The sequence below is a fragment of the Mytilus trossulus genome, chromosome 1, assembly GCF_036588685.1.
Source record: "Mytilus trossulus isolate FHL-02 chromosome 1, PNRI_Mtr1.1.1.hap1, whole genome shotgun sequence".
Lineage (NCBI taxonomy): Eukaryota > Metazoa > Mollusca > Bivalvia > Mytilida > Mytilidae > Mytilus > Mytilus trossulus.
Window position 1 is genome coordinate 87,942,558 of NC_086373.1, and position 122,584 is coordinate 88,065,141.

At 32.1% G+C, this 122,584-nt stretch overlaps 3 protein-coding genes across 10 annotated transcripts; 2 read left to right on the top strand and 1 right to left on the bottom strand.

Moving 5' to 3' along the window:
* Positions 1–5,738: 5,738 nt before the first annotated feature.
* On the top strand, positions 5,739–40,957 carry LOC134688429 (trichohyalin-like). 4 transcript variants are annotated; one of them, XM_063549139.1, is made up of 19 exons: positions 5,739–5,900; positions 9,647–9,699; positions 9,975–10,000; positions 10,690–10,978; positions 11,663–11,801; positions 12,273–12,878; positions 15,310–15,554; positions 16,073–16,179; positions 23,571–23,738; positions 25,243–25,312; positions 25,589–25,820; positions 26,398–26,485; positions 27,025–27,186; positions 28,011–28,155; positions 30,015–30,080; positions 33,192–33,410; positions 33,643–34,583; positions 37,365–37,451; positions 38,017–40,957. In XM_063549139.1, the coding sequence occupies exons 1-19, from the start codon at positions 5,890–5,892 to the stop codon at positions 38,071–38,073; spliced, it is 3,711 nt and encodes a 1,236-aa protein (XP_063405209.1). In that variant the 5' UTR covers positions 5,739–5,889; the 3' UTR covers positions 38,074–40,957. The 4 variants fall into 4 exon arrangements, with proteins under 4 accessions (XP_063405209.1, XP_063405226.1, XP_063405218.1 ...); XM_063549156.1 differs by having other exon boundaries at positions 5,745–5,900; positions 12,273–12,836; XM_063549148.1 differs by having other exon boundaries at positions 5,745–5,900; positions 12,276–12,878.
* Positions 40,958–42,523: 1,566 nt separating this feature from the next.
* LOC134688491 (properdin-like) lies at positions 42,524–59,030 on the top strand. The gene is made up of 12 exons (XM_063549260.1): positions 42,524–42,906; positions 48,136–48,269; positions 48,714–48,792; positions 52,365–52,511; positions 52,739–52,909; positions 53,404–53,574; positions 53,814–53,987; positions 54,666–54,848; positions 55,663–55,794; positions 56,868–56,936; positions 57,651–57,730; positions 58,395–59,030. The coding sequence occupies exons 1-12, from the start codon at positions 42,843–42,845 to the stop codon at positions 58,410–58,412; spliced, it is 1,422 nt and encodes a 473-aa protein (XP_063405330.1). The 5' UTR covers positions 42,524–42,842; the 3' UTR covers positions 58,413–59,030.
* Positions 59,031–59,661: 631 nt separating this feature from the next.
* On the bottom strand, positions 59,662–108,230 carry LOC134688472 (uncharacterized). 5 transcript variants are annotated; one of them, XM_063549222.1, is made up of 20 exons: positions 107,858–108,194; positions 103,520–103,668; positions 91,078–91,246; positions 89,913–90,004; positions 83,658–83,786; positions 80,867–80,997; positions 80,275–80,436; positions 79,844–80,045; positions 78,904–78,973; positions 76,913–76,981; positions 74,124–76,295; positions 71,675–73,799; positions 71,124–71,221; positions 67,787–68,900; positions 66,990–67,419; positions 65,581–65,720; positions 64,920–65,063; positions 64,104–64,459; positions 63,964–64,061; positions 59,662–61,779 (listed from the first exon to the last, which is right to left on the bottom strand). In XM_063549222.1, the coding sequence occupies exons 1-20, from the start codon at positions 108,087–108,089 to the stop codon at positions 61,576–61,578; spliced, it is 8,286 nt and encodes a 2,761-aa protein (XP_063405292.1). In that variant the 5' UTR covers positions 108,090–108,194; the 3' UTR covers positions 59,662–61,575. The 5 variants fall into 5 exon arrangements, with proteins under 5 accessions (XP_063405292.1, XP_063405302.1, XP_063405309.1 ...); XM_063549232.1 differs by adding an exon at positions 62,548–62,595 and having other exon boundaries at positions 63,964–64,459; XM_063549239.1 differs by having other exon boundaries at positions 63,964–64,459; positions 108,047–108,230.
* Between the last annotated feature and the right edge of the window lie 14,354 nt (positions 108,231–122,584).

Sequence of the window (122,584 nt, forward strand, 5' to 3'; positions counted from 1 at the left end):
AAAATTGACTTTTGTCTCAACAAAATTAACAAAATTGACTTTTGTCTCAACAAAAATGACAAAATTGAATTTTGTCTCAACAAAAATGACAAAATTGAATTTTGTCTCAACAAAATTGACAAAATTGAATTTTGTCTCACAAAAGTCAATTTTGTCTCACAAAAGTCAATTTTGTCTCACAAAAGTCAATTTTGTCTCACAAAAGTTAATTTAGTCTCACAAAAGTTAATTTTGTTTCACAAAAGTCAATTTTGTCTCACAAAATTGAATCTTACCGTACACAATTGACTTTTGTGATTTAATTTCCATATCAGGTAACAAAAGTCAATTTTGTATGCAAATATGTTTATATTTGCATACCTTTAAGACAAAATTGACTTTTGTCATGACAAATATGAATTTTGTCTACAAAAATGAATTTTGTCATGACAAAAATGAATTTTGTCTACACAAATGAATTTTGTCATCACAAAATTGAAGTTCTCACAAAACAAGTCTGTAGCACATAGTTTTGTAAGACAAAAATGATTTTGTTATGACAGAATTGAATTTTGTACAAAACCACAAGAGTCCCATTCGGCGCCCCGTAGCATGGGCTTCTTGTTACAATTTTGTTATCAAAGATGCACACAACAGGTGTTATCTTATTACTAAATCCGTAAGTATATTGTGTTTGCCACCCCCGGGTTTTGATATTGGCTTTCCATATAACAGAGATCAAACCAGTTAATCTAAATAACGAAAGTGCTGGACGTCATATAGGAATTTCTGAATAGTATCATGTGTTGACAAGAATTTTATTTTTTCATGTGAATTGAAATCAAGAAAGGGAAGTACTGCAACCCTGTCCTTGGAGCAATTAAGTATCCCAATTTGAATGAAAATAACCAAGCGTTTAGTCTGTACTCTGCTGAAATAGCTCAACTTTGACCTAAAGATTCATATGGAGGTCACAATTTTCTCATGGGGATCAAGGATAATATTTTAAATAAAAATATATTAAACCGATAAGTTATCTTATTCTTCTTTAACCACTGATATTGACACCAATGGAGATCATCCCACGAGAGACAACTTCCCATTTCAGAAAAAAAAGTTCAAATAAAGCAACGTGAAATCAGGAAGGGTCATCATGTCACCAACATCTTCTCAATATGATTTTGTATACAAGAGAGATAAACTGTTTGATGTGTTAAACCTGCACTATGCTGAAAAAGTTTGCATTTAATCCCAACTTAAAATTTAAACCATTGATTCACAGGGGTTAATCCACATCATGGTAATTATCAGTACAGTGTTAATATACAGTTATTGGTCTGTATCCTATTGAAAACATTGTTGCTACCTACCAAAAAATACACATAATCAACTTCTTTAGAAAGTGGCAATAAAAATTGAATGTGATACTGCCGAATAACTCAGTAACTACAAACAAGACAGCTTCGGATAATTCTACAAATCAGAGATAACATTATCTGTACATGATTTTTGAAGACATTCAGATTCATACAGGGGTAAACAAAAATGTGCATAAGTTGTAAGAAGGCATACGTGAAATTACATCGTGAGAAGAATTGAAACGTCTTGACTTCTTCTAAGATATTTATTATAAGTCTTTTCTTCTTGACTTCCCCATAGGTATCTATTATTAATCTTATCTGCTTTCCTTCTCCTATGTGATATAATACTAATCTTATCTATAGTATGTTATGACGACAGTAGTATACCAATGTTCACATCCTGTCAATCAATTAGGAAGAGACAAATCAAGGACCAGAAACTAAGGGGATCGAATGACAGGGTGGGTAGATAGGATAAACGTATCCAGTTAGGCATGCATCCGTCGCAATGCGAATTTACACTCCATAAAAACGGCAGAATCGGTAAATAGTAAATCAGACGAATCTACAGGTATCTAAAGATATCAGACCATCAAAACATGTCGCTTAGTTATAAAGAGTTGAGACACCAAGTCATCACATCGATCAACAAATTCGTAATCGTAGAAGTGTCCACTACAGTCGTTCTTCCTCGTTACTCCATACAATATTAGAAGGTACTTGTCCTACCTCCATGACACATATGTTGTTGTTCCCGCAAATAAAGCTCCCAGCAACATCGTTTTTGTGTGTAAATCACATTACATAAAAGAGGGACGAAAGATACCAACTGCTTGATAAATGAATTAGGTATTGACAATTCACTTGGAAACTCAACATATAACTCCACGACACCTACTATGCGGAAATCCTAAAAAAATCATAGGTCTGTTCTATGTTCCTTTTGTAATTTCAACCAAAGATGAAGAACTGTAGCTTCCATCACTGTATGGGATACCTAAACTACAAATATGTCCTTACAAACAACGGTATATTGCTGGGTTTGCCACAAAACCTCTTTTAATTATTAACATCAACTTTATCAGCAATCACCGGGCTTCAAAGATATTGTGAAACTGCCTATTATAGAGGTGGCGTGCTTCAAAGGTGGATACTAAAAAAATCCAAAGATATTTTAGAGTATTTACAATCATCTTGCAAAAGTATTTTAAAAACATTTGACTTTCTTTGGTATTGCTTTGTTTCATGATAAAGAATGACCAACGTAGATTTAAGTATCTCGTCTCCGGGTGGGATAAATTATACTTTGGAAACTGACATTATCAAGATGCTTGATTTCTTGATTGACAACATATGTGTTCCACTTGAAGGACTTGTTTTTCAACAAACAATCTGCATTTCCATAAGAAACACCGGTGTCGCTCTTCTTGTCGACGTGTTCCTGTATTCTTATGAGGCTGACTTCATAAAAATCGTTTTAGTAAAAAAGAAATTAGCAATTTCCTTTAACTTTACTTTCCGCTATATAGATAATATTCTCTCACTAAATAATTCAAAATTTAGTGACTATTTTGAACTCATCGGTCCCATCGAACTAGACATGAAGGATACAACAGATAATGTTAGGTCTGCCTCATATCTTGACTGACATCCAGAAATTGACAATGAGGTTCAATTGAAAACAAAACTTTACGACAAAATAGATGATTTCAGCTTCCAAATTATTAACTTTCCATTTCTATGTAGCAACAGACCAACAGCGACTGCATACGGAGTATGTATCTCCCAATTGATATGATATTCCCCGGCTTGTATTTCCTATCATGATTTCCTTGATAGAGGATTGCTGCTCACAGGGAATCTATAAAACCAAGAGTTCCAAATGATGAAGTTGAATTCATCCCTTCGTAAATTTTACGGACGTCATTAAATTTATGTTCCTAATGTTAAAAGTTCCTTTCCACGAATGCGACCTACCGAATTAGACTATTTTCCGGTGTTATAACTAACATGAGCAACACGACGGGTGCCAAATGTGGAGCAGGATCTGCTTACTTTTCCAAAGCACCTGAGATCACCCCCAGTTTTGGTGGTGTTTGTGTTGCTTAGTCTTTAGTTTTCTATGTTGTGGCTTGTGTACTATTGTTTTTCTATTTCTCTTTTTTTTAGCCCTTGCATTGGCTGTTTATTTTTTATCTAGTATGAGCTTGAATGTCCCTCTGGTATCTTTAGTCCGTCTTTTACTGCTGATAAATTGAAAGTTGACAATTGGAAAGATGAAATAATTACGTTTGTCATAGATTGTAGTTTGAAGTCATCCATCTGTGTCTTCTTCCTTCACAGTACAGGCCTCCCATGATTGGGAGTATTATCGTACTTTTTTTTATTTAAATGTTGATGTGAGAAAAACAAATGTGCGGGTATGTTCGATTATCTACAGTGAAACAGTGTCACTATCAAGGAAAAGATGACGATATAACGTAGACATTTTACTCTAGATGTAAGCACTTTGAAATGTTGGTTATTGAGTGACCGATCATGATCAATATACATGTGCTACATGTAACATATATATTTCATTTGATTTGATTTTAAAGTTTGATTCAACTTTTAAACCAGTGTTATGACTTAACAGAGCCTGTATTATATGAGTATTATGTACATGTCGGACAACATCTATCTACACTTTAATATCTCAAAATTTTGCAGCATTTGCATTGGGTGGTGCTTGAATTTCAAAACTTCCAGTTGAACGTCAGAAAAAAAATATACACGCTAGAAAGAACAGTTATGTCTATCGAATTCATGAATTTGATACAACTATGAAACTTTAAATTGGATCTCATTGCATTCCACATTCATGGCATTCCTCGGCCGGGTTGAACCTGAAAAAGTCAAATTTTCAAAAATAACACCTAATCTTGAACAAAATTGTGTTAAATACCAAGGAAGTATATGCCATTCCAAACACATGCACTTGTATCAGAAAACTTGAACCCCAATCCTATATATCATATGATACCTTAATTAATACTGAACACAATTTTTTTTTCTGACGAACAAGTTCCACCATTAAACTTTTGTTCATACTTTGAATAAAGATGAAATGGACCAATCTGAATAAATTTAACTTAAAAAGCTGTAGATAGGTTATTAAAAGAAAGTTTTGTCATATTTTGATGCTTTTTCGTGGCAAATTTACCACCGTGACTGTCAATTTTGTAAATTTTTGATTTTTCTCTATTTTAAGAACAAATTTGGAGGCCTAGTTTTGGCCCAAAAAATAAAATGTTTGATAACCATTTCAAATTGGCACATAATGTTTATAAATGCATAGGGTCAAGAAATATAAATTAAAAACAGAAAGATTTTTCTCTGATGACGTCACAATTACGTCATAATATGTATTGCTTTTACAAAAACGATGAAAATACAGAATTTATGCAGTTTTCTATCATTATTTCCGTTGAGGAAACATCTTGCGCAGCCGAGAAACAACAAAATAATTCAACAGAAGCTTTATTATAACTATTGGCATAATATCACCAAATGTAAAGTTGTTTCTTGGGTGCGCACATACTTTTTCAATCTTAAATATACTTAAAATTTGATGAAAAAACAAGGAAAATCACGAAATTTAACAAAATATGCAAATTAGGTCATGATTCGTTGCCATGGTAACTTGTTCGATGTCAAATTTGTTTTGTTTTTCTTAGTACCTCATACCTTAGTCAAGTTTTCAGTAATTCAAAAATATGTATGATAACTTTTAAATTCGCAGTAATTTTTGGGCCAAATAAGGGCCTTATTGCCCCTACTCCTTGCATATGATCTCTCAAGTTTTTTGTTATATGTGATTGAAAAAATACGTAACTAAGTAATTTGAAAAGACAAAAGTGATAAATGGGACATACATGTTTCTGGTGAAAATCATTTTTTTCATTTTTTACGCGCGCAGCCTCACCTATTTTCTCAGGCTAAATAGACTGCCATGATTGGCGATAAAATTTGAAAAATTAGATACTAAAAAAATACTGATTGTAAACACCCAATTTTTTCACAAAGTCTAGTTTGGAGTTCACATGTTCAAGTGAGGTATTTATTATTAAACTGATTCATTGCAAATTTCCACTTGTATCACATATTTCGGAAATAATTCCAGAACGAGATTTCAACGAGACTTAAACTTCAGAAGAATACATTCTTAATTCGTGTTTGCTTTTATTTTTATTGTTTGAAACAATTACTTGTCAAAGCATGTTAAAAATTATGATTATAATCTGACATTATATATCTCGACCCTTGTTTTCTTCTCATATTTTGTGGTATTTCGTATAACCTTATTAAATGGGCAGTGCTTTGTGGGAATGGATCATAATCCGTAGTTTGACATTTCCGGTTGATCGCCGCCGCGGAAACAAGTTTGCGCATGTCGAAATCTCGAATTCCTGGCGACAAGGGAAGCCAAAACAACTTGTAAACAACATTTAAGTTTTTATGAATTGATAAGCAAATACGCAATGTAAAAGGTGGACGGTATAAAAACAGTATGAATTACGGGTAAATTATGAGACTTAATAACTTTCAATAGATACATAACTGATATCGGAGGCAGTGCTCAACAAAAAATCCAAAATGTAGATAATTTTTTACTAACATGTTTTACTAAACAGATGCTGTCATGAACATGACATGTTCTTTCATATATCGCAAACATAATTTACCAGTTCTTTCTGTACATGTGGCATGAACTGATTTTGAAAGGAACATTGTGGTAAGGGGCCAGCTGAAGCATGACTTTGGTAGCGCTGCATTGAAGACCAGTTTTCAAATATTTAGTTCTGTTGCTTTCTAGTCCTAGATTACTCTGATGTCTAATGGATGTTTTGCCAGACAAGCTGAGACTGTGGGATGTCAGGGCTTGTCCCATATCTTATTCTAAAAGTGGATATTTTCCTGTTAAAATAAGATGCCCTGCTTTAGTGTTTCCTTCAGCTTTGAAAAAGGGCAGGGTAATTGTAAGCTCAGAGGGCACATTAAGACAACAATTTTAGGGCACTTACTTAATATAAACAGGCAATTTCTATAAAATGGATTCATTTAAAACATACTAGTTTAATGCTATAAAAAGGACATATACATCTGTAATCAATCATTAAAAAAAATTGTTAAACAAGAAAAAGTGTTTAAAACATATATATGAAATATTTAAAACAATAAACACAATTCAAAACAAAATCAGTTCTTTAAAAATGTTTAAAAACAAGAAAGAGCTATGTCATATATATAAAAATATTGCTTTGGTCATATCAATTGTCATTGACAAATCATCCTTTTTTTCCCCTAAAGACAGGTTGACACATTCCCTGATATCCAAATCATCTACATTTGTATTGATTAGGTATTTGCTGACACTAGAACAAGATTGTTTACAGTTGAAACATTCAGTCTATTTCTGCGTTGTGAGACTTTTCATGAGACAAACATTCCGTGCCTCTTTGGTGCTGAAAATAAATAAATTACACATTAATCAAGAATATCTTAAATAATCTGGAATTTTTTTCATAAATTGTTCCTTTCTTAAATTAATTAAAATTAAAAACTGAAGAAGTAAATTTAAAAAAAATAATTTGATGAAAAAATTAATTTATTGAAAGTAATTAATATGCAAGTGATTTCATGAGATCCTTGGCCTAACTCAACTTTAACCTTAAAGTATCCCTTTGACAAAAGTTTATTTTACCCCCGAACTAACACTGTTGCAAGTGCGTAACCATTTTGTAATAAAAATTTACAAACCTTTGAAAAAATGATAAAAGCTTTCTGCATTTTGCAGCCTGTTTCTCATTTTCTTCCTCACGTTTTCGCTTCATCCGATTTGTTGATGGCATGATTAGTATCTGTATTCACTATTCAATCTATTGCAGTTTGCTAATCAGCTGATTACGAAATTGATTACAAAATGTCGTCCTAGTGAACTTTTGTTTACGATTGAATGGAAATAACTCGAGCGGTATTCATAAAATATGTCTTTCAGTACTGGTTGTTAATTATGACGATAAAGTCATGGCGTCCGGAATTTCGACAAAATAAGGGCAGGGCGTCAAGAAATCGCGGCAGGGCGCCATTACACGCCAAAACCACCTGTAGGAAACACTATGCAGCTTCTTTGCTTAGACTGACAGTATTGGATCCTTAAAAACCGGGCCTTACATTTGTATTTTCCGAATGGATGTGTAAAACCATTCAAACAGGAAAAGCAACGGTATAATCTACATGTATATAAAAAACAAGAAACGTTTATGAACCACATCAACAAACGACAACTACTGAACATCAGATTCCTGAGTTACGACGGTTGCAAATTATAGATCTAGACCACTTTTGAGAATTGTCCATGAAAAACTTGTCAATTATGCACGCCTTTAATGGGTCTTTTACCAGATAGAGGGGATAGCATGTACAATGTATCCCTTCACTATAAACGCTCATCAAAGGTTTATTCTTGCAATATAGCTTAATAGTTTTCAAACCACATGCTCAACATTGGAACGGAAGTACCGACGCCCCTAAACGCACGAATGATGTTCACTTATACCAAAGTTTTTGACGGAAATGCATCAAATTTAAAAGTTGTCTATTGCAGCAGGTTTAAAAGTTTTAATGATACCAAACCTTCACCCTCGTATATAACAGTTTAACTAAGTATTGCACAATAGAAAATAAATACAAATCTTTTAACCAATTTGGGTCATTTTTTGATTAATTTAAAGTCTTTAATTTATAGGGGTTCTAACCTTGTAAGGTGTATTGCTATTTTGGATATCGCCAATTTTTAAATTTGTCTACATTTTTATGGTACATTAGGGTCTAAAACTAAACTTTTCATCAAAATCTTAATAATTGCAGCTCTACATCATGTACATTTTGTTGTATGTCATGTATGTGTATGCATGAAATGCTCAAATTTTTTTTTTTATTTTGGGCTCTTTTTTCAAATACATGTGTAAGTCAATATTAAAGTTTGAAGGCTCCAAAATTAAATTTTGTTTGATTTTAACTGAAACCACATTTTTGGTGAATCTAACCATGTTGTTAGAATAAGGATATCAGACCATACTAGATGAATTATTTGTCACATTTTAGATCTTTTACCACATTTATTTTGTGTCAGAAACCTATGTTACATGTATGTCAAAAATTTGATCAGAATCCAAATTCAGACATTATCAAGCTTGAATATTGTGTCCAAACTTTCCCCAACTGTTCAGGGATTAGACCTCTGCAGTCTGTGTAGGCATATCATTTTATTTTTTCTATTTTTTTAAGTATTGATGTATTGGAAATGACTTCATTCTGTTTGCAGTTTTTCATAGCACAATATATTAAGAATTTGTAATTAAAATTAACAACCACATAAAAATGGAAGTTTCTATATACATGTACATGTATCACAGATATTGTTTGTTTTCAAATAAATATATTTTTACCATTGAAACTTAATTTGTGAAACCATGTGTTCACAGTTTGATCCATTTGTATAGTTCGGAAGAAGTTGGTAAGGCCTAATTTATCATCATTCAGTTTTCATTTGACACTTCTGAATAATTAATCAAAAAATTCTCACATGAATAAAACTTTTCCCAAGATAACTCATAATACATTGTAAGTCACATGTACATTTACATATACTATTGGTAATTATTATGTATGCATATGGGATGACTTAAAAAAAGATTGGCATGAAATCAATGTAGTATGAAATAAATCTGTGCATGGAAATGTCTTATGATGGTAGAACAAAATGTGAAGAATTATGTATGCATATGGGGAAACATTGGCTTATTATGTTAGGGAATGAGAATGCCAAATGAATGTAAACTATGTGTACACTAGTCTACAATGTTCACCCTTTTTCTGGCCTTGCAATTGGCAGAAATTCTAACAGGGATAATAGACCATTAATGATTGAATGCTTCAATTTAAAATAATGTAAATTCAGAAATTATTGCGATATTTTTATTATTGCGAAAAAGGCAACACGTAGTCGTTTATAATCGCAATTATTGAAACTCACATTTTTAAAATTTTGTAGTATAGTATTTAAACAGGATTTTTCTCAATATCGCAAAAATTAAAATCTCATTTTAGTCTAAAGTGACAAAATCACAATAATTTCTGAATTTACAGTAATACTGTACTGTAACATACATGCACAACATGTTTATGATAGTTTACATGTAAATGTTTCATGACATCCTGTTATGTTATGGTCATGGATTTAAAATTTTGATTTAATTTTTCAGGCTATTAAATTTTAAGGCCCAGAATGGAAAGCCTCAGATATTCTGGTCTAATGGTAAGTTTTTGTTTTAATTTTAATCATGACAATAGCATTACTTAATATATGTGTATATGACTCAGCAAATACAATGTACATTGATGTTTGAAATCATTTCTTAATCAACAGCGCATTGAGTAAATACATTATTGGATATATAGATTTGCACTTTAAAAGTAAAATGAATTATACTGTTAGTGTTATGTTCAGTTTCGTTTAAAAGTTATATTAATTAGTTCAAGGTTTTACCAGATGAAATTGTATAAATACATTTTATTATTAATTAATTGTAGAACAATCAAAGAAGCAAGAAAGAAAGGTAAGTTATGAACTGTAATGTTGAAAGATACAATTGAGAGTTCAAGATGAAAGGTGGTGATTGATGCATTTTGTAAAGTGTGTTCAATTTTATTCATGGAAATTAAATGTATTTAATATTAAAAAATTAGGTATGAGTGGTTAAATATCAGGATGGTAACATAGAAAAATTAACTAAGATTGGGCAACAAGATGTCACTATAAAAGTATACTTTAATAAAGACAAAATCATGGTACACTTGAGCAAGTTAAGGAGTTTTTAAAATTTTCACAGGCAGTACAACGACTGAGCATGCATGAGAGATAAAACAAGGATTGATAACAGTCTCTGAATTTGGATATTTTCTCAAATATTGGCATTTTTTGTGGGAAAAAAGATTGTTTCAAAGGCAAATTAAGGAAGAATAAAACACTTTGTATGGTTTTAGAGGAGTTGCGGCTCAATGAAATTAGACTCTTCCTTTAGAAGTATAGATATATAATTATTTATAACATCTTGTTTATATCATTATAAGTGTAATATATTGTTTTACTATAATACTAGTAGAATTAAACAGTTGGCGTGTATATCTAAATCTATAAAATGGCCAAAAGTGGCTTGAATACACATTTATGATAGATTTCAGAGTAACATTAACATTTTGTAAATACCTTTATTAATATTAAGCTTTGTATTTTTCTATTTAATAGTTTGGTTACAAAAGTCGTGACCAGAGATTTACCTTACGACAGTATCCTTCCGACATGACAGCAGACTCTGACAATTTACTTCAACCAATAGAACCACCAGAGGAAGAAAAACCCAAGAAACCTGCTAAAAACTTTATCAAGAAAAACAGAGAAACAATGGGCAAGAAAGCAACTAAAAATAAAGAAAATGGCAATCTTGTTACACTCACACAGGAGCAACTGAATGCTATCCTAGCTTCCGTTGGAAAAGTTGCCTCTGGGAGAGAAGATACACTTCGTATATCAATGGGTAGGTTTTAACTACAACTACAGCAATACAGATTGTTTATGTTTATTAAGAAATTTAGGTGCTAGCTTTAGTTCAATATTGATGATTTTTAGATTTGGCACTTATAATTAGTAGAAATAGAACAACTAGGTGAATGTTTTCTTCATAGCTCATTTACTCAAGTTTGCTTTATTGGATTTGTATAGAAATACTATCAAAAAGATAGGTTTTATAAAGACAAGTTAGCCATTTTGGAAAAGTTGTTCAAAAGTTATGAGTAGTCAATTTGGTGATTTTCAGTTGATTAATACAGAACTATTTGTCTTTTAATTATAAAACTCAACAATTATCAATACATCACAACATAAACAAATTTTGATGAATTTTCCTAGTTGATTTGCAGAAAATTTACTATTTTAAAGTGAAATTAAAAAAATATGTCTTCACAACGGGTGCCACAAGTTTTCTATGCTGTGTCATGTGTACTATTGTTTGTCTGGTGTTTTTTTAGCCCTGGGGTTGTCAGTTTATTTTTAGATTTATGAGTTTGACTGTCCCTTTGGTATCTTTCGTCCCTCTTTTCACAAATTCTTTTATACCTTATTCCATAAAATGTTATTGAAATCATATTTTGTCATTCTTGAGTTATGTGACTTGATGAAATAGAGAGGATAATCATGTCTGTATGTTTTTTCCTTCTATCAGATTCAGATAAACATGTAATAAAAGTAGAATCACCAGGTAGGGAAGGAGAGGGAGAGCACAGGCGTAGACATAGAGATAGAAAGAAGAAAGATGAAGACCAAAGTATATTTGCTTTGGTTGATGACAATAAAAAGACCAGGTAAACATTGGAAAAGATACTTGTGAGCACCAGAAATTTTATAAAATATCTGACATGGTATTTGTACTGAAAAGGATAAGCAGGTTAATGACAAACCTCACATTTACACTAATGAATGAAATTTCTACAATCTGAAAAGAACTCATAAAACTGAAATATTTTATGTTAACATAGTGGTTAAAAACTATCTGACATATGATATAATGATTATTGTTTCTCATGTGTAAATTTCCATTTTACATTTTTACTGCTATGTTGAAAGAAACTTGATGAAATTGTTCCATTTATTTTGCAGTTCTACTTTAACAAATATTTAATAATGAGTGAAATTAAGAATGCTTCAAAATTAGTTTAAGATAATGTGGTACATGATGTTTTAATTTCATATGCTTGCCTAAGTTATGATTTATTGCACATTTTCAATTTTAAAGTCCAGTATGTACATTTAAAGTCTTGATCTTTTTAAAACAGTAGAGATAATGACGATAGAAGGAGAGACAGACGTGACAGAACTCCAGAAAGATCTGACTCAGGGGATAGATATAGATCTAGAAAACATTCAGGTGAAAGAGATCACCACAGAAAACATTCTGGTGATCGAGAATATAGAAAAAATTCTAGTGAACGTTATAGAGATCATTCAAGTGATAGACATAGAAAACATTCTAGTGATCGATATCGTAGAGATTCTAGAGAAAGACGGAGAAGCCGTACGCCAAGTAGAGAGAGATATAGAACACCTTCACGGGAAAGACGAAGACATTCACCAGATGACAGATCTAGAGAAAGACGTAGACATTCTCCAGATGAAAGACACAGACATTCACATGATAATAGATCTCGGGAAAGAAGACATTCACCTGAGGACAGATATCAAAGAGATTCTTCAGAAGGAAGGCATCGGAAACATACTCCAGAAAGGGTTGATCATAAAAGTGAAAAACCCAAAGAGGAAAACCCTCCTTCACCAAGGGAAATAGCAGGAATACCTGTCACATTGCCTTGGAAACACATGACAAAAGCAGAAAGAAGGAGGTTAATGATAGCAAGAGAAAAGGTTATGGCAGATGAAACCAGGTAAAACAAGTTAATGGAGGAGAGATTAAGGAAGCCATTAGTTCAAATCATCAAGTTTTGGCAATGTGTTCTAAAAAAATTATGTTTGGCTAAATTATAAATCATTGATATCATCTCCTCTGTAGTCACTTGTTGCACATGTTCCTGATGCTACAAACTGTTCAAGTTTTGTTTGAAGTTATTTGTTCATACTAATATTGTTTAATTATACCCCTTGGGTAACTTTATTTGGAAAGTTTTGATAATATGGAGGAGTAACCTGCCTTTCTACGAGCCTCTTTGTCCACATACTTTAAACTTTGCAGAATGATGGTTTAGCAAGCATCATCACAGCTATTTCTTCAATTTTTATGGGCTGATCAAAGTTTTGAATAGTCATCTTTTCATACCACTTTGTTATTGCAACTCTCAATCTCCAAGTAACATGGTACAATTTTACATCCTTGTTTTTATATGCCCGTCTTTTAGATGGGACGTATTATGGTATACCGTTGTCCGTCTGTCCGTCGTCCACACTTCAGACAATAACTCAAAAACACTTTCACCAATTTCCATGAAACTTAAGTGAATTGTTTATATCTATTGATGTAAGCTCCCTTTCGTGGTTTTTTTAATTTCAGATTTTAAGTTTTGGATTTATGGGGCTTTATTAATAAAAAAAAGGGGGGATTTTCAACACTTCGGACAATAACTCAAAAAGGCTTTCACCAATGTCCATGAAACTTTGGTGAATTGTTTATATTTATTGATGTAACCTCCCTTTCAATTTTTATAAATTTCAGATTTTAAGTTTTGGATTTATGGGGCTTTATTCATAAAAAAGGGGGGTTTTTAACACTTCAGACAATAACTCAAAAAGGCTTTCACCAATGTCCATGAAACTTTGGTGAATTGTTTATATCTATTGATGTAAGCTCCCTTTCAATTTTTATAAATTTCAGATTTTACATTTACGTGTTATGAATTTTCATGCTTAAAAAAGGGGGGATTTTCCAATTTTGGGACAATAACGTAACACTTTCACAAGATTTTATGCAACTTTGATAAATTGTTTATATCTTTTGACATAAGCTCCCTTTCCATTTTTATAAATTTTAGATTTTACGTTTTCTTAAGTAATGAATTTTTATACTTAAAAAGGGGGATTTATGCAACTTTGGTGAATATATTAATGTAACATCCCTTTTGATTTGTATAAATATCAGATTTTACATCAGCTATTCCAATTTCGTCAGATTTTACTACTTCTACTTCTTTGCACCTTCTGAGTCCTGCCCCATGTCAATTCCCATCTTTAACATATCAGCTTTTCTAAGATCAAACTCGGTGCATTATTAGATCCTTTTATACAGATGTGCATACATGTATGAGAGTAGTTTGTTATGGTCAATTGAGATTTTCCAGAAGTTAGATATTAGAACTGAAAAGTGTTAGTTATCTTTCAACAGTGATAAAATTTCTATTTGTCACAAATAATCTTTTGAAAAGAAGATTAATTGTGACTTTAAAAGTTTTTATATCCATGTTAAATTGTTTATTTTAGTTTGTCATTTCTGGTGAATTATTTCTCTAATTATTATTTTATAATCTGCTGTATGCATAGTAAACATGTAATATGCCATACATCAGGAAATCTTAAAGCATAATATGAAAATCTGCATCAATAGTTACAAAATGTATATAAAATCCAGTTTGATTATAGGTCAAATTAATGATACGCATCAAATCAAGATAAACAAAATTGAATTAATTTTATTTTCCATGAGAGAACTTTTTATAAGGTTTTTGTAATTTAGTTTAAATGCACTTCCTGTAATGTTAAAGAGCACTTTTCTTACAAATTGGTTACTTTTGAATTTTGATATTAATTGTAAACATTCATGATGACATTTGTAAGTTAACTATAATTGTTTCCTATCATCATAATATTTTACATTATGTGTAACTGCTAATAAGATTTTCATAACATTTCAATTCCTACTGCATTCAAACACTAAAAATCTTATCTGTCATAACATTATCTTTGATTTCCTGGTGTTTTATCTAATCTTGTTTTAATTTAACATTTTGTTTTCATTTTTTATATTCATTGAATTATTTCTTGGTTATTTGGAAATGGATATGATTTCTATAATTTTTTTTAGGGATTTCATTATACTTTTCAAAATTCAAAGAAGTCAATATTATACATGTGTAATCTTAACTTTGTATCTGATTCTATAACTGGTGTTAATGTAACTTATAAGATTTTATTTTATATGTTATCATTTGAAAAAAACAGCAGTAAAAAGTAGTTTCAAAGGGAAAATAATTAGAAGCTCAATGTAAAGTTTATATCAAAACTGAAAGTATCAACTTGGTTAACTTATCTTTTTAAATATTGATTGATTAAACTCACTTATTTTGAAATGGGTTATTTGTTTTATTATAGAAAAGAGGAAGAGGAGAAGAGACGTAATTTTCAGGATTTAGAATCAAAGTCTTTACACAAAAATTTCAAAAAAGATGATTATCGGCGGGAATCCCGGGATGATTATCAAAGGCGAGATGATGATAGAATTTCAGACTTTGATCGAGGTTCTAGTCTAAAAACATCCAGTTTGCCTCCACCCGCTCCTGCTACTGCTAAAACAAGTCTAGGAGAATTGAAAAGAAGACAGTGGGAAAGAGAAAGAGGTGAGAACTATTACTTTAAAGTAAAAGTTGTTATAATCTAACTTTCACATTCTGGGAATCAACTTTTAGACAGAACTGAACTGAAGTTTAAGTGGTCAAAATTTTGACTTAAACAGATAAAAACTTACAAGTGACCATACCTTGTTCTTCAAGAATTGAACCGAAATTCTTTTTGCCAACTGAGTTCTTGTCAGTCTGCTTAAAATTAAACCTCACACTTGCTATCATTAATTTATATATTGCATGCGAAATTATTTAATAATGGATCACCAATTTATTTATTCCAAATTGTAAGGGTTTTCATCCAGACAGAAACCAAGTTGATGTTAAGCTACTAAAATACAAAAGGATAAGAAAGTTAACAACTGCAGTAAACCCTTTACAGCCTTCAACAATGAGCAAATTCCATATGAAATTATCAAAGAAAATTGAATAATTTAAAAAAAAATTATGTATAAACAGAAATCATGCAAGGAATTTATTACAAGCATATTTTATGATTAATGCCTGTTTTTCAGCTGACTCAACAAATACAGGAGAATTTCAGCCATGGGGGAAACCAGGTGCCGGAGCTCCCATACGTACTAAGTCAGGAAATGTAGCAGCAGACTACGGCAAAAGAAAGGTCTCTAGAATAGTATCTTCTAGGAAGATGTTTTTAATGTTCTGATGAGGGAAAGGGGGCTTATAGCGGGATTATGTGTTAGGTCTAACTTTAATAACAGTTAACATGTAATTGAACAATAGTGTGTCACAGTGTAGAATAACTTTTAAAGGGCTACAGAATATGAAAAAAAATGCCTAATATATAAGAAATAAACATTTTATATAACCTTATTTCCATAAAGCTTTATAGAAGATATTCTTACACCTTAATGCTTACTTTTACCTTTTTTCCATAGAAATATTATTTTCATCTCATATAAGAATTAATATTTCTTTGCATTTTGCATTAGAGGAAAAAATAACTTTGAAAGCAACTAATCTGTATTTATAATCAGAAGTAACCGTTATTAACAAATAAAATAAAATTAGAAATCAAGATGTTGGGATTTTTCAAAAATACTTTATTTCAGAAATAATTGAATTTTTAATTGGTTTTTCTACTTCATAAGTATATATATCTCATTTCAAAAGTGTTTTACTCCACACAACAATAATACACCTTTATACAAAAAAAAATTAAGAGTTTTTTATTCTACTAAACTTCATGGTTGAGGGATCTTTGAGATAACATAAATCGTTCAATGGAATTTCTGAAATTGATCATAACTTCTAACCTTCCCCACCAAACATACTGGTATATAGACTTTATAACAAGATAAAATAAATATTACTAATAGAAGAAATGCTAAGTTATGGTGCAGCATCTTTTAATAGTTTTCTTGCGAGTATATTACTTTCAGCATTTGTAGAATTTTAGTAGAATGTAGTTTCTGCATCCATTACAGGTCATTAGTCATTTTAGAAGTGCATTACTGCTGACTAAATTTGCTATTTTAGAAATAAATTTACTGCATGTTATGAGGTACCTTTTGCTTAGTTCCATAATAAATATTTTAATGAATTAAACAATCTGTATTGATTGAAAAGGAAAACAGACAACTTCTTGTTATAATCATTTAAGTCTTGTTTATACTTTTTTTTCGTTCAATTTGTAGTAATCTGAAACTATGCATAATCTACCACCTTTGATATTCTTGTTTGGTTGTTTCTTGAGTAGCTCATATGACATTTTATATAAAAAAAAACCAAGTCAAATGAATAAAATCAACTTGCTAGGACATGACCATTGGCTAATAAAGTTGTAATGCACTTAAGAGATAGAAAATTATTTATAGTATTGATTAGATTTTTTGCTTGATACATTTGAGTGTTTTTTGTGGTGATAATTTTGATACTAATTTTTCTGTTTTTTTTAGGCTCTAAATTACTAAAGTTGGATTTCTTGTATTTAATTCTGATTTTAATGATAAATGGTAAAGAAATGTATTTCATTCACACAAAAACTGATAAAGATGGGGAAAAAAATGATTATTATCACCCTTGTTTAAATCATTGATATTTTGATAATTATCTCCCTTCTTTAAATCATTGGTATTTTGATAATTATCTCCCTTTTTTAAATCATTGGTATTTTGATAATTATCTCCTTTGTTCAAAACATTAGTATTGTAAATGTATAAGTTCAAGCAACAAGTCTAATCATATAGAATTTTTGATGTTTTTTTGTTAACACCATATTATTTCTTCACAGGAATTACTATATCCATTCGTGAATCATCGGAACTAGGCACTGGTGAAGGAAAAGATTGACACAGAACCAGAAAATTTATACTTGTTTTCTATTATAGCACAAATATTGTGGTTAAGGGTCAATTCAGTATTAAAAACAACCCCAAAGTTTTGAATAATCAGTATTGATTTTTATAAAAAAAACGAACCAAAATTTTATTTTGTTACATCATTTTTGTCTTTTTGATTAATATATGCATGTGTTGTGGCTGATATTTTAAATTAATTTGGATTTCATTTTGCTAGATTGCATCATTTATTTTAATTTAATTGGAAAGTATGACAAATTTATTTTTTTCGGCAAAATCAATAAGTGCTGTATTTGTTTGAATAGCTATATTAGCTAGACATTTTTTTTTGTGACAGATCATTTCGCCATTTATTTCATAGATTTTTTATGTGATTGATAGCAAATGTGTTAAGATTGGTATTTTAAGCTATTTGCCAGTTCAATTCATAATCACAGTACAAAAAAGATCATCCATGTCAAATAATTCACAGGGTACATCATTATAAAAGAGTGTACAGCATAATACTCATATTCTTCATTGAAACTGTCAAAACTTTTTAGTTTTTGTCTAGCATTTAAAAAGCCATAAAATCTACATATAAACTAAATTGGATCATGGGGGGGGGGAGGGAGAAATGAAAGGTCTCTTAATGTACAGTTAAGTATTATATATCAACCAAGTAGAAAATAATGGGGTGCATATTTAGGAATTGTGCATATTTCTAGTTTACATCTTTTAATTTTTATTTTTTCCTTATATAATTTATGTCACCTGATTTACCTTTCCTAGCATTTTATATCATTTATTTTTCTTAGAGAACTTCATTTTAGCTGATACTTTAATTTACTATGAATTTTGAAATTCTTTTTGATCCCATTTAAAAATAAAATTCCGTAACAAATAATTTATATCTGAATTTATTTTTGTAGGATGTAGCCAATGACTTTGATATTAAATAAACTATTTCATTAAATCTAACTATTTTTAAAACACTTGAACTGTTCATTTATTGTTTTACATTATTATATCATTTTCTTCAATCATAATCATCCATTTAATAGCTAGGAAATATAATTAAAAGAGGGAATGTTTGATTTGGGTTAAATTTAAACATTTGTATATAAATTGAAATAATATGTTTTTACTTTCTGTGTAGTTTTTGTTTAAAATAGTTTTCAGAAATTTAGTTATGTATTCGGCATAGCTAATTTAACCAACTCAAAATTCAAACGTATTAAAAAATGGTGAATTTGTATAAAGCTATTTGTTTGTATTGTATTTTATTTACAGTTATTTTTATACACAAACATTGTAAAATGACTCTAATAATTCCATGTCCAAAACAACATCCAAACAAAATTCATTTCCATTACATGTTTTAATTTAACAAAACTTTCATTGTTTAAAACAGGTTGTGCATTGGAGTGCACTCTCACAGAATGAGCTCGGAAAATAAAAGCTGTTAAAGTAGTAACTTTTGTGTGTTTAATTGTTTTAAGTTTGGTGGAAGAAGTTTTTATATATTTTAGGACTTTAGGAAAGCTGAATCACAAATTTATATTTATATAAATAAAATTGTAAAATTTCCACTGAAAATAAAAACACAAAACTTATTCTTTAACAGTACATCTTCATAAAAGTACTGTAAATTTGTTTGGGCAATTTGTATACACTGATAATGCAGTATGAGTATTTAACATTTAGCAGTGCTAACTCTCTTTGGATCAAAATTTTCAGTTCTGTAAGAGTTATTTCCCCTTGATTTGGTTGGTTTGACACAACGTCCATTTTTCATATTTTATATATGATAACAACAATAGCTTACTTTATGTATTACTTCCATTACGACTACAATGAATTTAAGTAGAAATTAAATTCGTAAAAATAGCTAAATTCATGAGTTAAATTTAAAAGTTTTAACGTAATTGTACTGCTAGGTACTGGTAGATGTAACTATATGCATGTTTTCTTTGTTACAGAATTGCTCAAACAAATTAAGATGAATGTGTTCACACATGGAAAGTCAGAGCTCTATTGGGTAAAATGTGAATTATTAGAATCATTGGTAAAAATCCGTCCAGTATTCTTTCCTTGTGCATGATATAGTGTTCATGTAATGTCATAGATAATGTCTCGTTAAGAATTATTATTTGTTATTACTTTAGCTTTATTTATTAAACCATATTTTACTCTTTGAATGTTTGACTTTATTATTCTTATTTACAAGATTGAGCTCTGACTTTCACTGTGTAAATTTAGGTAAGAATTAGATTAGTAAATTTGTTGTTGTAAATTGTATGTATGCTACAGGAATCGGGGAACAATTGCTAATGGGTTGGGGAAGTTAAAAGTCAGAGCTCATGCTTGTAGGTAATCTATCCTAGATAGTCTGAAGAATCTTCATTATAAAGAAAATCACATCAACATCAGTGCAATACTATGAAGATGTGACAAATTGACATGCCCACAAACCCTTAACTAGCAGTCAGCTTGTCTGTGATCATTAGGGCCCCACTGAGTGGCGGGTCATTATAATGATCCGTCCATCCGTAACAAAGTATCTAGAGAACCGTTTTAATTTCATACTTTATTCTTAACGTGTATATTAACCAACACCAGGTGTGTCATATTGTTTGTACAACTTTCTAGGTCAAAATTCAAGGTAGAAAACTTTGGTTTCAGTTGACAACTCCATGTCCTATGGTAAAGATTGTATCTGCTCTATATCTTGAGAACAATTATGATTTCAAAGATTATACTTGACATGTATATTAACCAACACCAGAGGGTGTGTCATAATGTGTGTACAACTTCCTTGGTCAAATGTCAAGGTGGTCAAGAACTTTGGTTTTAGTTGATAACCACATGTCCTATGGTAAAGATCGTGTCCACTTTATTTCTTGAGAACTATTATGATTTCAATGTTATACTTGACGTGTATGCTAACCAACACTAAAGGGTGTGTCATTATGTATGTAAAACTTCCTAGGTCAAAGGTGAAGGTTGTCAAAAACTCGGGTTCAGTTGTCAACATCATGTCTTATGGTAAAGATTGTGTCACCCCTATATCTTGGGAACTGTTATGATTTCAAAGTTTATACTTGACATGTATTTCAACCAACACCAGACTGAGAGCGTGTGTCATAATGTATAAACATTTTCCTAGGTCAAAACATTGGTTTCAGTTGACAACCCTATGTCTGATAAAGATACAAATATGTTACCACACATTACTCACAAAGGGGCCCACAGAGATAGCTCCCATCTCAATGATGTCTAGTCTTAACTCTTCCATTTCAATGTCAGTTTACAAAATATTCATGTTGATATAAAGATAAGGAGATATCCACTGGAGTCCAAATCATGTCTATGTGACCAACTGTTCGTCTAGGTCACTGTATGTGCTTCAACAATGTGCCAATTTCATTATTACACTCCTGTTTTTAAGAATTAAAGGCGATTTGTCAGCATACTGTTTTCAACAATAGTCAAGTAACGGTCCCATTTGTAAACATCTAAATTGCCGCGTAACTAGACATGTGAATAAATTTCACAGAAAATAACACAGACAACTTGCTGATTTTGATAGCTATAAAAGTACACAATCTGCTGATAAATATGTGATGTCTAATTATACTCATATCTTGGCTGTTGTGCTGCTTTGAGACAGATTTCTTGTAGTGACATCATCAACAGTTGTGTAATAGCCAATAAATCTGGGTAAACTAAATTGTGTTACAAGTTTTCACATGTCCTGATCGTCAACTTTACATTTGCTAAAATACATCAGTCAAAAAAGCAAGAGTAAGTGTATGTTATTGGTGAGCAGAAGAATATTGTACATTTCATGGTAAAATCTAAGCAACAAGAGGGCTGATATTTTGTAAATTGACAAATCTTGGATAAGTATATATATGCCTTCACCAAATATGATCAACTTGACCTACAATTTGTTTTCTCATCTGTGGCGAAAGTATATTTGGGCATTACTTTTCATGAGTGGCGAAAGTATATTTGGGCATTACTTTTCATGAGTGGCGAAAGTATATTTGGGCATTACTTTTCATGAGTGGCAAAAGTATATTTGGGCATTACTTTTCATAAGAGGCATAAGTATATTTGGGCATTACTTTTCATGAGTGGCGAAAGTATATTTGGGCATTACTTTTCATGAGTGGCGAAAGTATATTTGGGTTTTACTTTTCATGAGTGGCGAAAGTATATTTGGGCATTACTTTTCATGAGTGGCAAAAGTATATTTGGGCATTACTTTTCATAAGAGGCGAAAGTATATTTGGGCATTACTTTTCATAAGTGACGAAAGTATATTTGGGCATTACTTTTCATAAGTGGCGAAAGTATGTTTGGGCATTACTTTTCATGAGTGGTGAAAGTATATTTGGGCATTTCTTTTCATGAGAGGCGAAAGTATATTTGGGCATTTCTTTTCATGAGAGGCGAAAGTATATTTGGGCATTACTTTTCATAAGTGGCGAAAGTATATTTGGGCATTACTTTTCATGAGTGGTGAAAGTATATTTGGGCATTTCTTTTCATGAGTGGCTATGAGGTGTCAGAAGATTGCAAATCGTTTAGATAATTATCCTTGTTTTCAAGATTACAAATTTTAATTCAGTTTGTAAATGATGAGACCTTTTTAGATGGTCCTTATTTTTATTTCAATGGTCAGGATAAGGTCTATTTATCAGTAGTCATACATGATCAGTCAACTACATTTGATATGTTGATATTTAGATGTCTGTCTATCATGTCAATTGGCCATGATTCCATGCCCACAGGTCTAGCTGATCTGGTTTCTAGCTCAATAACACTCAATAAAACTAGAAATCAGTGTGTTTATTGTTCATTATACTCTATAATAGACTGCACCTGATATCTTCTCTGAAAGAACCTGTATCTACACCCTAAAATTCAGAGAAATATAAATACATTTTGAGGTCAAGGAATGCAAGGATCTATTTGCAGTTACTTGAGCTTTTGTTTCCTTTGAAAGCCTCACTGTGACTGAGCTGAAAATCAGCAATAAAAGCACTGATATTTTGCTACTGGTATTTTGAAGGGTCTGTAGAGATTTTTTGGCATGAGTTTATATCATATCTCTTCCTTTCCATTGCACAACAAATGAATCTAGCTTACTGGTAGACCAAATTGAACATTTCTAAACACATTATGGTTAAAAAAAAATGGATTGAACTTTCACAAGTAAGAGCTCATTGACTGGTAAGTAAAATAAAAACTAAATTCCCTTTATTTTTGGGGATAATTGACTTTCGTGATTTCCTAAGTTTGAAAACAAGCCTTTAGAAAGTGTAATCTGATTTCAAATCTTTGAGATTTATTGACAAGATGAGTCTAGGGAAAATTTTATGAGGATTTGATAAACTTTAATAGTGGTAAAAATATTTCAAAATATTGTTATCTGCATTTTGGCAATAAAATGGAAATTGTCTTATCTTAAGGGAAGGTGATGCAACCTGAATTGTGCATCAAGCCATTTAAATTTTGTATATTTGGATATAAAAAACCAATACACAAAATTTTTCATTTAAGACTGCCTTATAAATATAATAGCAACTAAAATTGATCCTGTAGCATCCATTATAACATTCAAACATTGTTTCATGCAAATTATATCACTTTTAGAAAAAAAAATATGGAATATCATAACTTTTTCCTTACTTTGAAATAGGATAATGAACATGAACTAGAAACAGTAGATGAAGAGCCTAGACAAAGACGGCATTACTCGTCTCCACCCAGGGAAAGAAGAGGAGAACCCACTTATTCAGAACCTTTAGACACAGTAAGAACACAAGAAGGTGTACCTGCTGCAATGAGGTCTTCCATAGTATTTGGAGTAAGTAAAAGTGATAAGAAGACTCCAGCACATGTAAAATTGTGACACTGATACCTATAGATAAAATAACAGAAAATAAAATATTACAGAAAACATGAAGAATAAAACTGAATAGAGTAGGAAAATTTATTTTAAGTCAGATCTACATAAACGTTAAAAGAGTATTTTGCCAACATTAAAAACACCCTTATATGATTAGCCTATGTCTACATCATAAGTTTATATACTTTTGTGATGTGATTAGTTTTTTTGTTCAATTACTCATAGAAAATGACTATCACTTAATTATGCATTTAAAATTTGTAAGTTAATTTTTATACGATTTTGGTATACAAATGTCCGGTGTCCGTCCCTCTGTCCGTCCGTCTGTCCGGCGTAAACATGTCGCACCGTAACTTGAGAACGACTTATCCAAATTTCATGAAACTTAACATAGTTGTTTCTTATGATGGTCAAATGATCTGTATACTTTTTGGTGAAAATAAGATTAAAACTTTTTAGTTACAGCACTTTGTAACTAAAACAGGGGTGTGTTTTTTTCACATGTCGCAACGTATCTCAAAAACGATTCTTGATTATGGCTTAAAACTTTAAACACTTCTTAGTTATATTAATCTTAATATCTGTATACTTTTTGGTGATGATTCAAAATTTTATTTTTGAGTTATTGAGTATTTTGTAAAAAAGGGGGAAGGGTTTTTTACATGTCGCACCATATCTCAAAAACGATTTCTGATTATTGCTTAAAACTTTACACATGTCTTTGTTATATTAATCTAAAGATCTGTATACTTTTTGGTGATGATTCAAAATTTCATTTTTGAGTTATTGTGTATTTTGTAAAAAAGGGGGAGGTTTTTTGTACATGTTGTGCCGTATCTCAAAAACAATTTATGATTATTGCTTAAAACTTTACACACTTCTTTGTTATATTAATCTAAAGATCTGTATACTTTTTGGTGATGATTTAAAACTTTATTTTTGAGTTATTGAGTATTTTGTTAAACAGGGGAGGTTTATTTTACATGTCGCTCCGTATCTCAAAAATAATTTATGATTATTGCTTTAAACTTTACACACTTCTTTGTTATATTTATCTTAAGATCTGTTTACTTTTTGGTTTTGATTCAAAATTTTATTTTAGTGATATTTAGTTTTTTTGTAAAAAATAAACAGGGTTGGGGGTTTCACATGTCCCGCCGTATCTCAAAAACAATATATGGTTATTGCTTAAAACTTTCTCAGAAACTATTTATGATTATTGCATAAAACTTCCACACAAGACGTCGGGCGTATCATGCGCTCATGGCACAGCTGTTTATTAGCATGAGAAATAAACTACTGTAAACCAACTTATTTTTGTGTATACTTTATTTCACATTTTATTCTTTCTAGACCACTTGGCAGCTATTTACTTTAGTGATTTTCTCATTTACTTGATTTAGTATAATGAGGAAAGATATAAGCCTAAAATATTTATATCTATTACAATTTTTGTTCACAGCAAGGTGCAGATTCCGAGTCTGCCATGAGAACAAAGGAACTTGAAAGACAGAAATGGGTTCAAGAATTAGGTAAGATTTTTCTCAAAACTTCTCGTTCATCTACAGAATAAGTTTATGGCAATTATGTTTCATAATAAAAAGATGAAATATATATTTTAAAAATGTACACTAATATTATATTTCAATAAATAAGTCAGTCAGTATAAAGCTTAGGTCAGTTCTGACTGAAATTTGTGTATCAATCATCTTGGTAGAAATTGAACAAAACTTTTAGCACCAAATATGCTTATTGCCAAAAAACTAAGAAGGTAACAATAGATGCAATTTCAAATGCTTATTTTTTAGATAAGCAAAGGGAAGAGAAACAAGCGAGAGAATTAAAGGAAATGAATATAATCAAGGCATCAGAGGAAACCTGGGCAGACAAATTCAGCAATCCTTATAGGCCTGCACCACTACCAGATCAGTCAGTTAAACAGTATGGACCAGAGGAACATCTGATTACCAAAGAGAATATCCTAGATACAAGAAGGACCAGCAGTGCTCCAAATCAATTTCCTGATGATGATGAACCAAAGTATGTTTCTTATGTTTGAATACTTTCATTTATAGAAAACATTTTTCTTGTTAAAAAAAACTTTCTGGTTCGGGAATTTGAATTTCAAGTGTTACTTATATGAAGATGTGAAATGGTTGTCAACTCTCTACCAGAATTAACATGATTTTGTGTAATTTGTTTGTACAGATGAGAAATCCACCATTGACATTGTTCTTAAAATAAGTTGTATACTATATTGACCTCAAGAAGTGTTTTGGGTTATTTGTTTATTTGTGTTACTGACTCATTGACATATACCCCAAATCTTGTTTTATTCATTTTGAGAAAAAGGCCAATTATATAGTACAAATGTTGATAATTCCTTTTTGCTTGTAGTATCGTTTTAATTTCTATAAGACTACATATCTGGATAAAATATTTGTGAAGACTCCACATTTGCTTCCATCAAAGAATATTTGATATTTATGAAATTGTATTATTTTCATATCAGCATCAGTGTGTTTTTACTTGGAAGTTAAGATATGAATTTATTAGGCACACCACAGATTTACTCATCATTGATAGTTTGAATACCTACTAATGTGTTTTCTTTCAGGACTCATATTAGAGGACAGAATGTCTTCATGGATTCTCAAACTCAGAAAGAACAGGAAGAAAAAAGAAAGCGTCACCTGGAACACCAGGTATTTCACAATATAACCACAAGTGTTTCTTAGTGTATTCTTACTTTATTTAAACATTTATCAATGTGTTCTTAATTTATTATAAAACTTTACAATGTGTTTTCAATTTATTTTAACATTTATCAATGCATTCTCAATTTTATTTAAACATTTATTTTAATACAATTTAATTCCTTATTTATACAACGTGGGGTAGCCATTCTTATTTTACAGAGATCAAGTAAAGATCCTTGGCATTATAAGACAGTTTCATAAATGATGTAATTTTTCCAAATAATTGAAAATATGTATTGTAAAATGGTTTTTTATCATTGACAAAACTTTTTTTTCATAATTCAGTTTATACATGTATATATAAAAAAGAAGATGTGGTATGATTGCCAATGAAACAACTCTCCACAAGAGACCAAATGACACAGAATTTAAAAACTATAGGTCACTGTACAGTCTTCAACAATGAGCAAAGCCAATACCGCATAGTCAGCTATAAAATTTTATTCATTTTATAATTTTATTTACTGACCTTTATAAATTTCTAGACAGCAATAATGGAACAAGTGAAAGAAAAACAGAGACTGAAGCAAATGGAAAGGGAAAGAAAGATGAAAGAGGATATGGAAGAAGAGATGAAATTACAGAAAGAAAGAGAAAAACAACAAAATATATTAAATTCAGACATCCAGAAAAATAAAGCAAGAGAGGTTAGACTTTACGATGATTTAAATTTGTATCAAGTATTGACATACAAACATTCATTTTAAGTTTTCTATGATTTATTCATACATAATATTCTACTAAAAATAGAAATATTCTGTTCTGTTAAGATTGCTAACTTTTCTTTTTCTACTATAATTTCGATAAATCGTATTTAACAAGGCTTCATGCATGAACATTAAATATATAATAGAAATAGTATTCATGTAGATAATAAACTCAAATTGAAAATACTGTTAATGATCAACATTACTTTATAAGTCTGTTTTTTGTTGTTGCTTAAATCCAAATTTAAATTGATACAAATGCTTTAAAAGGATTCTGGTTATTGATGTCAGGTTAAACTCAAATAACCTTTGATATTATCTGAAATGAAAGCTATTTCACTGTAACTTATATTATTTTAAATATTTTTGTAACAATGCTAGCAGAAAAAACAAGAATGTGTCCATGATACACAGATGCCCCATCCCCACTATCATTTTCTATGTTCAGTGGACTGTGAAAATGGGGTAAAATCTTTAAAAAATTAAAAAGATCACATCATAAAGAACATGTGTACTAAGTTTCAAGCTGATTGGACTTTAACTTCATCAAAAACTACCTTGACCAAAAACTTTAACCTGAAGCTGGGCAGACAAATGGATGATACGACAAACAGACAGACAGACAGACATACAGACATACAAATGAACAGACACACAGACCAGAAAACATAATGTCCATAAATGGGGGGTAAAAATGAATAGTTTCCGATGAAAAGTGATTATGCAACAAAAAAAACTATCAATTATTATTTGAATATCTTCAGGTGAGAAGACAACAACAGGTGGAGAATTTAAAAGCAGCGATGGATGAAGCTAATGAAAATGCTCAGCGTGAGAAGTATCAGAAACGTATGCAGCATTTAGAAGAAGGAGGACATGATGTTACTCATCTGAAAGCTAATTTACAGGGTAAGAAGGTTTTATGAATGCTATTATTATTGAATTTTGTGAAAATATTTAATAATGTTAGTTTTGATGTCATGAATATAAAACTGATATATTAACCCTTTCCTCCATGGAATTATTTTTGTACATTCTTGATTTGCAGAAGTATCAAAAGGCTTCTTTTTGTAGTAAAGGGGGTGGCATCAAAAGGTGTCATTATGGAGTAAAGGGTTAAAAGACCCATATCCTATCTTGTCATTGTTTTACCCATTATGCATTGTGATAATTGGCATTACATCCTTATTTGAAGATTTAGCTAGACATATGGCCATGCCTTTTGGCCTTTTTCAACCTACACTATTATTTATTTTCTTATGTAGCTAGAAAACCATTTTGATGACACAATTTTTTCTTTTTCTTTTTTTGACGGCATCTTTAAGTGCTGTATATACCTCTTTTTATTTAAAAATTTCTTTTATAAAGTTTTTTTCTAGTCACATAGAAGAGTTTCTTTTGTGCTTAAAATTTTAACAAAATATGAAAATTCATATATTATGATAGTTATGTGTATGAAATATGAAACTATATCATTTGTAACCATCAGGCTACCAGATATTCTAGCCATTTATTTAGTTTTTCATTGGAGATGATACTTATGAATGATACCCACTGGGTTTTTCATTATAGCACAGAAAAATGGTAATTCATAGTTTCAAATTTACATGTTTTTGTTGCTGAAATTAACAAAAAATCATTTTATTATTATGGTTTAGCTCTCAGTAACACTTAATGTTTTCATGGAATAGTATTATAGTAAGCTACTGATTTTATAAACTAACAGCATGATTTGTGTGTTATATATTATATAAGCATGATTAATATAGAAATATTGCCAGACATAACACACTTCATGCAGATATAATTTAAGTTTGTATTGGTTATGAACTTATGATAGATTTAACCAAAGAAATTACATTAAAAACAATTTTATACTGAACATAATAAGTAATATTCTCTAACTATGAGAGATAGGGTCATTTCTGTGTTTCAGATGATATTCAAATGAGCTAGAAAACAATAGAGTAAAATGTAGTCCTTCTACACTGTAATATACTGTAAACCAACTGATTTTTGCAACTTTAGCTGGAAGTAAAATAACGCAATATAAATCATCAGGAAAAAAAATCTGAATTTTTCCTTGGTAACTACATCAAATCAATTTAAAAATTGCTAAATCCCTGTCATTTGGGAAAGAAAAGATTAAAAGTGAAATAAAGTTTCCCTGCAAATAAGTTGGTTTACAGTATTTTATATCCTATATCCTTGTTTTGTTTTCTCTATCAAAAGGTTAAGACAAAACACCTAAAAACTCAACTATTTGAATTCAATTTCAACACTACATGGTCTCTCCTTTCAATAGCATGGTTATAGATTGTAAGTGTCTTTCAAGATTGTTTATAATACCCATATAAGGTAGGTTAGTAGTTGAAAACAAGATACAATAAAAACTAAGCGTGGTGAAATTCTGTAAATAATAACAGAAGCTTACTTATTAATAATGATAAAGGTTTTGACAGATAATTTCATAACTGATAGGGATTCAGTGACAGATCCAGCCATTTAAAAAAGGAGGGTTCCCAACCCAGGATAAAAGGGGGGGGGGGGATTCCAGCTATATGTCCCCATTCAAATGCATTGATCGGCCAAAAAAAAGGGGGGGGGGTTCCAACCCCTTGAACCTCCTCCCTTGGATCTGCCAATGGGATTTATTAGCTTTGCTTGTAATTATACCTTAGAACCTTAGTATTTACGCTAATTTATACAATATTGGCCATGTGATATTATGAATTTCGTGTATTGTTTATATGTGTGTTGAATTTTAGAGAAGCAGTCGACAGCTAGATATCCTGCAGTAGAAACTGTTCGAGAACCACCAACTACCATTAGAGGTATAAAATAATCCTCTCTTTCCATGCACAATTTTCTTTAATTTTATAATTTTTCATAAAATAATTAAATGAATTAACAGCACTACTTTCTGTCTGTGATATTAATAAAAATTCCCAGTACACATATAATACTGTTACAGAATTAATTTTTATAAAAGAATAACTTTCCTGCATGCTTTTGTGAAACTAAAATTCACACTTTAATAACATATGATGTTTTATAACAGGAATATTTATTGCAAATTATAGTTACAAAAATTAGATAAACAAACTGTCTAATTGTCCCAAGTTTGAGACTATTTAAATGGAAATAAGAAATATGTTCATTGTGTTTTAACTTTGGCATTACCAGTTATAAAAAGACTAGTCTATATTAAAAGGGATTGTGAGACAATCAGCAATGGGTTCTCAAAAATATGTACTAGTACAAAAACAAATCAACTATTTAGGAAAAGGAATCCCAATTTTAAAGAGCTAATTACTGAATAATAAGTGATTTGTTATGTGCACATTACAATAGCTATTGCTAGCATTTATAAAAATCACATTTATATTGCATAATCTTTCTTTAACATTCAATCTTTAAAACTGCAATTAATTGCTTGACCAATAGGCTGAATATAATTCTCAATTTACCAACTTTAGCAATCAAAGCTTTTAGCTGTAATATTTTTCTAATTTGTAGATCAGTTTTTCACATCACAACATTACTACAGTCACAATATGGCCGACATATTGACAGGCGGTCGCTTAGGTATCATTTTATATGTGAACACACATGGATTGTGGGTTTCACAGAGTTTTACGGTGTAACTTGCTTTAGTCATCAATCAATCAGTGCATTGTTGTCACAAGTCATTTACAGATCATAGTATTCATTATTTATTTGTTATATCACATAATCCTTATTTAAAGAACAGTAAATTTTACAAGAAAAAAACTCAATTTGAAGGAAAAAAACTGTAAAAGGTAACAATCTGGAAAAATACTATCTCAGGCGTTAATGTTGGAGGAAACATCGATACAATAAGCAATGCTGACATCAAATTAACGTTAAATTTTCTTTTCCTAAGACAGTAAGGATACATTAACCATTCGTTACTGGTAAAATAAATTTTACTTTAGGAATTTTAAGGTTTAGCCCATGATTTATGCAGCCTTATATATTTTTTTCATTTTCAAAGGTTTTAATAAACTTTTTAAGTGCCGTCATAATTTAATACAGTATAGTCTTATCTTAGTTATAATTTTGATTCAAATTTATCTTGTTAATGCTTTTCCTTTTCTTTGAATAATACATTTTATTCAATTTCATATTATTTTTAAAAGTATCATAAGAATCATGATCTGCATTTGACTGCATTTTCAGCCATTTTATTTTTCCAGGGAAAGTTTATATTTATGTAAATTCTGTAATTTTTCAATATTGTAAAATTTTATTCTGTTTTAGTACAAAATTAGTTTTTTGTACATTATAGATTTTACCTGTTAAATATCAAGATTTGGTTTACGATCTGATATTTTCATAAACTATCACATTCAGATTATTTATGTATGAATTTTATTTGGTGTGATCAGTGGTGTGATCTGATCACAAGTCAGTTCTACTAGTACAAGACATTTTATTCAACTTGTGTTTTATTTTTTTCTGTTAATTCCACAACTTTATATGCAAGTGGAAATAACATTTAAAGTGTTATAAATTACATTATGTTTTGTTTATTTTTAACTATCCTATTTATTGATGAATAGTTTAATAGTTATAAAATTTGTTGAACAAACAAACTCATTACAATGCATGTATAAGTTTATTTCAGTGTATCACTTTCAATAATTGATAAAGTCTCCAACACAGTTAGCCCATCTTCGGAGACCTATGTGAAATATTATCCTGTTAACCAAATTTCCAGAGAATCTATATATCTGGAAAGAATTTAGTTCAGAAATCTGAAATCAGAAAAATAAGTACAGTAACTAGGTGTAGTTTGGGCACAGTTTGATAAAATTCACTGGAAATGGTCACAGGATATTTGCATGTTATATTTACACCTCTTGTGCAAAATTTATGTTATTTTGGATTTGGTATGCTACTATACTGTGTTGCTTTGTGTATTATGTTTTCAATTTATAATTAGGCAAATAAGTGTTTTTACTAATCAATACTATAAATATTTTTTCAGATTATTTTATTTATATTTTATTGTTTACCAAGCTTGAGGGGGGGTAGGAGGGGCCCTGACCCCGAAATCCCGGGCTTAAAAACATGTAATTTAAAGGTCCTGAAATTTAAAAAAAAAATAAATTTCAGATCCCGAAAGGGGAAATCCCGAAATCCCTTAAAAACACACAATCCCGGAGTCCCAATAAAAGTCCTATCCCCCTTAAGCTTATTGTCTTATTATTGTCATTTTACTTCATTTAATACTAAGAAACCAATATTCAGAACCAGAGCTGATAAGACTACTGTAAACATCAATACTAAAAAATCCTCTTTTCCCTGATCTGTACTTAACTGGTAGAGACTTATCATTGTATATTGTACTTGCAATAAGCAACATGATGGGTTGTGATAGTGGAACAGGAACTGGTTATCCTTCCAGAATCACCTGAAGTCACCCTCAAATTTTGGTGGCAATGCACAATCTTTTTCTTTTTTGAAATCATTTTTTAGACTTTGTTTTTTGTGGGTTTTTTTTGCAATGTCTGTATTAATTGGACTAATAATTAAAAAAATCAGCTGATTCGTTTAAAAAAACCACTTTTGAGTTTCCCACAATTGCTAATACTAATATAAGAGAATGTTCCCTGTAAATCAATTGTGTCAAAATCATTGTGATTGTGTCCATCATATTACAATTTCAAAACAATACTGTATCTAGAATGGCATTTGAATGATTTGATATATATTTTTTATTGAGAATTTTTTGGATAAAGTGTTCCTATAATTGTTCATAATGCATTGGTACCATTGATTTCTATAACTTACATATAAACTTGCAGCATCAAAGGAATTCTGTCAGCAGTTGGAACTATTTATGACACCATAAGTAGAAAACTTGATCACATTAGATTATGCCATTACTCAGAACCAAATATTTATTTATTTTATAGCAAAGTTGACACCCAGGGCTACTGAACCAACATATGTACCAGGTTTAAATCTTGATGTTTCACCTAGACCCGTACACACAGACAAACACTCAGACAAATCTGGCTTGGCATTAGAACCTTACACAGAGAATAGAGTTCTAACACCCAGTCAGTATCGATATGGTCAGTCTCCAAAAAGAGAATTTGGTACACAGACTGGTAACATACCAGTTAATAATGGTAAGCATTAAACTGACCAGAAATTTTAATTACAGAGGAAGTAATTTGTAGTTTGCCAGGAGATTTAAGATAAAGGATGACAATAGAATTGGGTTGAATTAAATATATTCATTATTAAGTTTTTTAAATAGATCATTTGTTCAGATTAATTTAAAGTGGCAGGGATAAGATTATGTGAGAGTTGCTCCCATAGTTTTATTTTTAAAATTTTAATGACAAAAAATATTTACAGAAACTGGTCGTAGAATGGATCAGAGAACATACAGAGAAATGACTGATGTTGACATTGTGTACAAAGTTTCTAAGGGCAAGAAGGTCAGAGTAAAAAGTGCTACAAAAGAGGAAAAAATGCCAAGAAGGCAACCACCAAATCAAAAACGATCTGTCGTTCAGAAAGAAGAACCAAAACCTAGAGAAACAGATAGAAGAAGTAGGAGTAGAAAGAAAGAATTATGGAATTATCAAAATCCTGCACACAAACATCCAAAAAAACAATCAGAAAAAGATCCAATTCAGCACAAACGTCAAGCTAGTGAACATAGGAGACGGATTAGAGAACAAGAACTTATGGCAATGGTAGAAATGAATAAAGATAGAATTCCCACAGAGAGGCTATCAAGATGTGGTTCTCATTCTGATGGTGAAACTACACCAAGAACTGATAGACTACGTCATAGACATAAATCACATTCTCCTGTAGGGCAGCCAGAGGTCAATCGTCTGGTTATCAATAGGTCAAGGTCAAGATCACCTGAGCAGTCAAATAGAGCACTTGTACCATATAACAGAGAGCGATCTCCATCACCATCTGTATCAGTTGTAAGGACAGATGATAGATTAAAAAGAGCTCCCTCTCCACCTGTGCCTGCCCTCAAACACAAAATAGGAGGGGAGGGAGGATTAGATCATCGAGGAAAGCAGTATAAATATGGGGACACAAACCCTGTGACTTATGAACTTGGTGATAGTGACTTTGTGCCATTTACAAGAACTGTAGAGATTTTAGACCCGGCCCAGGCTACTAATCCACTTCCTCTTTCAAGGGAGACAACTAAACTGGCAAATGCTAGGAAAGCATATATTAAAGGAATGAAACCTGGTAACTATGGCAACAGGGTAGATGTTTATGAAGATAGGATCAGGCTTCCTGGAGAATCAAGAAATAATGATAAGGTAATTTATTTATAAACTTGTATGCAAAGAATACATGTAGTAAGTACATTAATCTAGAAAGAAATACTTAAAAGCTACCTTCTTCTATAACTTTTTTTTATCACTTTTATCTGAATTGTGCAAATTGCAAGAAATTTATCCAAAGTTCTCAAGTATTGCTCAAAATTTCACATCAATAACATTGATTTAAATGAAAAAGAATGCCTATACTTAAGCATTCCATTTAAAATCATCTGTCTATTGGTTATAAGAGAGCCGTGGTGTAGTGGTTTGTGCATCGGACTACTATCATAAAGGTTCCTGGTTCGATTCCCGTCTGGGATGAAAATTTCAGGGACTTAATTTTCTGCTCTCCCTTGACACCATTTGCGAGTATGGTCTTGAGGAAACGATGATAGTCCGTCGGACGGGGACGATAAATGGCTGCACATTAAAGACACCCTTGTAGATTTCAAAAAGAGCAGGCTAATGCCGCTACAAGGCAGCACTCGCACCCGCAAAGCAGAAAGGGATTAATATAAGTTGCAAAACTTGTTTCCCAATCCACTATAAATAAATATGTTTAAACTAAACTAATGAAAGAAAACTTCAAAAATAAAGTTGCTTGAAGAATATGGTATTCTGAGGTATGATACATTGTCAGTGTTCAGTTCATGTGTTTGAGCAACTACTTGAATCTGGCATGATCCCATACAAATATATCACATAAACATAAAAGAAAAGGACAGTTACTTATTTTGAAAAGTTGAAAACTAAATCAAAACAACACTTTGAATGGTTTTATCAGGTCTAATTTAGTAATTATCACTATTATGTTCACAAATTACCAAAGTTACCCTTCATCTTACTTTACAGTGCTAATTTTCACACACACACAACTTTGAGTTTATATGTGTGCCTGGTGCTACAGAACCATAAAGATATCTCATACACTATTGATAATTAAATTTTTGCTTTTTACTAGTGTATTTACTGTAGTCAGTGTTATGACAGTGATCTATACAGTTCAGATGAGAATATATTTAGCAAGGTTTATTATACACTGTATCAATATTGTTTTCACTAATCACAAATACTCATTGTTATGTCACATTGTTGTCTGCCATTTTATCGTTTTGGACATTTCAGCCACTGACAATCTTCTATTTTCTCTGCTGTCTCTCTTAACCACAAGGCAGACCAGTTACTTTTCAAAAGGCATTGAGATAGAGCCCTTGTATACTATTAAATGTTATGTCATGGCAATTTTTAAATTTAAAAACAAAATAGTTGTTGATAAAACTATAAAAGAAGGAAAATTACAAAAAAGAATATTTATGATTTCTTTTAAAGGAGTAGGTCCAGTACAACCCCTTTTTGGCCCTAAAAAATAGCAATTTTACAAAATTGTTAAAATGTATACTTTTAGTTATTTATTGGCCAGTAGAATGCTTCTGCTACATAAATATGGGCTGTTTTTGACAATACGATGTACATGTATTGGGTACTAGCACCATGAAGTCATGCTAAATTACTGAAATCTTCACAATTCTAGCATTTTCGTTAAACTTTAGACGGTTTCCGTGTAAAACGAAAGTGGCCGCATTCGTGTTCATCCAAAATATTGAGATGTAAGTTGTTTTTGATGATAATACAGGACATATATAAAGATTGAGGATGAACACGGATGCGGCCACTTTCATTTTTGAAATAAACCATTGTAAAAGTGAAATTTTTCGGCATTTTTGGTAGATTTTTCATATTTGAGCTTAAATCGGTGCGTTTTAAATGACTAAATTAGTAAAAATCTTTCACATAAATAAATTGAATCAAATGAAATAGACACTTAAGTGTTTAAAAAGTGGCCAACATCTTTCGTCAGATGAACCTGAAATTTGAAGCCAAATTCGGTCCGTACCGGACCTACTCCTTTATGAAAATTTATAGTATAGTATATTATATATTATATTTTTAAAAGTACAATTAGTTTTAAAAGTACAATTAGTTCAAATATAAATGACGATTTTAATAACTGTCTCCAATATAAGTGATAATGCAGACAGTTCAAAAAGATATTTCCTTTTGTCTAATCTGATTATCATTGTGTAGAAATATAACATGTTGGTATTTTAAAGTGGTCTTAGGGACGAATATGTGGGAAAATATGATAGTTTCTGATCTTTTCACATTCTATGTCATAATGTATATAACTATTGAGTGTTTGTCAAGTATTCTAGCACTTGTGACTCTTCAATGTTACTGAACCTATCTACTGCATGTAATGTTGAACTGAGAAAGATTATGGTGTGTTTGTTATGTTTTATAATGGCATTTGCTATTTTTGTTTTCTTAATCATGATTTCTGAAAAATAAATGTTGTTCTAGCAGTGAAATATAAAATTATAACATATGTACCTACATTACATATCAAAGATTAAATGTAACTGATATATTGTTTTAAGTTGACAGTGGATAAGTTTTTTTTTAAATAAATTTAACTGTTCATTCTTAGTCATATATATTCAAAATTTGGATGGAAAGACTCAAATATATTTAAATTTGAAGCATAATTAGTCCTAAGGGAACAGTACTTTAGGTTGAAAGGAAATATTGGACCTGTAAAAAATAAATGCCATAGTATGAAGAGAAATGATTTTGCATGAAATATATAATCTGACGAATAAAGTTACCAATATAGATGAGTGGTGGATTAATGAGATACTGTAGTATATGAATGTTTTTTAGACATTAGACTAAACCATATTTTCGGTCATTCATTGAACTTTCACATTTGTATTTCAGGACCCCATTACTAACCCATCTCTAGTCAAGAATCATCCCACACAAAGACAAGATCAGATACTGAATCAACTCTCCAGTCTAAAAGAGGTCAGTGTACTATATAGTGCTCAATCAATTACTCACTTCCCTTAATGATAACCTATTACAGAAACAGGAAAATTTATTTCATAAGAACAATAAAGTTTTGATATTAAGTACATATACAAAAAACAAAGCTGTAGATTAAAGACTTGCTCATAACAGCACTAAGACTGACACTAAGGGAGGGTGAGAATTTACAGTACCAAAGAAAGCAGGGTAAAACAGTTATTAATCCGTTTGACAAGACAAACAATATAAATTACTCTCAAAACACAGATAATGAGACAAGATTGGTGCAATGAAAGAATCAAGCCTGAACAGCAAGGATTTATAAAACATAAAATAAGAATAAACAACCCACACACTAGAACAAACAACACACAACATAATGTAACCAATATAGAGACCAAAAAACAATTATTCTTCTGCAATGTTCAGAAAAACATGTATATATCTATATGGATTCATAAGTAAATAAGGACATTGCTCTAATGAAATATAAAAAGTGCAGTTCTATTTTACCTGATATCTGTGTCAATCAAACAATCATGTTCTTTATGTATTTTTTCAGAGTTTAATACAACGACAAAGGGAACTGGAAACATTTTCACCAACTGACTTGGAATAATTTTCCTTCCTGCATTTTATTTTATATTTTTCTCTTGAATAGTGCCAAATGTATTTATATTAAATTTTAACTCAACTCTTGATTTTAAAGTTTTTTGTATACCAGAGAGAGTGAAAAGATAATACTGAAGTATTTTAAGGATATTGGTTATTAAACTGAGTTGAGAAGGCATAAACAATTATTAACTAAATAGTTGAGCTGATATTAATTTTTACTTTCTAGAAGGAAATGTAACTGTTGTCCTAACTAAAATAATATTGTTACTGCTTTTGATAATTATGATTTTCTTGACAGGAGTAAGTTGTTAGAGGTTTTTTTATTCTCATAAATAATATGGTATCTTTGCAAGTTATATCTTTGTTTGTGATAATCATAATAAGTGGTTAATTTTGCTTACATTCAACGGTCATCAGTGTGATATTTATTACAGACCCTGCTCCAGCCATGTTTAAAACTAAAGGGTCCAATTTATGCAAGTCAAATGAAAAGTGGGGTTTCAAACTATTTGTCCCCATCCAGAAGCATTATGTGTTAAACAAATGGGGGGATTTCCTAACTCGGAACACACAAGCTTGATCTGCCACTGCATAACATTCCAAAGAGAGTGGTATTATTTTGTAACTTTTTAATACATATTTGCATTTCACCTCATCCTAACAGTCATTCCTCGACTCATGTAAAAGTTTTTCAAATGGACTTTAAGCAAGCAGAAATCAAACAAATTATTTTAAGTCTAAATTACTCTAACTGACTTAGTATTTTTATTGAAGCATGCTAATAGTTTGACACACTGTATAAATCAATGCTTTTCTATTTTTGAAGTTTTTGAGGTTGACCTGTATTTAAAATACATTTTTGTGTTTTTGTTGATTTTCAGTCAAATTGAAAGATATCAAACATCTCATTTTAATTTATCTTACCTCTAGTTTGACTCTGTCCAAAGTCAAACTCAAGACTTTTTTTTTTTTAAATTGATATAAAAATCCTTTTTAAAAGCATGTATCATTAAGCCTGGGGATATGACCCATCTTTCTGTTGACCGTTACTTGTTGGGCTAAGCACTTTAAAAAAGTTGAGCTCTGCATTTAGGTCTACAATAGTAAGGTTTCTGCTCATATCATATGAACATGTGCATTAGCTGAATATGGCAGAAAATAATTGCCTGCTTGTACATTCATCAATCCACAAAAAAAGCACTTGTCATTTAGACTAAAAATGTGTACCGGTAATTGAAACATGTACTACAAATGATTGCTTTATCATCTTTTTCCAAATTTCATGTGATATGAGACTAACTTTTTAAAATGTCATTATTTTCTAAATTTTGAATAAATACATTTCAACAAATTTTCTTCCAAACTGCTGGACTGTGATATATATGTTTGTTGTTGATATTATGTGGTGCTGTTGATTTTGAATCAAAATTTCTTGGACAGTTTTATATAACATTGATTTCTATATTTTATGTATATGTGTATGCATTAGCAGTATTTTGCTAAAAAAAAATGTTATTGAATAGTTTAGATATAGTGCTTTTGTTATTCTTAAGAAATTTAGAAAAAATAATAAACTTTTGAAGAAAAGAATCAGAAGAGAAGGAGTATAGACTAAACATATTAGCTTTGAAAATATTTCTGATGCAAGTAGCACCTGTAATTAAAGGCACCTTCTTTCAGATAATTTATCATGAAATTGCACAGTTTTCAGAAAGATAGATTAAATGTAAATCAGTTTAGTTAGCTATGAATATTATTGGTTGAAATAAGCTATTGTGTTAATAAATGTCTTACTTAAAGACAGTAACAATTTACATGTAAAAAAAAAAAAATACTGGATTTATAGCCAGCACTATTCAATGTCACCTTGGTTGTTATAAAAAGGTTGGTATAAAATTCTTTAAAAAATATTATTTTTCTCTAGTATATTGAATTGGTGAAAATTCCCAAATTTATTATTTTTAGAGCACTAAATTGTATTGTATTTTCTCTGTTTTGTTGTACATAAGAAAACAGCGTAGTGTGGAACTATTGTTTTGAAAATAATTGATTGGCATTTAATAAACTTATAATCTGCACTTGTTATATAGCACTTTTTAATTTATTTATTGCTTTTGTAGTAAATTCTGATTTTCTTAGATTGACTTCGTTTTGCATTCATGTATATATCAGACAAGGGACTTAAAATACTTAACATGGTACATAACACTACAGGGAGATAACTCTGTAAAAATCTGCTGATTGTATTAATTACATTCTATTGTTCAGGAAATACTAAGTTCCTTAATGATCAAAATTGGTGTTAGTCAAACTGATATTTGTCCAAGGAAACGACAATTTTCTGATGAAGTGTGTGGTTAAAGTTTTTTGATTTTTTATATTTTTTGTCATATGGTCAAAGTAAACATTTTGATTTTTTTTTTTAAATTAACCAAGCAAAATTGATTTTAGTGAAGGTGTTTGGTACCACCTATCCTGTTTAAATCTTGGACTATCTTAACACAACTGAATATAAAAGTATGAAGATTGTACAATGTTTAATTTTAACATCTTCTTTCTCTGACTGTAATCACACAGATTTTGATCTTATACAAGTCTGTTATACTATTTCTTGGTGTACAACACACAAGCTTTAATTTTTTGGTTGTTCCTCTCCTCACCCCAAAAAGTTAGAAAATGATGGTTGTTTGGTTGCAAGTGAAATTAAAAACAGTTGCACAAATACAACGTAGAAAAAGATCTTGGATCATTTTATGATAATAGAAAAAAAATCCTTTGTACTTATTTAGTTGTATCTGATAAATGAATTGTACATATTGTACTGATATTATATATTTATATTTATGTAACATTTCATTGATAATGATTAAATAAACAATTAGAAATTGTGCCTTCTTCTTTCATTGTTGATAACAGGGGCGGATCCAGCCATTTTAAAAAGGGGGGGTTCCAACTATATGTCCCCATTCAAATGCATTGATCGTCCAAAAAAAAAAGGGGGGGTTCCAACCCCTGGAACCCTCCCCCTGGATCCGCCACTTGCTTAGATTTTCCTTGTCAATAAGTCAACGAAAGGGGAATCAACTGTGCCTCGTGATTGATATACAAGATATATGAAGGTCATCAGTAGTTTGCATTCATGCACTACCTATGGAGGTAGAGGAGCATTATGTTTTTATGTGTGTTCTGTATATCCATCTCTCTATTCCTCACCAAGTTAAAATGAAAATTATGGTTATCAATTATTCCATAGTTCACTGAACTTTAAGATATGATTGGTGAAAGTTTTGGTTTAACACATCTACTTGTTAAATAATAGAGGTTCAAAATTTATAAACAACTGGTGTAAATGTATAAGCTATCTTTAATGTAATAGAGGGTTTAAATTTATGAACTACTGTTATTGCAATATAATATGGAAAAGAACAAGAACATATTACCTAAGCGAAAACATCAAAGAACATTTACTATCGAAAATCAAAAACCCAAAAATAATTATAGAAAGGGGGGGGGGGGGTCCGTTCCCTCAAGTCCTGTTAGGTGGATATGATTTGCTATGAACACATGTTCTTGTTTATATATGTAAGAGCCCAGGAGACCAATAGAATACAATGTTAACAGTATGAACTGAAGGACTTCAATTAATTTTTGTCATTGAAGGTTTAATACCCTCTGTCTTTGCTCTTTGCTTAACTCAATATGTCCTTAATTTTATTTTGTATAGTATGTCAATTACCAGAATGAACATCTGTCAGATGGAGAAAAAAAAACTACTTTACTCATGAAACTTATTGAAGCAAAAATTATGTTGACTTTTATATAACTTGGAAAATCCACCTGAGCTGTGACCAATTTGACCAATCTAAATTTCAGAAACTGCTGTTTGCGTCACTGGTATTTCTCAGAATATTAAACTAATATTAAAGTAAAATGCTTGCATTCTCTGAACTATAGAAGTGCACATTGAAAGTGATTAAGTAAACATCGTTACATGACGATACATAACAAAGGATTGTATTGTTCTAAATCAACATTACATAATACACTGTAGGTTAGATATGTATACAGAAAGTCATAAATATGATAGTATGCAGACTCCCAGCTGATTCATTGTGCACGGAGCCTGAATTCTCAGTATTGGTCATGGTGTCTAAAATAAACAGGGATAAACCCGTTCTGTGATAAATTTTTTATCAAATGAGTAAATGACAACGAATTTTTAGCACATTAATTATCAATTTCAGAGAATGGAACCGATATTCCATTATCCAGGAACATATATTTATACTGTTCCAGGAATTCTCCAATAATTGACATAAAACATAAACGAGCTGATATAATGGTTTCTTGCTTATATAAATAACATATTTTGGGGGGATGGAGTGGTCTATATTTTTTGTGAAGTCATATATGTACCTGTTATCAGCGATCAATACAAAGCTAATCCTATTAATGTAATTTATCATCAATACATAAACAACAACAAGAGAAAACAATAGAATCCGACAAAGAAGTCAGAACACCTAACATTTAATCTGATTAAGAGAAGAAATCATTTTCCTGTTGGCGTGACCCCTACTTAAATTACGTGGTGTTATCTACAGAAACATGAGAGTAAAATATGTATAAACTATTTTATTTGTGGGTAGATATATAAATATTACGTTGTTATTTGTTAATGAGGGCACCTGTTAACCTAAGTGGATAATAATTAGTGCTAATGCGTTGGATTGTTGATTGATACTTGAATTCATTATTTCATTCCGACTCAAAATGAAGCTGGATGTATTTTCTTTGGTTGTGATATTTATTTCTCTGCAGATAATATTGATAAATGGTAAGTTATTTTAACACAATTTTTGTTCAGGCACACTGTCAATGTCTCTTCAAGTTCTTTCTTTCATTCTTCTTTGCGGAGTGAAAAATGGTTCTCTAATAATCTATATCTTACCAGAAGTTAATAACTAGTCATATATTACTTAAACAAATGTAGTTATTAGTATTTATAGTTATAATCTCAAGTTTAATAGACACATTTATTTGTTATGTTAAGTTGAAACCATAGGCATTTTTTTTTCTAAACTCAAACCCTTATCGTATGAATACAAATTCTAAGATTTCTTTCGTTTGATAGACCTCCAATTGAATCTTCAACAGAATTACAGAATAAAGATCGATATAGACTAGTCATTGAGAAAACTATTTAATGGAGAGAAAATTCAAAAAGTTTAGTCATTTGGAAATCGATGTCTGGCATACAACAATTAAGTGATACAAAACACATTTTGGAACTGTTAAAGGATTCTTTCTTAAAATAACACATTAAAAGACTTCGACTAAACATTAAACGGCTACACGTTCGCACTAGAAGTACGATAAGCAAGGTCGTGTTTGAAGAAAACAATGTCTAAGAGATTGAAGATTAGGTTTTGTACAAAATCAAGAAATAACATTTTCAGATCTCGAGGGACAGACCGAATTAATTCTCTATTTAAAGATGGCATGCAGACTAAACATTTGTGGGGTAAACGAGCTGAAGAAACTCTCTAAATCCTATAATCAACTAAATGATTATAATTCTTCCTTTGAAGTTGCACTTAAAACCTATTCACCAACATTGGAAATTACTTACAATCAGCATGCTGCTTACACAGGTTATAATCATTGATAAAATTTATGAAGCAACTTTTCACAAATGCATGCAGTGAATAGGTTTTTCTGCTCAATTTAGTAATTTCTATCGAAATCTCATTATCTTGTTTTTTCGGAAAGTTTGTATGAATTCTATGAAAAGATGCATCAACCATAAGTCAACGAAAAACCGCCGACAATAACATGAAAAAAAAAACACGACAAAAGGACCAAAAGATAAGTTACATTTTAGGGACGACATCAAAAGATCGATGTAGGATAAAAAAAAAAAAAAAAAATCAAATAGTTTGGGGATGGGGGGGGGGGGGGGGGGGGGGGTCAACATTGCTGCAAGTTTTGTTAATCCAAAATCGATTTTACATATATCCCTATTGGTCAATCAATTTTTCCCAAATTCAGTTAAGATGGGGGGGGGGGGGGGGGGAGTTAGTGAAAAAACTATGTGAATTAAGTTTTTTATCCTTCATTGAACTTTTGATGTCATCCCTTACAGAACTATACATATAGTTGCTCTTTTTGTGGCGCATCTATTACATAAATTACCACCAGTCAGAACACTAACCTAATATAACGTTTCGATGGATAATTGGAAGGATCAAATGAGACGGCAATATTTCTTGACAAATAAATACTAACTTGCTACTTTGGCACTAAAAGATTGAATAATATTGTTTCAATGTTGTTGTTTTTTTTGTTTTTTTTTTTGTTGTGTTCTTGTGCGACATGTGGAATACATAAATATCAGACTAACATGGTATTGTTCGTTGTTGCTTCTTCTGAGTTTAAGTGCTTGTGGTGGTCTGCTATTGTTCGTTGTTGCTTCTTCTGAGTTTAAGTGCTTGTGGTGGCCTGCTATTGTTCGTTGTTGCTTCTTCTGAGTTTAAGTGCTTGTGGTGGCCTGCTATTGTTCGTTGTTGCTTCTTCTGAGTTTAAGTGCTTGTGGTGGCCTGCTTTTGTTCGTTGTTGCTTCTTCTGAGTTTAAGTGCTTGTGGTGGCCTGCTATTGTTCGTTGTTGCTTCTTCTGAGTTAAAGTGCTTGTGGTGGTCTGCTATTGTTCGTTGTTGCCTCTTCTGAGTTTAAGTGCTTGTGGTGGTCTGCTATTGTTCGTTGTTGCTTCTTCTGAGTTTAAGTGCTTGTGGTGGTCTGCTATTGTTCGTTGTTGCTTCTTCTGAGTTTAAGTGCTTGTGGTGGCCTGCTATTGTTCGAGTTTAAGTGCTTGTGGTGGCCTGCTATTGTTCGTTGTTGCTTCTTCTGAGTTTAAGTGCTTGTGGTGGTCTGCTATTGTTCGTTGTTGCTTCTTCTGAGTTTAAGTGCTTGTGGTGGCCTGCTATTGTTCGTTGTTGCTTCTTCTGAGTTTAAGTGCTTGTGGTGGCCTGCTATTGTTCGTTGTTGCTTCTTCTGAGTTTAAGTGCTTGTGGTGGCCTGCTATTGTTCGTTGTTGCTTCTTCTGAGTTTAAGTGCTTGTGGTGGCCTGCTTTTGTTCGTTGTTGCTTCTTCTGAGTTTAAGTGCTTGTGGTGGCCTGCTATTGTTCGTTGTTGCTTCTTCTGAGTTAAAGTGCTTGTGGTGGTCTGCTATTGTTCGTTTTTGCTTCTTCTGAGTTTAAGTGCTTGTGGTGGTCTGCTATTGTTCGTTGTTGCTTCTTCTGAGTTTAAGTGCTTGTGGTGGCCTGCTATTGTTCGTTGTTGCTTCTTCTGAGTTTAAGTGCTTGTGGTGGCCTGCTATTGTTCGTTGTTGCTTCTTCTGAGTTTAAGTGCTTGTGGTACCGTCTGCTATTGTTCGTTGTTGCTTCTTCTGAGTTTAAGTGCTTGTGGTGGTCTGCTATTGTTCGTTGTTGCTTCTTCTGAGTTTAAGTGCTTGTGGTGGTCTGCTTTTGTTCGTTGTTGCTTCTTCTGAGTTTAAGTGCTTGTGGTGCCTGCTATTGTTCGTTGTTGCCTCTTCTGAGTTTAAGTGCTTGTGGTGGTCTGCTATTGTTCGTTGTTGCTTCTTCGGAGTTTAAAGCTTGTGGTGGTCTGCTGTGTGGTCCGTTTATTTTCCCCAGATATTCCTCTTTTCCTTATTTGTATTAAATCATCTTTAAAATTGGAGCTAAACCCTTGACTAGCGAAGTTGGTGGATATTCCTGACGAAATGCAGATGTAACTAATTAAATCATTTGGGTAGTTTGTATGTTGACCCGCACGAGTTTGCCTGCCACTCAATGAGAACCAATTGGATTGGACAAACTAAAGTCTTAATTTAAACCATAGTCTCCTATATCAAAATATGAAAAATAGCTAACATAACCTGCGTTCGAAAAGGTCACGTTATTATGCAAATATGAGTCATTTTTCATTTTTTAAATTTAAAAACTTTTTGGTGTGATGGGTCTTTATTCATCTGTATTATAATTAATAGTAATTATACGACCGCAAAAATTAAAAAAAATTTGGTCGTATATTGGTATCGTCGTCGTCGTCCGAATACTTTTAGTTTTCGCACTTTAGTAAAACTGAATAGAAATCTATGAAATTTTAACACAAGGTTTATGACCACGAAAGGAAGGTTGGGGTTGATATTTGGAATTTGGTTCCAACAGTTAAGGAATAAGGGGCCCAAATTAGCATTATTCTTGGTTTTTGAACAATAACTTTAGTATAAGTCAATAGAAATCAATGAAATTTAAACACAAGGTTTATTACCACAAAAGGAAGGTTGGGATTGATTTTGGGAGTTGAGGTCCGAACAGTTTAGGAATTAGGGACCGCAAAGGGTCCCAAATAAGCATTTTTCTTGTTTTTTGCACCATAACTTTAGTATAAGTAAATAGAAATCTATGAAATTTAAACACAAGGTTTATGACCATTAGAGGAAGGTTGGGAACGATTTTGGGAGTTTTGGTCCCAATAGTTTCGGAATAAGGGACCCAAAGGGTCCAAAATGAAACTTTTGTTTGATTTCATCAAAAATTGAATAATTGGGGTTCTTTGATATGCCAAATCTAACTGTGTATTTAGATTCTTAATTTTTGGTCCCATTTTCAAATTTGTCTACATTAAGGTCCAAAGGGTCAAAAATTAAAGTAAGTTTGATTTTAACAACAATTGAATTCTTGGACTTCTTTGATATGCTGAATCTAAACAGGTTCTTAGATTTTTGATTATGGGCCCAGTTTTCAAGTTGGTCAAAATCAGGATCCAAAATTATTATATATAGTATTGTGCAGTAGCAAGAAATTTTCAATTGCACAGTATTCACCATTAGCAAGAAATCTTCTCTAGTATTTTTGCCTGCACATCATTATACTTGCCGGACATATTCACGGCGCCGTCATAACACTGGGCACGGAGATCCCTTATAGCAAGGTTTACATGTTCAATAAAACTCAACGATCGGATTAGAAATGGCAACACCTTTTACACTTTTGGTATGTTTAAAATCGATAAATTCTTCTAGTATGCTGATTGATATCATTTTTCTTATCTAAGAACCTAACACACGAAGACAATTGCTTTAATTTTTTCAAAGGGGTATAATCGGCAAATTTATGTATAGGCACGTGCCTAGTCGAGCCTTAGGTATCTACGCCCCTGCCGGCGATGTGAAAAAAAATTGAGGGGGGGGGGTCAATTTTTCTCATTTCAGATTTCATAAATAAAAAGAAAATGTCTTCAAACATTTTTTTGAGAGGATCAATATTCAACAGCACAGTGAATTGCTCAAAGGCAAAAACAAGTATTTTAAGTTCATTAAACCACATTCATTCTGTGTCAGAAACCTTTGCTGTGTCAACTATGCAATCACAGTCCATACTTGCCCCAACTGTTCAGGGTTTAACCTCTGCGGTCGTATAAAGCTGCGCCCTGCGGAGCATCTGATTGAAATTATATTTGTATTTAAGTGAAAGTTACTTCCACCTTTAAAGGGATAGGGAAATGATAAACATTTTTTTCTTAATACAGAGTCAGATTTCGATGTGTAATTCCATTGAATTCATTTAAAGGAATTCTGGATGAATGCTTTCGAAGAATTTGACCAGATATGAGTCTTTCTGTTTTGAGATATGCATAACCAAGAAAATGATGTTGTTGATAGTGTTGTTTTTATCTCGCCTCCCCTTTTCCATCATCGTTGTTGTCGAGTATTTTTCAAAAGATTAGGCACGGGGGTTTAAACTCATTCGCGCAAAGTTGACCTTTAGTTCATTTGACTATTCTGTTTATGACTCTTTCGGTTATAAAGCTCTTCAAATATTCAATTATTTATACTTCTTCAGCTTTCAATGTCATGTCGAAAGCGCATAGGACGTTCCAAAATACATTTTTTCTTCACATTTGAAAGGAAATAAGACGAGGGATTTACAAATACAACTATAAAACTTATTTATGTTATATAGTAACAACAGTATTTAGCTTCCAGTTATTTTGTATATTTTAGGACAATTCACATGCTATCGAAAGTTTCTCAAAAAGAGAGAGCTCTGTAAAGGACCAGTCAAGAAGAGGACACACAAGTTTGATACTCCTGAAAAATGTTGTAAAACAAAAGGGCAAGGATTTTACAGTGTGAGGGTAAGCGTTCTACTGGTTGGTTGTAAGGGTCCAGTAAATATCAATAGATTGCACACAAGGTCTCTTCTATAATGAAGAATGTGCGACTGGTAAATGTCATTGAAAAATAATATACGAGCACCAAACAACAAACGGACACACATTTTCTATACTATACTGTATGGGACACATCAAACTTCTGGGGTTTATGAATATGGGTTATGGTTTGTGCTCCTTATGGTGTCTGTTTTTTTCCGATTTTTAAAGGACGCAAATCATAAACTTTAAATTTTGACCGGTCTATAACAATCATGTCAAGGCTATAAAATGATTGGACTGTTCATCTTTTTGTGTTAGTCACGGAGGGCCAAAAAGATACACAATTAAAAAAATGACCAAAACGTAGTACAATCAGGCAGAGATATAACTATTGTTTTGTGCTTCATACATTTGTTTTAATTTTAGGTACCCACAGGAAAAAAGAACAAGTATGTGTGTACACCTTGTAGTTCACTTATTACTACAACTCCAAAAACAACTACAGGTATGTGATTTACTTCTAGTATGTGTGTACATCTTGTAGTTCATTTATTACTACAACTCCAAAAACAACTACAGGTATAAGATTTACATCTAGTATGTGTGTACCTCTTGTAGTTCACTTATTACTAAAACTCATAAAACAACTATAGGTATGATATTCACATATAGTATGTGTGTACCTCTTGTAGTTCATTTATTACTAAAACTCCAAAAAACAACTACAGGTATAAGATTTACATATAGTATGTGTGTACACCTTGTAGTTCACTTATAACAAAAACTCTAAAAACAACTACAGGTATTAGATTTACATCTAGTATGATATTCATATCTAGTATGTATGAACACCTTGTATACTTCACTTATAACCACAACTTCAAAAACAACTACAGGTATGAGATTTATATCTAGTATGTATGAACACCTTGTATACTTCACTTATAACCACAACTTCAAAAACAACTACAGGTATGAGATTTATATCTAGTATGTATGTACACCTTGTATATTTCACTTTTTACTACAACTCTAAAAAGAACTACAGATATGAGATTCACATCTAGTATGTGTGTACACCTTGTAGTTCACTTATTACTACAACTCCAAAAACAACTACAGGTATGTGATTTACTTCTAGTATGTGTGTACACCTTGTAGTTCACTAATTACCTCAACTCCAAAAGCAACTACAGGTATGATATTTATATCAAGTATGTATGTACACCTTGTATATTTCACTTATTACCACAACTCCAAAAAAAACTACAGGTATGAGATTTTCGAACAGGTATCTGTGCATACCTTAACTTGAAATTTATCTGATAACCACAACTCCAAAAACAACTACAGGTATGATAGTTTAGATCAAGTATGTGTTTAACATTGTATTTCTCTTATTACTAAAACTACCGGTATGAGAACAAGTGTATGGATACACTTTGTAGTTATCTGATAACCTGCATGTATAAACACAATATCAATAAAGGGCTGCGCTTTAGCGCATGATACGTCCGTTGCTCTTTTAACTTGTCTTTTATGCTTTAAATGAATTTATATGATCAACTAGAAATAGTGTGAGCCCTGTCAAATACCCCCCCCCCCAAATAATAAATAAAAATGCACAAAAAAATTGGCACTATTAAGGCTACCTCTAATTTAACTAAGATTGTTGTATTAATTTTTCATCCATACATAAAATTTTGTGAAAGTGTTAGTTATTGTCCCAAAATTGGAAAAATCCCCCCTTTTTTAAGCATAAAAGTTCATAACACAGAAATGTGAAATCTGAAATTTATAAAAATTGAAAGGGAGCTTACATCAATAGATATAAACAATTCATCAAAGTTTCATGGACATTGGTGAAAGCCTTTTTGAGTTATTGTCCAAAGTGTTAAAAATCACCCTTTTTTTTATGAATAAAGACCCATAAATCCAAAACTTAAAATCTTAAATTGATAAAAATTGAAAGGGAGCTTACATCAATCGATATAAACAATTTACCAAAGTTTCATGGACATTGGTGTAAGCCTTTTTGAGTTATTGTCCGAAGTGTTAAAAATCCCCCTTTTTTTATGAATAAAGCCCAATAAATCCAAAATTTAAAATCTGAAATTTATAAAAATTGAAAGGGAGCTTACATCAATAGATATAAACAATTCACCAAAGTTTCATGGACATTAGTGAAAGTCTTTTTCAGTTATTGTCCGAAGTGTTAAAAATCACCCTTTTTTTATGAATAAAGCCCAATAAATCCAAAATTTAAAATCTGAAATTTATAAAAATTGAAAGGGAGCTTACATCAATAGATATAAACAATTCACCAAAGTTTCATGGACATTAGTGAAAGTCTTTTTCAGTTATTGTCCGAAGTGTTAAAAATCACCCTTTTTTTTATGAATAAAGCCCCATAAATCCAAAACTTAAAATCTGAAATTAAAAAACAAAACAAAAGGGAGCTTACATCAATAGATATAAACAATTCACCAAAGTTTCATGGACATTGGTGAAAGCCTTTTTGAGTTATTGTCCGAAGTGTTGAAAGTCCCCCCTTTTTATGAATAAAGCACCATAAATCCAAAACTTTAAATCTCATATTAAAAAAAACCGAAAGGGAGCTTACGTCAATAGATATAAACAATTCATCAAAGTTTCATGGACATTGGTGAAAGTCTTTTTGAGTTATTGTCCGAAGTGTTGAAAATCCCCCCCTTTTTTTATGAATAAAGCCCCATAAATCCAAAACTTAAAATCTGAAATTAAAAAAAACCGAAAGGGAGCTTACGTCAATAGATATGAACAATTCACTTAAGTTTCATGGAAATTGGTGAAGGTGTTTTTGAGTTATTGTCCGAAGTGTGGACGACGGACTGACGGACAGACGGACGGACGGGCGGACGGACAGACGGACGGACAACGGTATACCATAATACGTCCCGTCCCGGGCGTATAAAAACAAATGAGCACAATTATGAGCAAGTCGAATAACAAGACATTGAAGTACTCTCATTATCACAACTCAAATTCAAACTTCCGATATGAGATGAGAGTAGAGAATGAAAAAGAGTAATTGGGATCAGAATCGCTATTCGTGACATGCAATAACGAATGACAACCTTAATTGCCAATTGCCACTAAGCGACTGCCATTTAGAAAGTATTAAATAGTGAATGCTGATAAATGTATGGCTATACATATTTGTGTGAATTTTCAATATATTTAGAGCTTTTTATAAAATGTTTTACATTTTTTCTATTTCCATGTAAAGCATGTTTACAAATGGCAGCCATTTTAAAGATTTAGACGTCAAAAAGCTCATCTTCATATTTAAAATAACAGTTTTGTAATGTTACATTAAAGTTGGAGCACCCAAAGTGTGTAACCCACAGTAAAAAAAATCAATACTAAGATGCCACACCTTCTTATAACCAGTGCGATTTCTCTTCGTTTCATTAAGTTTGGCTCGCTTTCCTTTTTTATTCACTTATGCTGTTTTCATGGTAACCTCGGCCGTTATTCAGTTCCAAAGTGGAATTGGAAATCTCTATTATGTGATTACCATTATGCACAAGTGTGATCAATTTTAGTAGCCCATGCAGAAGTCTCACTTGAAAGCTTTGGGCAAAGGCGGAGGAATAATAGTTATAGGGAAGAGGAAATGGTGGAAAAGCAATATGTCATCCGACTTTCGTTCGGGGTGATTAGATTATAAGTCCCTAAGCATCATCGCATTAAGTTTGAGAAAATATATAACTTTTCCTGTTTGTGCGAACCGTGAACTCGAGACAAGTCGATTTCTATTGCATTTGCTGATTGATTGTTTCGTCAGACCCTTATAAATAAGCAATAAAATAGAAGTATTCGGGATCCGACAGTGACAAATATTTGAAAATAAAAACGGACTTATGCTAACAAATCACAATTGTAAGTTTCACTGTAAGCTCTTTCTGTTGTTCATTCGTCTCTTTACACAGTAGTTAAATATATATGTCAAAATCTGGAAGGGTCTGTTACGGTATTTTGTATAGGGACCGTTACTCCTATTCATATTCCATTTATTGTCATATTGATTTTCAGAAAGTCCGGAATGGGGACAATGGAGTGCATGCAGCGTGTCTTGTGGAGCAGGATGGAGGTCCAGATATAAGCAATGTACTGACTGTGATATGAACCATTTTAACAACGTCATGTCACAACCATGTTTAGAAAACTTTTACTGTGCAGGTATAAAACCATTATTGAGTCAATCTTATAATTTTTGAAACAGTAAAACTGAATAGAACTATATACCATTGCATGAACTTAAATTTAAAAAAAAGAACTGTACCATTGCATGTATTGCTTCATAAAAAATATTTTAAGTTCAATCGAAATAAAAATAATTACACGTAAACGAACAAATGTATAAAGCGTTACATGTACAATTTAGCGATCTAGTGTTGTTTTTACAGTCGATGGTAACTGGGGTCCATGGTTTGGTTGGTCGCCGTGCTCGGACTCGTGTGGTGGAGGAACCCGTAGACGAGAGAGGCGATGTAATTACCCTCCCCCTACAAATGGAGGGAAAGATTGTCCCGGAAGGAGTGAAAGGGTACAGGAATGTAATGAGGATGAATGTCCAGGTATATTTTCTCTTATATTTTCTGCAAATCACAGTATTCATATAAATAAGCAGAACCACAGACACTTGTCTCAGAAAAAAATCCTATATATCTTAATATAGCAGTGTTATATTAAGGTATATATAAAGGATTTTTTTTTCTGAAACAATTACCTGTGAGCAGAACCTGTAAATTGGTACTGATGAAAACAAAATATTGAGTATAAAATAGGAAAGCTGTTAATTCACGTTTATGAAATAATCCCATACATACTTTGCTGATAAAATGTTCCTATTTCAATCCTAAACCATAAAATGCACATTTTTAAAGATTACTCTTACAGCTACACATATGCAAACTAATATTGAGTTTTAATAGTTCATACCATTTTCGGTTAAAAAGAAAGGGTGATCTAGTAACAGACACAAAGCTGTCTTTTATCATTGTTAAGCAAATACTGCCACATTTATATTTAAATTCATTTCGATATTACTGACACAAATGTATTTCCCTAGAGGATGGTAACTGGTCACCATGGTCCAGTTTTTCTACATGCAGTGTGACATGTGGATTTGGTACGATGACAAAGACCCGAGAGTGTAATAATCCCACACCAGTCAATGGTGGCAAGGATTGTAGTGGATTTCCTGTCCATCAACAAAGATGCAACCATAGGCAATGCCCACGTAGGTTAAATCTTAGAAAATTATATTTTCCATATTTTTGTTCATTTTGATCGAGCTCTTATTCAAACCTTAACTTATCCACATGCGGAAAATCACAAATAGTCAATTCGTTAAAAATCTAAAAGACTATAATTAAAATCAGAGATGCAAAAAACAACTCGATTTACTTTTGATATGACTTGGAAAACAAATATGTAAGTCTTAAGACAAACAATTAAATTAAGAAATCTTTAATTCAGAACATGGAGGTTGGTCTCTTTGGTCCTCCTGGAGCTCATGTCCTGTCTCATGCGGGGAAGGAGAACGCATCAGAAAACGGACATGTGATAGTCCTAAACCACTGTTTGGTGGGAACGATTGTGAAGGTTCTGATACCGACCAACAGACTTGTAAACTTCCGATGGTTTGTCCAAGTAAGTACTTCTACAAATGTATTAATAATAAAATTGTTTTACTGTTGTCTGTTACAGTACATTTTCGGGTATTCTCTTAGATAATTTATTTGCTTGGCTCTTCTTTTAATATTTTCTCATCTAGTATATAGATCATATAGGATCATATAGATATAGAGAACAATCGCAATAGCATATGAGTGTACGTATATACTCATTGCTGTATGATTATTCTAAAGGCTTTTAAGTCAAATTCAGACGATTATAAAACGATGGACAATTAAAACTTTGGAACAAACATACAACATTCATGAGCCTGTAGTTCAGTTGTTGTCGTTATTTTGTGTGTTACATAACATATATTTTTTTCGTTCATTTTAAAAAGAAATAAGGCCGTTGGTTTTCTCGTTTGAATTGTTTTACATTGTCTTATCGGGGCCTTTTATAGCTGACTATGCGGTATGGGCTTTGCTCATTGTTGAAGGACGTACGGTGACCTATTGCTGTTAATGTTTGTGTCATTTTGGTCTTTTGTGGATAGTTGTCTCATTGGCAATCATACCACATCTTCTTTTTTAACATATTGTGCTGCTGATTTGCTTCTACCCCTTTTATATATACAAAAGATGTTCGTGGATTCATATTCTTTTGTCCCCAGGATGCAGTTTAATGATAGTAATGAATGTGCATACATTTCAGTTGATGGAGCTTGGTCGGCATGGACTAACTGGGGGAGATGTTATGGACCACCATGTGGAAAAGGACAACATAGAAGATCCCGTAGTTGTACTCAACCTGTGGCCAAACATGGCGGGAGACCGTGTCGTGGCTTCAGATCAGAAACCAGAGTCTGTGTTAATGACAAAAACTGTCCTGGAGCTAGTAAGTATATACTAGACAGCAAGGTTGACGGTTCTAAGTTTCGAGACATTTGCGCTTTCTTTCTTAAATTGTAATAAAATGCTTCCGTTTTTTTTATAAACAAACTTAACTGTACACTGGCATATTTGTGTTGAATTTAATTGATTATTTCGTTGTCCAATAGAATTTTGGCAGTATCAAGTACTGCTTTTTCAGTGAAGTTGAGATGACGCTGCGCAAGATGTTGGCACGAATTCCATATTGCTGCAGATTTCCATTCACAGCCATGCGATGAATGGTCAGCTCGATGAAAATATGTTAAATTTATAATGAAAATCAAATAAAGAAAAATAATAATATTGAAATTTTAAATGCGTGTGAGCATTTTTAATCAGTGCAGCATATAAAAGTATTAGAATTTCAAAAATAATTTCAAGTTACAAAGGCATCAAAACTCATTACTTTTGTAAGTGAATCATTTGTACGTAGTTCCTTGCGTACTTGCTTAAAACGTGATTTACTGTCTATAAAATGAAGACATTCCTAAAATGAATGGTTGGACACATGGTTTTATCCAGTATGCGGTTAACACTCAGTGTAACTGAATGGAGATGCACAAGCTTGGCATGTCACCTCGATGATGCACAATCATCGTAGCTAGCAGTATATATTCTTTCATTTCTTAAGATTCCAGCATTTTGAGGTCTAGTTAGATCAAAGATGTTTTTGATAGAATCATATATATAATTTCTATGGACGAAATTATGCTATTCGCCAAGTTTTAACAGAATGGTGTGCAATGATATACTAAACTAAGATTGATTGAATCTTGTAGATGATCCACAGTGGTGTCAGTGGAATGATTGGTCTCCATGCACAGCCACATGTACTGGTTTAAATTCAATGCAGGTCCGACAGAGAGCATGTTTATGTCCAGTCCCAAAACAAGGACAAGAAAGCTGTCAAGGTAAAGCTAAAACCTTTATTAATCTTCAGTTCATTTAAATGCGAACAATCTCTGGATTGAGTGATACATATGTGTAGTTTATTTTCTTAACCGTTCAAGAACTTAAATACACTACATTTTGTAGGAGGTACAATTGCAGTACCTTAGTAATACTACCACAAAAATGTACACATGCAAAATTAGCTGTCTATAAAAGATAATATAGGGAAAATATATGATGGTAGTTACATGTGACCAGCGAGTTTCTCCCAATGTCTACGTAATAAAGGCCATTGAACAATGATGTGTTGTCCTTGCTGCCATTTGACGATGTGTTTGGTATATACCGATTTTCAATATGGTGGACCTTTTTTTAGAAATAAAAATTGCAGATATTAGAAAAAAGAAGTTTCATGAAAATGAAAATCTCTTGATGTCAACTGTCCTTGTGAATACATATTTTGTAAGAGTGCAGCCATTGGTCTCACAGATTTCATGCTACATCCTAAGCAGTATTGATCATTCATAGGTCATATTTTAGAAATATTGGCACACCAACTCCTTTCTATTTTATTTTCTGAAAGGGGTTCCAAAGTAAAAATTAAATCGGGAATGATGCCATGTTGATGTCAGTTTTACTGCAAAAAATATATGATGACAATAATATGTTAACTATTTTCCAAAATTTGAATAGTTTTTGCTACAAACCACATTGACCACATGCATGGACCAACAATAGTTGTATTCAAATGTGTATCAAACTCAAAATAAATGTATCTTCTTACAAATGTATTACATATTCATGATTTTGTTCGAAGAGTATGGCTAACATGTAACTGAAAGGAATAGGCATTAAAATGCACCTGTCACTTATTGGTCCTTTTGTTCGAAAACAAAAATGGTCATTTTCTCTAACAAACAAACATACTGCAGATGTTATTCAGTCAGACATCATATTATATAATATATATTTGAACTTTGCCTTAAATACTGGTATTTGTGTTATAAAGGGCCTAATAGACATGTTTGAATTTTGTTGAAAACATGCAGCACACACAAAGTATCTCTATTTTATTTAACATTACTATTTACAGGAGAAAGTTTCCAAGTGAGAGAATGTATTAATGTACCATCATGTATGCCAGCAGTTGTATCAAATCAAGGTATAATATTTTCACCATTGACTGCTAATTAAATGAATACTTCATGCATATTAAGGATTAAAACAACTTTCAACACAGTAAGAAGAATCTGTAGTGTTATGATTTAGTGGGTCTGAATTTTGTGCTTGCACTGGAAAATGAGGATATTTTCAATAACTCAAAATATATGCCCCCCCCCCAATCCAAAGGGGGGGGGGGGTCTGGGGGTTAGAACCCCTCTTTTTTGGGGCAGATCAATGTATTTGAATGGGGACATATAGTTGGAACCTCCTTTCTCCTGGGTTGGGAACCAAACACCCTTTTAAAATGCCTGGATCTGCCCCTGTCCCCTACCTAATTTCTGTTACAAGGGTTCTCAAACTTCCAAAGAATGAAATAAGCTGCATAATTTTTTTCTGCCATTAAATGTATTCAGGTACCTTAATTTGGGTTAATGCCAGTGCTGAGTGAGAGCTTGTTACAAATTTTCTTATAGAGAAATATATCAGTGATTCCCTGGTGGGTAAGGAGCATTGATTTTGGACAATCCATAAACAATATTTGCCTGTTTTACATAGCTGTGAAATATGTATGGTTGGACGCTATTTTACTATTAATAATATCCTCAAGTTGTATTCAAAATAAACACTTCAATTGGTTATAGTGATCAAATTGTATCACATTTCTTGACAATACCATATCATTATACTGAATTTATCTGATTTTGTCTTTCAGACAGAAATGTTGGCAGTGAAAATGAAGAAAGTTTAAACAGTACTTTGTTAACAACATCACCTTTTCCAGAAGTAGTGTTGGTAAGTACAGGACATGTGAACACATGATAATAAAATATCTCCATCTTTAAAAGGCAGTTTTTTCTCCTCTTAAAAACAAGAATCAATGTTTGTTTATACTTTCGGTTTTCTAGTAGGTCCGAGACCACAATTTTTTCGTAGTGCATTTCTTTTAGAACATAAATGAAAATTAAAAAAATCCCACCTGAGCTTTCTCAATGAAATTTTTATTATATCAAAATTATAGAAAACTTCATCAGCTCTAACTCAGAATATGGACAATTCTATGTTTAGGGCGTCCTGAAATCTTTTGACATCTTCCAAAGTGCTAATTTTTAACCTTTTTTAGCAGGACCAATTCACTACTTTCCTTTAAAATTCTGGACCCAAATTTTTTTACAGTGTAATTTCACCCCCTACTTGCAATTTGAGGCATTAAACATGGGAGAAATAAATTTGGAAGGGGTATAAAAATTAATGGCAAGTAACCCACTGTCAACGCTAGGGACTATATTCGTGAACAACGAAAAATCAAGGGACTACAATTGTGGTCTCTGACCAGTACCTGCTGTTTAACTGACTAGTTTTTTTATTTAATTTATTTACAAACTAAAGAATAAATACAAACTTTTACTACTTTTAAAAATACTATTTAAAACATATAAATATATTTTTTTTCTTTTAGGATGAAGAATCTCCCTAGATGAGAGTTGATAATGAGATTCATTATCTACAAATGTGTTCACTATAAGTTAACAGTCTAATAATGTTAACTTTAAGGAGCACTTATTCATTATGTGTTGTGACATAGATTATCTTATAAACAATTTTGCTAATAAACATGTCATTTTTTTTTCAAATAATTGTTTTCTATATCCTGTAAATATTTATGCTGTTTATATAAATTGTTGTTCAGTTCATATTTATTTGTTTAAAAAAAAACTGTGTAAATAAAAAATTAAATATATTTATCTGTTTTCAATATGAATATTTAGTTCTCTCTATTGCTGTTTGCATTGTGACTTAATTTCTTTTGTTTCTGGTGAGAAGCCTGAAAACTTGTTAGAGGATTTTATTTTAATACTTCAGTGCCAGTCTTTGTAAGTATCACGCAATTTTGAAATTTCTGAGAGTCTCTTTATTTGAGAAATCTCTTGGTACTATTGGTTAGAATGATAGTAAAATTACGTAAATGATAATTTCTAGTTATTAAAACCAAATTATATCTTGATATATATCAGATCAATCACTATCAAAAGGAAGCAATTGTTTTATAAGTGGCACTGTTAAAAATTCTGAATCTAAATAAATGTAAATTTTTGCTGGTTTTTGTTTTTCATGTCTTCACCACTTTCTTTATAAGAAACTAAGTGTGGAAAAATACCAAGGATATTAAGGAAAACAAGGTCAAGTTCTGAAAATATTTTAAAGACTTTCAAAATTTAAAATGATTTATCAGAATATTATCATTTGATCACTAGTATTTTGATTTCATCAAAATAAAGTGAACTGTGAACTAATGCTCACTGATAAACACCCTCTTAAAGGTATTCAGGAAACAGGAAGTTAATGGGTGATGGATGTAAAATGGTATCAAACCGTATAGCATGCTCACATAAAGGTTGATTTAAAATTTTAAACAGCCTTAATTTGTAGTTCTTGAAAACTTTGCGACAAAATTTCATGAGTGGCCTTGATGTGAAAGAATACATTTTAGTATTTTGTAAACAAGAAATGCTTACATGATACCAGACACCAAATGTCAGAAAGCTCTGATTATTACTTTCTTAGATAGAACATGTTTTGTGATGGATGGACAAACAGTATTCGAATAACAAAAGCGATCATGCAAGCCTATATGGCAACAGCTTTCCTTCATCTTATTGGCAAAATAAAGCAGCAAGTGTGGAAAGTTCAAAATATAAGATAACAAAAACTAATAATAAAAGTTCTTTAATATGTATTTTCTCACAATATATAAATTGTCCTTTGATGTTCTCTGAAAAACATGATTACAAAAATAACCACCATTAATAACAAACATAAAACATAAAATTAAACCAGAAAAAGATTAAAAACAAATTCACCTGATTTATCAAACATATGTACCATCTTAAAAACAATCTTTGTTCTGTATATATCAAACCCATTAAACATATTGTTTAATAACTAACTTAGTAACAAAACGACTAAATTGTTGTGCTTTCTATTCTTTATCTAAAGGTAGAAGAAGAAAAAGCATAAGAACATAAAAAATAAAATTTTGTCTACACAGCATATACAATTGTTTTTCACACATAAACTGAACCATGTCATTAAAGTCGAAACCATGATAAAAAAAATGATTTCATTTCCTTGCAACATAAAATGTTACATAAAATACAAACTAAAAACTAAATGGTCAATGATTCATTTCAGGTTCTTTCCTCTCTGAAGTACAGTTCAAACAGAACTATCTTAAACATTTAATAGCAAAAACAATTTAATATTGGTGTGCATTATCTTTGAAAAGAACAAAAACATATACAGAATAAGTGAAAAGAACTGAAAACTGTTTGGGAATGTTGTATTCTAACTAAATGATTAAAAGCTCATTAAAAATAACAACTCTGTTTTCTGGAATGTGAACTAAATGGAATTTTCAAACTTAAAAATTTGTAATTACGTAAAACAAATAGTGGTCAAATAATGTATTTTCAACATTTGTTCTGGCAACACTCAACCATGAATCCAAATAAAGATATAAGTTTATATACATATTAACTATCTAATATTAAGAACGACTTACAATATGTTTTTTTCTTATACAAAAACAAAAGGGAAATTGCATGTTTTGCATTTACAAAAAAAAAATATCTTTACATAAACGTAAATGATCATTTTATTTTAATAATATTTTCGAAAACAAAAATTCAATTTATTTATGAAAATAAATGTTTCCTCTGCAGAACTAGTTAGATGCATTTTAAGGTAGACTTGATATACAAAATATTTTTTGATTTTGCTTAGAAAAGAATGTAAAATATATAAACAATCCAAATTTAAGACTTAATCATATATACTGGGGAAATCATTTGTTAAAGAATAAAACATAATGTCATGAATAGAACAGAAATGACAATTTAGGGAGATTATAAAAATCATTCTCCTTCATGATCCTAAAACAATAAAAAACTATGACTATTTGTTATCCATATTTTCTTAATTCAGAACTAGTTGTTAGGCAACACTTATAACTACTCCTGAATTCAAAACATTGGTGTGAAACTTAATTACCACAGCAAAATTAAAACTATGATTAGAGTTCTTGTCCTTGTGAATCTAAAATTTACCTTAAGAATATGATGGAATAAATTAATCATATGATTTTACTAAGAAAAAACAGCACCATTCTTCACTACTTAAGGAATTGATACAATGAAGCACTAAAACATACTACTATACATGGCACAAAGAAAATGGCTGTCAAGTATAAAACATACAAAACTTCCCTTCACAAATAAAACTGTACATATACACAGTTAAAACTACACTATTTACAAGCACTAATTCCAGATTTTACAGCACTACATTTAAATAAATATACAACACTTTGTACTCTAACATGCCTCTTCTATTCCTGAGTTTCCAATATCACTAAAAGTAAAGAATCACTGATATTACATTCCAAAAAAAAATTTCTTCTCACAGACTGACACAGAGTAACAACTATCTGGTTCTTTTTATACATTGTCTAAGTCAAATTAACAAGTGGATGTTATTCACACGGTAGTCTAGTATCCTTTAATACAGTGCATACATGGTAACACAAGACTAATATGTACAAAGATAGGCTGATAAGATCATAGAACTGTACAACAATTTTATCAGCGTTTTCTTTTCCTAAATCGCCTGCTCCTTTTCTTTTTTGGTGACTTTGAAGCACACTGTCCCAAGAAATCTTTAACTTGATTCTGCCAGTTTTGTTGTGAACTCTCTGTACCAAGATACTGTATGTCATCGTCGTCATGGTGATCAGTTTTTTTGTCCTTTGATTCCTCTTTGTTCAGCTGTCTAGATACATTCCTCGACTTAAATTAAGAAAAAGAATTATAAAGCATTGATAATTATTTTGTAAAATATTAATCTGTTAATATTACTCTTCATCAACAAGCTACATTTGACATTCAATTGAAAGTTATCTACAAAGAGAACTAGAGGCTCACAACCTTCCTTTTGAGGTTTAAACCTTGTGGTACAATATCATAGAGATCCACAAACTTATACTAAAACTATTGCCTGAAAAACAAATGTCTTTGACCATCGAAAACAATGATGTCAAACCCTTATATGGCAGCAAAAATCTTGCAGTCATATAAAACTGTATTCCCTGTTCGTTTATATTATGTTGTTGTTTCGTAAATGTATTTAAAATATCTGCTTTGATTTTTTAAAAATTGTTTTAACTCTTAGACTACAAGATTGGTGGAAAAGTTCATTGACAAACATGTCATGAATTTTTATTCTCTTCTAAAAACTGCTAGGCAAGATTTTATTCTCATTTTCAATATGTACTGAATAATTATAGTAAGTAAAGCACATTAGAGGAGTGAACAATGAAGACATACTCTAGAATATATATTCACTTTTTGTCATTTTCATTTAGTTTTCTTTGAAACATTTTTTTTTAACAATTGCTAAAGCACATCAAAATTCACTCAATAAATAATGTAGGGAAACAAGCAGGTAAATAAAGGTGCTATGAAATTATGAAATGATGATCTGATGATATAGATAACTTGATGATAATTACAACATGACGATGAAGGTGCTGGGAGAAAATAGAACATGAAACTTACTTTTTAATTTTAACGTTTTAAGTATCTTGCTTTGGGGAGTTTCCTAGACTAAAAATAAATGTATAAAGCTTGCAATGCATACACAGCAGAAATGACAGAAAAGATGTTTCAAACAGAGATGTGTTATTTCTACTAAGACTATTTGTGTTTAATGCTCACATACAGATATATCTAAGACTAATACATGCTAATACAATCCCAATAGCCTATACTTACCAGACTCAATCTATAGAAAATCAAAACATACTAAAAATTTTACAGATTATAAAGAAAATTTGTCTATCAAGTATAAGTCAACTGATTTTCAAACTAGCTTATTCTCTAAATGCTAAAATCAAGGTGAATAATAACATATACAGTATTTGTAATGAGTCAGTTTTCAATAACTATATACCAATACAAGAGGCTGTAACAACGACAGCAAACCGGATTGATTAACATTTATTTGTGTCCTGGCAATATCACAAGATGCACTACTGATGAATGGTGAAAGTGAAAATCGTCAATGATCATATTTGACCTCCATTTTGTCATCAGTATCAACATATCAAAATTTGAAAAGCTTAGATTGAATGGTTCCTGAGGAAATGCAACAACTTGAATGGAAACACCATTTTACGATCTTTCAAGAACCATAACTCCAGAACGGTAAAAGTCAAAGTCGTCATTATTGAACTTGACCTCTATTTTGTCATCAGTAACAACATATTGAAATTTGAAAAGCTTTGGTTGAATAGTTCATGAGAAAATGCACAGACACGACTGGAAACACTATTTTTCAATCTTTCAAGAACCATAACTCAAGAACAGTAAAAGTCAAAATTGTCATTATTGAACTTGACCTCCATTTTGTCATCAGTAACAACATATTAAAATTTGGGAAGCTTTGGTAGAACAGTTCATGAGTAAATGCACGGACACGACTGGAAAAGCCATTTTACGATCTTTCAAGAACCATAACTCCTGAACAGTAAAAGTAAAAATCGTCATTATTGTACTTGACCTCTATTTTATCCGCCCGACTGCCCACCCGACTGCCAGGCGGCCGGCCCTACATCCCCAAATCAATAACCGACATTTAACAACAGCAGAAGGTCAAAAGGTCTTCAATGTAGTGAGAAATTCCTGCACCCGGAGACGTCCTTTAGCTGGCACCTAAACAAAGTTTTAATATTAAATGTTTTGTTAATTGATTCTTCAATTTTACTGATGTATCATTCAAAATATTATCTTTGATAGGTTCATCTTGTTATTTTGATTTCTTGTGTCTTATTCATATACGATGTGTGAAATGGAAATATATTTGAATGTCAAAGTAATACACCATATAACCAAACAGTAACTGTCACATAAGAGGCATTAATTCTACAAGTTGAGAAATCATTAAATTATTTTAAAATTCTTGAATAATCCTACCCTAGAATCTTCCCTGGATTGTTCCCTAGATTGATCTCTATGAGATTCCCGAGGAGGTTCAGTCTCCCTGGTATGATCTCTATGAGATTCCCTAGGAGGTTCAGTCTCCCTGGAATTATCTCTATGTGATTCCCGAGAAGGTTCAGTCTCCCTGGAATGTTCTCTATGAGATTCCCGAGAAGGTTCCGTCTCCCTGGAATGTTCTCTATGAGATTCTCGAGAAGGTTCAGTCTCCCTGGAATGTTCTCTATGAGATTCCCTAGGAGGTTCAGTCTCCCTGGAATGTTCTCTATGAGATTTCCGAGAAGGTTCAGTCTCCCTGGAATGTTCTCTATGGGATTCCCTAGGAGGTTCAGTCTCTCTATCATACATGGTCTGTTCTACAGAGAAGGGTTCATCTTCACCCCCAACAGTACTCATATTATCTAACATCTCTGCTTTCTTCTTACGCTCAACAAAATCAGGTATGGCTTCTTCTGTTAAATAATTGTCCTCCCTGGTAAAATATGGTAGAAACTTTTTTAAAACAAGCATTCTGAGAGTATTGCATGGCAATATATAGTCCCGAAAAACCAAAAAAGCACTGTTAAAGTCAACGTTCTATTCAAATTGTGACTTGAAGTCTTTTCATGAGTCCAAATACCCCCCCTGGAAATTCCTGGCTACGCTGCATGTTGAAATTTCATTGTACTGAAACAAAATGTTAACTTGATCTATAACATGACATGGAGATTTCATTGGTTGGGAGCTCTGAATACTGTCAATCTACCCAATTTTATATTTGCCATAAGTCCAGCAAGTTTGGCTTGCAAAAACTGAAATATCAAATTCATTTTTTTTTATAATTTTCTGTGTAAGTCAATTATTTCTCTGATATGCAGTACAAATTAAATAATAAACAAAATTAAATGTATTTTGCAGCTTTGAACTTGGAAGTAAAAAGATACAATGAATACCTCTCATCTGGTAGAAATTCTGGAACTTCAGAACGACGAAATCTGTAATTAGAAAATCTTGGTCTGCGGCTGTTTGGTGTTGACATATTCTTGCGATCTTTGTATGAACTGGTTGTCAGGTTCTCCATAATATCTTGAAGGGTGCTGCAAAAAATAAAATCAAGCTCAATCATTTTTGCGAGTCTATTTTACAAAAGAAATAGGCTTTAAGCATACAGGATGACAAACACCAGATGAGATAAAAACGTGTCACACACACTACTAGATAAAGCCTGGTGCTTAATATAAAGAAGCTTTGAATGGTAGTTGATGAAAATTTAACTTACTAACTGATACTTGAAGTTGCATATAATTTTAAAGTTACAAGTTTTGTTCAAGTTTAAGACTTCGAAAATCTTGTTTTAAAATATGACAATTACATGCATAAGTTCTACATTTATCTGGTTACTATGAGAGAACACATCAAAAGTAATGAAAATTGGAAATATTCAGTTTTTCTATCAAAGTTTACACTAAAATCATTTATAAAATGTTGATATTAAGAAACTCCAGTTATGATACCAAAGCTCCAACAGAAAATTTTCAAATCACAAGTTGTGATGATCATGATGCAATGCTGTCACATGTCTGTGTTTTTTTATATATTCATATGATTACTTACTAGCTAATGTCAAAGGACCATCCAGCCTTGTAATGTTTCTCTTTCCTGGAATAGGGATGATGTTGCCTATCTTGACGATGAGCTTTAGATACAGCAGATCTGATTGGTCCTCTGTTGCTATTCTCCTTTGACTGCTCCTTCTGAAATACAAGGTAAATTTTTGTCTTTTTTTTGTGTAAATATACAGCAAAAATCGAATCAAACAATAATGTGACTATTGAGACATTCATATTAGTGAAATGTGTCTTTTTCTCTGTATATGTTGGAAGTAATAGTGAACATTTAAAACAGATGTTTTACATTGGACAGTATTTATGACAAAAGTGTTGTATGTGATTGTATTTGAAGAAATCTATTTTACATAAAATAAAACATTATTCATGAGAATGACACTGATTGATATTTAATGTGACTAGATGATTGTTCCTTTAATACAAATTATAAAATCCTTTTTCCCCCCCATTATTTCCTTATATTAATTTTAAACTACTTCCTTTATGAAATAGTGATCCTCAACACACACAATTATCTACATTTTCACTAGTACTTGTAAAAGAAATCGTAATTTTTCAACTTTTATTTGATCACTCAGACACAATACATGTGTGTAACAAGAGAAATACAATATTTACTTATCGGTCGTCCCACTGTCTACATCACTCTGTTCAGATCTTAATATTATTCCGTATCATGTCTTTGTGAGGTCAAATACGTTGACCCGGCCTTAATAACTTTAACCCGGACATATCAGCGACGTCATAATGTTTGAACCGACGTTAATAACTTTGACCCGAACTTATCAAGTCTTCTTTTGTGTGCTGGTGAAATCAAGAAAGCACTTCTGAAACACGCAAATATAGCCCGATAAATCGATTATCAGATTATCTGCATATTGATATTGTAAAATATCAGCTGCTTGACATAATATGAAGGCTTTTTGATCTCGTTCGCTACGCTCACTCGACAAAAAGCTTCATATTATGTCTCGCAGCTGATATTTTACGATATCAACATGCAGATAACCTGATAATCGGTACATACATACAAACATATTGAGTGTACTTCAACGCTAGGCTTAAACTGGTTGTAGATTGATTAGCCCTAAATAATTTATGTTTTTATAACATTTAATCTGTAACAACTTATTCAACCTATGCCAACATTTTCACACAATTCTATACCTAAATATCAAAATGTTGGCATAGGTTGAATGAACCAAAATAAGACCTAAGTGCTGGGAATTTCAAAATTCCATGTATAAGTCTGAGCTGTGTGTCTTGAAATGGACTCTTGTATGAAATCTATTTCATTTTCTATTAATCAGCAGTAATGAATTGGTTTAATTTTAAAACAGTAATCAGTATAATGACAAATAAATGTCACGGTTTATGTAATTCTGAAGAACTTACGTGAGTCCTTTTGGGTTCAGGGACAGATTTTTTAGATTCTGGTCCTCTGATTGGAGAGATTTCTATATTCTTGACAGTATCACCTTTCTTTAGACTTTGTAATGACTTAGTGGCCTCAGTAGCAACAACTTGATCACATTTCAACACTTCAGTTGTTTTTGCTTTATCTTCATTATTTTCACTGTCTTCCTCATTAAAAGAGGTATGAATGGCCTCCTCTAGATCATGCAAGTCTCCCAAACCAGGAATAAGCTCTTCTTCTTTCTTCAAAACAGCTTTAGATGGTTCCTCTTCAATTATCGGTGCAGCATCATTTTTATCAACTGTTCTCTCCAAAGTTGCTGCTATGTTCAGCTTGTGTAATGTCAGATTAACAGATCTTTGGATTATGGATTCTTGCAGGTTAACAATCCTCATATCTTCTTGTTTTCTGAACATGTAAATATAAAAGTTTCTGTGTTTATCATATTCAATATTTCAACAAACTTCACAAACAATATAAAATGTCTTAATTTTTCTTAAGTTAGTACAGGTTCTGATAGTTAACAAACATCTGACATTTTTACTAACAACAAAGTTCTAGAAAATAAATATTTTGAACTAAGAAATACTGCAATGATTGTTGTGCGAGATATTTCAACAAGAAAATAAGACACAAAATTTTATACATTACAATTTTGAGGCAGAGCAGAGTTAAATTTAGGCTTTGAAATATTAAATCGCATAATTTTACCTTAAAATATAAATCTATTATTTTCTTAAATGATCTCACTAATTTGAAAAGTTAAATTACCCACCCATGGAGACATGTCTTTATAAGTTCTACTAGTGAATATCCAAGAACAGTTTTATTCAGTGGACAGTCGTTCTTCACAGTGATTCTCATCTGTTTACCATTGTTAACCTCTTCAACCTTCCTGTTTACACTTGGTATATAAAAATCAAGATCATCCAGAGGGTCTATAACACCAACAGGTCTGTTAGTTGATAAGGTACTTACACCGAAACTACCCAAGTTGCTGCTAGTGGATTTTTCAGGCAATGTACTAGCATTTAAATTTTGTCCTGCACTTGTCACCAAATTATCATTCAAATCCCTCATATGAGTATTTTCAAATTGATAAATTAGTGGACTGTCTTTTTTCATATCCTTCTGAGTGTCAGTGATGTTAGCAACATCAACATTTGTAATAGATTTAGATTTGAGTATATCCCCTGACAAATGTTTTGTTTTAGAGCCATAGACTCCTGGTATTGCACTGTTTAAATCTTTGGCATACTCATTGGAGATATTGAATGAAGAATTGTCTAACATCGAATCTGTATCAGTTCCGACTTCGTCAATAATCTCCAGTGGAACTTTACCATCCATGATATCCATTAAATCTTGTGCTGTTTCTTCAGTAGACCCACTGGTTACCTCAGACTGGTTATCGGTCAAGGAATCAGAGGGAGAATAGACAGTGAAGTCATCTATATTTTTTTTATTGTCCTTGTTTAGCACATTGCTCCGTATCATTTGCATTATAGAACCAACATCTTTAGAGCGTGGAACAGTTGTTTGTACTACAGAAGATTTACAAGGCTTTACTTTTTCTTTGAATCCTTTACTGTTTTTGTTTTCTTCTTTTCCAAATAATCTGAATGGTTCTTTATCACCAATGGAACTGGATTTTCTAGATGAATGTTTCCCCTTCTCTGATATTTTATTGGAATCTCTTGCTGTCTCTGTATTAGATTTATAATCATTTTCTTTTCCATTGTAAATTGATGGTGATTTTGATGATGTGGATTCCTCTCTTTTATTGGAAGACATTTTACCTGAGGTTTGTTTGTCATCTTTGGCATTTGTGGATTTTTTAGGAATTTTAAACTCCCATTCCTTCCTAGGTAACAATCCATAGTCAAATACTGGAACATATTATTAAAAACTTATTAGTAAAAGGATATAATTGAATTCCACACCTGTGAAATCAAATATATGTGTATATGTCAGATGTGACTATTTTTAATAAGTACTTATATGATATTGTTGTGGCACAAACCTGACAAACAAGTGTATAACAAACAAAACTTAAAACTAACAAACAAAACTTAAAACATCTAAGTTTCAAATAGATGGGTGAATATGAATAATTTGTCTTATAAGATTGAATATAAATATGAAAGTGGAACAAAGAAAACAGATAAACTATATTATGGGTGGAGGGCTGAGTCTACACATCTGTAAAATAGAAATTGTTTGCAATGTTTATTTATTAATAGTTTTCGTGCTTGAAGATCTTTATTCACCAAGTTTCCTGAAATTGATAAAAAGCAACATGGATATTTTTTTTTTCTTGTTCTTCAAATGACGGATTTAATTTCGTCTTTAGCAGTTACCTGTTACCTTCTAAAAATCCCTCCTCTATCAAGAGAACCTGGAGTTCATCCAGTAAAATTTTGTTTCACTAGATTTACATCTGCTTCCAGTCACTATACATTATCTTTAAACAATTTTTTTTTTAATAACCCTCTCCTTTTTGGAAATTGTATGAAGATGGCAGACCTTTGATGGTTATATTAAACAGCTGAGCAGAAACATTTCATGGAACTAGAATTTAGTAAATGATGAAAAAATAGCATACCAAACATATTGTTTTTAGTTATTAGTTTTCAAATAATTTTTCATCTTAAACGATTTTTTTTTTTTTTAAATTCACAACCCACCAACCTGACTTTTTTATGTGAAAAATCTTAAACCAACAAATTAAAAAACCCTGGCCTAAGACTATTCAAATTTATGCAAGTCAAACAGTCCTATTGAATAAAGGGTACAGATATTGCTCTCTGTGGATTTTATAAAGTTGAATTAAGCCTAGGATTGTCCAAAACAATTTTGGCATATTATTTTGAAATGGTAATTATCACATCAACTTATTTTGTCAGTTAGGTATTCCAAAAATTCTGAAATCAAAAACCTTAAAATCAAGTAAACTGTATCATTACCACTTATTTTGTAAAAGGATACTCAAATAATACTGCATCCAAGCCAAGGACTGGCTCAATGGTACATATATCCTGCAGATTAGTAAAATTAACATGCTGTTGTTATCTTAAAAAGTAATTTGTTAGTAAATCAATTATAAATGAAAAGTAATTTTAATTTTATCAAAAATCCATAAAACTTCATCTCGACAATTTATTCTATCGTTACCTCCATCTCTGACGGATTAGAATCATTTTGTCTTGATTTACAGAACATTTGTTGCTAGAGAGCCATAAATTGCTGCAACTACATGTAATGAAAATCAACCATCTTTCTTCATGTTAGTATAAATAACTGGTAAGGAATTATTAATATACTGAGTGCCTATAAAATCACAACATATCATATTTCACTGTGGTCCCTATTTGTGTAACAATTGAAAGATGTTCTTCAAATGTGAAACATTTTGCTACATGTTACTTTAGTAATTTGGTCTCAAACCTATTTGTTTCAAAATCAAAACTGACAAATTTTTCATCTAAATATGATCACAATAAACCATTTCTTTTTAAGCCTCCATAAACATTTGATAACCTTTGCTCTCAGAGTTCATTTACTTCATTATTGTAGAAATTTCAATTTTGTTTCTTTAAAATGTAAAATTTGTAAATGATGAAATGTAAAATCAAAAAGCTCAGAAAATGATCTATGGGCATACCCTAAAAAGTCTTCAAATAAAAGAGCGATTGGTCAAAATCCAAAGAAGTTCTGTTTTAATTCTATTTATGGGTAAATATGTCATGGGTTGTGTTTCTATAGGCGCTCAATATAGCATAAACCATTCATGTGTTAACCTATTTTCTTACAAGATGTGAATTAAATTTTCCTTTAATGGCAAAAATTTAAATAAATAACAGATGTTGAAACAAAGTTGTTGATATTGAACTTTCATTATCTTATAAAGACATCTGACACAAGCTGTTACATATTAGCATTATTGATTTCAACACATCCCTTAAAAAAAAGTTATGACTAAATTTTAAAACAACTGACAGGTTGCTAGAAAACTTGCTAACAGATCAATAGTTTCTGCTACATGGTATAATGATTAATGAATGAATTTTGAACATGAATTAGTTGAACTTTGAACTGCAACATGCAGTCACCTGATTTCTGCTTGCTGGGACTTGGACTAGCTGTCCTGGATTTCGATGCAGTCTTTTTAGATGGTGTGGAGAACTTTTTACCTGAGGATGATCGCTTGCTGTTGTGTTAGTAAATAAAATGATGATCAAATAATTATATAATAGATCACATATATGCAACATGAATAAGATAAACATCATACTTCAAATTATTATACCAACATGTGACAGTAATGAGGGTAAAATCTATGTTTTGTAAATGAAGGTTCTATCAAGATTTCAAATGCATTCTCATGTGTATTTTTTTTAAAAGAAAACCCTAAAATATGCTTTTAAATATTGATATCAAATACATGTCCAATTTTACTTTTCTCAAACAAACAAAAAGTGGACCTTAAATGATGTTCTACTATAAAAATTAAAAAATAAAGAAGCAAAAAAAAGCTGATGTGCTGTAAACCAAACCAAGACAATCTATGAACTAAAACTGAATGTAAGCATGACCTAGTGCAGTACAGATATTAGAAATGATTGCAAAGCTAGTAATAAGTACTACATAGTTCTGTTCTTACCTTTTGGACTTTTTTCCAGACACATACATTACAGGAGGCGACCCTTTCCTTGACGATCTAGCATCAGAATCTGATTCTGAATCTTTCCTCTTCCTACTTACACGATTCTGTGTATCATAGTCCAAATCTTTCATGACTATATCCCAGCGTGTCTTCTTGGATAGCTCTTCACTGTTTGACTTTGAAGAAGACTTTCTGTTATCCCTTTCATGTGAGCTATCTGATGTAAGTGAACTGTCTCTATGTTTATGTCTTTCTGATGTTGACAAAGATTTATTTGATGATTTTTCTTTGTTTCCAACATTGACTTGCTGCTTATCATCTTTGTTACTCGAGGTCTTATTGGAAAGCTCTTTGATAACTTTTGACTTATCAGTTCTGTTTTTGTCATCTATTTTTTCACCAGAGGCTGAATTGAATTCCAATTCCTTTTGCAAATTTTTTGGAGATTTATTCCTGTTTTTCACTACTGGTTTAACTATTGTGTTTGCATTTTCTTTGTTATCAAGGGGAAGTTTGTCTTTTTCTTCTGATCTCTCATTCTTTCTCATTTCTGATACAATACTTCCCAAACTAAATGCTATATTAGATTTCTCTTTCTTTTTTAATTCTGATGTGGTTTTTACTTCAGATAGTTCTTTGTTTTCTGACTGGGATTTTGAAATTTCTATTGAAATATTTTTCTTTTTCAGATTTGATTCCTTATCATCTTTACCAATTGTTTTGCTTCCTTCACTGAGTTTTGATTTTTCACAATCCTTATCTGTCTTTTGGGAATCGGATGCACTTAATTCCCTAGGGTTTTCCTTTTTCTCTAAATCAGACGTTTTACATTTTTCTACTGATTTATCAGTCTTCTTTAAATTTAAAGCAGAATTTTCTCTTTTATTTTCTCTTTCTCCTGAGGTCTTTTCTGGGTTCCTTAATCTGGAATCTAGTTTGTTAACAGATTGTTTTATATTTTCTGTACCAGATTTTTGCTCATTCTTTGAACCATATTTTAAATTCTCTGAACATTTCACTTTTATTTCTCCATTACTTGATGTTTTGGCTTTTGTCTTTGAATCAGAATCCTTCATATTACCTTCCTTTTCAGTCAACAAGTTCTTATTTGATATTTGATTATCTTTTTCAGTGTCATATAATCTACTTGATATATTCGACTTCTTTAATTTCATTCCTGAATCAGTGTCTACGATCAGCTTGGTTTTACATGATTTCTCTACCACATAACCTGTGACAGTTCTAACTATTCGAATGGGAGATGGTGATTCTGTTAGGTCAACAATTGGGCTTGTCAAATCAATGAAAGGGGGAGGTTGAGATTCAATGAGTTCTAAATCTGAACTGTCAGAACAGGTTGTGATCTCCATGGCCTGAACTGAGCCTAGTACTGGTATTCTATCCCTGTCAGTTTCCAGTTTTATTTTCTTACATGCCACATCCGAGGAATTCTCAGAAAGAGGGTGTTTTAAACTTCCTTTCACTGACTTAGATGCAATGTTTTGAGAATTCATCTGAGAATCTACAGCTTTATCCAGACAATTCTCACTACTCTGCCTTCTTGTTTTTTTGCAGTCTCCACTAGATTTTTTCTTAGGAGAGGTTCTCTCTAATGTATCATTTAGCAACTTCCTCATATTTTCAACATCTTTATTAGTTACTGTGTGAGGCTGTTTCTGTCCATAACCTTTCTTTGCTGATTTCTTATTGCTGCTATTCATGTCATTTCCTGATTTATCAACTTTACTTGTCCCTGGAGATTTTGAATCAAAATCTAGGAATTGAATGATATTATCAATTGTGTCGTCTACTGGTTCCTGTTTCATACTTAATTCCTCTGTGAAATCTATTTTTGGTGCGTAGTCATAGCCCTTTCCAACGACAGATGTCATTATTAGTCTAGGACTTCTTTTCAAAATGCTATGAAGTTCATGAGCTTTCTCTTGAACCCTAAAATCATCTTTAATCTTAACTTGCTGAATAAGACTTGACTTTGGTGGTTTAGTCATAAATCCATTTTCATATTTATCTAAACTTTTATTGCTAGCTATTGATGTTTCAGTTGGTAGTTCTCCATCAGAAATTCCAATAAAATCACTTCCTACATGTCCATCGACCAATTCTGAAAGTAGAGAAGAGTAAAGTTATGCATTTAGTGGATATTAATCACTTTTATTTAGTATGTAAGCAGCTGATGTAAGGCAACAACATATAACTTTGTTAGTGTTTAAATTGCATTTAACCACAAATCAAATACCCTTACCAGTAACTTTAAAATAAGCACACAATTAATTCAAAGTAAATGTCTATTGAAGAAATTAAAAAAAGTTTTTATATCTAGATGAAAATGAACCCCTTGAGATTGAAAAGTCATGAGGTCCTCTACTAAAGCCTCTGGTATGATATGATGTGATATTTCTATAATCTTATAATGTAATTGTTATACCTCTGCTGGGTTCTGTGTTTTCACGGTTTAATTCAATACAGTTTTGAAGTAGTTCCTGTGTGTGATTAACAGTTTCAATTGATTGAACAACATCATTGCCTACATCAGTATACGGCACAAGAGGTTTACAAATCACTACTTCTTCTGATATATCAGTGTAAGGAACCAGAGGTTCAGAAATACAATTGTTTTCTGTATCTGTGTATGGCACAAGTGGTTTTAAAACTCCAACCTCCAAAGTAACTGGCTTTATTGGGGAAATGACAGCTGCTGGTACTGTAAATTTAGTAGAAACAGTCTGTGGTTGGCTTTGATGACCAATTTCGTTTGCGTTTTGTCCTGGCTTTAAACTCTGAGCTGACATTTCTTTTGATGTATTCTGTTGTAGAGTTTTCATCATTGAAGAATTAGTTTCCTGTTGAGAATTTGCATTAAAAGGACAACTAGGAGCTGGATTAACCTGTAATCTAGACCTCACAGAGTCAACATTCCCAATTAATGGTAGTAGTGGTCTACTACTCCACGGTTGAACTCCTTGTGGTGCCACACCAAGTAATGATGGTTTTCTATGTTGATAAGGTGGTGAGTACATCAATGGTCTTGGGGGAGAAAGATCCCAAGGTGGCCATGCCATTCTAGGTTCATAGTAACCACTAGGTCTCATTGGTGTTGACATTCTGTTGTAATTATAACAATGCTGTTGATATCCCAATGGAGACCAGTGTCGTGGAGGATAAGTGTTGTAAGAAGGTGGTGAGTACATGATGGGTGCACGAGATATTGTAGACTGGAAAGCTAACTGGTAAATTGTTGGCAATCTTGGACTGGTGTGATATGGTGGTGGTGATAACACTTGTGAAGTAGGTGACTGTATAAACTGTGGAGGTGTTGTTCTAAACTTCAATGGTGAATTACTCTGCCCTACAGTTGAAATGGGTTCACAGATTCCCGGAGAATGTACACTGTCTGTGTCTGAATTTGTTGATACAGAAGGAATGTCGGAAGAAAATACATCTGAACTTATAGCTGTTTCACAAGATGGCAGTGGAATGCATTTCAATGATACTGGACTGTGAGAAGATGTTATGCATAATGATTTGTCCAATGACTGACATTGAATTTCAGGTGATTTTGAGTATAGATTCTCTTCTGATTGTCTATTTTGACAACTTTCTGATTCATTCCGTGGTTGAGGTAATATGGATGAACTGTTGTTACTTTTATCTAATTGTAGTGAATGTGATGTTAGGCAAGGAAGTATTAATTGACTTTGATCTTTTGACACAGGTGGTGACTTCTCCTCCAATGCTAAACTTTTGTAATTAACTTCCTCTTTTTCTAAATGTGGACATGTTGGTTCATCTGTTGATTCTCTGGCAATGCTCTCTTCAAGATTAAGAGTTGGTGGTTGAGGAGGAACTCTTGAACGCTGTTCTGGTGAAGCAAGTTGTGACCTATCAAACGCCCTGTCTAGATGTGGACTGGGGTTAAATTCTATTGATGAAATGTCCCTGTTGTTATTAGGATCATCTTGTGATTTTTCTAACGGTGAGGTATAGTAATGCATTAACTGTCTTTCATCCAGAGTTGGTGTGCCTGGAGTAGGTGGAGAAACAAATCTTATGGGAGTTGTTTCCCCTTCTCTTACAGGTGTCATCTGACCACTGGTTGGTTTCCCATTGTCCCACACTGTTGCCACTACATAGTTCTCATTAGTTCTTCCAAAAGAAGTGTTCAAATGTTTTAAAATGGAAACACTATCTTTGTTTTTTTTATATGGGTAGTCTGGTGGTAACTTGAGAATTTCTGGTGTTACCTTTGTTGGACAGATTTTGTCCAGTTTGGGAGAGTCATTTTCTGAATCTTTTGTTCCCAATGATGTAGGTGATTCAAAGAGAGTATTTCCTATACAAACACTTGGTGATTTGGAAGTTGAGACAATTTGGTGACATGGAGATGATAGCTGTACAATAGGTAAAGAGACAGCTATATTACTCTCTCCTGAATCACATAGTTCCATATCACAAACAGTAGAGTTTTCTCCTCCAAGATCCTTCACTGTTTTTACACAAGCTACTTGTTTTTCCTCTACTTTACTTTTATCTTCTAAGCTGTTACTTTCTCCTTCTTTTTCTTTGTCTTTGTCATCTTCTTCTTCACTACCGGAGTTTTCTAAAAATATCAAAGAATGTGTGATAAAAATATGAAATACAACAATACAATCACCTGACTATGTATCATTGGGTAAAAATCAAAATATGCATAATTATATATAAAATATATTACAATTCATCACTGTGAAGCTGCTTACAAATTATGAAGTCAGTCTGTTTAGTAGTCTTGTGATCAAAATATCATTCAAAATGTTGAAATTCAAAGTTCCTGCTAACAAGAAGTTGGGGACTGACAGAAACAGGAAGAGCTACCATGTCTCGTCAATGTTTAGCTGCTAACCAAATATAAACTTATTCTATTCAGTTGTTCCTGAGAAGTGACTAAAATATTTATTGAATGAGCAGACAGATAAACAGGAGGACAGACAATGTGATTGCAATATAGCCCATACCATTAGTTGTTTTTCCTATAAAAAAAAAATAAGGATGAGATGACATCCCTAAAAAGAGATAAGTTTGAAGAGCGATATTTCCAATTAATAAATAAATAATGGGAGGCTTTAACCTACATCTGGAAAATTATAACAACTGCCCCATGTCCTGTAAGAAAACCAACTAATTTACTTAAACAGATATATTCATTCCTCAAGTTCCTAACTGAAATATGCTTCTTACTTTTTCTTGAATTTCTAGAAAGAAAAAGGCAATACAGCACAACTGGATACTTATGAGGCTGTGACAAACCTGAAAATAGAATGAATTTCTTTACTTTTCAACAGGTACTCTTTAAACAAATCCTTAATTAGACATCCACTTGTCCTATTATTCAACAGCCAAAGCCAGTCATTATTTATGTGAATATGGTTTTATTTCCAATTTCATAAAGATGATAATAAATAACTGTGTCAGAAATGCATGAAAACAACTGTCTGTTTGTCATTTGAATGCTGGTGGATATATTTTTGTTTTTGACAATCATACCACATCTCCTTATTTTCATAATGTAAGTTCATTTAATTCTTATACAGTGAATCAGTACCGATTATCAGGTTATCTGCATGTTGATATCGTAAAATATCAGCTGCGAGACATAATATGAAGCTTTTTGTCGAGTGAGCGTAGTGAACGAGATCAAAAAGCCTTCATATAATGTCAAGCAGCTGATATTTTACAATATCAATATGCAGATAATCTGATAATCGATTTATCGGGCTATATTTGCGTGTTTCAGAAGTGTTTTCTTTGTTTCACAGCACACAAAAGATGACTTGATAAGTTCGGGTCAAAGTTATTAACGTCGGTTCAAACATTATGACGTCGCTGATATGTCCGGGTCAAAGTTATTAAGGCCGGGTCAACGTATTTGACGTCACAAAGACATGATACGGAATAATATTAAGAGCTGAACAGAGTGATATAGACAGAGGGACGACCGATAAATAATAATATCTGTAAAATGTTTAAGGATTTACAAAAGCATACTTGCGTTATTTGGAGACATTTGGTAAATTGTATAGTTTTCTAGATTGAAGTCATATTACTATGAAGCAACTAACTTATAAATGTGTTAGAAAAATCACAATGGAACAATGGTATCTATCCCGTGTTTTCAAGTGAGAAATGAAAAACTGCATTATTTTTTACAATTTACTTTCCTTTCCTGAAAGCGAGTTATCTGAAAATCAACAAAATTGACAGGAAGATTATTGTTATATGTGCTAACATTTACAATGAAATTCAGGGAAATAAGGGAAAGTAGACCCAAATTTAGAAGTAAACAAGTTATTACCAGCAGATGAAAAATTGTCTGGTTTAGAATTAGAATCCCTACATCTTGTATGCTCCAACATTCTAATAAGGTCAGGAATAACAATTAAAAAATGCACACAAGCAACTTTAAATTCCTACGAGTTTAAATATTCTTATTAAAGATTACAAGTCTTCTAGCTAAAAATCTTGTACAGTGACTTCTCATTTTTTAAATAAATTTAAATCTCACTAATCCATAAAGTCTCTTTTTAAATTATATTTAATGAACTATATCTATACAACAGTAAATCCTCCATATTATATATGGATGCTCTATTATAACAACAATGTGTGTTTCTAACATGCACATACATGACAAGATACAGGCAAGGAAATTAGGGTAAAGACCACATGACACAATGAATCACATACCGAACATGTGTCATTACTGAAAAAACAACCAAAATAATATTAACCAGGTCGTTTAATCACATAATTAAGGTTAATGCTAGTTGACAAAGTCTCATCATAAGTTCCTTCATATGGTTAGGTTGACTGTATAGGTAAAAGAAAGGTTATGTATAGTCAAATCCAGTAAGCAAAAGTAACATTCATATCTTACCTCCCTTAACCTACTAAACAAAGTAACAACTCAATCAAAATATTTGAAATATTTACATAAACTAGGAGATATTTGTAAAATGCAGTAGCCATGTTCTTTTATTTTCATTATCTGAAAATCTTTTGAAATAACATCTTGAGAATGATTTAGTTTGCGATGTGTTTATGAAAACATGGACCTCTAGCCCTTTAAACTAGGTGAGGAAAAAATTAAGATAAGGCAAGAACCGGATACTTTTACCAATAACTATGTTATCAACTATAAAAGAAAGAAACAATACACATAACATTCTTACCTAATTGGTATGAAAGTTGCCCTTGTGTCAATAGGAGTAATATAACATCCTCTAGTTTCTGTACTGCAATCTAGAAATTTAACAATATTACTACATTACATTCTTTATCATATAAAAATGTTGCAGGATAAACCTCAATATTTACACTGACAAAGGCATACCTGCCAACTCACTATTTAAGGGGGACCTGAACATTGGCAGGTATGCAAAGGATAGTTTATGAGGTTTTATATAATATCTAGGACATACAATTTCTTGTTTTCTGTACACATCCATTGCTTTGGCATCTCTACTATTGAACTATTAAAAAAACCCTATGTATTTTGTGCAAATAATTGCTTAGTAAACTGCAACAATAAAAACAGGGTCAATTATGGTACAGACACCTTAATAGTTTAGTGCATTTTCTCAATGAAACTAGCACCAATTTCATAGACCCTTCCACAAAAAGTTTTTAGCTATTGAGAATTATCAAAACCAGTCGACATAATTCTACCAGTAATCAATGATTGCATATTCTAACAGGTAGATCTATGAGCATTTGCTTCCTAATGATACCCCAGGAAACAGCAAAACTAGTGATTCTCTTTTTAAAACAATCTTATAACAAACTTAATAAAATTGGTGACAAACCACTGCCTCAAAAAACTTATTTGGCATAATTATCAATCAGTTCAATTCATAATGAATATGTGCATTAAATTTCCAGTTTCAAGTTAATGTTAGTTAACAAACTATGCTTAACCAAAACTTTAACCTAAATATTTGATGTGTTGACAGACAGCTGGCCAGGACAGACTCACAGACAAGGGAAAAAAAAGGACTTTATTTTCATAACTGGGACATAAAATCCTGGTCCACCTACGGTTTAAGCAATTATGTCTGTTTTGGACCAAGTATTCTCTTAAAATTTCAGATATAAAACATTTTTTGTACTTACACAATCATGTTTGCCAAGATAATTCATGATCTTTTGGAAGTGACCTTTGATTCCAGGTTTACTTGGATGTAGTTCACAGATATTGATGTAATAATTTCCCGAGTGGTTTTCACAGTTTTTAGCAAGTTTTCCTGTGTGTTTCAGATATTTCTGTTTTACCTTGCTAGCTTCTAACTTGTGTGTTATATCAATATCTGTCCCACTATAAAGATAATCATAAATATATCATTTATTCAAAGTAAACAATGTTGACATTATATTCAGGTACAATGAGTCTCCTTACATGAAAACTTTTCAGAATCAGTTTATTGTATGAAACCTACTTATAAAAGCACCAGACTCAAAATTCAAGAGGTAAGATATATAATGAAGCAGAATTTTTTAACTAATAAATTGACAGTTTTCTGGTAAGAAGAACAGTTGCAACTTACAGTTTAGCTGGTTTAAACCATGAAGCAGATGATACCATGTTGATATTACAGGCATGCATTCCTTTGACTGTGAGAGCACCATTCCACACAATATATGTTTCACCTGCATCTTTAACAGATGATGCCATTGGTCCCAAGGATGCTGATGTCCTAGATGAAGTACTGGGGAAAAAATATTTTGACTGTTTACTTGTTTATTATGTATAGGCAAATTATCAGTGTATTACAAACATGAAGGTTATATGGTAAACTAGTATTCACCATCAGTGCTGTCATTTCTCATGATATCAATCAAGCATATGAAGCCATTAAATATAATGTATTTGCTTTCTCATAGAAATTTGTAAATTAATTGTTATGAACCAACAGTTGGCTATGTCATTCACTTAATAAAGAAAACAAAAAAAAGGGGGAGGGGTTGTGTCGAACAGATCTTTTTTTTATATAGATATTATATCACTTTAGGAGGTATATTCACTGTTTCTTTTTTGCAATAATGTCAGATTTAAAAAAAAAATATACCCATATTACCTTATTTCGCAAATAATAAGCAATTGTTTTTGAATTTTTAATTATGGATGAAAGATTTTACCTTTGAGCAACTGTATTTGTGTTCGTCCTCGAATTTGATTTTGGTGTAAACAAAAATTTCACCACAGCAAATGGCATCACTTGACGAGGAATTTCACATATACTTTCTTCGCCATACTCATAGGCATAAATCTAAAAGAAGGTATTAGAAAGATAACAATAAAACAAACTTCCTATACTTGTGTCTGTTAGTAAGGAAAATGTGCTTTTAAATATTTCTTTGCATATGTGTGAAAAACAGGCAATCAAATTGTGTACAATTTCCCATTGAATGTATCCAATGTCATGTCATTGCTATACAATATGCAAAAATTAAATTTGGTTTAAAGTTTTTTTCTATTGAAAACATAGGTCAACAAGAATGTGTCCAAAGTACACAGATGCCCCACTCGCACTCAGAATGTGTCCAAAGTACACGGATGCCCCACTTGCACTCAGAATGTGTCCAAAGTACACGGATGCCCAACTCGCACTATCATTTTCCATTTCCAATGGACCATGAAATTGGGTAAAAAAAATAATTTGGCATTAAAATTTGAAAGATCATACCATAGGCAACATGTGTACCAAGTTTCAAGTTGATTGGACTTCAACTTCATCAAAAACTACCTTGACCAAAAACTTTAACCTGAAACTCCCACTTTCATTTTCTATGTTCAGTGGACCATGAAATTGGGGTCAAAAGTCTAATTTGGCTTTAAAATTAGAAAATCAAAAACTACCTTGACCAGAAATGGGACAAACGGATGAATGAACGAATGCACAGACCAGAAAAAACATAATGCCTCTGTACTCTTGTAGGTGGGGCATAAAAACTATTGCTGCAAAATGTATGAAAAGAATTATTTGTGACCGAATTTGACCTTTAAATTGTTATCTATACTATTAAACGAGAAGACCTCATTTTGGGTGTCGCTTCTCTTCTTTCCACAATTAATTAATCAAAATGCCTCTGTGTCCTATGGGTACAGTGCATACTCTCATTTGTCATCCATTCATATGATTATTCAGATTGAGTTATTTTGGGTGAAAAACGAGAAAAAAGACGTCTGGAAATGTTTCCGTCTTTGGGCAAAATTTTAAGTCAGGTTAGACTTCCGGTTTGCGTTTTCTGTATACTTTGAACATACATTAATACTACGAATACAGTGTATTTTCGGTTTTATATTTAAGTCAGATTAGACCTCCGGTTTGCGTTTTCTTTTTACTTTGAAACAAATACATATACTACAAATAAAGTGTATTTTCTGTCTGATATCATTTTCAAGTTTACTATCCACGGCAGTCACAGGCCCGGTTTATTTAATAGAGAGGGTCTGAATAATATATAAATGACCGCTGTGGATCAATTATTAAACCGAGAATTGACTGTAACAAGGAAATACACTTTCGGGACGTCTGGAATGCGTGTTTTAAGATCGAAATTTCAGGATTGACCATTTCGGGATCCGGGATTTTTTTTCGAATTTCGGGATGTCGAGAGATTTAATTTGTATAATAAATTCAGAACCTCGGGATTTCATGTTTTTAAGCCCGGAATATTGGGATTAGGGCGACTCCGCAGTGGTGGATCCAGAAATTTTCAAACGCAGCGGCCCGTTGACTGCATAAGAGGGGCCCGCTCCGGTCATGCTTCAGTGATTCCCTATATAAGCAACCAATTATTTTCCAGAAAGGGGGAGGGCGGGTCCCCTAAATCCGCCTCTGCCCGGACCCCCCTTTAATGAATGTTCATTATATACAGATAAGCGCTAAAATTATTCATGTGTCATTAAAATTAATAGAGAACAAACAAAAAAAGGATTTTTTTGTGGGAAAAGCAGCCGGGCTAGCAAAACAATTATCCTGTCCCAAATTACCTATGACTTTTGATACCTTTTCTGAAATTCTCAAGTCACTAAATGTTTTACAAAAAAAAGAAGATGTGGTATGAATGCCAATGAGACAGCTCTCCACAAAGAGACCAAAATGACACCGAAATTAACATTTAAAGGTCACCTTACAGCCGTCAACAATAAACAAAACCCGATACTGCATAGTCTGGTATAAAAGGCCCCGAAATGACAATGTAAAACAATTCAAATGAGAAAACTAACAGCCTTATTTACGTACAAAAAATGAACGAAAAACAAATATCACTGAACCACTGAATTAGAGGCTCCTGACTGGAATGTTCATAATACATGTACACTAAATGTATGTTCATAATGAAATTAATTGAAAACAAATAATGGGAATTTTGGAAATAAAGGAGGAGGGTAAAAAAAAATCCTGTCCCAAAGTACCTATGACTTTTGATACTTTTCCTGAAATTCTCAAGTCATTAAATCTTTTAAAAAATTCTTCCTACAACACTTTACATCCTTTCAAGTACGCTCTGATTGCCCGCGATTTCGCGGGTGTGTTCTAGTTTAATGTTTATTTCTCTATTAGTCTTCAGTTAGTGCAATATATAAAAAAAAAATTCATTGAAAGCCTTGAGCTATGCTTTATTTTATTGTAACAAGTATCATTCCTCTGTTCCAAAACAAACAGTGATCACCAAATATGACAGAAGCCAGTCCAATCTTGTGCTAAACCAAATAGTGACCAACTGTTCATATATTTTCACTTACCTTATATGTGTTTTTGTATGTATATTTACAATCGTTATGTCTTTAAAAGTTAATAGGCATCTACCCGGTATTCCCTTTCAATGTGTGATGTTATTACTTTTCAGCTACTGCACAAGTTTTATCTAATACTACAGCAGATCTGTGTATATAATCAAGAACTGCTGCAAAAAAGTTTACCTGTGAACTGTTAAATAATGCAGCATGATTTGATGAACTGTCAGAACTGGCTACCAGATGACAATCATAATTTGGGGTAGGTTCTAATGGAATGTTAGTGTGGTTCTCAACTACTTGTTTAACTTTTCCCTGTAAAACAAACAACAAATATTTCACTAAGTTTGTAGTATTATTTATATTTTATCCTATAGCTAACTCTCAATGTCTAGATATTAGTCAAGGTCAAATGAAACCTGCCAGACCAATATCACCAGCTACACCTTATATAGTTATCCTATTGATAATTGTACCTGAGGAACAAGCTGACCATGAGGGACCATGGAAAGGGATGTCAAGGTCAAATGAAGCCTGCTAGATAGACTTGCATACCTTACAATAACGCCTACATCTATCTAGTTCAACAATTGCTTATAGTATCTGAAAAACAGACATAACCATGAAAACCTGAAGTTGAACAATAACCATGAAAATGAAGTCCAGTTTAGATGAATCCAACAGGACATAAATGTACACCTTACAATATTCCATACACCAAGTAAACTAGAGGCTCTTAAGAGCCTGTGTCGCTCACCTTGGTTTATGTGAATATTAAACAAAGGAAGCAGATGGATTCATGACAAAATTGTGTTTTGGTGATGGTGATGTGTTTGTAAATCTTACTGTAATAAACTGTCTTGCTGCTTACAATTATCTCTATCTATAATGAACTTGGCCCAGTAGTTTCAGTGGAAAATATTAATAAAAATTTACCAATTTTATGAAAAGTGTTAAAAATTGACTATAAAGGACAATTACTCCTTAGGGGGTCAATTGACCATTTTGGTTATGTTGACTTATTTGTCAATCCTACTTTGCTGAACATTATTGATGTTTACAGTTTATCTCTATCTATAATAATATTCAAGATAATAACAAACCAGATGCTCCCTGAACGGTTTGGGCAAGTATGGACACAACATTCAAGCTGGATTCCGCTCTAAATTTGGATTGTGATTAAATAGTTGACACAGCATAGGTTTCTGACACAGAATGAATATATTCAAATGAACTTAAAATTTTTGTTTTCTCTTAGAGCAATTCACTATGCTGTTGAATATTAATCCTCTCAAAAAAATGTTTGAAGAAATTTTCTTTTTATTTATGAAATTTCAAATGAGAAAAATTGAACCCAATTTTTTAATCACATCCCCCTTTCCCTTATTCCAAAACTAATTTCAATTAAAATATTCTAATGGAGTTTGCAACAATTACTACTCATTTAAATACATCATAAAATATTAAGATGTAAAAAAACTGCTTGTAATCACTGAATGGTAAAGATTATTTAAATTTATCAGTTGGTAGTAAAAAGTGAATATACATTGTATATTGTATATAACAAAGATTTAAGTTGATTCTGGACAAAGAAAGATAACTCCAATTAAAAAAAATTCTTGCAGATATTTCTTGCTTACTATACTGGACAAAGAAAGATAACTCTTAATTAAAAAAAAATTTGCTATTTCACAATATTGTGAAATTAGATATTTCTTGCCATTGCACAATACTGTGCAATTGAAAAGACTTGCTATTGCACAATACTTAATATAATAATTTTAGATCCTGATTTGGACCAACTTGAAAACTGGGCCCATAATCAAAAATCTAAGTACATGTTTATATTCAGCATATCAAAGAGGCCCAAGAATTTAATTTTTGTTAAAATCAAACTTAGTTTAATTTTGGACCCTTTGCACTTTAATTTAGACCAATTTTAAAACTGGACCAAAAATTAAGAATCTACATACACAGTTAGATTTGGCATATCAAAGAACCCCAATTATTCAATTTTTTATGAAATCAAACAATGTTTAATTTTGGACCTCGATTTGGGCCAACTTGAAAACTGGGCCAATAATCAAAAATCTAAGTACATTTTTAGATTCAGCATTTCAAAGAACCCCAATGTTTCAATTTTTGTTAAAATCAAACTAAGTTTAATTTTGGACCCTTTGGACCTTAATGTAGACCAATTTGAAAACGGGACCAAAAATTAAGAATCTACATACACAGTTAGATTCGGCATATTAAAGAACCCCAATTATTCAATTTTGATGAAATCAAACAAAGTTTAATTTTGGACCCTTTGGGCCCCTTTTTCCTTAACTGTTGGGACCAAAACTCCCAAAATCAATACCAACCTTTCTTTTATAGTCATAAACCTTGTGTTTAAATTTCATAGATTTCTATTCACTTATACTAACGCTATGGTGCGAAAACCAAGAAAAATGCTTATTTGGGTCCCTTTTTGGCCTCTAATTCCTAAACTGTCGGGACCAAAACTCCCAAAATCAATACCAACCTTCCTTTTGTGGTCATAAACATTGTGTTTAAATTTCATTGATTTCTATTTACTTTAACTAAAGTTATTGTGCGAAAACCAAGAATAATGCTTATTTGGGCCCTTTTTTGGCCCCTAATTCCTAAACTGTTGAAACCAAAACTCCCAAAATCAATCCCAACCTTTCTTTTGTGGTCATAAACCTTGTGTCAAAATTTCATAGATTTCTATTAACTTAAACTAAAGTTATAGTGCGAAAACCAAGAAAATGCTTATTTGGGCCCTTTTTGGCCCCTTATTCCTAAAATGTTGGGACCAAAACTACCAAAATCAATACCAGCCTTCCTTTTATGGTCATAAACCTTGTGTTAAAATTTCATAGATTTCTATTCACTTTTACTAAAGTTAGAGTGCGAAAACTAAAAGTATTCGGACGACGACGACGACAACGACGACGACGCCAACGTGATAGCAATATACGACGAAATTTTTTTCAAAATTTGCGGTCGTATAAAAACAGCAAAACTTCCTTAAAATTACCAATTCAGGGGCAGCAACCCAACAAAGGGTTGTCCAATTCGTCTGAAAATATCAGGGCAGATAGATCTTGACCTGATAAACAATTAAACCTCATGTCAGATTTGCTCTAAATGCTTTGGTTTTTGAGTTATAAGCCAAAAACTGCATTTTACCCCTATGTTCTATTTTTAGCCATGGCGGCCATCTTGGTTGGTTGACTGAGTCACGCCACACATTTTTTAAACTAGATACCCCAATAATGATTGTGGCCAAGTTTGGATTAATTTGGCCCAAAAGTTTCAGAGGAGAAGATTTTTGTGAAAGATAACTTAGATTTACGAAAAATGGTTAAAAATTGACTATAATGGGCAATAACTCCTAAAGGGGTCAACTGACCATGTTGACTTATTTGTTAATCTTACTTTGATGAACATTATTGCTGTTTACAGTTTATCTCTATCTATAATAATATTCAAGATAATAACCAAAAACAGCAAAATTTCCTTAAAATTACCAATTCAGGGGCAGCAACCCAACAAAGGGTTGTCCGATTCATCTGAAAATTTCAGGGCAGATAGATCTTGACCTGATAAACAATTAAACCTCAGTCAGATTTGCTCTAAATGCTTTGGTTTTTTAGTTATAAGCCAAAAACTGCATTTTACCCCTATGTTCTTTTTTTAGCCGTGGCGGCCATCTTAGTTCGTTGACCGGGTCACGCCACACATTTTTTAAACTAGATACCCCAATTATGATTGTGGCCAAGTTTGGTTTAATTTGGCCCAGTAGTTTCAGAGGAGAAGATTTTTCTAAAAGCTAACGATGCCGGACGCCAAGTGATGGGAAAAGCTCACTTGGCCCTTCGGGCCAGGTGAGCTAAAAATTGATTACAGTATTAAGGTCAATATGCGAGATTAATGTCCGGTAAACAGTTATGGTAGCATGTTCCTCAACTCCTCTACCCAAATTGCAAACTTGAATGATGACTTGTTATAAGCTGGTTAAATATATTGGTACTAAGTGTGATTCATTTTAACAATAATTAAGCAAACACTGAAAAACCTTTGTGATATAGCTTTTTTACACACAAAAAGTTCTTTGAAATATTTAGAATATTGTCAGACCCATCTGAGATACACATCTAACAACAAAATCAACCATTAATTTGTGGTAAAGGTCAGAGGAACACTACCAGCAAATATCCCATGGAATTGACCTTTTTCTAAATGTATCTGATAAACTCACAATACCATGAAAACCTAACATTGACCAAACCATGAAAATTTGAATATTGACCAACGGACAACAAATAATGTCAAGGTCAGATGAACCTATTAACCCAACAAGCATGTTCACACAAAAATCAGTGAATACATGAAATATATTTTAACATTTGATTATATAATCTGAGAATAAGACATAACAACAAAAACATAGTTTTAATGACCAATCATCCAATGAACCATGAAAATGAGATCAAAGACAGATGAACCAAACCAGGAAGACATGTACACACCTTTATACACTCATTCCATATGCATCAAATATAGTTTGTTTACAGTATCTGAGAAATAGACCTTACCATTGACTAATGAACCTTGAAAATGAGTTGATAAATGTCAGATAAAGTCTGCCAGACAGACATGTACATCATGTATATCACAAATATCTTTTAAGTTTTTATTATTTAAACTAGTAGTTGGTACACTGTCTGGCAGATGCATTTCCTTTGCAACTCTGAAAACTAAAAACCATAAAAAAAAGTTGTTGCTTTTATGAAGTTTATTTGTCCTTATTGATTACTCTTTTCTCTGTAATGAATGTGCCATCTCAAACTGAATTAATTGAAAATACATATTTAATTTAAGCTAGTATTAATGGAATAAAACATCCTGTTTCTATAACAATTATATTCTAATGGATTTAAACTAAATAATTCAAAAGTAAAAACATTTGAAATCAGCTGGGAGGAATATATCATTATCATTCCAGTAATCAAACAGCCTTTCATCTACTTAACTCCTATTACATTTTAATAATTACAATGAATGTTCTTTATTTCTATCTAGTCACATGTTTATATAGATAGTTTATGTGTCTGTGTTATATCTATAATGATGATTAAAAATAAAATTGCATAATTGCTTCAAAAAGGCTGACAAATATATCTTATTTTGACTGTAATGAAAAATTTAATCAACCATAACAACGCTGCTAATAGTTATCAAAGGTACCAGGATTATAATTTAGTACGCCAGACACGCGTTTTGTCTACATAAGACTCATCAGTGACGCTCATATCAAAATATTTATAAAGCCAAACAAGTACGAAGTTGAAGAGCATTGAGGATGTAAAATTCCCAAAAGTTGTTCCAAATACGGCTAAGGTAATCTATTCCTGGGATAAGAAAATCCTTAGTTTTTCGAAAATTCAAAGTTTTGTAAACAGAAAATTTCTAAAATAATATGGTCTTTTATTTTTAATGGCTGTGCATTTACCAAACTCCCCCCTTTTTCGAGTCTCATATTTATCTTAAACAAGTAATGCATCCTATGTTTTATTTTCATTTTTTCTTAAAAAAAATCATTTTGGTATACAATATATTATATATCAAAATTACAAAAATTACAAAAATTACACAACAATGTGATATTGCATCAACTCCCCAAAATTGATAATCCAACAAATAATTCTTTGAAAGATTTACCTGTTTAGTTGATTTAATTTAGTTGGTTGACATTTAACTTTAAACATTCTCCAGTAACAAAGCTCCGTATGTTGATCAAAATGTAAATCTTTTTGATTGGTATTTTTTTTACTTGCACTAGAAATGTGACCCATCCTGACATAAACAGTACCTCCAGATAACCCATTGCTGAGTATTTGAAAGATTTATTTGAAACATATTTGATAAAATGAAAGATATGTACCAGCATCAATAGTTATCAGATTATGGTGACAGATTTATTGTTTTAGTTAATTTGTGAAATGAGAGAATCTAAAAAGGTGATTAACAGGGCAGATGGATAAACCACTGATTTAGAAAAACTTCTTAAAATGATGAAGTTTTGGTATGTGCTAAATATTGCTTTTAAAAAAAAGCAAAAAAGAAAAGAATATTGATGTTTACTCCAATGGTCGATTTTTCAGTAAATAAATAATCATTGTTGATTGGTTAATTTGGTCCAAATTACCAGTATTCTGAAGGATGTTGGTGACCATCCTAAGCTTAACTTTCTTATTTACTGTTTATTCTATGGTCAGTAACAAATGTTGGTGACAGAATCAGTATAAACTATACATTTCCTACCTTCATCACTTTAAATATAACCAGATAACCACTGTATTTACTGTTAATTCTATGGTCAGTAACAAATGTTGGTGACAGAATCAGTATAAACTATACATTTCCTACCTTTATCACTTTAAATATAACCAGATAACCACTGTATTTACTGGAAACACTGCCTGGTCTAATAACATCAGCATGCTTACATAATTGTACACCTTCAAACACAATAATACAATAATTTATGAATTCATAATATGCAAGATTTCAATAAAGGTCTTTTAAGTTTTTCTGCGGCAATGATAGTTCCTGAAAACAATCAATTCAATAGTGTCAATTTATGTTAAAAGAGAGACAAAAGATACCATGCTAATGGACATTCAAACTCATGAGTCAAACAAGATTGCTGAGCTACACAAATACAAACATGTACCATTTTTGTCACAAAAACACAACTCTCAAAAAAACTGTAAAGATAAAGATCAGCAATAAATATTGCCTAATACAGTACAATTGAAGATTTGTTATTGAAACTTTTAAAAAATTTGAAATTTGAAAAAAAAAATTAAAAATTGAACCCCTTAGAAAAATTGGAACCCTGGGGGATACCCCCCCCCAAAAAAATTTGCAATTGTATAAAAGTAGACTAAAATTACATGAACTTGTTTCTGTACAGTGATTATTTAAAATAAAAGGTCCAGTAAAGTTAAAGTATCTATACATAGATTCTACCACTGCAATGAGTGTGATACGATATTTATCCACTTTTTCAAATTTAAAACGGGAGGCTGGCTGAGTGTTTTAAATATTTAAAATTGAACTGTCAAGAGTGGATAAATATGGCTTTACACGACATTTGGTGGTGGAATCTGTTTCTCTAATGATTTTCAAACAATACATGTATGCAGGAAAACTTATTCCTTCCTTTCTGCAAAATGATGTGTTCTTTCTATGTGACATCATCAGGCATGGTTGCCTTTTTCATACCTTCACAATAGAAAATTCAGAGGAAAGCAAGAAAATTAATCAGATTTAACTAATGAAGAACTGATATCGAACAAACCACACGTTGATAAATCTATTTATACAATGGGTGCAGAAAGGGATAAATTGACAAAAAATTAGAGAAATATATTTATCATGTTAACCTCACTTCTTTTATTTTTTTGTCTACCATACTAGAATATAATTAAATATATTTTTAATAAATGATTTTCCATAAATGATTTTTATTGTGAGTAAGTCTATGTACATATCATGTTATTATAATGTATACTATTGGTATTCTTACCCATATCAGCATGGCCAAGACAGGAACTTTTCAGATTTCCAACCTTCAAACCATCTCCACATATTTGCTCTATATTTTGCTCTTCACTTACATATAAAAACCCATAGCTTTCTTTGATTTCTTTATCTGAATATCCTGCTTGTCTAAATTCTCTTTTCCTCTCATGGAACTGTAACAAAGAAAAAAGAATGGACATAGTAAATGAACTGCATTAACTTATTTCTACTAGAAAGCAATTTTGTTGAACAGTATTAATTGTATACCAACAATTCTATAGAAAGACAGGAATTTGAATGCACTTCATGCAATTAATCACATTTCCATGTTCAGGGAATTGAGAAATCTGGATCAAACCTGAATTTGGCATATCTATTAAAATGAATATGTGTTCTATGATTTGACAACTTCATCGTAAACTAGATGGAACTGTTTTAGTTGGTTTTATTTTTAATTGTAGCAATACAACCTCACCATCTTAAATGTTCTTCATCTTTTAACCAATGCTTAGCATGTATCTGTATTTTGTCTTGTAATGGTTAAAATTGTGTAGGGCATTCATATATTATTTTTTTTCTACACCAAGGCCTTAAAAACTCAAATATTTACACTTTTAATACATTTTAAAATCACATTGAAAGCTCAAGACATACTATTCCTGTTTATCTTTTCAAAGGACTATATCACTTCTATACCTTCAAATTTCTGATCTTTTTGTATTGCAATTATGTTTCTCCCAAATCATGAGGAAATTAATTTGGAATATGTAGAAAGGAATGAAACTAGTCTATGGACATAAATAACTAAGTCATTCCCAAGTTTGATTTCAAATTTCTTTGTCCTCAATGATCATGGTTCAGCAATGGCTCTTTTGATTTAATAAATATTAACCTCATTTCTCACGGCTTACTTAAAATCAAGAAAGTCCAACTGTGTTATCTGAAATGCTACACAATTTCATTCCTGCTGTCAAGAGGTACCATCATAAACTGGTAATTTATGTTTTTTAGCCACCAACTTGCCCGTCAACAGTTATTTTGTTAGAATAGCAAGTTCATAAATCAGAACCTAGTGGTTTGAATATAAGTGCTACCCAAATAGATATAGGAAGATGTGGTGTGAGTGCCAATTCCTAATTTCCGTGGCACGTAGTGTAACGGGAATTAATTGTCTTCTCACGTAGTAGTTCGAAGGCGTATGAATTTTTCGGGCGGGAAAAATTATTGTGTTAAATGATAGGTGTATGTATGGTCATTTCTAGCCCTGCTTTACTTGAGTGAACATCAATTTTTTTCTGAGTGCCATGATGGATCCGGACATCGAGAATAGTGTTAAGCGGATTGTCGGGGAGGAAATTCGAAAAACGCAGAATGATTTGTTGTCGCAAATGGAAGGGATGTTTTCTATAAAGCTACAAGAATTCGATCATCAACAGAAGGAGAGATCTGAGCTACAAATGAGCAGTTTGTAAAACGAACTTTCGGGGAATGATGATTACAAGTTTCAAAGAAAGTCGTGTGAGGATCAGTTCAAATTCAATCGCAAACTAAGCGTAACTTTGAAGGAAGCCGATGCCAGTTTGGAGTCCAGGGATCCAAGTGCCAGCTTAGCCAAGAAGAAAATAGCTGAAGGTATGCAACTAATACGCTATAGACAGAAATTAGTGAAAATGGCCGATTCTTCCGAGATGGGATGGAAAGTTGTACAAGAATATACAGCGAATCCACTCGCAGATGATTCAGAGGACGACCGTAAGATTTTTAGAGCGCAGACACGAGCGGAGAGAAAAACAAAATCGGAGAAAGCCAAGAAGAAGAGACCAACGCCATATAGCAGGCCAACTTCAACTGCTACTTCTAGTGATGCAAATGGGAAGGCAAGTGGGAGGCCCGGAGTTTGTTATAACTGCTACAAGCCTGGTCACTGGAAATTTGAATGTCCAGAGAAAAAACGAAAGTTAAGTACAAATTTATTTAATGTTAATAAATTAAGGAGCATTTGCTCAGATTTAGTACATGATAATAGTTTTCAGGTGAATACGAATCACCTTACTGATAAGTCTTTACAGTATTTCATGAATGATGATAGTATTTGTTTACTCGAGCGTGAACGTATCGAACAGGTGTCTAGCCAGTTAACGGTAAATTCAAGTTTACTCACACCTGTAGGTAAATTGAAAAAATCAATACACAAATGGAGAGATATAGACACAAGCATGTATATTTTAAGTGTTATAGAAAAGGGATACGGTATTCCGTTTAAAGTACTGCCAGAAAATGTTGTATTGAGAAATAATAAATCTGCTAGGGATAACGGTGAATTCGTTATTGGTGAGATTTTTAAATTGACAGAAAAAGGTTGCATTTCAGAAGTTAATGATATACCTTTTGTGGTTAATCCTTTAACGGTAGCTTTTAGTAGATCAAAGAAGCCCCGTTTAGTTTTGGACTGTAGGCATATCAACGAATGCATACACCAGTTTAGGTTTAAATTTGAAGATGGTACAGTTGCAAGAGAATTGTTTGGAAAAGGCAATTTTTTGTTTAGATATGATCTTAAAAGTGCATATCACCATTTGGAAATATTAGAGGAACATAGAACTTATTTAGGTTTCAGTTGGGATTTCAATGGTATAACAAAGTACTTTGTATTCAATGTTCTTCCTTTTGGTCTGGCCAGTGCGGGTCATATTTTTACCAAAGTTCTTAAGGAAGTGATAAAATACTGGAGAAATCAGGGGTTGAAGATAATAATGTATCTTGATGATGGGCTTGGAGGTGCACATGATTTTCAATCAGCTGAAAGAGCTAGCTCGTATATAAGATCTAGTTTGTCTGAATTTGGTTTTTTAATAGCTGAAGAAAAATGTGTTTGGTATCCGCAGCAAAATATGACCTGGATAGGTTTGGTATGGGATATGGAGTTCGGGAAACTTTCCAGTTTCCAGTGAACGTATTGACAGATTAGTTGATGTTATCAGTAAAATACTTTTCTGTCTCGGAAAAGGTAAAATGTTGCACAGTGCAAAGTTTGTTGCCGGAATTGTTGGCCAGATTATATCAATGCAAGCTGTGTTAGGTAATCTAGTTAGGCTTAGAACTAGAGAATTGTATAACTGTATACTATTAAGGGCAAGTTGGAAGTCACTTGTCGCTCTGACAGCCCCGGCTGTCGAGGAGCTCAGATACTGGTTAAATTCAGTAACACAGTTAAATGAGCAAGGTAATGATCTGCATGAGTCAGATGTATGTGATTTGGTGGCGTTTACTGATGCCTCAGATGTAGGTTTTGGGGGTTATATTGTGCCCGCAGTTGATGGTATATGTGCCGAGTCGGTCTGTGACTCGTTAGAAATTCTGACTGACTGTGGTCTAGAATTACCAGGTAACAGTTTGAATACTGTAGTAGGAAGTTGGACAGTATTGGAAAGTGGTAAAAGTTCAACATGGCGTGAACTTGAAGCAGTAAGCAGAACAGTGAAAAGTTCGTTAAGATGTTTAGAAAACCATTGTTTAAAATTGAATACAGACAATAAGAATGTAACTAGTATAGTTAAAAATGGTAGCAAAAAAAACCGGAACTGCAAAATATTGCTTGTGAGCTAAATTATTTATGTTCAGAGAACAATATAAAAATTAAACCACATTGGATTCCAAGAGAACAAAATAAAATTGCTGATGGTCTGAGTAGATATTCAGATTGCGATGACTGGGGTATTAAAGAATCTGTATTTCAAATGTTAGATAAGTTATGGGGTAAACATACAATAGACAGATTTGCTACAGATTACAACACTAAATGTTTGAGATTTAATTCTAAATGTTGGTGTAAGAATACAGAAGAAATTGATGCATTCTCACAAAATTGGTTTGGTGAAAACAATTGGTTAGTACCACCACCAAATGTTGTTTGTAAGGTTATAAGAAAACTGTGCAGTGATAAGGCAAATTGTACATTGGTAGTTCCATTGTGGATTTCTTCACCTTATTGGTTGATGTTACATGATATTTTTGGAAATTTGAAACATTTCATAAAAGACGAGCATCAAATAATGAGCATTAGTCCTGTTGTTCCCGGAAGGGGAAATAATGGTGTATTTGGGAAATATATGAATTTTTCCTTGATTGCATTTAAGATCAGATTTGATTGATTTTATTTTGTATTTTTTGTACAGGGTTAACGCTTGGATGTTTTGTAACAGAAGCAATGGAGGATAGTGGTATCGGAGAGGATCATCCTTTACATGATTTGGTGGATAGTTTTTCGTTGAGACTGCTTGATTCCAGGAGTGACAGTACTGTTAGAAAATATAACTATGCTTTTAAAAAATGGAAAACATTTTCGCATGAACATAATTTGACTTATTTGCCAGCATCGCCTATTCATGTTTCCTTATATTTAGTTCATTTGCTTGATTCAGGTGCTACATACAGTACTATCAATAGTGTTTTTTATTCCATTAAATGGGCCCATGACATGGCAGGTCAGTTAGATCCTACAGAGAATTCTTTTGTAAAAAATATAGTTGAATCAGCTAAACGTACTGCTAAAGCTCCAGTTGTAAAGAAAGATCCTGTCTCCAATGACAATTTGATAAGTTTATGTTCTATGTTTCAAGGGTCGAATGATTTAACAGTAGTTAGGGATCTGGCTATGATTTTACTGAGTTATAGTGCTTTTCTTAGATTTAGTGAGTTGAGTAATCTGAAATGTAACGACATTATTTTTAAGGATAGTTATTTAGTTGTAAAGATTAAAAAGAGCAAAACTGACCAATATAGAGCTGGAGATGAAGTTTTGGTTTCTAAAGGTCAATCAATGGCTTGTCCCTTTGACATGTTATTAAAGTATGTTGGATTGGCGCATTTAGATATTTTTTCAGACAAGTATTTGTTTCGTCCATTGTATAAATCTAAGAACAAGTCTGGTTTAATTCAGGTTAATAAACGGATCAGCTATAGCACAGCTAGAGAATGCATACTGAAGCGTTTGAAATTAGTTGCTCCAGAGTTAAACCTTGGTTTGCACTCTTTGAGGTCTGGTGGTGCCACTGCGGCGGCTAACTCTGACGTTAACGAAAGGTGCTGGAAGCGCCATGGTAGATGGAAAAGCGATTCTAGTAAGGATGGTTATGTGGCTGATTCTATTGAAAACAGATTAAAAGTGTCGAAGAAATTAGGTTTATGATTTATGAATCGCAAGTCTGATGTTTAGAATTATTTTTTGTTTAATTTGAAATTTATTTGTTTCTACAGTCTAGCTATCTTTGTTGTTTTCTATATACACAAGCAGCAAGCTAGTCGACAAACATACGTTTGTGTTTTAGTTGTCTATTGTTAGAAGTGTTGCTATGTTAGGAACATAAGGTATAGAGAAGACTTCCTAATTTCCGTGGCACGTAGTGTAACGGGAATTAATTGTCTTCTCACGTAGTAGTTCGAAGGCGTATGAATTTTTCGGGCGGGAAAAATTATTGTGTTAAATGATAGGTGTATGTATGGTCATTTCTAGCCCTGCTTTACTTGAGTGAACATCAAATTTTTTTTTAATTTGTACGTTAAGAACGTTTTTTAAATATTTTGTATATATAAGTATGTTCAAATTAGCATTAAAGTTAAAACTTTTCGTTATATATATAGGTGGTATGGCTATACAAACGTAATCGGATTTGGTTATTTCAGACTCATTTCTGTCTTCAAATTATTTCATTTAGCCGCAGTCTTTGACTGATAGCAGATTCTTTGTTTTTTAAATGTTTTCTTAAATGTTTTTTGAACATTCTTATATCAAGTGCGGTCCAACACTTGGGGTTTCGCATGGCATTAGGCAAACGGACACAGGTTTCTAAAAGTAGTTTTTCCTGAACGGCCACGAAACATTTAGATATTAGTAGTAGATATTAGAAGTCATCATGATTGCCACAATTTTTTATGTGTATTGATGTGACATGTTTGTACATATTTGTTTAATAAAATCGGCAGCTCAGAATATACACAAGCAGCAAGCTAGTCGACAAACATACGTTTGTGTTTTAGTTGTCTATTGTTAGAAGTGTTGCTATGTTAGGAACATAAGGTATAGAGAAGACTGAGACAACTCTCCATCCAAATACAAATGCCCGTTTAAAGGGGAAATTAAGATTTTGTATTAATACACATTTTTTTTTGTATTTTTATAGCATTAATGATACAAATACAACAACCATAATGATACTGTGATACAGAAATGTTAGAAATGAATTACATAGTTGATAAATTTATCTCAATTAATTTTCACAATTTGTAGTATATTTATTAGTGTTTTATGTGTACATGTCATGCTGCCCATCAAAGGGGCCTTTCTATTTATACAGTAACTTGGAATAACCCAAATCATATTTAACAGAATTTAATACACGTCCGAATGATGAACCAGCATTTGAAACTCAATTCAAGGGAAATAAAAGATATGATACGTCAAGGTTAACAACAGAATTCTTGAATTCGGAAGATTGTGTTAAAAGAATCAGCGAAACTGTCAACCGTATTGAAAATGAACTTTCATCAAATAGATGTATCAACGAAGCATATGGTTCCTTCACTAACTTTTTAATGAACGAAATGGATCTAGCCGGCCTTACTGTAACCAGTCCTCTCAAATATGAATGTAAATCGAAGCAAAGTAAGGCAAATACTTTCTTAAAGCCTTATTGGAGTGACTTACTACAACAGAAGTGGGACGCAGCAAGCAAAAATGAAAAGTTATGGCTTAAATGTAGTGACCACACAAACATTAAACGTAAATTAAAACAAGAGTATTGTGCTGCCCGAAACGATTTTGACAAACATTTACGGAAAGCAAAACGAACTTATCAAAATAAACTTCAAATGGATTTGATGACTGAACTTGAAAAACCGAACTCTCGAGATTTTTGGAAACAAATTGGCAAAATTGGAATTTCAAATGACAGGCGGGATCAGATACCGTGGGAGGTTATTGATGATAATGGCGAAGTTACTATGGACAAAGAACGTGTATTACAAAAGTGGAAAACGGACTATCAAACATTGTTCAACGATCAAACTGACAGCATGTTATATGACGAATGTCACCTAGACAGAATAAAGAAGGGGGAAATTTCATCAGACCCGGAACACGTTGATACATCTTGTTTAAACGAACCTATCACTCGTTGCGAAGTTGAGAAAGCGGTGAGCAGATTAAAATTAAGAAAGGCAGCTGGCATAGACAATATCCCAGCAGAAGTTCTAAAAAACAAAACCTGTATCGATATGTTACAAAATATTATAAATTTTTGTTTTGAAAACGGTGTTTCGCCACTTGAGTGGAAACAAGGAATTATAAATCCATTAGTGAAACCAAATAGTACAGACGTTCGGCTTCCTTTGTCATATCGTGGGATAACACTTTTGTCGGTGCCATGTAAAGTTTACTGTGACATTCTTAATTCTAGATTTGGAGATTGGATTGAAGATTCGGGTGTATTGGTTGATGAACAATGTTGATTTCGTAGAAAGCGAAGCTGCCTAGATCAAATATATAGTCTGTACTCTATCATCAATGACCGTAAATTGTCACGTCTGTCAACTTTTGCCTGCTTTATTGACCTGAAGAAGGCGTTCGACAATGTGAATCGGGACTGTTTATGGTTTAAATTACAAACGTTTGGTGTTAACGGAAAAATCTTGAATGCTGTTAAATCTTTGTATGACAACACAACATGTTCTGTACGTGTTAACAACGTCTTTACGTCAATGTTTCCGGTTTCATGTGGTGTGAAACAAGGGTGTCTGATTTCTCCGACACTTTTTGCTTTGTATATCAATGATTTAGCTACAGAAATTAAGTCTTTGAATAAGGGTATTGATATTGATAGTATAAATGTAAGCATCTTACTATATGCAGACGATATCGTCTTACTAGGTCCAAGTGAGGCAAGTTTACAATGTATGCTTGATTGTGTTAATGCATGGTGCCATAAATGGAGATTAAGTATTAATTGTAGTAAATCAAATGTCATACATTTTAGGCCTAGCTCTGTTGAACGTTCTACTTTCAATTTTTTCTGTGGAAGTCATAGTTTAGTATATGTAGATTCATACAAATATTTAGGCATTTGGTTCAGTGAACATGTAACATGGAATAAAACCGTCAAAGAACTATCTAAATCTGCCAGCCGAGCTTTGAGCTGTTTGACTGTGAAATTTTACGCTTATGGTGGTATGACATATCAAGTGTTCACAAAACTGTATGAAAGTTTGGTACAACCAATATTGTTATATGGTGCATCGATATGGGGACTTACTGAACATAGACTCATTAATAACGTACAAAATAGGGCTAGTAAAATATTCCTTGGAGTGAATAAATTGACTAGCAATACGGCAGTACAGGGTGATTTAGGATGGCTGTCATGTCATGCTAAACAAAGACTGGAAGTTTTGAGATTCTTTTATAAACTCGAAAATTCAGATAATTCTCGTACTTTCTATAAGATACATTTATGGTCGAAACGAAAACGTAGATCCTGGAACTGTAATGTGATTAAGTTATTTCGCAACATGTCTGTAGAACACTTAATGCAGCCCGGAATTAGCAAAGAACTATTTTTTAAAGTGATTAAAAGTAAATTACGAAAACTAGACGAACAGTTGTGGTTTACCAAACTTTGGAATGACAATTCGAATGTGAATGGAAACAAATTGAGGCTATATAGACGTTATAAGAAGGACCTTCAACCTGAACACTATGTTACTAACGCAATGCCACGCCACTTACGAAGTAATTTATGTAAACTTAGATGTGGAACTTTACCTCTGTCTGTCGAGACGGGTCGTTATACGAAACCACCAATACCGTTAGGAGAAAGAATTTGTCCATTTTGTAATAATGCTGTAGAAGATGAAATACACTTTTTGATTAATTGTGACATTTACAGTGACTTAAGGTTTAATTTGTTTCACAGAGCTATGGTCATGGATAATTCTTTTTGTACAAAGTCAGATTTTAATCAATTTGTATTTTTAATTCAAAATGCTGAATTACAATACGAGTTATCTATCTTGGTGCATAATATGATAAGAAGACGTCACGCTCTGAAAAGTAATCTACAGTCTTAATTGTATATTTTCGTAAAAGTCAAAGTTATATTTAATTTATTTATTTTTTAATTCATGATTGTATATTTCTGTAAAAGTCAAAGTAACAGTTATTTTTTAATATATTATTTTTTTTTTAATTCTTTTTTACGTCATACTTAATTTTGTCATATCTATTTTTAAAAGATATGTTTTTTTGGTTTTTTGGTGTGTTTTTTTTTTTTTTTAACTACTTATGTTAATATTTTTTTATTTTTTTTATGATGTGTAATATCCGGATAATTTTAAACATTTTTAACATTTTATTATGTTTTTATTTTGTATTTGTTAAATAGATATATATTTGTATATATAGTGTCTCATAAGCCTTTCTAGGCTGGGTATTTGTCTTATTTTATTATTGTGCAATGTATATTATATAAACTGTATAAACAATCTGTAGACAAGTATGTGACACTTTAATAAAATAAATTATTTATTTTATAATAATAGCATGCAGCGTTTTGTCAAAGAACACCTCCTCCATTTTTCAAAAAGTTCATTAGAAGGTACCAAGACCTTATAGATAAATTTCAAGTGTCAATTTCACAAATGGTTTTGAGTTATATATGATCATATATTCTAGGCTCCAATTGTGTACCATTTAAATTTTGCAGTTTTTCCTTTACTTGTATAAAGAGGTGTTACAGAGTGTTTATTTATTTGACTGTCTAAAACTTCAGTGGAAATATGTTATTCAGATAGTTAACAGGTCTTAAAACTGTGACAAAGGCTCCCCAAGCGGCTAATAAATTGCATTATATAACTTCAAATGTAACTGTTGATGGCCTGTGTTGATTAGTTTATAGCAAACTTCAAATAACTTTAATAGCATAATATTACAACATAAACTTTGTCAACAGTGCACTGCATATATACAAAATGGAATTATGCAATAATGCCTAGTACATGTATTATTGCTATATTGTTATAAAATTTATTTGAATAAATGAAAGGGCATATATTAAACGAAAAATAATAAAATCCACTCACTTTATGCTAAATATTACAATTCTATAGATCAATATGATATTTATCTATCAATGTGTTCTTTTAATAGAATGTTCTAATTAGCCATCAGACTATAGAATGAAATGACAATCTACTGGTACCCTGTTTTAAACAGTGTAAATGTACTATTTACCATAAATAATTCACAAACATTATGAATGAATTGAAGTATAGGAGAGGGATGTTAATAAACAGCAGCCCAACAACACAGCAATAATGAAAGATATCTCAAGCTTTTTACTTTAACATGGGGGTGGAAAACTTTGGGTTTCTTTAATTGGTATTTTGAACTTCCTTGATACGGGATAAAACAATTTTAGAATGAATAAAAGTACTTTCAGTTAACTATATTCAATGTACAGATTCTAAATGATTTGTGATGTTTCTAGTTTCAGTTTAGACACATTTATTTAAATTTACACATACCAAATACATCCAGAGTTTATTTTTTCAATTTTTAATATGTAAAAGATATCTTACAGCTGTACATGCATAAAACATGAATCTTAAAAGAAAGTTCATTAAAATTCAAATATTTCAAACATGCAATGCATCATAATATTTATTTCACCAATACACCATTTTAAATCGAATGAAAATGCATTACTGAGTGATAAATTTCCATTTCTGTTAATAATTCATTAAAATTGAGAATGGAAACAGGAATGTTAGTTTATTATATTTTCAAAACATTCTAAGCATGCTAAGGTTAACAACATCACATTACAAGCATGACATCATTGGTTCACAAATTACAAAAGATTAATTATTCAAATATCTACTGCTTGTATTTAACAGTGCTATAAAAATAAATCCTGGTGAGAACACTGCATGAGACTCCTCAATATTTCCTAATCTCATGCTTTTACTACACTATCACATTGTCACAGATTAACAAGTGTAGTGATCAATTACAGAAAAGAGAAAACCCACTGTTTATTGGTCAATAATTACTGTTATTCTTCAAAGGGTGGAAGCTATGACACCTAGGTTATAAAAATATTTATAGGCTGGAGAGGAGGAATTTCTCCCAATTCAGATGGCAATGATTAGGTGACATTGTTTTATCAAGGAGGTTATATTAGAAGGAGAGAGGACGAAAGACGATAATTACACATAAAATGTTACCGACTTTTCTGTAAGTGGGTGTTAATTAGTTGAGATCGACTCTGTCACAGAGGGAGATTTTGTCCTAATTACATACCCGAGTAAGAACGGAAACACCCGAGGTGTCTTAAACTGACCGGATATACAATTATTGAAATGTTAATCAGTTTTTTGTGATACTTTTTATTAAGTAATTTAAAATTAAAATGTTATGTTAAAAGTAAACTTATTACCAATAGAAATAAAACGAATATCCGTCTCATTGCCGTCAATGTTAATATCAACAGTCATAACAGAAAGTCACTTTTACGTTGTTTCCGATAAATTTCTCTATGTTTCAATTGCAAATATTCCTTCCGGTCGTTACCGGTCACCGTAACTAAAGTACTTTGCATATTCGTATATTTTCTATGATTATTACCTGCCAATTCTCATAAGCAGGAATTGACCGGTGAAGCAAAAATCTTTGTTTAAAGCAATGTAGTGTTGAATAAAAATCGCTCACTAACTTTCCTTTAAACCCTCATAACTTGTCATTTCTTTATCTTTTTTCACCGTAGACAGACGGTTGATTTTGAAATTGTCCGTCAAATCTTTTTCCAAATCATAAACACCTATGCACTGCACTGTAACTAAAAATACACCTGAACTTTAATGACCCAGTCACTGATAACAATCACGTGACACATGCGATTTATCTAATAGTCTGAACTACTCGCGGTAACAGCCCGGTACATCAGAGGGCCATGTCAAGTGGGTGATAAACATGTCGGTTTCTTTATAATTTTATCATTTTTCTCTGATCGAACTGCTATCCTGGGGATGCTAATTTTGTATTAAGCAGAGTGTTCACTCTCCTTCTAATATAACCTCCTTGGTTTTATGAACAAATTATTATCCTAGGAAAATGTAATATAAGGTACATGATGTAACAAGTAGCAGCTACCAGAAAGGAGCTTTTTAAATCTTGCACAACACTGAAAGCAGAACAAAAATGGAGGATCAGTACTAATTTATGAATTCACTTGATTATCATTTAAATACTGAAGAATTTAGTGTAAATTGAATATCAGTGACATTTTTTAATATACTTAAACATTTTAGTACAAGCTCTTTCCATCTGATTTTTACACTTTTTATACAACTAATAATGAATAAAATAAGAAATCTAAAATTGCTTAAATTCTAACCTGTTCTTCAAGTCTCTTGTTCTGAACAAGATAAGGCTTACTGTATCTGTACCGAGACTTTGATTGTCCATATCTGAAGCTCCTGACAATACTGGGTAAAACCTCATGTTGATACTCTCTTGAATCTTCTTTTAATGAAGACAAAAGCCCTGTAAAAAACATATATTCCAATTTTTTTTAACAATACAAGAGGAATTATATGGTTAATAAGTACCATTGTATTGTGTCCTTCATGAAGCTGATCTTTATACTTGTCAGCCAACAAGGTACATTAATAAATGCAATGAGGTAAAATCTAGCCCTATACACAGATTCATCACATTGATAACAATTCTTTGTTAGGAGGCCACAGTCCATACCCTTCACAACTTCAATCCCAGCCCACCCTTTAATATTCTTAGAACTTTAGGACTAGAAAAATATATAGCACATACCAGTACATGTACAATATAAATTGACAAACACAATATTTAGAAGTTATGCTTGTTACAACAAATTAAATAATTGACTTGAATGTCTAATTTCTTAAACCCTGCAATCAATGTTTCCTAGACATGTTTCAAATCCAGATTATTTTATAACACATTAACCTAAATCTCTATTTTTTTAAATTTGTATTTGAAGTAAAAAAGAAAAAACTTGAAAAAGTTCTATTTTAATTTCCTCTTAATCTATTGATCACGTCAAGGAATTGTATATTTAAAAGGAATGGAAACGTCGCTCGAGATCAATCGGGATACCCACAGCGCACCCGCAGAGCTATAAACCATGTCTGGCTCAGGCGGAAGTATGATGAATAATATAAAAAATCATGACGGAGTTCCATTTCCTGTCATATAAATCGATCTTTTAATTCACGGGGTCATCTTGCTTGAGACGATATAAATGAGAGAGAAATCCGAAATCTAGTATAAACTTTTATTCCCAGCAAAAAGTAAGGCCTTAGGTATCATTTTAATGCCTCATCAAACATACGTTTGTAATATTGTATTGAGTAAATTCTCATTAGAATAGACCTCGGTCTTGAAAATTGAGGGAGTTTCATCCGGATTACAAAACAAAAAATACTGTGTTTTGATTTTTTTCTAAAAACTTGAAAACTAAGAAGTGTAAAACAAAACAGTTGATATCATTATGAAGCTGAAACCGTATTCTATCACTTACGCCCTTTTTGAAGTTTCTTGTTACTTTTAAAAAATTTCTACGATTTTTCGAAATTTCAGTTTTGAGTTTCAATATTCTGTCAAAATATGTCTATCAATCTGGGAGTGCACTACGATTTTTTTATTATATTGGAAAGTTGAAAGAAAAAAGTGAGAAAATGAGATATCATTTTAAAGAAGGACTATTTTCCTACAGTTTGGTCTAAATTACGAATGCTAAATGTAATTGGTACAATATATATGATTTTATTTCGAAACATGTTGAAAATTTGAAGTTGTGCATCAACAAATACATCGACACTTTGTATTTTGGTATAAGTTAAATAACTACTTGAAATAGATGTGACATTGACATATAATTTAAAAGCTTAGTATTTTTTCTATCGCATAGTGTTGGTTTTATGAAAATGGTGATAAAAACAAATTAGCTATGATTTTTCAAAATCCCATGTTTATAGTTCACATTGACGCCATTTTTTTTGAAATAACAGACAAGAAATATATATATACCATGTACGATGATATGCATTTTTTTGGTCAAATGCTGCTTTAGATACTAAATCGTTGTTTGATAATGCAGTTTGCCATTATTTTAGCGATGCCGCAAATTACTATACGAAACAGCAAAACTGTTCCTTCCTTTTTCCCCCAGAGCAGTAGTCGAAAGGCCGCAAAAGTATTCTTTTGGTGTTAAAATAAATAAGATGCGAATGTGGGAAAGTTAACTGTTTCTAATTAGAAAATGTATTGCATCTCTGCATAATTTAGCATTAATTAACAGGTGAGCTCGACATTATTAATTTTTAACATCTTAAAAGTATGTAAGACACAAATTAGCTGATCATTGATACATGATATATTATACCTGCAAATTGGAACATCCCGCATGCCGTTGTTTATATTATAACACCTGTAATCTGAGTTCTTTTATCTAGATAATATACTGCAGTTGTTTAAATTACATTTTCTTTCCTTCATAATGATTTATTAACTTCTTTCTTTAACAGTCATTTAGTTACATTATTAAAATGTCCTTTATTTTGCATGAAAATTTGTTAACACTCGTTAAATGTCCGATATCATCTGATTGTGACATACCTTCATGAAATATCAAGATAAAAAAAAATGAATAATAAGTTTTTTATTAGTAACTTTGCATGTGGTTGTATTGGGGTTTTTTTTTCTTGGATTAATTTATTTTTCGTTTCATGATTTATCACTTAGCTACTTTACCACGTCCGTCCGTACTACACAATGTAAGTACCGTTACTCTACAATAGAATGTGTTTTTCAAATTATCTTCCAAAAAAAAACCAATAATATGATTTATTTTACACCAAGCAAATTGAAACAGAATGCCCCTTAGAATGATGTTTTAGTCATTTTTTTTAATACAGAAACATGCCAAAGAAGAACAAAATATCATTGTCAAGTTAGATAACTAGTGTCAGGTTAAATGACCACGTTCGATAACTTCTACCAGATAAATAATGAGCCAGTTAGAGCGATGGAGTGTAATTAACACCCGGTCAAAGCAAGAGATGCAACATAATATTTTCTTTGAAGTCGGCCGCGTTTCCATTCCTTTTAAATATACAATTCCTTGATCACGTTGAAATACTATTATCCTAAAACAATGGACATAATTAATGCAAATTGCATTCCTTTTATATGTTACATCTTTAGATAAATGAAATGAAATCTTAGATCTTTATAAAAAATAAATTCCTTTTTCTTCAATTTCTATCCTTTGAGCAAAAACACTTTGATTCAAAAGTTAATTACACCTTATGTAAGAATCCTGGATTTTGATTGGTTGATAGACAGGGTATTTTTCACCAATTTACTGTCATCAAATGAATATCATTAATTTTTTTACGCCGCCTGGGTATTTGCCAAAATGATTTGCCTTTTTTACCCTCTCTGCCGTGGTATTTGCCAAAAAATACTCTATCCTACTTGATGCTTGTAGCATCACAATCATCAATGCGTTTTGGAACATTAACATTCTGTGTAATTAAACAGATATAGCATGTTATTGAGGGGTATTTGCGAAAAATACCAGTCTTGAGAATGAATTTCCCTCGCCTTACGGCTAGTAGAATTTAACACACTGGTATTTTTCGCAAATACCCCTCCTTAACATGATATATCTGTTTAAAAACACACATTTTTTAAATTAAAATCATTTGGAACATCTTCTTTACATTAGTACATGTACAAATGAATGCTTTAAATTTGTGTAATAATTTTTTGGAAAAGTTTCATCACTATTAAATTTTCATGATTTTACTGCATTCTTATTTTAAATTGCAGTCTGCATTCTTATTTTAAATTGCAGTGTGTTCATATAATTTAAAATAATTAAGTTTATTGTATTTTTTTTGGATAAAAATTGGTAAAATACTCTTCATATACCATGTATACTAATAAATTAAATGATATTTTAAATAAATATTGGGGTCAGGTACTCATTTTCAACTATAGACTATTCTATGGGAAAATACAAAATGTGTACCCTTTTCTGATATTCCATATCTAGACACCATGCCAATTAATATTGCACATAAGCAACCCTATATTTCTCCCTGTTCATACATGTAACTGTTTTTGTATGGCATAAACATGATAAAAGGAAAATAAAGAACAATCACTGTTTTTGTATGGCATAAACATGATAAAAGGAAAATAAAAAACAATCACATTTGTCTTTATTTTTTAACAATGTAAATTGGGTTTAATTGCCATGGGCCAGCTGGAGACTTCTTAATTTTGCCCATACAAATAAACTAAAAAATACACAAATATATTTGCTCTTACAATTTTTTTTTGTAAGAATTTAGGCAATAGATGCACTTTGATATATTTTTTTTATGGGTAGTTTTAATTCCACCAAAATTGGCAGAACCAAAGTTATAATGTGAAAAATATAATTACGCCTTTGACCTCTGCAGGTTTGTCCCTCTCAACAGTAGCAATGTTGACATGTTTGTGTACCAAAACGAAAGGTTTACAGTTTTCTTTTCTTTCTTTTTTTTATCATAATTTGGATGTTTCATCATGAAAAAAGTAAACCATCATCACTGATCATCACTCAGTTTGAAACAATTTTAATAGTAAGCAAGATCGGAAAATATATTTAGTTTCAATTCATAAATGGTTAAAGGTATCTTACCATAATCAATTATCTTTTTGGGAATCACAAACTGGTCTACAAAATCCTTGCGATGTTTATTTTCATTTGTATTGCCGCAAGCAATTGACAAATTAAGATTTTGGTCTGCAACTATAGTCAGAATGTCACTACTTGCGTTAACCGCATCAACTGATGATTTATCATTGTGCATATATTGTTCAGTGTTACCTGTTGTTTGCATGTAATCTAGTTTTTCCCAAATGTTATCCATCTTTCAACTTGCATATCACTACTTTAAAACTTCTTATCTGCTTCAGTGCCATTGATATCAATACAGCATGATCTATTCGGAATACAAATTTTACTTTCACATGCAATTTGATTGGCTGTTTTGGTTGGGCTTGTATCAGAACATCTCGGAACTTATCCCTGAACAAAATTGGCGGGGAAATCGTGTCGCTCAATTATTAAATTATTGATTAATATTGATACTTTGTTTTATTTCCGGGAAAGATGTCACTGCAAAAATCAAGATGATTAAAACCAGGTGTTACAAGTTAATGCGGACGACTTTTTTTTAAATATAAAATTTCCATATTAGATCGAGGTTATGACGGGCGCCGCAGATTTACAGTTTGGTCTTGTGGACAGTTGTCTCTTTGGCAATCATACCCAGGGGCGGATCCAGGACCTCGATGTCTGGGGGGGGGGGGGCACCATGAAACAATTTTTATATATATATATAAATGCATGTGTGAGTGGGTGCTAGGTTTGTTTTGTTTTTTTGTTGTTTTTATTGAGGATTTTTGTTGGTTTTTATTTTGTTGGTTTTATTTATTTTTATTTTTTTTTTGGGGGGGGGGGGAGGGGGGGGGTCAGATCACCGTTTCTATATTTCGATATGTTTTCAGGGTTTTTTTTTATCTTTTCACTTTACTGCCAATGGATCTTTATTATATTCGACCTATATTTGCCACTGGACGTACATTTAACAACTGCAACATTCAAACAATATTTTTTTTTATATTTTATCACCTCTATATTCTCTTATCTATATTTTTTTGCCTCTCTTCCAGACTTACTTTTTTGCACATTATTCTAATATCTGCAAAACACCTTCATATCTTCATAAATGGTGACCTTTTGCATAGCCTCATACATGTACATGGTAATTGAAACAAGAACAATAAAAGCAAATATAACTGCATGCTTCGGCTTTTAGAGAAATGTATAAATCCTATATTCTGTTACAAACTTAATTTTAACGAAAATCAAATAGCCTTTTATTAATTTTTATTTAATAGGAAATGTCAAGTTATTTTTTCTGGACAGTGGGAAAGCATTAGGGGAAGGGGAGGGGGAGAAAAACAAATTGTTGATTTCCCTTGAAAATAAGAGGGGAATGAAATATAACATTCCGTTTAAAAAAAGTTATCCCAAAAAAAATAGTTTAATTTGTTGCTGAATAAACTCACAAAAAGAAAGTTTTGGAAAAAACGTACATTAACAGGAAATGTTTGTACATATTCTTCAAAAACACAGATCAGAAGTTTCACCTGGTAATCGATCTTTATCGGTATTGCATTATAAACCAAAACAAATTTGTACTATTCCAATCAACATGTAAATGTATTTTACATAAAAGCTTTTGCATAGAGACATTACACACAGGTGTCAATATTTACACACCCACCGATAATTAAGTTGTCATAAATCATGGACGCTGGTATTCATTAACGGCCAGTTTAAGAAGTCTAATCAAGTTGTGACAATTTCCGCACTAGATAAGAAGTTTCAGTTGCAATAAAATAATGTTAGAAAAAAATATTTTGTGACCTAAACTGGGGGGGGGGGGGAGGGGGGCACGTGCCCCTTGTGCCCCCCCCCCCCCCCGGTAAATCCGCCACTGATACCACATCTTCTTTTTTTATCATAACACAGTGGGGCAGAAGTGCGATCAGTTATTCATTTAACCATCAAATACAGTCATTCAATTTGAAATAGATTTAAAAATGTATATATTAAATGTAACAATATGCAGAAGTTATTACAAAGACAATTTAATAAAATTGTATTATATGTCTCTGATATTATAAATTTGAAGTTTCGGGTATTATCAACCACCATGACCACCAAGGCTATCCACCATCGAGAGCTTGTAGCTTATATACTGAATTCAACTTTCGGCATAACAATATGGTTTTGGTTTACTATTTCACACGGTCACCTAGATGTACAAGTACATCAAATAAGACAAGGGCTTTGTCGACCGTGTTGATCTGACACAGTTAGGCTGATTTCCGGCATATTTTCAATTTTGCTAGCAACAGAGACATATAATACATATGTATTATATGTCTCTGCTAGCAACTTCACGGTAATCTGTAAATATCTCAAAAGTTTCGACACTTTGACTTCGAATATCGGAATTGTTCTACAAATGAGATAAAAATATTTACAATTAACAAAAGTTTCCGCCGTTTATGATTTTTATACGTTTAAAAAACTTAAAAACATATTCTTTCCACTGATTTAAATTGTAGGTGAAAGGATTGTGATCTTAAATATAATTTTAATTTATTCCAGAATTTATTCCGCCGTCCGTAAAAAAACCATAAAACAGGTGTTACATGTTAATGCAGACGATTTTTTTAATAAGTGGATGTAGAAACATATTGTTGTGAGATCTTTTAATATATTTTGCATAATCTATATCAAGTTCAGGCGAGAGTTCAGGTGGGACAGAAGTGTGATGTGTTCATAATTATCCGGTACACAAATAAGAATGAATTACAGTAGCACTAAAAAAGTTAATACTATTGCTGCAAATCTCTGCATACAAAACCTACAGAAATTCTCTAATTCGATGAACATTAGAATCCGTGGTCATAGGCGGATCCAGGGGGGGGGGGGGGGGGGGGGGGTGGCCCTGCCCCCCCCCCCTTTTGTGGGAAAAAATTGGTTGATTATATAGGGAATAATTGAAGCATGACTGGAGCGGGCCCCCTCTTAGGTCAGTCAGAGGGCCCCCTTAGGAAAAGTTCTGGATCCGCCACTGGTGGTTCACCGGTACCCACGAAACCCACAAAAATTGATATCCAACGAATAATAATTAATCCACAGTATATAGATTTAACTAAGATTTAATGTGGTATGAGTGCCGCAATAAGACAACTCTCCGTGCATTCAGGTCACAATTTGTAAAACGTAAACCATTATAGGTCGAAGTATAATTTGGCTCATACCATATACCATGCATTGACCATCCAGCAGAACTAGCGTGATTTTGAATAAATAAAACAAGATTGGTGGGGCTCCTAAATTTAAAACTTTGCGGTGTAGAAAAACGGATAATTTTAATTAACTATTGCTGTACAAACGACCTACTGATGATTCGATCGGCAATGGTTGTTCGGCAACTGTTAGTTCAAGTTTCTTTTGGTGTATCATAAGGTTCATAAAACTATAATTATACACTGGCTTTTCTTTTTTTGTATCATCAACAATTAACGCTCATAATCCTGAGCTAAGGTTTATATAAAATAAACTCTTTATATGATATGGATATATCAGGATTGAAATTTTGTATTTGCGCCAGAAATCAAAAACTATAATTAGTGACGCTCGAATAAAAAAGCTAAATAAAGTACGAAGTTGAAGGGCATGTGCTAAAAGGTGGAGTGGAGTGGAGTGGAGTGGCATTATGGAGTGTTGGAGTGGAGTCATGGAGTGAAATAATTAACATATCCAAAATTCAATATCCATCTAAAATCATTTGTAATAGTTTGTTTTTTTTCAAATTGCAGCACACAATGATTTTATATTATTTCATTTGTCATTTTTGACTTTTTGAAGTTGGGTTGCATTTTGTGACAGCTTAGTTTGAGGTGGGATTATGTTGTTTATCGTGTACTTTTCTTTACTGTCCTGAATTGTAGTGTATTCTTAATCAGAATATTTATAAATAATTTTGTTAACAATGGACTTATAATGATATTGTTATAAAATTAAATTTTCAATCAACATTTTCACTTTGATTCGATCTTACATGTTAATTTAATGACTATACTTAATATAGTTAGTTTCCTTCAATTAAAATTAGATAGTGAAAGTGTATCTAGCCATCATTACTATAACCTCAGAAACTAAATAACTTTAAATTGATAGATGAGAAATGTTGCTGATTTTGATTTATTTGATAAAATAAAGAGATGTTTAATCAAAACAAACCACACATTATATGCATGTTATGAAAACAAGATTGAAAAGCATAAATAAATTAATATATATAAATTTAGATACAGAAAACATTTTTAACAAATTTTATTGTGAAATGAAGACTTTATCTATTGTCCAGTTGAATTCCTAGCGATTCTGCTCATCTGATAAACTTTGCTTTATTTTGTTATGGATTAAAACATCTTTGAATTTCCACGTATATTCAATGTCTGTCAACACATTGTCAGTTTAATTCTTATTTTTGGATGCGACCTAAAAGTTTAAATTTTTTCCATATGAATCTGATGTGAAGATCCAAATTTAATTGGACATGTTTGATATTGAAATGTAGAATAAAATTATTGACTGGTCATTGAATAAAACTATATATTTTATATCAAACAAACAAAGGTTTGATTCTTGATTAAATAAAAGAACAGAGTTCCAATGTAACCTGCGTTACACACATTTTATATCTCCAAAGGTCATAACTATTTTAAAAAATCGATCGTCCACATTATAGAACTTGCCCAAAATATTACAGATAGATATTAACCATAGTAAACATAAGTTTTTAAAAAAAATCTGGCAAGAAATGCACCCGTGAGAGCACAACCAAGACTGAACTGACACACAGACGGACAGACACTGAACACCCGATATTTCCATGCCCCAAACAATGTGTTACGCAGAGGAGAGGGAGGGGGGGAACAAAAATAACTTAAATGAACGATACATGTATGTTGGCATGCCACAGATACATAGATCTTTTACCAAAATTAGAAAATTCATATCTTTTTCAGTTGAAACATATAGAATCCAAGTGTTGTTTTTCTCGCAAAAGACTGTTCTGTTGGTGCTGTTGTTTTTGTATATACTAGTAATTCATAATTTAAAATTTGCTTTGCATGTACAATTATTTACACCAGAATGTTGATAACTAAGGTAAAATTTCTGAAAAAATGCCCATCACACATCCGGCAAGGTGAATTATATTGGTATAATTTTCTTGAATGCAGTTGGACGCTGTTGAAACATTAAAGCTACATATGTATACAAAAATATCTTATAAATTGTTTAAATTCCAAAATTATTTACCCCCCCCCCCCCCCCCACAACTCCACTACACTTTTTTCATAACTCCATGTTTTCACTCCATGACTCCACTTAAAAACTCATGCACTCCAACACTCCACTCCAACACTCCACTCCACCACTCCACTCCACTCCACTCCACTCCACTCCACTCCACTCCACTCCACCTTTTAGTACATTCCAAGTTGAAGCGCATTGAGCACCAAAAAATTCCATAAAGGTTTGTCAAATATACAGCCATGGTAAACTAAAATTCCTGAGGTTGAAAAGCCTGAGCATTTCAAAAATTAAAGTTTTATAAACAGTTAATTTATAATTTTGACCATATCAATGATTATTCATGTCAACACATAAATGCTGAATACCGGGCTATTGATACCCTTGGGGATAAAATTACTTCGTACCTCTATACTAGTATTATTAATAAAATGAGAATGGAAATGGAGAATATGTCAAGGAGACAACAACCCGACCAAAGAGCAGACAACACAGCGATAAAATCCTGCACCAGAAGGCGGGCCCCAGCTGGCTACCAACCAAAAATGTTAAACGTGTTTTTGAGATCTCAATTAACCCTCCCTATGCATCTAGCAAATGTAAAAAAAGAAACACACAACAATCAGTAAAACTCATTTTAAAAGAAGTCCGAGTCCAATGTCAGAATAGGTATTTACAAACAAAAGAAACTAAGCAAAATGACACTGATACATAAATTAGCAAAGGACATGCCAGCTCCAGACCTCAATTTTCAGTATCAAATTTTGCAAGCAACTAGAACACAAGGAAAAACAAATTATTATTGGTAAACATTTATACTAAAATATGCAGGACTCTGTACCCCGATTGTCACGCTGATGTGTGTTTTTAAACGTAAGAAAAAGAATTGTTTGTAGATTTCGAAGAAAAATCGCTATAGAGAAGAGTCAATCTCCAACGATCTCCCCCGTTTTCTTTAATATTGAAAGTGTAGCAGCAGCTACTGAACAAATACTGCTTCAAAGAAACAAGTTAAGTTGATTTATTCATCGACATGACATCATTACATATAGAGTTTGTGCAGTCCATCGCACTTTGGCGTAGCATAATAATGCCACCATCCCACTTCAGTGTAATTTAAAACGCATATCGTTGTTGATACTAAATTCGACAATGATACACAGATCAGAGTCCCGACAATTACAGAACATAATACGAATATGTTCAGACAAAGCCGTGTATACAATGCGGTACAGCAGACTGCGTTCCGACAGTACATGATCGTCCCGTATATGGCCACAGACAGTTTTCTCTCGGATATCTTGCGTCAGCGTCTGTTAAGTGTCTGGTTATTGTCTGATCTTTAGTCGGATCACATTCGGTGAAATCGGGACGCTTTTGAGACAGATTCGTTTTCACGCTTCCTGAACTATATGTGATTGTTGTCGTGATTCGATAATTGTTTTACAATTTTTGATTAAAGATTGAATTTAAATGAAGTTGGAATTATCACGTGTATTCTGGCTTTCTAAAGTTATAACAAATATATCCATGATAGATATATAAACTCATATTAAAGTCGAAAACGAACTAGCAATGCCATGACCATGGCGAAAAGGATAGAAATTGGAAAACATGAAAGAAAATACAAGTCTTTCGAAGTCAATACAACCAGATCCTTTAACAAGCTGTGAACGACTTTGCTTACCAAGTATATGTTTATTTTCTTAAAATGCACTGTAAATTAACTAAAGGAGAAGAACTACAACTTTATTATCACATGGTTATAACCAAATATAAAATGTCTAAGGCCAACCAACTTTATATGGTTAAGGATAAACGAAACATTTTTATCACTGATATGTAAATTTTAGAACTCAATAAATTTAAGGTTACGAATATCCAGTCTTTGTAAATTTGCCAATAATTACAGAGTTATCTCTCTTTATACATTTATCTAGATCTTGTCAATATAAAAAAGAAGATGTGGTATGATTGCCAATGAGACAACTGTCCACAAGAGACAAAAAAAAAACCACAGAAATTAACAACTACAGGTCACCGTACGGCTTTGTCTAAGTCGTTTCAGACACTACTGTTAATGAATGTTGTAAATGGCTTTGATACGGATGTGGTTGCCAGTGTTTACACTACTTTACAGATGTTACAAACAATCGAGTTTCGTGGGCAGATGAGTAACACGTATTTAGCAGTGTATCATGTGTAAAGGGCAGGCGGATCATGTTGTTTGCCTGTTCATCGACAATATGTCGCTATTTTTCCAACTTCATTCATTCATTCATTTCTTTATTTCCTCTATCAAGAGATTCAATGAACAACATATATATCAACAAAAGTTTACAAAACAGGCAACACAATACAATATTACACTATTTACAATAACTATAGCATATTACCAAAAGACCATTTTAACGGATAATTGCTCTCACTAATGCAAGCTCTTACCTAATTCGACAAAACTGAGTCACTATTTGGAGTAGATATAGGAAATCAGTTTCTGACTGGACTTAAAAGGATACACACAATGATTTCACTGGTTTGTCGATCCTCGAGAGTCCCGACAAAGACGAAGCCCTAGTATGTGTAAGAAAGTTATTTTCAATGATTTATGATCAGAAAAAAAAATGAATTATTTCTTTATTCTTCGTGAAATGAATAAAATGCGTGTCAAACTTGTCACTAGTAAAATATAAGTAATGTTGCTTCTCTGATGAAAATGCATGTTTTAAGTACTATATTTTCAAACTACGATTTGAGCAGCATCACACATTGCTAAACCCCTATTTCATCATCATTGGATGAAATAATAATACCTTTCACTCCATGAATTTTGAAAGACATACACATCAATAGTATTCTTGAAAGATCTTACGTTTTATGCAAAACTGTTGCCATATTTCTTATTGACGACATTAATGTTTCGAATGTTCTTATTCTGACGAATCCATTATATCTAATATACCCAAATAGTATGTTTGGCGATTAAATTGTCGAGTTTGGTCACCGTACTAAATTAAATGTACATACACACTTAAATGACCATTGAACAATCCTCACTTAAGAAGTTTGTATGTAAAATTACATATTATTTTAAGTTAATAAACATTTTCTACACTAAATAACCAGATGGTTTTGATTTGACTGTTCTTATGATTAAAATAAGAGTAACATTTTGCAATGCTAGCTAACATACGATGTCTATCACCCTTAAATTTGTTGCAATCAAAAAGAAAATGAGCCTCGTCGTCGACAGCATTGGTAGAGCATTTATTACATATTCGGTACATATAGATATAACGCCGCTATAACATGTCGCTTGGGAGTTGAGACACTGCAGGAAATATTATCGGTTAACAATTTCGTGATGGTGACTTTAACTTGTGTAGTATTCTTCAATCATAACATATGTGTAAGGAACACAACCCTTTGAGTGAAGTCCGTATAAATCTAATGAACATGCAGATCTAAGCGCAGCGCTCTAACTGCGACATACAGGGAGAGGACATGTTATTGCTCAGAAATAAGAAGTTGAAAATTGGAACGATAAAATTATCCCTTTCGTAATAGGTTCTTTCGACTTTTGTTACAGACCATGTATTTAATTAAAACATCACTCTTTGATACAGCAACCCGGCACTGAAAGTTTGCTTATTGTTGAAAGTCGTGCGTTGACCTATAGTTGTTAATTTATGTGTCATGTTGTGGAGAGTTGTTTCATTTGCTACCATACCACATCTTCTTTTTTATATATATATTTCACGGTTACTGACCACTTCTCTTATTAGAACATCACACCCACCACTTTTATTCGTTACTGAAAAAGCTGCTATAACAGACATTGAAATCTTCACCTATTGATACAGTCACTACTGTAGTTACTGAAAAAACTGCTGTTATTGACCATATCTTTTATAAAACCTACACCTCCTGTATATATGCTGAAAAGCCCCTGTTTGAACTTCGCCTATTTTCATAACATCCACTTCTAGAACAGTCACCACCATAAAAGTTACTGGCGAAGCTTGTATCATATATTTACCATTATATCACTTGCTGATACAACAACAACTTATATAGTTACTTTTGTGAGCGGCTGTTGCAAAACGACATGATCTCTTATCACAGCATTATAGCCATCACTATAGTGGCCACTGTTCTAATCTGCTGTTTACCACTTTCATAATTTATTTTTTCAACAGCTAATATGGACCATATCTCTTATCATATCACCTCCTGATATAGTTACCACTATAAATAGTACTGTCGTTAGCTAATGTTATAGACCACAGCACTAAACATTACATTACCTCCTGGAACAGCCAAGACAATATTAGGTATAGCTGTTAGCGGATGCTAATGACTACATATCTTTCCATAGCATAACATAAGTAGTTGCTGAAGAAGCCTATGTTATAGACCACATCTTTTATCATAACATCACTTGCGGATACAACCACAACTTAAAAAAGTTACTTTTGTTGGCGAATTTTATATATCTTTTTATAACATCAACTTCTGATACAGTTATAACTTGACAACTTCTGTCGTTGGTTGTTGTTAGAAACACTATCTCTTAATATAACAATACCTCTTGATACAGTCGCTGCTAAGATAGTTATTATAAAGCTTATGTTATAGATATTATACAATTATAGCCTTTCATGATACGAGGTTAAATCGACCTAAGAGAAGCATATTGACTGAGGACGAAGTCTGAGGTCGATATGCTTCTCTATGTCGATATAACATCGTATTGACCTCAACCAAAGGCTAAAATTGCTATATTATTAATCTACAACTATTGCATGAACAATGTAAATTTGGGGATTTCTAGAATGTATTTTTAGAAGGATGCTGTATGCCCTGTGCAATGTGTAAAATGTATTATACAAATTTTGTGTAGTTTTATAGGTAAATTATCTAATGATTATGTACTGAATTTTTTGAAAATCTGGACCCCAAACAGGATCCAGTAAAAACTATTTGCAAATGTAGATCCACAAACAGGATCAGGTAAAAATTAAGCATTAACGCACACCAAAAAGAAAATACCACATAACAACTGTGATATCTACCTTCAAAACACACAACTTTTAAAAAAAATATGGTTATTAATGATTTGTTTGACAGCCCCTGACTTATATCATGTGAACAGATACAATCATTGAATGATAGACTGTCTTTCCGTATACTTATTAATTACACCATTTCTGTTCAAAGGGAAATAACTCAAAATCATGTAATATTATAAGAATGACGTTTGCTACTGAAAGGCATACGAACAGTTAAAATAGTGAAAATTGACTTGACCTTATTCAGTCACAAGAAACAACAAATCTATTTTGGAAATGATTTCGTCAAAATCAAAACCCCCTTTTTATGGAAAATGGTGGGTTAATCCTGGTTTCAGAAGAAGCAGTATTGTTTTTTTGGTCACATCTCACCTTGCAATCGGTCACCATTATAATAGGACCAAATTTCTGTCAATAACATAATCCTTTCGTACAGACGCCACTTTCATAGTTACTGAAAAGCTTTTATTATACACTTCATATCTTAACATAACAATGGACGTCAAGTTGGTTACCTATTCCCTATTCCCTTTTCGTTACCTATTCCCTATTCCTTATTCGTTACCTATTCCCTATTCCCTCTTCGTTGCCTATTCGTTACCTATTCCCTATTCCCTATTCGTTACCTATTCCCTATTCCCTATTCGTTACCTATTCCCTATTCGTCACCTATTCGTTACCTATTCCCTATTCCCTATTCGTTGCCTATTCGTTACCTATTCCCTATTAGTCCCTGTTCGTTGCCTATTCGTTACCTATTCCATATTCCCTATTCGTTACCTATTCGTTACCTTTTCCCTATTCCCTATTCGTTACCTATTCGTTACTTATTTGATTTTTAATATCCTTCCCCCTTTTTAATTATGGCATGGAAAAGTTTAATATGGCTGCCATGGAAACGGCACAATTGTGAAAAAAAATCTGTTTTTGGTTTTTTGTGAACTGTTTGGATATGCTTCAACTATGCAATCGTCATATTTTAAAACAATGTAGGTGCCCACTATATACAGGTGTTGGATGATTTTGGCGATCATTGGAACTACTATGTTGCCATGGAAACTACACCAAAAGGAGTAGGTCCGGTAAGACCCCTTTTTGGCCCCAAAATATGGCAGATTTACAAAATTGTTAAAATGTATACTTTTAGTTATTTATTGGACAGTAGAATGCTTCTGCTACATAAGTATGGGCTGTTTTTGACAACACGATGTACATATATCGAGTACTAGCACCATTAAGTCATGCTAAATTACTGAAATCTTCACAATTCTAGCATTTTGGTTAAATTTTGGACAGTTTCCGTGTTAAACGAAAGTGGCCGCCTTCGTGTTCATCCAAAATATTTAAATGGAAGTTGTATTTGATGATAATACATAACATATATAAAGGTTGAGGATGAACACGTATGCGGCCACTTTCATTTTTGACAAAAAACATCTGAAAAGTGACATTTTTCGGCATGTTTGGTAGATTTTTCATATTTGAGCTTGAATCGGAGCGTTTTTAATGACTAAATTAGTTAAAATCTTTCACATATATTAATTGAATCAAATAAAATAGACATTTAAGTGTTTAAAAAGTGGTCAACATCTTTCGTCAGATGAACCTGAAATTTGAGGCCAAAATCGATCCTTACCGGACCTACTCCTTTTCAAAATTCTCAAAATGCCCAAAACTTCATGAAACTTCACAGTAATGATGAGCAACATTGGTAGATGTGGCATTTGGAGTTGGAATTTCCAAAATAGGTCTTGTTACCATGGAAACAATGCAAAAAGGTAAAAAAATTCAAAAATAAGAATTTTGAGTAAACTGGATGAAACTTTACAGGAATGGTAACTGGCATAGGCAGAGTTGGATTTTGAAGTTAGAATTTTCAAAATGGCCGCCGTAACCATGGAAACAGCAAAAATATCAAACATTACAAAATGTTCAAACTTAATGAAACTTTGCAAAAATGTTACTAGACATCTGTAGATGCTCTCTTTGACTTTGGAATTGTCAAAATGGCTGCCGCTCACCTGGTAATGGGGAGAAGGGTGCCATACGTAATTGCTAGCAATTACAAATCTAGTTGTTAATACTCTTACATATGGTAATAGTTCTAAATTTGTTGAGGTAAAATGATCTTTTTATGACCTATTTATATGTGTTTGTGCTCAACCGATCCTTTTACTTCATTTTCGATACGCATTTGTTCCTTACTTGTTTTTTTATACGTTCTACCTTTTAACTGCTTTATGTCCGTATGTTTGAAGATGGATCTTGGTTCGACGGGATGAAATCACCGTGTTAGCGCTTGCATAAAAAAGAAGATGTGGTATGATTGCCAATGAGACAACACTCCACATTAGACCAAAATGACACAGAAATTATCAACTATAGTTTACTGTATAATAGCCTTCAACAATGAGCATATCCCAAACCGTGTAGTCACCTATAAAAGGCCCAGGCATGACAACCTCATACAATTCAAACAACAAAACTGACGGCGGTATTTCATATACAAAAAAAATAAACGGAAATATGTAACACAAAAACAAACAATAACTACTTAATTTCAGGCTCTTGTCTGGGGACAGGCACATACTAACATAATGTGGTGGAGTTAAACATGTAAGCAGGGTGTACATCGTTTCGGAGCATGCTGTTACCTTGTTTGATTCGTTCCATCACTCGCTTATAATTCGCTTATAATACGAGTATCTTACGTTGCATCTTTTAAAACATCATTTTCAATTGTATTGTTGTCTCTGGTGGAAGATTTGGGCTCTTAGAGGTGATATAACTCTATAAGTGCATTTGTATCCGTTCCAGCGCTCGGAAAATACCCTGTTACCTTTTTGTTACTTATTCGCTCTTAAAATGTTTTTTGTACGTTGCACCTTTTAGAAAAGAATTTTCAATTAAGTTCATATCTCTGGTGGTAATAATGTGTTCTTATAGATGAAATACCCCTATTAGCGCATATGTACTCGTTCCAGCGCTCGGATAATACCCTGTTACTTATTCGTTCCTTATTTGGTTTTAATGCACGAGGTATACGTTGCACCTTGAAATAAATCGTTTTTTAATTGTGTTCATGTCTCTGGTGGTTACAATGTGTTCTTAGAGATGAAAGGACCCTATTAGAGCGCATGTACCCGTTCCAGCGCTCGGTTAATACCCTGTTACCTATTCGCTACCTATTCGTTACCTATTCACTTATAATACGTTTGTTGTACGTTGCACCTTTTAGAAAAGAATTTTCAATTAAGTTCATATCTCTGGTGGTAATAATGTGTTCTTATAGATGAAATACCCCTATTAGCGCATATGTACTCGTTCCAGCGCTCGGATAATACCCTGTCACTTATGATAAAACCAACGCTGAACATTACGAAAAAACGATTTACAAACACACAGAACATCAAAGTACGTTGATTTTAACGAAAAATTGGTCGATAAAACCTGAAAAAATCATACAGTCAACCATATTAATCAAAGGAACGAACTGAAAATAACTGTTATATTCTTGACTTGTTATAGGAATTGTCTAAAGAAAATAGTGATTTAAACCTGCCCTGGTTTAAAAAGATGCAGCTGACCTCACTTTGTAAATTAAGCAGTCACAATTACGATAGTGCACGAAGTAGCCTATTTTAAAGGCCACATTTTTTGTCGTCATGTTTTATAGACTTTCTCGGTTTTTTTTATATAGATTATACCCTAGGTTATTCCGTTTTCATGGTTTTACACTAGTAAGTTTATGGGGTACTTTATAGCTTGCTGTTCTGTGTGAGCCAAGGCTCCGTCTGAAGACCGTACTTTCACCTATAAAGGTTTACTTTTATAAATTATGACTTGGATTGAGAGTTGTCTCATTGGCACTCATATCACATCTCAGTCTCCAATACTCCGGCCGTGTAACAGTACAACATAAGAACAAACTATAAAAATCAGTTGAGATGGGCTTAATCGTCATTAGATCGATACAACGCAGAAAGACAAAGAACAAAACACAGACCGTGGACGTAACAGGGTATTGATACATACAGATCCATCGAATACAGCGGTTGTATAAACTGTTGTTTAAAGGCGCTGATTGCTAATGTTTCATCGTATTTAGAAGAAAAATACTTATAGGTGAATATTCCAGACAATCAGTTTAAAAACGTACGTTCCATTAACAATTATGATCAATTATAACTGGCATGATACATGTCAAAGACAAAGATCAGCTTTATGAAGATAACAATAATTTTCTCGGGGGCTCAATTGTCAAATAACTTTTATTTTTCTCCATCAAGAGTATGTAAGATTTGAAATAGTTAAAACAGTTTACAGTTAACTATTATAGTTGTGTTAAATGAGTGGTCTCTTTAACACCATGTTGAAGCATTTG

Excerpts from the sequence above, each read along its gene's own strand:
- LOC134688429 (XM_063549139.1), top strand. Across the intron at positions 10,979-11,662 it reads TACACTTCGTATATCAATGG|ATTCAGATAAACATGTAATA; the intron begins GTAGGTTTTAAC and ends TCCTTCTATCAG. Across the intron at positions 34,584-37,364 it reads AATCAAGAAATAATGATAAG|GACCCCATTACTAACCCATC; the intron begins GTAATTTATTTA and ends TTTGTATTTCAG.
- LOC134688491 (XM_063549260.1), top strand. The coding sequence starts at position 42,843 with ATGAAGCTGGATGTATTTTCTTTGGTTGTGATATTTATTTCTCTGCAG. Across the intron at positions 53,575-53,813 it reads CAACCATAGGCAATGCCCAC|AACATGGAGGTTGGTCTCTT; the intron begins GTAGGTTAAATC and ends TCTTTAATTCAG. Across the intron at positions 55,795-56,867 it reads AGGACAAGAAAGCTGTCAAG|GAGAAAGTTTCCAAGTGAGA; the intron begins GTAAAGCTAAAA and ends TACTATTTACAG.
- LOC134688472 (XM_063549211.1), bottom strand. The coding sequence starts at position 108,089 with ATGGATAACATTTGGGAAAAACTAGATTACATGCAAACAACAGGTAAC. Across the intron at positions 65,721-66,989 it reads CTGAACCCAAAAGGACTCAC|AAGGAGCAGTCAAAGGAGAA; the intron begins GTAAGTTCTTCA and ends CTTGTATTTCAG. Across the intron at positions 65,064-65,580 it reads TGGTCCTTTGACATTAGCTA|CACCCTTCAAGATATTATGG; the intron begins GTAAGTAATCAT and ends TATTTTTTGCAG.